This window comes from Chelonia mydas, chromosome 10, assembly GCF_015237465.2.
Source record: "Chelonia mydas isolate rCheMyd1 chromosome 10, rCheMyd1.pri.v2, whole genome shotgun sequence".
Taxonomy (NCBI): domain Eukaryota; kingdom Metazoa; phylum Chordata; order Testudines; family Cheloniidae; genus Chelonia; species Chelonia mydas.
In genome coordinates, this window is record NC_051250.2 from 30,397,397 (window position 1) to 30,504,653 (window position 107,257).

At 48.3% G+C, this 107,257-nt stretch overlaps 5 protein-coding genes across 18 annotated transcripts; 2 read left to right on the forward strand and 3 right to left on the reverse strand.

The window, feature by feature from the left end:
• Positions 1–4,891: 4,891 nt before the first annotated feature.
• Positions 4,892–12,275, reverse strand: LOC102947292 (hypothetical protein). 4 transcript variants are annotated; one of them, XM_037910391.2, is made up of 6 exons: positions 12,082–12,275; positions 10,447–10,610; positions 10,068–10,161; positions 8,202–8,361; positions 7,217–7,369; positions 4,892–5,408 (listed from the first exon to the last, which is right to left on the reverse strand). In XM_037910391.2, the coding sequence occupies exons 2-6, from the start codon at positions 10,572–10,574 to the stop codon at positions 5,236–5,238; spliced, it is 708 nt and encodes a 235-aa protein (XP_037766319.1). In that variant the 5' UTR covers positions 10,575–10,610; positions 12,082–12,275; the 3' UTR covers positions 4,892–5,235. The 4 variants fall into 4 exon arrangements, with proteins under 4 accessions (XP_037766319.1, XP_037766318.1, XP_037766317.1 ...); XM_037910390.2 differs by lacking the exon at positions 12,082–12,275 and adding an exon at positions 11,583–11,709; XM_037910389.1 differs by lacking the exon at positions 12,082–12,275 and adding an exon at positions 11,546–11,657.
• STUB1 (STIP1 homology and U-box containing protein 1) lies at positions 11,741–22,279 on the forward strand. 2 transcript variants are annotated; one of them, XM_037910384.2, is made up of 7 exons: positions 11,741–11,971; positions 15,405–15,603; positions 15,909–16,074; positions 17,488–17,578; positions 18,789–18,845; positions 19,563–19,679; positions 21,149–22,279. In XM_037910384.2, the coding sequence occupies exons 1-7, from the start codon at positions 11,741–11,743 to the stop codon at positions 21,272–21,274; spliced, it is 987 nt and encodes a 328-aa protein (XP_037766312.1). In that variant the 3' UTR covers positions 21,275–22,279. The 2 variants fall into 2 exon arrangements, with proteins under 2 accessions (XP_037766312.1, XP_037766313.1); XM_037910385.2 differs by lacking the exon at positions 11,741–11,971 and adding an exon at positions 12,035–12,051.
• Positions 22,280–24,750: 2,471 nt separating this feature from the next.
• On the reverse strand, positions 24,751–33,834 carry JMJD8 (jumonji domain containing 8). 8 transcript variants are annotated; one of them, XM_043523670.1, is made up of 10 exons: positions 33,635–33,727; positions 33,247–33,396; positions 30,926–31,018; positions 30,162–30,210; positions 29,478–29,534; positions 28,807–28,875; positions 28,474–28,593; positions 28,269–28,336; positions 27,537–27,671; positions 24,751–25,681 (listed from the first exon to the last, which is right to left on the reverse strand). In XM_043523670.1, exons 1-10 carry the CDS (start codon positions 33,722–33,724, stop codon positions 25,601–25,603), a joined length of 912 nt encoding a protein of 303 aa, XP_043379605.1. In that variant the 5' UTR covers positions 33,725–33,727; the 3' UTR covers positions 24,751–25,600. The 8 variants fall into 8 exon arrangements, with proteins under 8 accessions (XP_043379605.1, XP_043379608.1, XP_043379607.1 ...); XM_043523673.1 differs by lacking the exon at positions 28,269–28,336; XM_043523672.1 differs by lacking the exon at positions 33,635–33,727 and having other exon boundaries at positions 29,438–29,534; positions 33,247–33,521.
• A 1,524-nt stretch (positions 33,835–35,358) lies between these two features.
• Positions 35,359–49,533, reverse strand: WDR24 (WD repeat domain 24). Of its 3 annotated transcripts, none has more exons than XM_037910705.2 (11): positions 49,420–49,533; positions 47,473–47,636; positions 46,712–47,238; positions 45,355–45,532; positions 43,674–44,349; positions 40,917–41,032; positions 40,487–40,608; positions 39,300–39,404; positions 38,714–39,051; positions 36,842–37,026; positions 35,359–35,989 (listed from the first exon to the last, which is right to left on the reverse strand). In XM_037910705.2, exons 3-11 carry the CDS (start codon positions 47,190–47,192, stop codon positions 35,821–35,823), a joined length of 2,370 nt encoding a protein of 789 aa, XP_037766633.1. In that variant the 5' UTR covers positions 47,193–47,238; positions 47,473–47,636; positions 49,420–49,533; the 3' UTR covers positions 35,359–35,820. The 3 variants fall into 3 exon arrangements, with proteins under 3 accessions (XP_037766633.1, XP_037766631.1, XP_037766632.1); XM_037910703.2 differs by having other exon boundaries at positions 49,306–49,446; XM_037910704.2 differs by lacking the exon at positions 47,473–47,636 and having other exon boundaries at positions 49,420–49,496.
• Positions 49,534–61,034: 11,501 nt separating this feature from the next.
• On the forward strand, positions 61,035–94,488 carry IL20RB (interleukin 20 receptor subunit beta). Its single transcript, XM_027818203.3, has 7 exons — positions 61,035–61,323; positions 76,580–76,706; positions 78,065–78,255; positions 81,542–81,666; positions 87,703–87,853; positions 88,189–88,337; positions 93,405–94,488. Exons 1-7 carry the CDS (start codon positions 61,254–61,256, stop codon positions 93,528–93,530), a joined length of 939 nt encoding a protein of 312 aa, XP_027674004.2. The 5' UTR covers positions 61,035–61,253; the 3' UTR covers positions 93,531–94,488.
• Positions 94,489–107,257: the final 12,769 nt, after the last annotated feature.

Sequence of the window (107,257 nt, forward strand, 5' to 3'; positions counted from 1 at the left end):
ATTGATAACAAATCCTGATCACTGCAGTAAGTTTTCTGAACCATGCCAGAGATACAAGGGGTTCCATGCTGTGCACACTGCGGCCATGAGCCTCTGGGAGCTGACGAGGAGCTGGACTGAGTGCTGTCTGTTGCCCTCAAGGCTGCCTCGCTGCTTGGCTGGGGAAACAGTCTTATTTTCTGTCTCTTGCTTTGCTTTCTTGATGGCTTCTGGTTCCTGACTCTGCTCTTTATTGACCCTCCAAATCCAAAATAACCATCTCCCATTCACCTCCATTCCCTTCCCACTCCGGGGCAGGTCAGCCAGTGTCATTGACTGTCTAATAAACTCATTCATTTTTGGATGTGAGGCAGTTTGGATTCTGCAGAGTCCGCTAACGCAGCAGCTGTCCTCTCGCATCAGGAGACAGGTCCCTTGGTTCCACAGCGTTAGTAACGTAGGCTCCAGCAGCAAAAAACATATTAGGGGAAATGTATAGGCACTGTCTAGACTGAGCAAGGCTCAGATAATAGGAAATCCTGAGTTCTAATCCCAGCTGCTTTGGACAACTTGCTTCAACTTTCTGTGCCTCAGTTTCTCCATCTCTTAAAGAATAATAACTTAGCTGCAGCCCAGGAAGGCTAAACTGAGCCCTGCGTATAATTCAGCAATGCAGTTGTGCGAGGGGCTGCATGATTTCCCTTTTTACTGAGATGTCATCCCAATCTATTGATGTTGCATTCCTATTTTCCTGCAGTATTCCAGCTCCACTTGTCTGCCTTTTCCATGCCTGTGTATCCTAGGAGCTGCCATGGCACAGCTCTCAACCCTGCAACTGTAGATCCCTGTTCCTGTACAGTTTAAGAGGCATAGATGGTAGCACCCTCCTTCTTCAAGCCCCTGCTCCTCTCTCAAAGAGGGCTTCAGCAGCTTTATCTGGGTTCTGTCACACCAAGTATAGATCCAGCTAGCTAACAACCCAGTCCAAGAAGGCTCCTGCAGAGCCATGGGTTGGGATTTTTCTCCTACAATGCAAATAGCCCTCGGATATTTTCAATTTGTTGTACACTTGTTTTTAAACAATCCCATAAAACTGCTGAACGATTTTGTGATCTGCTATCACTGGCCCATAATTACTAGTCTGCCTCCATATCCCATGCTGCTCAGACATGTAAGTCATTGGTGCCTTACTGCATAGTCTAGGTCCATAGTATCTCATAATACACGGGGCCACCCCAGAATGGATTTGTTAATCTTGGTACAGTAATTTGAAAATATAAAAGGCTATAACTTTAGTGGTATTATCTAGTAACCTAAAGGATACACCAAACAGCTGATGGGATAGGTTGCACATGGGATGTTGGCAGATCAGATGCCAGCTCATGCCAAGGTCCCCATGTCTCAACCAAACATTATGAACATACAGCTGGAATCGGTCTGGCTCACCTGTATGTTAATATTGTTAAAATAGGTATGAGACTTAAAAGACGGTGTTAAAACTTTATGGAATGCTTGTGAGCTGCTGCAAGCATCAATCTCCTTACAATAAGTGACACAGCTGTTATAAGATAATATTTGAAAGTTTGCATTGTGAGCGCCTCTGTGTAAATCACCAGACAGGTGCGAGACACTAACTAGTATGAAATGCTGGTCTCCACCCAAATGTTCTGCCCAAAAGAGAAGACCCATCAACACCAAACTACTGTGGAGAGTAGAGGACAAAAGACTCTGTTGCTGGCTCTCTTCTCCCCCTCCTCCCTGCCCCATGAAGATAAATCACACAAGTGAATTCCCCCCTTCAGCTGAGTTCCCCCTCTAAGTGCAAGGGGGAGCAGGAATAAAACTCCCTAACAAGAAGGAATTCTATCTCTATGCTGCTTGGAGTCTGAAGGCAAGGTTTTCTAGGCATAAGTAAGGGTATGTCTTCAATCAGCAGCGATCGATTTATCGTGTCTCCCCCGAGCGCTCTCCCGTTGACTCCTGTACTCCAGCACCGCGAGAGGCACAGGCAGAGTCGACGGGCAGAGGCACAGGTAGAGTTATTCACGTAGCTGAAGTTGCGTAACTTAAATTGACCCCCCCTCCCCCCCTTAGTGCAGACCAGGGCTAAGAGAACCCCAGTGCTTAGCTCTAAAGGGCGTATAGGGCTTGTTTATTACAGAAGCATCCATTACATTTTGAAACTTAAGATTGGAACTCATTTGTGTGTGTATGTACACGTGCTTTAACCTTGTAAATAATCTTATTTACTTTTCCTATATAAATTTAGGTAGCTTATTATAGGACTGGCCAGAAGCATTGCCTTTAGTGTGAGATCTACAGTGCAATTGATCTGGGGGTAAGTGACTTGTCCTTTGGGATTTGAAGTAACCTGAATATTGCTGTGATTCTTGGTATAAGGGATCATCTATCACAAAGGTAGACTTACCTGGGTGGCAAAACAGATTGGAGTACCCAAGGTGACTGGCTGTGACAAGGCAGTTATAATGCATGATGAATTTACACTTGATAATTGGTGGTGAAATCTAAGTAGAACTCTCAACCAGTTTGGGGTTTGTGTTCTGGTTCTTAACAGGCTGCCCTGAGGTTGATGTTGATATACTCTCCTGAGCCACTGAAAGACAGTTTGACCACATACAACCTTCATCTTTGTTTCATCCATGGGGTACAAAACATGGATTGCCCCAAGAGTCATCCACAGATGTGCTAGGAAGGGGGAAGATACACATAAACCAGACATTGCACCTCACTCCTTATCTGCAGCAGCAACCCTTCATATCCTAGTCTTGGGGACTCCCCATGCTTGCACTGCACCCCACCCTCCTGGGGTTTTCCAATCCTGGAGTGCCCACAGCTTTGACAATGTGCCAAGGGCCTGACCTGCAGCACCTCTTTATTCCAGTACACTGCCAATATGCTTCAGCGCCTGGAATGTGCAGTCATGCCCATTACGTCAACAGTGTTAGCCTCATCCTTTCTTTTTTTGCTTTCGTTCATGATGCCTCCTATGCCTGGAATGATCTCCTGATTCCCATCTGTCAGGTCTCCAGTCCCCTTTCAAGTCCCTACTAAAGACACCCCTCTTCTGTAGGGTGTACCCATGGAAAAACTGAATAGACTGGGAGAGGAACAGAAGGAAGGGGGAAATAAAACCCATGGTGACTTTCTCTCTGGATGTCCCAATGCATCTTGTTGGTCATGCAGAGCATAAGCTCTCCAGAGCAGAGACTTTCATGATGTCTGACTATTGTTCACAGCTGAGCACATTACTAGCTCTGTTAATGATCATGACATGCAGCTATTCTGATGGAAGAATTCTGATGATCCAGTTGGAGGAATCTTCAATCAATGGGTTTATTGGAGATGAAGGAGGTAAATAGTGCAGGAAGCCAGAGCTGGGGACAGGATGGCATCCTGAAAGATCCGTTCATGTTTAGCAGGTAGGTGAGATGTGACAAGAGAGATACAATTTCCATCCCACCATCAACCTCAGCCTGGACCAGTCCCCACAAGAGATCCACTTCCTGGACACTATGGTGCTAATAAGCGATGGTCACATAAACACCACCCTATCCTGGAAACCTACTGACCGCTATTCCTACCTACATGCCTCCAGCTTTCATCCAGACCACACCACACGATCCATTGTCTACAGCCAAGCTCTGCGATACAACCGCATTTGCTCCAACCCCTCAGACAGAGACAAACACCCACAAGATCTCTATCAAGCATTCTTACAACTACAATACCCACCTGCTAAAGTGAAGAAACAGATTGACAGAGCCAGAAGAGTACCCAGAAGTCACCTACTACAGGACAGGCCCAACAAAGAAAATAACAGAACGTCACGAGCCATCACTTTCAGCCCCCAACTAAAACCTCTCCAACGCAACATCAAGGATCTACAACCTATCCCGAAGGATGACCCATCACTCTCACAGATCTTGGGAGACAGGCCAGTCCTTGCCTACAGACAGCCCCCCAAACTGAAGCAAATACTCACCAGCAACCACACACCACACAACAGAACCACTAACCCAAGAACCTATCCTTGCAACAAAGCCTGTTGCCAGCTGTGTCCACACATCTATTCAGGGGACATCATCATAGGGCCTAATCACATCAGCCACACGATCAGAGGCTCGTTCACCTGCACATCTACCAATGTGATATATGCCATCGTGTGCCAGCAATGCCCCTCTGCCATGTACATTGGTCAAACTGGACAGTCTCTACGTAAAAGAATAAATAGACACAAATTAGACGTCAAGAATTATAACATTCAAAAACCAGGTGGTGAACACTTCAATCTCTCTGGTCACTCGATTTACAGACCTAAAAGTGGCAATACTTCAACAAAAAAACTTCAAAAACAGACTCCAGTGAGAGATTGCTGAATTGGAATTAATTGGCAAACTGGAGACAATTAACTTAGGCTTGAATAGAGACTGGGAGTGGATGTGTCATTACACAAAGTAAAACTATTTCCCCATGTTTATTCCAGCCCCCACTGTTCCTCAGACATTCTTGTCAACTGCTGGAAACAGCCCACCTTGATTATCACTACAAAAGGTTTCTTCCCCCCGCCCCTCTCCTGCTGGTAATAGCTCACCTTAAGTGATCACTCTCCTTACAGTGTGTATTGTAACACCCATTGTTTCATGTTCTCTATGTATATAAATCTCCCCACTGTATTTTCCACTGAATGCATTCGATGAAGTTAGCTGTAGCTCACGAAAGCTTATGCTCCAATAAATTTGTTAGTCTCTAAGGTGCCACAAGTCCTCCTTTTCTTTTTGCGAATACAGACTAACACGGCTGCTACTCTGAAAAGAGAGGTACAGTGTGAGAGGGCACTTCCTGTTGGCACCTCATTATCCTATTGGAAACCAAGCAAACACCAACTATGTGGTACTATGAAAACCATCAAAAGTTTATTAAGGAATTATTGTAAAAATCAGTGCACACACCAAGCAGAGAGCTGGAGGAGTTAGGGTCTCAGAAATATAACCTACAGGATAGGGCTCTGTTTGAAAGATCAGCTTTGGCTCCAACTGGGGAGTGATTCAAACAGAAGAGCTTCCCTTTATTTCTTCCCACACCCGATCAATTTGACCCATTCCCTGAATGACCCCAGAAAAAGGGCAATATTTGGATTCCCAGGGAGTCCAGCTTTGGCATTTAGTTGAACTGTGCATTGGATAACAGGCAGCAAACACTGAGTGACGCTTGTTAGGTTCCTGGCTGATAATGTTTTCACCTGGTTTTCCTTTTCTTTGTGGGTCTCACATCCTCATCTGCCTCATCAGCTGCCTTCTCTCCTCCTAAGCTGAGAGTCTGCAGCAGTGAAGGACACAATTTCTGTGCCATGGCCCAGGCCCAGAGACACATCTCCACACGATGAGGAGTCCATACTTTCTCTGTATCCACTAGAAAAGATCAGAAGGGAGCAATTAAACTCTGAATCAGTAGAGGAACCAGATGTAGATTGATTCCTACCCTGTCTCCCCCATCTCCCAAATGAATTTTTGGTAAGATATGTGGCCCAGTAAAGTGAAAGGCTGATAGTACAGATTAGAATGAGAGACTTCCCTCACACTGCTCTGCCAATGCACATTGATCCAGATCTGCAGCATCTCTCCTGGGCTGCCACCCAACTTTGGCAATACCTCACTCCGGCCCTGCAAACATCCCTCCTGCTATTTCAGTTCTGAGCCTCTTCTGAGTGGAGAATGTCAGTCATACCAGACTGGGAGGGAGGGAAAGATCAAAAGCTGCTGCTGTTTCATTGATGTGCACGTGGGCTGGGGCAGGAGAGCATCTCCGCAATCCTGGCCTACAATCGCCCTACTGCTGCTATGGTTATATAGTACAGCTGGGCAGGAAAACTTAGTGGACAAAATCATTGCCACAATGAAATCTTTGGAAATCCAGAAGGAAGAGACAGTGCAGGGAGCAGGGAAGGGAGATGGAGCTGACCACAATGTCAAGCAAAAATTGAAGGGAGAATGAAAAGGCAATGCAAATTCATGGTGGGCACAGAAGGCTAGGAAAGGTTAATAAGGGAAATCTTGCAGAGCAGCCGTTTCAATACAAAAACAATGAGGAGTCCTTGTGGCACCTTACAGACTAACACATTTATTTGGGCATAAGCTTTCCTGGGCTAGAACCCACTTCCTCGGATGCACGGAGTGAAAATACAGGAGCAGGTATAAATACATGAAAGGATGGGGGGTTGCTTTACCAAGTGTGAGGTCAGTCTAACGAGAAATCAATTAACAGCAGGATACCAAGGGAGGAAAAATAACTTTTGAAGGAGTAAGAGTGGCAGTTGACAAGAAGGTGTGAGTAACAGTAGGGAGAAATTGCCACTCTTACCACTTCAAAAGTTATTTTTCCTCCCTTGGTATCCTGCTGTTAATTGATTTATCTCGTTAGACTGACCTCACACTTGGTAAAGCAACCCCCCATCCTTTCATGTATTTATACCTGCTCCTGTATTTTCACTCCGTGCATCCGAGGAAGTGGGTTCTAGCCCAGGAAAGCTTATGCCCAAACAAATGTGTTAGTCTCTAAGGTGCCACAAAGACTCCTCGCTGTTCTTGCTGATACAGACTAACACGGCTACCACTCTGAAACCTGTTTCAATACAGGCTCTAACGAGAGTGGCTCTACAGTGACTGCAAGGTTCAGATCGAAGAAACCAGGAAATTCTGTTTCCTGAATTTGACTACCAATTAGTTTGCTTTTCAATTAATCACTTGAGGCAGAAACACCAGATATCAACAATGTTGTACTTACAGCAACTTTCAGATGAGGATCTCAATGCACTAGGCAGAGGTGAGTAAATGTTACTTTCATTTTACAGATGGGGGAAGCTGAAGCACAGAGAAACTAGGGCCCAGATCCTCAAAGGTATTTAAGAGCTTAACTCCCATTGATGGGAGTTAAGTGCTTAAATACCTTTTGAGGCTCCAGGCCTATGTGATTCAGCTAAGGCCATGCAATCAATGGCGGAGACAAGAATAGAATCCAGGGTCCTGACTCCCAGTCATTTGTGCTAACAACTGTTTTCTTGTATCATAATGACAACCTTACTGTAAGCATTAAAAGGGTTCATTGCAATTCAAATAATTTCTGAAATTCAGACCATAAACCCTTAACTAAAGCAGAGAGATACAATCCTCCCTCCCCTACCCACTGTGAGGTCTGTGGCAGTGACCCCACCTACCCTTACCTTGGTTTAGTTTCTTGACACAGAGCTGGATCTTGCCCAGGTAGAGGATGTAGTGCTTGAGGGTATACCGAATTGGGGTGAGACCAGGGATGGACTCCATTGCTTCATCTGCCATAAATGCCACAGCCTCTGGGGCTCCTGCAGCTAGAATTGCTAAGTGGGAAGAGTATAAGGGTCTGAGCAGAGAAAAGGAAGGGGTTGGGGGTAGGAAGAGACGACATGGGGCAGCCTGCGTGACAGTGATTGCCCAGTGTCTTGGAGAAACCTGCAGCTTTCCCCACCCTGTTCTGGCTCTCAAAATGCCTGACTCGGGATCCCACCTTCCAGAACACATCATGGAAACTGAACCCAAAAGTATGTGTCTGCACCTGTATTCCCAGCAGAGATGTGACTGAACCAAAACCCTGGGTGATTGAACAGTCTAGAATTTGAGAGGAGAGGGGGATTGAAATAAGGATTACAATTTTCCAGTTTGAGCCAGTCTCTAATTCCCCCACGTGTGAATGTGCCCCTGCTTTTTACACACACACACATACACTCACACTCTCTCTCTCTCAATCTGAGCCAGAGACCTAGCCACACCTTCACATGCAGGCGCCATCCCATGCAAGTCCAGATGCCTTTGATTGGCTGCTTCTGCCAGCCACAGCACTAAGCACATGTGAAGGTCTTCTCTCTAAGAACTGGCCATTGGAAACAAGTTTGGCTACTTGCTGGATTGGGAAGAACTGAGACCAGGTTGCAGATGTAGGTGCTTCCCCTCTCCTTTCCCCAGTGCTCAGTTGTAGGGCCAATACTGTCTCCCAGAAGTGTTTATCATCCATGAAAGATCAGCATTTCAGATCCCACTCTAACTAGCACCATTTGGGTGGTGCTATTTCCACAGTGCTGTGGAAAATCTGAACAATCTTCCCATGTCTTAGCTAACGGTATAGCCAGGCCCTGGCCCTCTTGGATTTATCCCCTCCCTCCCACAACTCCTTACCCGAAGCTGTGGCTGGTCCCACAGCCTTTAGCTGGCTCAGCTCAGTGATGGCAGCTGCCACGTCTGGAAGGAGCTGGAAAGCTTTCCTTGTACAGATCTCCACCGTTTCACTGGAGTTAGTGGCCACCAGCTGCTGCAGACGAGGACGAAACTTTCCCCGCTAGATGGGAGGAGAGAGTAGAGCATGGTAAGGACATCCCAACCTGAGGGGCTCAGCTTCTTTGCTCTACAAGTGAGTACAGCTCATTGCTACAGAAAAAAGTCTATACTTTATGGGCACCAGCAATTAAAAGTGGCCTTTATAATAAGAGATTCAATACTGTGGGGCCATGAGTTCCATTCCAACACATGGGAAAAGTATAATGAGTCCTTCCAGAGATATTTCTTTTTAGCAGAGGTTCCCAAGCTATGGTCTGTGGGCCACTAGTGATCCAGAGGCACAGCCCTTCCTGGCATTCTCCAGGTTGAGATGTTTTGTGATTGGAGGGAAGACACCTCAGGTGGGGATCTTTATCCTCAAGCATTGTCCAGAAAATGAAAAAGCTGTGTGAGTATTTAAAAGGAGAATGCCAAGTGAGCTGAGGCTCAGAACTGAGGCTCTGTTTGGGCATTCTCCTTTTAAATCCTCCTGCTCCTCTCTCCTAAATACTCCCTTTGACTTTTCCACCCTGTCCATTATACTTGGACTAACCACCCTCTTCCTGTGAGTCAACAGCCCATGATAATTTAATTTGATTATTATGCAGCAGGGATCCTACCTCCTTGTTTGTAAAGAGTTGTGTACTGTATTAATGTTTCATAAATAAGTGACTGAAGAATAATTCCCCTATTGTTGCGAAAGCCACACACAGCTCTGTTGTGCTAGTCAGAAGAAACTTACCAAGCTATGTGAAATGCAAAAAGTTAAATTCAAGGTATGCTATTTGTTTAAAAATATTCCTGCTCTGATATTCTAAGGTGGTGTTGTTATTAATGCAAACAGAGGATAAACTTTTAAATAAGGGGCCAAATCCTCAGTCTCAGAAGGTGAGGCGGCTGCTACCTGGCATAGGGGCTCTATGCCATCCCCATTATAGGATCCTATGTAGAGGTCATAGCCTGGGCACCTGCATGTGGCAGAAAAGCCATATGCCCCTGTGATCCCTGACTGCTGGGAAAATCCCTTGGGGCTATGGCAGCTGACTGCAATTTACAGCAAGCCTGAGGCTTCTATAAGTTGTGTTGGGGGGCTACAATAACCCCTCAATTAAGGAGCCAGGAGCCACAAAGGTAGCATAAAGACACCATTGCTCCTCCCACAGTTGTGCATCAAGCATGGTTCAGACAGACCGGAGGATTTGGCTGGATTGTTTTCCTTGACTGCAGTACCTTAAAAATATTAATAACAGAATTAAATAGATATTAACTTCAGAGGCTTTAAGACTGGCAACATCAGACTCTTATCACACAGGTTAAAAAAAAAAGTAAATATAACCAGCAGAGTTCCAAACCACCAGCAATTGAAAATGTTATAGACCCCAAGGCTCTGAGCCTTTGCCTACACTAGAGAGTTTACAGCAGCACCGCTGCAGCTGCCCCACTGTAAGATCTCTAATATAGTCACTCTATGGATCATCAGTCTAATTACCCCAACCCCTGCAAGTAGCAGTAGCAGCCTTCTCACTGACACAGCGCTCTCCACACTGGTGCTTAAATTGGCATAAATTATGTTGTTCAAGGGGATGGCTAATTCACACACTTGAGCAATATTATTTATGTCGACTTAAGCTGTAATGTAGCCTTAGACCTTCCCTGCCACTATACACACACTTTGATTATATGGCTGAGCTGTTACATGTAGCAATTCATCTGGGGAAACCTACTTACAGCAAGTTTCCATTCCATCAGTTTCACCACTTCAGCCTGTGTCAGATATTTTTCTTTCCTTCCTGCAATAGCACCTGGCAGCTCCTCCTGATACCTGAAACAAAGACCCATTGGCAGACAAGGAGTCAAAATATATTCTTGAACCTACCTGTTCATGCTGCTGGAGTTGCAGCTGGTACTGAGCGGGCACTGCTGTGAGGAAGCTCATACTATTGAAGACCCAGCTGCTACTAAAAACAGTTGGCAGGGATTTCACACTGAAAGAGGCTGCTATGGACAGGACTCATAGCTGTATGCCTCCTCAACAGGTGACAAGGTGGTGTTCCTTGACAGACCAATGCTTCAGAAAAGAAACCACGTTAAATGCTGGAGGGTTTACCATTTATCCAGCTCAGAAAGGTTTTTCTTCTTGCCTCCTTTGGCTTTGAGTACATCCCAGTAGACATCAAACACTGTCTTCCAGTAGGTGGGGTCTTCACAACCATACAGCCCTCCACTTAATGGCATGTTTCAGGGTTCCAGGACACTGAGGACAAAGAACATCTAAAAGAGGAGGACAAACAGACTTGATGCTGGTGGAACTACAGAGCAGAGACCTTGGGGGGAGAAAATGCTGATACTTAACTCCCCTCCCTGCAAACCCCAAACCCTTCCTTGCATCATTCACCTTCTACTTGCCCTGTCAGCATTCTCTCTTCTCTCTCTACTCCCAGTCCTTCACCCCACCCTGTTCTCCAGCAGGCCTCTCTACCTCTTAGCACCTTTGGTCCTTATGGCCCCCCTCAAAGCGCTGCCTCTAAGCCTGGCTCTCCCTCCACCCCAGAAAGCTGCAGCTCTCCTTGCCCGACTAGCCCCTCGCTGTGCTGGTCTTTATTTCCGTGCAGCGCTCTGTGCCTGCTTTTACCACCCAGCCCCCTACTCCATCTCCCTGGCCCCACTCCAACAGCCTCAGCTTCCTGACCCTCCCAGGCCTCCTCCAAGCCCCCCATTCCAGCCCCCTGAACCCTCACAGACCCCTCAGCCCTGACCCTCCTAGCCCCACCCTTCAGCCCCCTAACCCCTACTCTATCTCCCACCCCATCCTCCTCAGCTCCCTAACTCTCCCAGCCCTGACCTTCCCCCACTCCATCCTCCTGACCCTCCCAGCCCCTTCCTCCCACCCCTGCCTCCCTCAGCCCTGACCCTCCTAGCCCCACCCTTCAGCCCCCTGACCCCCACTCTATCTCCCCACCCCATCCTCAGCTCCCTAACTCTCCCAGCCCCCTCAGCCCTAACCTCCCCAAGTCATCTTCCTGATCCTCCCTCCCCCCATTATCCCCGTAGCTCCATCCCTCTCCCAGCCCCCCCACTCCAGCCTCCTGACCCCCCTCAGCCCTGACCCCCCCGTCCATCCGCCCGATCCTCCCACTCCTCCCTCCCTCTCCCAGCCCCCCACTCCAGCCTCCTGACCCCCCCCACTTCCCCCATCGCTCCCTCACTCTGCCTCCCCCAGCACCGACTCCGTCTCCCTCTCACCTGCCCGGCCCGGCCCGGCCCCGCCCCGCCCCGCCGGAAGTCCCGCTGGCTGCGGGCGGGGCGGAGGCGGGCTCGGGCAGGGCCGGCCGGGCTGTCGCAGTGCGAGGCCGCAGGGATCCGGCCGGGCCCCGCAGGGGAGCGCTGCGCTGCGCTGCGGCATGAAGGGGAAGGAGGAGAAGGAGAGCGGCGGCCTGGGGCTGGGGGGCGGCCCCGGCGGCGGGGGGCCGTGCGGGGGGCCCCGCGGCAGCGCGGCGGCCGGGCTCGGGGGCGGCCCGGGCGGGGGCAGCCCCGAGAAGAGCCACAGCGCCCAGGAGCACAAGGAGCAGGGCAACCGGCTCTTCGTCAGCCGCAAGTACCCCGAGGCGGCCGCCTGCTACGGCCGGGCCATCGTGAGTGCGGGCCTGGGGGCCTAACGTGGGCTGGAGGGACGGGGGAGCCGTGCGGCCTACAGGACCAAGCTGAGGCCTAGGTGGGAGCCGGGGGGGATACTGCGAATTACCTGTTACAGCCTGGCTGGGGGGCATGTGGGGAGCTGGGGAGGAGGGGCCGGAACCCAAGGGGGGTAGGGGGGCCGCGCCGAGCTGTCTGGGGGGAGGGGCTGGCACCCACTGCGGGGGGCCGCGCCGAGCTGTCTGGGGGGAGGGGCTGGCACCCACTGCGGGGGGCCGCGCCGAGCTGTCTGGGGGGAGGGGCTGGCACCCACTGCGGGGGGCCGAGCCGAGCGGTCTGGGGGGAGGGGCTGGCACCCACTGCGGGGGGCCGAGCCGAGCTGTCTGGGGGGAGGGGCTGGCACCCACTGCGGGGGGCCGAGCCGAGCGGTCTGGGGGGAGGGGCTGGCACCCACTGCGGGGGGCGGGGAGATAGAGCTGAGCTGTCTGGGGGGAGAGGCTGGCACACGCTGTGGGGGGCGGAGAGATAGAGCTTAGCTGTCTGGGGGGAGAGGCTGGCACACACTGCTGGGGACAGAGCTGAGTTATTTGGGGGAGGTAGAGCTGAGCTGTGTAGGGTGAGGGCCAGTTCACACATTGGGGCTGAGCTGTTTGAGGCAGAGGCCAGTATCCATTGTGTCCCCCTGGAAAGGCAGTACTGCAGGACTCAGTTCCTGCTTGAAAACACACGGGTGCACACACCCCACCCCACGCTGCTTGGGAAGAATTTAGGCTAAGGTCCCTGCTTCTTTGGAGGCCTAGTCCCTCCTTCAGTGCTGTGTTGGTAACAAGAGCCCCTTGGGAACAGGAGGCCTGGAAAAACGTTTCACACTCAGGTGTACACACCCTATGGATTTAGGCCCAGACAATGTTTTTTAGCATTCCAGTTATTGCTCTGCTTGGGATGCTGATCTTGGCTGGTCAGACTTGGGATATCAATCTTTTACAAAAAGGTGAGTTGAGACTTGTTAGTGGCAATGGCAGTAAACAGGTTTCAGAGTAGCAGCCGTGTTAGTCTGTATCCGCAAAAAGAAAAGGAGTACTTGTGGCACCTTAGAGACTAACAAATTTATTTGAGCATAAGCTTTTGTGAGCTACAGCTCGATGAAGTGAGCCGTAGCACACAAAAGCTTATGCTCAAATAAATTTGTTAGTCTCTAAGGTGCCACAAGTACTCCTTTTCTTTTAATGGCAGTAAAGGCAAACAGCTGGGGATGTTGGAATTTATGATGCTGAAAGGGTTTGGACAGGACACTGTTTATCTTCTAGTCTCTCCACAATGTACTATATGGGACCTTTAGCCCTATAATTGAAGTATTTATTGATAGGGCCTTAGTTTCTACTTCAGTATCCACTAGTTATGGGCAGGAAGGATCTTAGTTTAAAATATCGTCCAAAGGACCCATTCTGTATAATGCTGCACTGCAGTGCTTGTGAGCTCTGTCTAGTGCAGCACTTGAACCTTTGATGTGGTCCAGATTCCAGGTTTACTATCAGAACCATAATCTAGAGCTCATACTGACATGGCTCTTGGGGATTTGTGTTCCTAAGCATATGTCTTGGGAATAAAACTCTTTGCTTGTATCATGCCTGTCACAAGGGGATTTTTTCTCTCTCAGACTCTGCAGACTGAGATGCACAGTTTGAGATTGAAGGAAATTTCTTTAAACACTCTTTGCTGCTAATGTTAGGAGATTACTGATGGGGATGCTTTTCTCCTAGGTCTGGAATAGTCTCTGTGCCCCGCCTGGTATTTAGCTGAGTCAAGTATTTCCTCTGTTTCATTAGGAACATAGCATTACAAAAGCCAGTTTGTGTAGTCTGTCTATTCTGTATTTACTCACACACCTCAACAAATCGCCTCTGCTCTGTGTTGTTTAATCTGATATTCTATGTTTAATACACTCTTGATTTGGGTGACTGTCACCATCTAGCATGTCTCAATGTAGCATTCATGGTTTTCCTAGTTTGCCTATCCTGGTACTGCTCTTTAAGTGTGTTTTCGTGTATCAACCTGCCTGCTGGTTCATGGTAACTGCTAAAGCTTGTTAGTTGGGTCCATGATGATGAACTTGTAAACAACGTACAAAACATTCCTTTGAGAAACAGATGATGGGCCAAGATTATACAGCTTTAGACTCTTCATTGTTGTCTCCTGTTTAGAAAGACAGGAGTGATAACTTAGCTCTGAGGACATGCTGGTTAACATCACTTGTATCCATTTACTGAACAAGTTGTGGTCTGAGAGCTAGAGCCTTTTGTCTTTGGAGACTTGGGTTCAAATTTTCTTGAGTCACTCACAAGTGAAAATGTGTATTGGTCTCTTCAGAGTCCCCTGTGGATCTTAGTCCACATCATCAAATCACGGCAGAGTGGAGAAATCCAAAACTTGAGTAGCTAGGAGAGGGTACGGGTCGGGATTGAGATACATCAATGGAGCTGTGCCAGAGGCCCAGGACTAGAATAGCCGGTGCTGCAGGTCAGGACTGTAGTGCATTGGCAGAGTAAGTGGAGGTCCAGAGCTAGAATACCAAGGGTCTCATGTGTTAAGGAATGTGGTGAACTGGCAGGAGGTTAGGCAGGACTGGAACTGTCCATGGTGTAGCAGATCAAGAAGTGCACTGGTGTTTGTTATTTGGAGGCACAGGGTTTGGGATAGCAGAGGCTGCATTAGGTCAGGATTGTATTGCACTGGCAGAGCTCTGCAGGGGAAGCACGTACAGTTCCTGCCTGACTGGCTCTCGCAAAATATTTATGTAATTTAAAATAATTCAGGTCAAGGATCAGGTCTCTCCCACAAAGCAAACCTCTGGATCCAACTATACTTTGCAGGATTTCTGAGCAAAACTATCCTGTGTGGGCTTTAGAACTCTATCTCACCTTGTCTACTGGATAATGAGGAGTCTGTGGAGCATCTCAGTGGTGTATCTTTTCTCTGGCCCAGTGAAGGAAAGGCACGTTCCTGCCTGGTGGGCCTTGTCAAGGCTTAAATGAGAGAGAAAAGCAGAATTCTGCATTTGCACTTCTGGAAACATGAGCCAGGATTCAGTAGCCTGCCCAGATAGAAAGCTTTTAATGCTAATTTCCATCCTAGTACCTAAATTGTGGCTCCATATTGTAAAGGGTAATGAGCAGTAGGCCAAGCAGGTTAAATACTAGAGCACAGCAGTCCAGAGCTTGCATGCTTCAGCACTGCTTGTAACTGTTAGTATTACGTTGAGCAAACAACCTGAACAGTGAGGACCAATCCAGTAATATTTAGATTTCACAGATACTAAGAGCAGGAAAAAGACTTGAACCGTTCTGTCCCTTCCCATCCATGTGCAGTTATGAAAGTCTCATATGCTTTGTGTTACCCTTGGCAGACCTTTAATGTGTCTGACTTTTCTTCCAGAACCGGAACCCCTTAGTGGCAGTATACTACACCAACCGAGCCTTGTGTTACCTGAAGATGCAGCAACATGAGAAGGCCCTGGCAGATTGTAAGCGTGCCCTGGAACTAGACAGCCAGTCAGTGAAGGCCCATTTCTTTCTGGGGCAGTGCCAGATGGAGATGGAGAACTATGATGAGGCCATCGCTAACTTGCAGAGAGGTGAGCAGTGTCTTCCTATTAAATGTTCAGGCCTGGAACAAGCTGTCACCAACCTATAGAGGTGGCCAGGACCTCCAATATTAACAGGATGTAGCACTCAAAGGCACAGGTGTTGTCTCTCACTGTTCCCTCCTTCAGGGAGAGGGGCAAAACCAGACTCACCTGGCTAAAGCAAAGGAGGTGGGAGCCATAATCCACTGTCCCAAATCCCACCTCTTATTAGATATACCTCCTAACTAGATTTAGCAAAGCATCAGCTTCTTCCACCCTGCCCCCAACCTTGAGAGCACTTCTTGTCTCCCCAGCCTATAACCTAGCCAAGGAACAGCGACTGAATTTTGGGGATGATATTCCAAGTGCACTGCGGATTGCCAAGAAGAAGCGCTGGAACAACATTGAAGAGAAAAGGATCAACCAGGAAAATGAGTTGCACTCCTATCTAACCAAACTCATCATGGCTGAGAAGGAGAGGTAATACAGATAGAAATCTCTGAGCTTTTCTACACTTGGCATTAGTCCACACTAGTGGGGTGTGAATTGTAGTGCACACTAGGGAGTCACACTAACTGACCTGTGTGAACCCTGCTAGTGTCCACTAAAGTTCCTTAGTGCACCTTAGTCATAGAATCACAGAAAAGTAGGACGGGAAGGGACCTTGATACATCATCAAATCCAGCCTCCTGCCCTGAAGCAGGACCAGGTAAACCTAGTTCTTCCCTGACAGGTGTTTAGCTAACCTGTTCTTAAAAACCTCCAATAATGGAGATTCTACAACCTCCCTTGGAAGCCTATTTCAGTGCTTAACTACTCTTATAGTTAGGTTAGATATTAGGAAAAACTTTCTAAGTCTCCCTTGCTACCTATTAAGCTCATTACTACTTGTCCTACATACAGTGGATGCAAAGAACAGTTGATCACAGTTCTCTTTGTAACAGTCCTTAGCAGATTTGAAGACTGTTATCAAAGCCTCCCTCACTCAAGTCACTTTTCTCAAGACTAAACGTGCCCAGTTTTTTCAGCCTTTCCTCATAGGTCAGGTTTTCTAAACCTTTTACCATTTGTGTTGCTCTCAAATTTGTCCATTTCAAACAATACTACATTAATGTGCAATAGGGAAGTTCTAGTGTGTGCTAGCAGGATCGACATGGATCAGTTAGTGCATGACACTCTAGTGTGCACTAGAATTTACACCCATCTACAATGGATTAATGCACAGGGTAGACAAGCCCTCTCCACAGCCTGGAGGGATGAGGGGAATCTTGAAGACCACTAGAGCTGTGTAAGCAGAAGGGAGGGACCGTGTCCCAGACAACACTGGTCTCAGGCAGGGAAGGGCAGAATCCCACAGGATGACCCTCCCATGTGCGAAGGGAGGAGGGGAAAAGATAAGCTTTTGTAAACATTTCCCAGTACCCTGAAATTGGTGACAAGATAGTGGCCTTCTACCAGAGCTTACCCTGGCACTTAGAAGGCACTGCCCTAAGGAAGCTCACACTATTGAAATGGTGGAGAGTCCCTGCTTATCTGGCTTTCTGGGAAAGCCAGAGTCCTTGCACTAAGAAGGTGAAGAAAGGGAAATTAAGAGCGTGTTCGTTCAGAGCTGAACATTCCTTCTCCTCCATTGTGGCATTTCCAGTTCCTTTGCTGATCATTTGCTCTGGACTGTAATCATAGAAATGTAGGGCTGGAAAGGACCTTGAGAGGTCAAGTCCAGCCCCCTGTGCTGAAGCAGGACTAAGTAAACCTAGACTATCCCAGCAGGTGTTTGTCTAACCTGTTCGTACAAACCTCCACTGACAGGGATTCCACAACCTCCCTAGATAACCTGTTCCAGTGCTTAACTATCCGTATAGTTAGAAAGTTATCCCCCTGGTTCTTCCCTAGGGAGCTGGATGAATACCGAAGGACACAACAAGAGGAGAACGTGGATGAGAGCCGGAGCCGTGCCCAGCTGGCTAACGTTGAAGCCAAACATGTGAGGCAACCTCATGAATCCATCCCCTCAGTGTGGATTTGGGCCTCCTGGGTAGTGTTGGGCATGTGTCCCGACTTGGTGTGAGCAGCAAGCCCAAGGGGATGTTCTTCTCCAGGGCCACCACGCCACAGCTCCTGCTTGTGGAGCAGATCTGCGGGGTATGAACACAGTCCAGCTGGGGTCCCAGCACAGAAGATGGTAGTCAGTCCTGCGTGAGCTGTGGAGGATAACAGTGCTGCTTTGGGTTCATTGCAGTTGAGTAGGGATCAGGCACCAAGGGAGAGCATCACTGAGGGAATAGTTGTTGGAATAGACCGTAGTAGAAGCTTTGTGGGGATTCTGGAGCATCCTATTAGAGCACGACTAGAGGGGACATGCTTGTAGCAATTTCCTGACTTTCAGGGGTGCTGTGATGAGTCAGAAGAATAAGTGGGGGTGGCCATGGGGGATGATGGAGGGGTTCTGTGTGAGCAGAGTGCATACTGTTCCTGGCGCTCTTACTGCCCTGCAGTAGGTGTTAAAGATGAGTTGAATGTTGTTGCTTTTACTGTCTAAATTCTGTGCCCAACCCACAAAGAGTTGCTGCGCATTAAGCGGACAGTGGGCTTTTTGTATGCCCACTTTACAGCCGTGAAGATCTTTATTCCTGTGCCCATGTTCTTCTGGCAAAATCAGACTGACTCTTTTTGGAAGCTGTCAGCACTGCTGCCTTATCAACCACATGAGCCACTACTGATTGACATGCAAGACTGTTCCCATCCCCTCTGTTATGGCTGACACTGCTAACAACACATAGCCAGCCCCAGTTGTCTAGGTAGTGAGTCTGAGAGTTAAATCCAAGTCTCTTGTACAGCAGTGTAGAGCAGTAACTACTCAGCAGGTCGGAACATGTATTCCTGCCTGTATGTGACTGACACTGAAATCAGCAGATAGAGGCTGGCAAGGGGACACACCAAATCCTGTTCCTCAGGATCCTTGAGAGACCAAGATCCTTATCAACTTTTGCTGTGAGCCAGCCAGTTTGTTGTCTGTAAAAGTGGTTCTGCCAAGTGACTCCCATGCTGTTGGGGTGGGTGAGGGAACAATTCCCCATCAATGGCTGCAGTGTTTGTGCCAAAGTCTCTGCAGCCTGAGAGACGTTGAAGAGGCAACAAAGTCCTGCAGGGTCCTTTCCCCACCCCTCCCATTAAAGGGGTTATTTCTCTTTCAGGACAAGTACCTAGCAGATATGGATGAGCTGTTCTCTCAGGTGGATGAGAAGAGGAAGGTGAGGATGGGCTTAAATAGATGTGGCAGCTGTGACCAGAGAAGGAGTGTGCAGAGGGAGGGCATCAAACATGACTGATAAGGTGGCTTAGCTCGGGGTGCCAAAGATAAGGTGGCTTATCCCATCCTTCCTGTTCTCCCCACCACCACCCTGCTGTTGGACTAATTTAAAACTCTCGTGAGTACCAGGTCTCTCTCAAATGAGAGCTGGACCAGAAGGCCAGATGCCACATGGGAGGGAACGGCGCCCCAGATTTGAGGATGAGCTTGGGACTCCAGCTGCAATGGCTGGTGGAGATGGGGCATTTCATAGCAGAAAAGGTTGTGAACTGTTCACTGTCAGTCAGCTGCTCTCCTGGATGTGGTAGCCGTGGAGAAGGCCAGGTATCTATCTGGATGGAATATAAACCATATAGTAGAAGCTTCAGCTGGTGGTGGATTTAATGGTTAGTTGGAGTGCAAATATGGCCTGTGTGTTTGTGGGTGGGGAGAGAGAGAGAGAAAAAACCAATGCCCCCTCATTCCCCAGCTGTGTTTTCTGATATGCAGTGCAGGGATCTCCATCGTGTGCCTGACTTGGCAGTGGAATCTGTGTTTCTTGCACCCATGCTGAGGTCCTGTCCCTGGGTCACCTGTTCATTGGTTTGCTGCATTAGACCGGAGATGGTCCTGTTATATGATGGCTCCCTAATACTGAACTTTTGTTCTCTCGAGTCAGAAGCGAGACATCCCTGATTACCTCTGTGGGAAGATCAGTTTTGAACTGATGCGAGAGCCCTGTATCACACCCAGTGGGATTACCTACGACAGGAAAGATATAGAAGAACATCTTCAGGTAATGGGAGAACCAGAGTGTTGGGCACCTGAGTGGGAGGGCAGGAGGAAAGGAAGAGTGTGGGTGCCCATGTGAGGGAGAGAAACCCAGGGCAATTTTTAGGAGATAGCAACTTAAAATCAAATCAGTCTCCAAACATGAGTTAATGTAGTTCCAGATGCTGTGCCTGCACCTGAGGCCCCCTGGCTGATTGTGTAAGTTTGCACCCCCCTTTGGGGGGTGAAAAACCCACCCAAAGATTGGAAACTGACTATACTGGGGAAGAGCGACACAGACTAAACTCTCAGTGGTCAGGTGCTTCCCTGTGCTGTTTCCTTCCTCCCGCATCCTAGAGCAGCTGCAGCCCTTGCAAGCACTGTGGTGTGTTAGTGGGCCCCGGCCCCTGGTAACAATGTAGAAATCTACCTGGGGATAGGGGTGGGGCCTGCAGAAAAAGCAGTGGGGTTTCAGAGACCACCCAAATATTAAATATTGAAGTATCTTGTTTTAAAGCTTGAGCTCCATTCTGTCCCCTAGCCCATCTTTGTTTAGAGGATGGGGCATCAGTGAGAGGAGCCACACTTACGGAATTGAATGCTTCATCTTGTGAAGTTTTGCATGGATTGAGTCCCAGTTACCTCAACCTGCCATTCCCTTGCATGGTGCCAGGGCAATGGAGAATGTCTGAAGTGTTCGAGCTACCAAGCCCCTGCTTTAATTGCGGGGCTGCTGGCGAGGCACTCTCAGCGAAGCTACATCCACTTTGGATCTCACCTCACGACCAGGGTTTTCCAGCCCTGACTGAGCCAGTCTGGCCTCCTGGGCATGCTGTAAAGCCTCTGTTCTCTCAGGCTTTTTCGGGGGGGGGGATGTGGTGAGAGGGCATTAGTTTTGGAGGAATTCGGAGGAGTCTTATGTTTAGATGGGGGCCTTGAATACTAGTCACTGGATCTATTTATAACATAAGAACGGCCATGCTGGGTCATACCAAAGGTCCATCTAGCCCAGTGTCCTGTCTTCAGGAAGTGGCCAATATAAAGATGGTCTGTGCACCCAGAGCAATGTTAAATTGCTAAGCTAAGTTACATCTCAGCTCTCTCCTTTGTGTGTGCTCCGTGCCATCGGATTGCCAGCCTGCTCCCAGTTGTGTGTGGTGGTTCTTTTTCTGAAACCCCCACAGCTGTGGTTATGACTGAAAAGATGTTTCTGCTAGGATAAGTAACACACTAAAGTAAGAAGTGTCTTGTCTCTTCCCCTCCTGTCTCCAGTGTAGATTAAATTGTCCAGCTGTGGCATCCTGTCTGTGGGGAGCATCCCTCAGGTAGCAAGGGGGCACATGGGGCTAGCTATACCGGGGAACCGAGACTGACTGACTGGCTGGGAGGTCTCTGGCAGGCCTAGGGGATGCAGATGCAGCAACAGGGTAAGAGGCTGGTTACTCAGGTTTTTGCTCTGTTTCCATCCTCCTTATGGTCTCTTTTCCCTTTCAGCGTGTTGGTCACTTTGACCCTGTGACCCGAAGTCCTTTGACCCAAGACCAGCTGATCCCAAACCTTGCTATGAAGGAGGTGATAGATGCATTCATATCAGAAAATGGCTGGGTAGAAGAGTACTGATGGCTGAGCGGGCACAGTTCTCTGGATCCTCACCGCAGCCCCAGCTGTGGCAGCGCACTCTGCTATGGACTGCTCTCTGAGCATGCTGGGCTGGCACCAAGCCTTACTCACTTTCAGTCTCTCTCTCTCTCTCCCCCCTCTTGGATGCCCAGAGATCCATTGGCAGTGCTGGACTAGAATGCATTATCATCTCATCTCCCAGAAACCACAGCTGGGCCAGACTGACTGAGCAGGGCCATGAAGGGTCCTTCCATCTCCTTGCTCACCTGGGCTCCTGGTAACTTCTCAGCATAATAGACAGAAGCAAGATTGCCTTAGGCAGGCAGAGAGGGAGCACCTGTCGAGGACCCAGCACTGGAGGCAACCCACAGAAGCACTTTTGGAAGAGCGGTGTTACTCTGTACTAGCCAGCATCACTGCTTTTCATACCCCACCTCAAACCTTCCTCCACAAAAACATCTGCCGACTCCCTTTCCCCACAGCACAAGCCCTGCTCCTGGGGCGATGTGGGAGCTGTGCCTATGGTGAGGAGCTGGCTCGGAAGGGCTCTCCTGCTGTCCATGCTGAACTGCATTCTCCACACCCTCCCTCTGTACATAGTTTGTTTCTTTCTTCCTACATCTCTTGTCTGTCCAGTGTAGTTCTCTTTGTGTTTTCCTGTAAATAGCCACTTGCTGGGGGAGGGAAATGAAATATATATTATACAGACATTGACTGGTGTGTGAGATTGTACTGGGAAACCACTGTCCTGTAGGATGGAAGCCGTGACCCATGGGAGGCCACTCTCCAGCCCCAGGGACAGTAGTTCCCTGCTAACCACTTGGATCAAAGTTCATATTTGTTTTAATTAAACCCTTAAAAAAAGAAAAAGAAAAAAAGTCGGCCGAAAGCGTTTTGGTTGTTAAAAGTCTTGATGTCTGATTGGCCTGCAGACTGCCTGGCTTCATGAGTGCGCTCTCCAGAAGTTTGCCAACGTTAATAAATATTTCAGCAATAAGTGTTAAATAGTCTGAATGTTTCATGACTGCAGGGATCTTTCCTTTGAAAAGGCTGGTGGAGGCTGGGCAGAGGCAGCCCCCAGTGGCACATGGGAGCAGAAGTGGAGGGCATGTGAATAGCACTTGCACAGAAGATGACATCTCTCTTAGTAAGGAGTGCAGGTAAGCTGCTCGCATTAAGATGCAGCATGGCATGCTGGGCCTGTAGTCTCCAGAGGCTGTACCTCCATGTTAAAGATGAGGGTAGCTGCAATCTTCACATGCAAGGCGCATGTGAATGTCTGCACATGGGGGATCTAAGTGTTCTTTTTGTTGCGTGTTATCTATGCCATATTGCATCACATGGGCAGGCCTGTTCTCTAACAGGAAGCACTGTCTAGTTTTTGCTTTGTTGATTTCTGAACCTGTTCTGTTGCTGCTTGAAGTTCTGTCCCCTTCAGATCAGATTTTTCCTAGGGAGAACGCTGATTTATATTTTGGAGAAGTTCAGGGTTTGGAGAAACCCTCTGGTGCATGATGCAATTACTGTGTTGATGTTTTGTGGGGTGTTTCCTCCCCTTTCTGTGGGTGCGAAGCTTCTCAGATTATAGCTGTGAGGGCGCAAAGCTGCTAGCATCAGTATCTTTGCTCTGTTGTGCAAGCTCAAGGCCAGGAAGGGGCTTTCAGACTGATACAAAGCAAAACCTGTTTGTTGGGTGGGTTATTACATATTGTAAAAGAAATGCTTGTAGCTTCTTGTGCGTCCCTGGAGAAGGCAGTCAAGGTGTAGCCTCTGTCCCTCCCCACAAGGAAGGAGGAGGTGGCGGAGCAGTGTTGCTGCCAGTTGGAGGAATCTCTAGCTGAACTCATTAGCCCACCTGGTCAGGTATTTGCCAGGATATTTATAGGGAGTTGGGGGAGGGAAAGGAAACTGGCCTTTATGAAGACTGGGGTCTAAGTCTCCTACTCACTTAGCCACTGGCAAGCATATTAGACAGAGCTTTTGTTGAGGGAGGATATACATATCAAGATACTTGAATATAACGATGTCTCAGCAGACCACTCGTCTAGCCAGTCTGCTGTCCTATTTTGAGTCAAGATTTCCTCTGTTCCCTGGGTACCTTGCTGTTCTGTTGATCTCAGTTGGTGATCATTGTACTGTGTTCTGAAGTGGAAAGACTGGTGCCCTTTGTCATTTTATCCTGGCTAATGTAACTGTAGATTCTGTTTTTTTCTTTTGAAGTGCCCAGTGATTTTTTTTCAGTCATACTAAGAGCTCTCTGGCTGATATCTGTGGCAAAGAGTTCTCCAGGTTAGTGACAGGCTACAAAGGAGAGGATTGCCTGTTGTTGGTAAATGGGGTATCTTTTTAATTCCATCCAGTGTCCTTTCATTCTTGCATCAGGCTCGGGGGAGGAGTCAGTACCTGCCTGGCTTTCTAGCCATGAATTATTCATGGAGTGCATCGGTAGCACTTTACGAACCAGTTCATCTTTCTTGCCATCCTCTCTCGGCTAACTCCTCTCCAAACTCAAGAGCAATTACTGAGAGAGGAAGGGAAGCAGGTGCTTTGCCCTGCGTGGAGACCATTTGTTCAGATTTGTTTTCAAGGTCCCAGTGTTCAGTCTTGACTGCTTCCAGAGTCAGTCGGACAGGGGCCTCATGCCATTTCAGAACTGCTGGGCAGGGCCAGGCCTTGCCTGCAAGGTGACAGCTGCACTTGTGACCTACCTACTGGCTGACGGAGCCAAACGCCATGCAGAGCTGTCTGGGTCTGTCGACCAACACCCTAGCTTCCATCGGTGAACAAGGTGAATCCTTCACAGAATTGTCCTTTAGTGCAGACTAGCTCAAGAAGACCTATTCTAAGGGTGCATTACTGGGAGGCAGTGTGGTCTGTGCTCATTACAATGGAAGGGACTCTGGGTTGGGGGCAGGAATCTATTTCTAGTCTTGCCCTGGATCTGTAACTCCCTGCCTCAGTTTCCCCACCTACAGAACCAGGATAAGGCTATTTGGGTCTGTGCGCTGCAGTCAGGAGTGGTGATGGCAGCATGTGTAGACATAGATTTGATCTAGCTTGAGGAATGATAGTGGCAGCATCAGCAATGGCTACTTGATTAGGTATTGGAGGTTCAGGGTGGGTGCGGCTTCACTACTGTTGTTACTTAAGCTCGCTTTGCTCTAGCTAGACCAAAGCTAGCTCCTCTCTACATATGCGGCACTTGCACCTCCCAGTTGCAGTGTAGTCAGATTCTGTATGTGAGGTGCTGGCTGAAAAACACTAAAAGCTCTGCATCAGGGGGCCGCATGTGTGAAAACAACCCCTATGCCAGATTCAGTCCTGGAGTAATCCTGCTCATGTCAGAGCAGGGATGAATTTGCCACAATCCCTGGGGGCCAAGAGTAAATGAGAGGAAAAGTAGCAGCTGCTTTTGTCAGAGGCTGGCTATGGTGCGGTAGGATTCAGTGCTAAGGCAGTCATGACAAGTGCAGAGATAAGGCAGTTATATTTTAATCCAGATTTGAAATAGGGAAATCCCAATAAATAACCTAAACACTTATTTCAAGTATCCTTTGCTGCTTGTACATTAACATTCAAGTGAAAGCCAGCCCAACCACCCCAAGCCACAGGGGATTCCTGGGTAACAGAAACTGGTCCTTCAGTTTTCCCCTGCACCCATGACTAAGCACCAGGAAATGAGCTCTCAGCAGAGATGCTGGGCGAGGGTCACCAAGGGTGGACGCAAGGGATCTGAGGCTAGATTAAGCCCAATGCCTGGCGGTTTAGCTCTATAGCGGCTGGTACTGTGCTACTGACCAATGGTCCATTTAAAGAAGAGCCTACATAGTAATGTCACTCCTGCCTAGAGACCAGGGTTGAGCCAGAAGCTGCCTTCTGCCATGGACTCTGTTCCTCAGATGTTAGAAACACAAAGAGAATGTGAAGGAAGGGGGTGGGGTGAGCAGGCAGGCAAGAGGAGGAGCTCTGCCCATGGAGCTGAGGAACAGAAAGCACAAAATTGTAAGTACAGCAGAAACTGCCACCAGCTGCCCAGAGCTCCCACCCTGCATGGGAGAAAGGGGACAGATTCTCTCCTCCAACCCAACCTCAGCAGCTGCTGAGTCACAGAATGGTGGGGGTGCTCACATAGACCAGGATAAATCCTAGATGGATTAGAGCTGTATCAGCCCTACAGCCAGAATCCAGCTCTGCATGCAGGGTTATAGAGGAGAGAGAGCTGGCTACAATTCACCAGCAGAATCCCAGGGCTTTGGTGGGAGGGAACTGAACAATTCAGCTCCTGAGGAACCACCAGGAATGGCAGGCAGGCAAAGTCCTGAGCTTCTACCCCAGGAAGGTGGAGATGAAGACACTCGTGTCCAAATTGAGGGTGGCATGCCACCAGCGATCAGGAAAATACAGGACCTGCAGAGGAGACAGAAGCAGGGGAGGGGGAGCTGCTTGCCTGGTCCTTCACTCGCCACGCAGCCTTGATACAGCTGCCCTCTTGTGTGGGCTCTACCTGTAGAAAGTGGCTGGCAGCCTGGGCTTTCAACTGTGACCTTAGCTTCCAGTGAGAGCTTCTCCGAGGCTGACTGGCCACTTGCCTACATTGTAATGCCTCTGAATAGGCTTGTCCACTCAATAGCTAATTTGTGGGGGAGGATTAATTTGTGGGACAGTGGCAGGCTGAGTCAGAGGGAGCTGTGCTGTGTGTCCATGTGGACTCTAGCTCCCCCAGGCATTGTGGTTTAGCCTCTGCGTATGTTCTAGGCAAGGGCCACATGCTCTGTTTAGTGCTCAGAACTAGAGGGTCATAGTTAAAGCAAAGGCAGGGCTCAGTGTGTCATTTCTCTGAGCAGATGCTGGGCCTTAATCAGGAGCCCAGTCTCCCTATTCATTCACCAGCTGGCTCGTGCACTTTACCCCCCCCCCCCCCCCGACCATTGCAAGGCCCCTCCTTTCTGAAAATCCCTGCTGGGAGTGGCATTCAAGCTGCAGCTAGGGCTGTCTGGATGCTGCTACTCATGCTTGTCCTGCATCAGACTAGGACCCTCTACTGGCAGGGTTTGGCACTCCCAAGCTCCTTTCAATTGCTGGTGCTTCATGCAGGCCTCAGCCCTGCCCTGCGAGAAGGATCATCAGATCCTGTGCTGCAGAAAGCTGCTGCCTGCTCCCACGTGTAAGCTAGCTTCTACAGCTAGGCTAGGCCAAAATCACCGATACTGACCTCCTTCCCGAGCTAGAGTGTGTGGCTGAATTCTTAAGAGTGTGTGCACATCTATTTATAGATAGTGCTTTGAGATCCTCTGACAGACAAGACTTTCAGATCCTCTGTCACATTCAGGGTTCTTTAGAACACCCATCTCCCTAGTATTTGAGCCCCTCAGCATTGCCAAGTGAGCCCTACCACAGTCCCAGAGGGTAGGAAGTGCTGTCCACATTTCCCAGCTGAGGCCCAGAGAGACTGGCTATCTGTGTAACATCAGATAGCCAGCTAGGAACAGATGCCAGCCCTGACATGTACCTGTTGGGCCCCCATCAAGGCAGTATCTGAGCGCCTTGCAATCTCTAATGTATTCCCCCTGCCCCCCGAGAGGCTACAGGACTTGCCCAGGTTCACACAGGATGCCTAGAGCAGAGCAGGAAATCAAACCCCAATCTCCCAAATCCTGGGCTAGTGCCCAATCCACCGGCCCATCGTTCCTCTCTCTGCTGAGCTTTAATCCAACACTTCTCTCTGCACATTTACCGGCTGGCTCTTGAGCTCTGCTCCCCCTTCTGGCCTGGCTGGGCACTGCCTGTAACTCTACATGCTTTTCTCCCCTGCCCCACCCATTACACCTCCCAGTTGGCCTCCCGCATGGTAATGCCAGCATCAGGGGACGTGGCCCCTTCCAGTCCAGCCCAGGACCTAATCCTGTGACAGCTGGCCTTCTGTCTGGAAAGCAACAGTGTCAGGAATCTTACAGCTGCTTGTGCTGGTGTGCATGCCTGGTCACTGTGCGGCCTGGCTCTGGTGCAGAAGTGCTGGCGTTGGGATTCCTGGTCCTCTGACAGCCCAGCTTCAGCACTGGGGTTCCCAGACACTGTTGTGTCGGGGTTCCCAGACACTGTTGTGTCAGGGTCCCTTCTGCTTGTGCAGCACGAGCGAATCTCCCCTCTCTCTCCGGACACAAAGCCCCTGGCGTTCCAAGCTGATGCACTCTACAGGTCCCTTGAGCAGCTGCAGCAGGGGGTGGGCTGGCTGGCTCACTGGGCCCCGGGGTGCAGGACTGACCTCACCAGGGTGAATGGTGCACTCCACAGGGCGGTCCTCTGGCGGCAGGAATGGGTATGTGTCCAGCAGCCAGGATAGAGTTGTCTTGTTGGGGTGGAACTCGGGGGTTTTCTCGGGGGGATACAGAAACCAGCGCTGCAAAGAGAGGGGCTCTTAGCAAACACCCCGCTCTGCCTATCATGGGGTCCCCTTTCACTGGAGACCTGCAAATCTCTACTTCCCTGCAGGGTGGGCTCCCCCTTCCTCCCCAGAGCTCAGCAGTTCCCCTTCTGCCCTCCTCTCTTGGAAAGGATGTGTGGGGTGGCCTGTCTAAGGGGAACTGCTAGGGCTCTTCCAGCTGCCCCCATAAGGGTCAGACCTGAACAGGAACCTCACTGCCTGATTGCAAGGTCTCTGGGGTATGGGCTGTTGTCTTCTTCTGTGTGTGTACACACCCCTGCCACAGGGGCCACTAAGGAACCTCCATCGCTGGCCGTCAGTGTGTGCAAGTGGCCAGGTGCATTATGGGGAAATTTCCCGTTCCTCCAAAGCCTCAGCCACTTGCAGCAGACAGCACCCCAAGGCTGAGGGGATCACGGGTCCTCTCTGGACAGGCACAGTCTGTGCTCCACTGCCTGGATCAAATCCCCACTTTGCTAGGAGGGTGCTTTGCTCCACAGCGGGGCTGTGGATGGGAAAACACCTGGTTTTTCCAGCGTCTATAAATCAGTCCACACCCCACCCAGCTCTCACCTTTCTGCCGAAGATCACCTCTGAGTAACCCGGGCCATGCCAGTGAAAGGGAACCCCAGAACCGGAGCCTGCGGGCAGACAGACAGGAGATGGGATCAGATGGACCAAGCCTGGTTAGGCCATCACTTCTGGGCAACGTGTCCATCTAAGCCTGGGAAGCCCATTCCTTCCCCCTGCCATCATCTTTTCCCAGGGTGGTACTGACCAGCGATCCCAAAGCTGTAGGCCCCGCTGGTGCCTGGAATCTGGAATGGAGGTGGCAAGTATTTCTGGAAGAGGGAGCCCCACTCTGTGAAGTTATTGTCTCCAAAGAAATAGTGTGTGTCTGGTGAGGAGAGAAAGAGACATTGGTAACCCCCAGAGAGCACGAGCTCTGGTCTGTCTGGGCATGCAGGCTGGGGAGGGAAGCACAACCCCAGCCAGGAGGTGGCCCCTAGGAATCCATCCAGAACTGGATTTCTCAGCCACACGGTTGAATCTGAGGCAGAGCACTAAAGAGGGTGCAGGGAGAGCCTGAACAGAAGAGCCCTCTACTCACCACTGCCCAGGGAGGCCAGGTCCTGAGGCTCCAGCAGGTGCTCCACGTATTCCTGGAATGGCACATCCACTGCGAGGGAGGAGAGAGTTCACGGCTGTCCTTCCCCAAGGCGTGTGACCTATCTACCCAGGCAGGGCTGAGGGGGCACGGCAGGGCTGAGGGGGCACAGCAGGGCTCTCACACTCCACCCTCCTCCAGCTTATTCCCCCTGCGGAGCCCACAGCCCAGCAGCCTGGAAATCCTTGTTGTCCTGCCAACAAGCAACACTGAAACCCTCCCTCCTAGGCAAAGTGCAATGTGTCCAGTTCACAGCTGGAGAAACCGATGCACAGTGAGGGCCAGTGACTTGCCCAAGAGCACAGAGTGGGGTTTTGGCCCAGGAAGAGGGAGGAGGCAAAGGAGCAAGCCTGGCTTACTGTGCTCCCTGGACAATGAAATCCAGAGCCTCAGGCAAGATCTTCTGTCATCAACCAGCCATGGCAGCAGGAAGGGAGGCATTGGCTGAGGCCAAGCAGAGTTGTGTTTCTGACCCTTCTTTGCCCCCCACGTCTGTCTGGAGCAGCTTCCCACCACACAGCCAGCCCAGTGAGAGTGCAGCTCAGCGCATGTGCCCTGGAGCCAAGCCCCGCACCTTTACGGTAGGAGTAGGTGTTAGCAGTGCTGAGACGCACCAGGCGGTCCCCGAACTCTGCCAGCAGCTTGTTCCTCGTGCAGAGCGCCTGGAATTCCTGCAAGCACAGAGCAGAGGTGACAAGGGCCCTGGGAAGGCAGAGGTGCTTGGAACGTGGCCTGGGGTGCCAGGCCAGGCTGGGAGGACCATGCCCTACTCTCTCTAGATCTGGCTTTCGAGCTGCCAGCGAAAGAGGACAGCCCTTCTTGTTCCCAAATCCAATTGGGCACAGACCAACACAGAGATGCCCTGGGGCTGGTCCAGTTGCCACCGTGGGATGGAGCTTCCTGCTTAAGAATGTATCCTGGGGGGCTGCTCCAGAATCCATCATGTGGGGAGGGGAACTCCCCTCCCAAATGGATTCCCTGGGTTACTCTGATGGTCTCCACTCAGAACCCCCCCCAGCTCAACTCTCTCACTGCTTCCCATCACCCTGCAGCCATATGACTGAGAAGTGTCAGTATCAATAGAAATCACACTGTCCCCTACTGTCAATCCCCCCTTTTGGCAGAAGTCACTCCCAGCCAGATATGGAGCACGTGCCTGGCTGCCAGGAGGGCAAACATGGCTACTAAGCCTGGTCCTGGTGAAAGGCTGGAGAGGCTCCAAGGGGCTGTTTCCCTACATACAATGAGATGGCTCAGGCTGGAGGGGCATATCACAGCCGGGAGCATGTAGCACTTACCGAGTTGTCCGTGATTCCCTGGATAACAACAGGCCTGGAAAAGGCATATCTGGAAAACACAGAGGGAAATTAAACACTTTCCTGGCCCCTTGGGACCTGGCACATTCTACATACCCAGCTCACTCCCATCAGAGCCCCTGGTTAACAGTACTAGTGTTAGCTGTATTGAAAACCAGCTGTAACCACCTCTGGAACAGATTTATGTACTGATACATGGGCTGAGCTGTTCAGTGCTCAGACTCAAATTCTTTGCACCTTCAGTGGCAGTGGGTGGGCAAGCTGAGGACAGACACATTCACAGACCATCTCAAGGGCAGATCTAGGTTATGGGACATCTGGGGGCAAGGAGAGAGAGCTGTGCAGGCAGCATGGGGATGCATGCTCTGTGCTGGCACACTACCAGGTCCGCAGGGGGCTAATGGAGAAGTTGGGCTTGTGGCACTCATTATGGGAGTCACTTCTCTTCCTAGCAGTAGATGGAAAGCTCTCATCAGATTCTATTGAATGGTCACTGATCTGCAAGTTGCCTGCTGACAGAGAACCCCATCTCCTAACTGGTCCCAAGGTAAACAGCACCCCTCTGGGTGCCATGAGATTTCCACAATGACCTGTGCACAGCCAGGACCCTGTGGAGTCATATCAAGGGGAAGACCCCAGAGAATCCCCCTCCCTCCCCCAGTAATAACCATTCTGATTTCATGCAGTGCTGGGTACAGGAAAGGGGCTGGTTGAGCCCCGGAGAGCAAAGAGAGCAGCACACCTACTGGTCTATGAACTGGGAGTAGGTCAGGGAAGCATCTCTCCTCTCCACCGTGCAGTGGTCTTCTTCCATCAGAGCCAAATACTTGTTCGTCAGCCTGGGGTGGGGAAAGGGACAGAGCCCTCAGCATCAATCACCGCCAGCCTGAGCATTTCCCAGCAGGTGACATCATCCCGAGAGGATCAGCAACCCACACAGGGGGAGATCGGACCCAGTCACTGCCAGCTCCCTTTCCCTCTAACCCAGAGACAGTAACTCCAACATCAGGGTCGGTGCCAAGGGTTGCAACAGCAATGGAAAGAGGCCTGGGGAATCTGTCAGATTTCTCAGCGGGGAGCGTCAAGGAACTGATGTCATGACTGCCCCACAGAGGCAGCCACTTCAAGGGAGGAACAAAATATTCTAGTCAGCCCCTCGCAGATGACAGGAGGGGCACTGATTGGCCCTCTGGCCCGTTGTGATAAGTAACAAGGCTGCAAACCCAGTTCTCTCTCCATGGCAACTCCAGGCTAGGTCTGCTCTCCCCCAGGGAATGCCTGGTCTGAGTCTGTTCCTGGGAGGTTGCTGACCCTCCAAGCATCTGCTCCTTCAATCAACTGGCTAAGAACTAGGCTAGCAGAAGTAGCAACGGTTCTACCCCGATGCTGTGTCTAGGGCATTAGATACTGCCAACGTGCGGGGATGGACTGTGTTCTTATGGGCCTTTTCAATCTTAGATCTGTTCAAACTAAACCAAGCTCCATGGTTGGGGAGAAGGAGAAAGAGTTCAAGAGCCACACCTAATATATAAGAACATAAGAACGGCCACAGTGGGTCAGACCAAAGGTCCATCTAGCCCAGCATCCTGTCTTCCGACATTGGCCAATGCCAGGTGCTTCAGAGGGAATGAACAGAACAGGTAATCATCAAGTGATCCATCCCCTGTTGCCCATTCCCAGCTTCTGGCAAGCATTCCCTGCCCATCCTGGCTAATAGCTATTGATGGACCTATCCTCCATGAACCTATCTAGTTCTTTTGTGAACTCTGTTATAGTCTTGGCCTTCACAATATCTTCTGGCAAGGAGTTCCACAGGTTGACAGTGCATTGTGTGAAGAAATGCCTTGTGTTTGTTTTAAACCTGCTGCCTATTAATTTCATTTGGTGACCCCTAGTTCTTGTGTTATGAGGAGTAAATAACATTTATTAACTTTCTCCACACCAGCCATGATTTTATAGACCTCTATCATATCCCCCCTTAGTCATCTCTTTTCCAAGCTGAAAAGTCCCAGTCTTATTAATCTCTCCTCATACGGAACCGTTCCATACCCTTAATAATTTTGGTTGCCCTTTTGTGTACCTTTTCCAATTCCAACATATCTTTTTTGAGATGGAGAAATCACATCTGCACCCAGTATTCAAGATGTGAGCATGCCATGGATTTATATAGAGGCAATATGATATTTTCTGTCTTATTATCTATCCCTTTCCTAATGATTCCCAACATTCTGTTTGCTTGAGTGCCGCTGCACATTGAGTGTGGGCTAGGGGGATGTGGAGAAATCCTTCCCCACATAAGCCATTTCAAAATGCTATCATTCCCTATTTTGTTAAGCACTGGCCAGATTTCCCCCTTTTATTTCTAAATCTAACCTTCTCTCTGCCTTTGGCATCTCCACAAGAGCACTCAGAGTTATATGCTCAATAACGCTTTGAGTTTCTCCAGTGCCTCGCTGCCAGCCACTTCACAAACATTCATGAATTGATCCTCATAATCCGCTAAAGGCAGGGAAATGCCATTATCATGACTCGAGAAACTGAGGCACGGAAAGGATAAGCGACCTAGCCATGGTTACAGTGCGAATCAGTGGCAGAACCAAGAATATAGTGCAGGTTTCCCGATCCTTAGTACTTCACTCTACTCCCTAGGCAACTCTGCCTTTAGCTGGGCCATCTAGGCAGAGCTAGTTCTCCTGACAGTAGCCAAGACCATGCCTGGGGGGAAAGGTGATCAAGGGCCTGCTTACAAAATGCTAAGCAGTCAACAATAGGCTAACAGGTCCTCCTTTTGGGATACAAACCTCAAGGTAATATATAATTTTCCAGCTGTCAGGAGACAAGCAGAATGCAGTGAAGATCAGAGTGGAGAGAGTGGCAAGGTATTGACATTGTGATAAGCAGGAACCTGGTTCTTTCAGCAATGGAGGTTTCCCTGACCATCTCTCATGAGTCAACATAGCATTCTGCATGGCAGCACGTCCACTGGGGGGGAATGTGGACCAGACCTGATGCTTTAAATCCCAGAAGAGACTGAGAAAATACTTGTGTGCATGGGTTGTCTACTTACCAGCCCCCATTTCCTTCCAGGTAATCTAAGTCTCCAGGCAGCGACAATGGGATGGATAGGAGAAGGAATTGCCACCACGATCCCATTTGCCCCCAGCAGCCCTCTGCTGTCTGGGGTGTCAGATTCTCTCAGAGAAGCAGGCTGGAAAAGCTAGGGAGAGAACAGTGCAGGACAGGATGTTAAAGGCTGTAATATACCCTAATGCCAGCAGGGGAATCAATCCAGCTGTTCGCTCGCTTCTGGCTCTTTCCCTTCCCTCCCCTCTCTGAATTTACCCCCCACTCCAGCTCTAGGCTAATACCTGCTGTACCCCTACCCGACCCTCTACCCCAACTCCCTCGCGCTGCATGTGTCGCCTCCCACGTCCCCGGGCCCCTCCAGCCCCTACCGCCACGCGCCTCAGGTGGAGCGCTCTGTCTGCGTGCGGCAGCAGATGCCGGCAAGTCTCAGCCCAGAGCCCCCCTCCCCCCACCTCCATTGCATTCTGGGAGCTGTATTCCAGGCATGTCACAGCCGCCGCCACCCCGGGGACCCGCGCGCACTGACGCCTTTCAACACGGCCTGGCAGGATGGCTGTGAAGACCACGTGCTGCTGCTTGGGCTCGTGGCCTGCGGACTACATTACCCAGCAGGCATCTGGGAGACACTTCCATTCGTGGTCCCTCAAAGGGGTGAAAGGGGAAGAGAGGCTGATGCCACATGCTGCTATTGGAATGCTGGCCTGGTGACTACATTACCCAGCAGGCATTGACAAACGTCACCAGCCGCTAACCCACAGCTAGTCTCAGAGCCGGAAATGGGCTGAACCAAGAGCCCTTCCTCCCACAGGCCAAACACCCCTGCTCAGCAGGGGGAATTTCATGGTTCAGGCCTAGCTCCTCCTGTTTTGCACCTCTGTAGCCTGTGTTCTGCCCCATTGATTCCTCCTCTCCTATGTGCTTGTGTTCCCGCCTTTTCCACCAGGTTTCCTCAGACTGATGCCAGCCGGGATCAGTACGAGGGTGACCAGATGTCCCGATTTAATAGGGACAGTCCCGATTTTGGGGTTTTTTTCTTATATAGGCTCCTATTACCTTCCACCCAAGTCCTGATTTTTCACATTTGCTGTCTGGTCACCCTAATCAGTACAAGCAAAAGCTAGCTGGTTGCTGCTGCTTCCCTCCTATGCCGGGCCAGCATGGCAAGGGGCTATAGGAAGGATGTCAAGAACTTGTGGCTGTGAAAGTATTTAGGGGGCCCAAGGGTAGAGGATTCTGTTCAACAAGAGCAGGAGCTAGGATGTGTTCCTGCCAGCATCCACCCTAAAGGGGGAGGTGGTGCAGTTGTGCCGGAGGATCAAGAAGCACAGATAACTTGAAAGTCGGTACAACATGGGTCATGCTAATCAGCGTTTCAATCCAGGTGCTCGTTGGGCAGGTGGTACAAGTTTATGACCATGAGGACAGGGTAGCAGGATCTGCTCCAAAGGAGCGCCTCCCCCCCACATTCTAGCCAATTTGGGGACCTTTATAGCTGTATAGTTGTCATTTTCAAAGCACTGTATAAGCACTGACTCTCAACTGATTCCCTTTGAAAGTAGTTTGATGCTTAGGCCCATTTAACAGATAGGGAAAACGGAGGCTTGGAGAAGTTAAGTGACTTGTTTAAGCACATACACCAGGGTGGTGACTCCAGACTCCTAGCTCTGGGACTAAGTAGATTCTGCTCATCCCAAGGCATCTGTCTCAGTTCTACAGATTCCCCAGGAACAAGAGGATGTTCAGCTGAAATCACAAGTGAATTGCTGAATTAATCAGAACTTTTCCCTAAGTCTCCAGAGGCTATGCCCTATTCAATATGAAGCATGCAATCTGTCTGATTTTCTTTTTCCAGAGGAAACTGCAGGTTACCTTATGCTCAGCATTTAGGGGCTGGGGTGGGGAATCAGGTTAATAACTCCCCTTTCCCAAGAATTGTTGGCTATTAGACTGTGGTCAGGATTGATCATTAGACTCCTTTCCACAAGGAGAATCAGCGAAGATGCTATGCACATGCAGGCAGAGCTGGACAAAGCAGCGTTCTTGGATGTATTCACATGTGGCAGCTGCATACAAACAAATGACTCACTGAGGCTACTTTGTTCTTTTTTTATTCAGTATAAAAGTCAAGTTGTAGCTCAGAGTCCGGCTCAGACTTTCTTGCTCATTAGATTGGTTTATAAAGAACTATGTTTACACAATATTCCGGTACCTTTAATACAAAATTATTTACACTCCAGTCAAAAAATAAATAGAAGACAATGACTAGGAAAAGCTGTCCAGGAAGGCTCTTGGATGTTGCAGGCTTTACTGTATTTCAAGCATTGTGGAGGAACCTTCCCTATACAAAGTCAGCCTCACTCTCAATCCTGTTCAAGGATAGCATCCTGCAAGGGGTGCCGCCTCTGTAAAATCCAAGACAGCCTCTCCTGGCAAGTGGCTGTAACTCCAAAACCTCCACCCAAGCAGAGGCTCCAGCGATCAGTCTCCTGTTGGTTCCATTCAGGTCAGGGACTGAATCCCACCTCTCATCAGCTGAGGGTTGGTTCCTTTCAGTTCAGGTGTATTCGCAGAGGTGGCCACAGCCCGCTGGACAGTGTGAACTGGTCTCTAGCCATTTCATGATGTGCTGCAGGTGGCCACCGTGACTGCAGCCCTGGCACCACACAAACAGGCCCTTCACCACATGGTGGCACACAGCACACATGCTGGCACACTGCCGACACCTGGCCCAGAGAGAGAAGATTACACTTGAATCAGCTGCAAAGAAAGCACCCTGGGGTGAGTGGCCAGCTCAGGCAGTGAAACTGTGGCATGTACCACTCAGCTCCCAGCTGGATCAAGAAACCCCTCCAATCAATGCAGACTCCTCAGGGCGTGAGCTCAGTCAATCCCTGCCCACACCTCAAAACTGTAACTCCTTCAGTATCATCTTGAGCCCTTGCTGGCACACGGCAGGGAGTTTATAAACTAGAAACCCAAGAGAGCAGGAAAAACATAATATTGGGGCCCGACACTGGATGCTTCACAGCAATGAAATCAACTACAAATCGAACAGCTTATAAAGAAGCAACAGAACCTTGGGGAGGAAGCTTTAACCCAGGTCAGGCTGGGAACATGCATGGGAAACTGTTTACCATTCAGAAGCAGCACAGATCATTAGTGATCACAAGGGACCTCCGCAACAGCAGATTGTGTTTCTCTGCTGCAGTGTGGTTCAGTGGTTAGGACAATGCTCTGAGAGGGACGTGGGTTTCATTCCCAGTGCTGCCATTGCCCAGCTGTGTAACCTTGGGCAAGTCACTTCACCTCTCTCTGCCTCTGTTTTCCCGCCACCTTGTGTCTGGTGTATTTAGAGTAAGCTCTTCAGGGCAGGACCTCTCTTTGTGGGTGTATGCACAATAGGGTGAGCTCCATGGGGGCCTCTAGGTACTACTGAAGTACAAATAATAATGGAAACTGAACTGGGTAGGAGATTACATCACATCAAGATAATGCATAAGCTACCTCCAGACAAACCCTTGCAAAATGAAGGTGCCCTGCCCACCCCACTCCCCCTCCACCCTAAAGCATCTCACCTGTCGCAGATCCAGCCCTTGTTGCTCATCGGCCGCTTGCAGTTGCTGCAGTTGATGTGCAGGGTGGTGGAGGCCTGGTTGAGACAGTTGATGGCTCTGCACGTGCTCAGTTTGATCACCTCATTGGAGATATTCCAGAGCTGGAAGCGCTGCAGCAGGTCGATATAGGAAGTGTACCAGTGCTCCTGGGGCGGGGCGGGGTGGGGGGGCAAACACCTAAGTTAGCCTTGGTTCACATTAGGGTCTGTGGGCAAAGTTACTGAACCCAAACCCCCTCCCTGTGACTCCAGCCTCAGGTTAAATCACCTTTAGAAGGGGCTATCAAATGTTAGACCAAACAAGGAGGGGTGCAGAAGGGTATACTATCTAGCTACTTCATGCATTGGTTATTCTACAGTACACACAGTTAGCTGGGATGGTAACACGCCAAAGGAGATCTGATCTCTGCAGCTTTCTGCCTTTGCATTGTCAGAGAGAGAAACTAAAGCCAAAAGCATGATTCACTCTGCTCCCAAGAAATTCTTAACTCACAGTCCGTAAGACCGATGGCCTAACTGGACTCCTTGCTCAGTGGTACCTTTCCAGCTGGAAACGTTATTTCTTATTCATTTAGAGTGGCTTGGTCTTACTATATAGTCTGTGACAATTCTCCAGCACAGTGCTCCCAAGCTGTGTGGGAACAGGTTACCAGACTAGGCCCTCGACCAACACCCACCAACCTCTCTTTCAGTTAGTGTATCAGGAATGCCTTCCCCAATCTGTGCTTGGAGCTTCATGCTTGATGTGGGCTTCCTTACAGCTGTCCATGACTTTGTCACTTCCAGACTGAGTTACTGAAATGTGCTCCAATGCAGGCTACACCTGAGGCTCTCACTTTGGCTGGGGCCTGTCTGTTTAGCATCCGACAGTGTGCCAAAATCAGCACCGGCTTCCAGATACCATTCAAGGTGTTGGGTTTGATCTGTAAAGGCATCATAGGGCCACATTCTCTCCAACTCGAGATTAGCTGGGGCATTACAGCTGAGAGCCAATAGATACATCTGGCTGTTGTCTGTGGACAGCCCTTGACTCTGGGATTTCCCCCCACCAGTCCAGCAGAGCCTGAGTTTGCTCAATGCAAAGTCTGCCCAGGGCTCTCCATGGGGGACAACTGGATGAAAGGAGAAGATCTGAGCACTGACAATGAGTCAACTGCAGCTATTTGTATGCCCTGGTACAGGCAAACTGTTCTGCACTTAGAGCTCTGGAGAGCTGTGTTTTCACAAGCCCAAATAAATATACCAAGCTAGTCTGGAGCAAGGACACATGCCTGCAGCCATGCTGCTCCCTTATGTCTTGTAAGGCAAACGGGCCAGTGCTCAGAAGGGAGAAGAGTCTCCAAGGAAAACCTCATGGTGCTGGTGATGCTGCAGGTGTCTATCCTCCCTTCAAGTTGGTGCTAAGCCAGGGTGCCAGGAAGCAGGTACTGTGCTCCTAGTGAGACTGCCTTTCAGACCAGAGGCAGTACTGAGACATTAGACACCCTGGCACTTTCTGCAGAAGTGGGTTGTTAGCCCCAGTGATTGGGCCAGCTCCACTCCAGAGAATTACATCTACCGTTTCAACTGGATACAGCATTTGCTTTCACTGTTGTGGGACTTCGCTGTGCACTGTTAACCACGTTCCCTACCCCAGAGGTGGCTGCATTTCGCTAATAGATAAGAGGTTCTTGTATTTTACAGGGAGAGTGTGCAAAGCACTCTGGGGTCTTCTGGATGAAATACAAGGGATTATTATGAGAGTCTCCAAACCCTGTTTGCTGGGAGAGGGTATGCAGCAGCTTTGCTGAAGAAGCCTCTCTCCGGGAAGTGCCTCCTCCCTACAGCGCTATACCTGGGTTTGCTCATCGATCTCTTTCCTGATCCGGTCGCCCAGCACGATGAGCACGGACACCGCCATCTGTACATCCCCCTGCTCGGCGTAGAAGAGGAGCATGTCCCGGACGATGGGGTTGAAAAAGTCGGGTGGCAGGCGGTTCTCGTAGAGCGAGTGAGAGATCGAGATGAGGGAGAAGGACTCCACAGGCGTCAGGGACACAGTCTCGGCCTCGTTGCCACTGACGTGAGGAGAGTCTGCCTTGTCCTGCAGGTGGTCCAGGGCCGAGGGGTTGTCCACTATTTCATGGCGCAGGGGAAAGGCTTCCTGGGGGAGGATGTATTCCTGTTCTTCGGCTGCAAAGAGACAAGCCCTCTTCAGTGAGCAGGGTTAGTGCCACAGATAAAGGAGACACAAGGTGGGTGTGGTAATATCACTCACCTTGTTCTTTAATATCCTGGGACAGACACAGCAACACCACCACCAGAGAAAGGGGTCAAGGAGGGATCTGGCATCCTCTCCAGTGCAGTGAGTACATACAAGCACCTCCTGCTGATATCCAGCTGCATTGCAGTCATGTGCACTCACAGAACAAAGAACTCACCATGGGGATTCTCATGGTCCATCATGTACAGCTCATCCTCATCCCCCTCCACATCCCCCAGGAGATAGTCTGCAGGGACGTCACTGCCCTCTGTCTCCTCATTCTCTGGATGAGCATGGAAAGGGGAGGAAGAGCAGAGAGAGAAGACAAGTCAGGGTATCCCTACAGCAGCAGAGCTTGTCAGACTTTCCCTGTGCCGCTCTGGCGGAAAATGCAGGCTGTTTACAAACCCACAACCCAGCTGCCAACTCGGCATGACCTCTACTCTCACCCTCAGCAAACTGACCTAGGGGCTGGAGCTGGGGGTGGGTCACACAGGCACAGTGCTCTGCATGGGTAAAGCATCCTCTATGCAATGACCTCAAAGCGCTTTGTAGAGGGAGGGCAGCAGCATTGTCCCTTCCACAGATGGGGAAACTGAGACACAGAGGTGTGGAAAATGGTATGTCAAGGGTCACACAGCATGTCACAGTGACAGGGCTGGGGCAAGACCCCAGCAGTCCTGCCTCCCAGTTCTATGCTCTTACCACTATCCCATCCCAAGAGACGGGCTCCAGCCTCAAGAGACTTGGGCCAATGATCTGTAGACAATTTGCACGTTCACTGATCAAAATGCCTGAGGTTCTGCAATCATGATTTGGCTGGTCTTGCTGGGACAGAGTTCTCCGGGAGGGGGGACGCTAACTGGAACTAGAACCGCATCCTATGGCGTCACGGTGCAATGCAGACCAGTGAGAGGTTGTGTCACCTGCTAACAATAATCAAGACAAAAAGAGTGTCTGATAATTGCTGGCTGGCAGTTGGGTTCAAAAGGACCAGAGCAGTACCTGAGAGCGGAGAAACACTGGTATAGTTAAGGGTAGCTGTGGGCCAGCACTTTGCTAGGAGCAGGGAAGATGACTGGGAGTGTGCCGGGGTCACCCTGCGAGTAGTAACCAAGGCTGCTAAAGACCATGGAGCGTGACTGGTGTGTTGCTGGCAGGCTGCCGGGGTCATGCTTGTTGCTGACTGTGAATGTCCCAAGCAGAGAGTTACAGTAGCAAAGCATTTGAGGCATCCAGGGTTACAGGCAGGCGGTGACTTAACCCCCCACTGTCTGGATTGCACTCCAAACAGTGAGCACTTTGGACTCCTATTATTGAGCCAGCCACTGGCACGCTCCGTTGGCCCAGCTGTTGAAACGTTACCATCGTTGTTGATTAAGGTGGAGGAAGAATCCATGAGGATGTTTTCGGACCGGCTCTCTCCTTTGCTGCGCTCCAGTCTGGACTCACTGCCTATCCCTGATGGTATGTCCTTCAGGTTAAAGCTGGGAAGGAAGCCAAGCCCACATTAGCCCGTTTCTTTCTCACACTGAAAGAGGCCGCAGCAGCAGCTGCCGCTCTGCTTTCAACTGATGGGAATGAAGGAGCTGGCCCATCTGACTTAGATCAGTGGGAAGTAACCAGCTCCTCCACAGTGACTCTAACTTGGTTTAAGTAGCCATCTCTAGAGTGGTTCCCCCTTTCCTATCAGCCCGTGAAGTTCCCACATATCCCCAGTATGCCGGTGCGGGCCTCCCCATCCACTTCCCCCTAACAGGGCCATGTCAGGGGATGCAGTGATTAGACTGCTCACCTGTTCATGAGTGGGAGGGAGGTACTGCCCTTCCCCAGGCTGTGGTTCAGGTTAGCAGAGGGCACAGTGCCAGGGCTGGAGTAAATAATTCGGAGCATCGTCCACGTCTGGGCAACCTGCCCCCAGGGAGAGAGAGAAGGGAGGAAGGGAAGGGTTAGATTGTTACCACTGTCTGTCAACCAAAGCAACATCATCAGAAAGTTGGTTTCTGGAGCATAGTTCAGGGCCCAAGCTGAAAGCATGGGGCAGGACATGCATTGTCCCTTACCAGTGGTGTCTGTGGGGAGGGGACCTGCTGCAATGTAGAGTTTCTATCCACCTTGCAACGTTCCCTAGATCTTTCCTGCCCTCTCAGGTAACAGAACTGGCAGCAACCCAGGACAACACCAGAAGTGCAGGTACACTGGCAGAGCTACGCGGGGAGGAACAAGGTCAAGTCTGGCCCTGGATCTGAACATCCATAGGGTGCTGGGATCTGGGCTCTACTTTGGGTTAGTTTCTTGTCACAAACAGTGCTTGGTTGGGCTCTACGCTATTTTAAAATCTCCTTGCACATGAGTGAATTTGTGCCCAGTCCAGACAATACTAACTCTGCTCCTTATCTGTTTCATTCTGCTCCTCCTGGTGTCCTCCTGTGCAGGAGCAAGGTAAGACCCACTGCAACAAGGGGCACTCTGCAGTAGAGGGGACGGCAGGAGAGAGACATCTAAAGGGGAAGTAGATGTGACAGAGACAAAGGGAGAGGAGAAAAGACAGAACAGCTCTGACTACAGGACAGAGGTCAGCCCACAACTAGTAGGGGTTAGGTGCACGCTGACAACAGTGCATTTCTGCCCGTGGCCTTAGCAGGGAGAGGAGCACATCTCATCTCACAGCAACAACTCTTGAGGAAAGAAAGGAAAAGAGAAACAACAGAAAGAGCTTAACCCTCGGGCAACCTACATTTCCAAGTCACTTCCCAGCACTAACACTGCTTCCATACTCAGGGCTTTAAACCAACTTCTGAATCTAGAACACTGATTCATAGAAACGTAGGGCTCAAGAAGTCAGCTAGTCCAGCCCCCTGCACTGAGAGACAGGACCATGTAAACCTAGATCATCCCTGACAGGTGTCTGTCCAACCTGATCTTAAAAACTTCCAATGATAGGGATTCCACAAGCTCCCTTGGTAACCTATTCCAGTACTTAGCTATCCTTAGGAAAAACCCTTTGAATATCGAACCTAAATCTCCCTTACTGCAGATTAAGCCCATTATTTCTTGTTCTGCCTTGAGTGGACATGGATAACAGCTGTTTACTGGTCTCTTTGTAACAGCCGTTAACATATTTGAAGATTGTTATCAGGTCCCCCCTCAGTCTTTTCTCAAGACTCTAAACACACCCAGCTTTTTAACCTTTCCTCCTGGGTCAGGTTTTGTGAACCATTCATCATTTTTGTTGTTTTCCTCTGGACTGGACTCTCAATTTGCCCAAAACTTTCTCAAAGTATGGTGCTCAAAACTGGACACAGTACTCCAGCTAAGGCCTCATGAGTGTGGAATAGAGCAGGACAAATACCTCCATGTGTTGCATATGATACTCCTGTTAATACATTCCAGAATAGTATTTACATTTTTCACAAAATATTGTTGGCTCATATTCAATTTGTGATCCACTGTAACTCCCAGATCTTTTTCTGCATTACTGCTGCCTAACCAGTTGTTCCCCTTCTATATTTGTGCATGTGATTTATCTTGCACTTGCTTTTATTGAATTTCATCTTGCTAATTTCAGACCAATTCTCTTATCTAGGTCATTTTGAATTCTAATCCTGTCTTCCAAAGTGCTTGCAACACCTCCCGGCCTGGTATCATCTGTAAATTTTATACGCATGCTCTCCATTCCATCCTCCAAGTCATTAATGAAAATATTGAATCGTACTAGACTCACTAGGTCTAGCATATCAAAAAGAGACCTTTCCCCCTTCCTCTGGAGCAGGGATCAGTTTTGAGGATCTGATGGTGTTGTAGCCCATCTAACACCTTTTCTGCATTTTGTTAGGTTCCCCTCCACCCTCACTGAATCTGTATGGGGAGGATCATTCTTCACCCCCTGCCCCCACCACCATTTGCCCAACGGGGAGGTCACTGTATTGTTTTCTCCCTACATTTCTGACCTAAATCCAATTTAGCATCATTTTCCTGTCCTCACAACTCTTCCCAGTTTAGCATCACCTACAAATTTCATGAAAGTGCAGGTTACTCTCTGTTCCAGAGCAAAGATAGTAAATAAGGACAGAGCTGACACAGAGGCCTGCAGCACTCCACCTCTGCTCTCCCCATCTCAGTGCTCTGTGGTTTGCCATTGCTCCCTGTTTGCTGTCCATCAGGGAGCATGCACAGTCCTTCTGACAGGACTCCAATCCAAACCAATCTGCATTAATCTGGCCAATGAGATTTCATGAGACACCTTGTCAAATCAAACATTAGCAGCCAGATATAGCTCGGAAATCACTGTTTACTGTATTATGCTAAGAGAGCGGAGATGCAATAAATGTATGTAAATTTACACTATGCACAGCTGTTCCCATTAGAGGGCATCAGACAACCAGACATTCTCTGCAGCCCGCACGACCTGTCTCCACAGTTTGTGTCTATGGTATCTGGCTATACATACGATCAAATCTTCCTATGCCAGCCACTTTGGCTTGTAGGCTCAGCTAATAAAAAGCAGAGCCTGCCTCTCCCTTTCCACAGGCTGTTAGAGGGTTGCATGTACCTGGTCGCGGTCGAGCTCTTTGGCTACCTTGGCGTTGTGGTCACACAGCTCTGCCAGGGGCCTCCCCGCCAGCGCATACTGCTTGGCTGTTCTCACAAACCAATCCATGCTGCCGCTCTCCAGGTCTGTCTCAAAGACACTCAGGGCACTGGAAGAAGAGATGTACTCGAACTGCTCCGTGGGGTCCAGCTTGCGCTTGAAGAAGATGGGATGCCGCCTGTCACCGATGTAGGGCTTGCGGTTGGAGTCGGAGGAGATCAGGCTTTCTTTGGCTGCAAAGGCCAGGTCCCCAAAGAGGCTGTAGCACAGACCCTCAGGGTTGGCCCTGTCAATGGGCTGGCTGGCGTCCTTGAAGATGTGCTGGTAAAGTGTGCTGTCCTTGGAGCCCGAGAGGAGGAAGTAGGGATCGTGCAGGTGGCGCCACACAATACCCGTGGTGACGTCCTTGTGCTCTTCGAACATGGCAGACGGGATGAAGGGGCGCCGCACATCCCACACGTAGATGTTGTGGTCCACCATCATGGAGCAGGTGGCGATGTGGTACTTGCACTCAGGCCGCCACTTGACCCTCGCCACAGAGGCTATGGTTTGCACGCAGTAGATCTCTTTGGCCCTGTTGGTGTTCATGTCCCAGACCTTCACCATCTTATCTCGGCCTCCTGTCGCCAGCCAGCCCCTGGCAGCAGGGAGAAAGGAACAAGCAGAAACATTAACTGGAGAAATGTCCTGGAAGTTGATCTTGGATTATTGGCTTTTTATGCAAGCCTTTTAAGCCAAAGGTGGTCAGAGTGCTGCCTGCCAGCCACATGGCACTAAACAAGCACAGGCCTTGGGCACCCTCTCTTTTAGCATGGAGGCATAGCTCACCAAAACTACAGGTCCCGGTGTGCAGGTATCAAAAGGGAACTGCGCATGCTGGGACCTGTAGTTCCCACAGACTACACCTGCATATTAAACAAAAGGGAGGATGCAATATCTTCCATTTTATTCAGATTAGGTGTGGCCCTCCAGCCCCTGGTTGAGAAAATTTGGTTCCCCTGATTTAAGGCAAACTGTCCTTTCCATTTCACTCAGTGAAAATGAGAGGGGCTTCCAGCCCCCTCCTCCTCCCACAGATGAAAGCAGAGGACAGAAAGGCTAATTTTAGGTACTTTGTGCTTCTCTCAGCTTGTGAAGATAGCTCCCCAGCGTGAGATGGACAAGGAGTTCTAGGAGGCTGTACAGGGTCCAGGAGTTGCATGCAACATTTTTCAGTATAAATTAATTATTTACTGGGAAATCTGACGTTTCCTCCCTGTGAATCTCAGTTGATACCTGATGGCAAATGTGCCTAAGACACAAGCAAGCTGTGTTTTAAAGCAGCTCTCTCAATCCCTGAGCTGATCAAGTTGGTGAAACACGATGGACATACCTGATATTGCCCAGTTCCAGCAGCTCACTTCTGGTTTACTAGTTACTGCTGGCTATCCCACAGAACAGCAAGAGTGACTTGTTTTATAAGCCACGCTACTCCTTCCGATATTCAGGAGAGAGCTGTGTAACCATCAAGTTCTCAGCACCCCACCACACAGTTTTCATAGAACCACTGTATGAAGGCATCACCTTTAGGAATTTTTTGACAAGACAGAGTGATTGCCATGGGCAGAGCGGGGCTCAACCAGGGCGGTCAGTTAGCACATACCTGTCCTCTAGATGCCAGTCACAGCAGAAGACAGGCCCATTGTGAGCTGTGAACATCCTCTCGTAGCGGTCTGGCCGGCGGATGTCCCACAGCTGCACGTTCCCATTCTCAAAGGTTGCAGCAAAGGTGAAGTAATCACGGATGCTAAACTGCACATCGCGCACACTTTCCGACTGGCCTGAGGGACAATAGGAACGTAGACCAGATCCGACAGGGTCCCAGCAAAGTCATTCCCCCTGGTAGTATTAACGCTCATGTTTGCTAGACAGGGTCTACAATAAGCTGCAATGGCAGGCCAGCCTGATTCACTCCTGGACTCAGCTCAGTGCACCCTAGGTGTAGGAAAAGCAGAAATCACCTCTACTAATGCTCCAAAGGAAACCAGTGGCCACCCTGGTTCAGAACAGTTTCCCTTGCAAAGCTGGCACTGCCTCTGCCCTACATAGTCCATAAATAGAGAACTTCAGAGCTGTCAATCCAGCACCTGTCCAACATACTTTTTTTTTGTCCTAGTCTCTCTCCAAATCCCTGTGCATCTCCCTTACCCAGGCAGTAACTGTGTCATCAAAATCGCTGCTTTCCTAAGGTACCAGACTTCAAGGTACCAGATATGGGCAACTGCGTTGGGATGTGGGTGGGAAGAGGGTATGATTTAGGGATAATGGGAAGCAGATCCACCCTCCCCCAACAGCTCTACCACCACCCTAACAACTGACACAGATAATGCAGCTCTAGACATCGGCTACACGCCATTTTCAAATCAGACCAAAAAGCTGCATGTCATGAGCCTGAGATCCCAGATGATAATGACATAGGCTTACATCACTGGCCGCTATGGACTAGAAGTCCCACCAGCAGGGACTCTGTCCCTCAATCCCTTGCTTGGATCATCATTGCCCCAGAAGGGGTAAATCTTTACCACAATGAAGCACAAAAAGATGAGAGGGACAAAGGCCTGGAACATAGGGGATTATCTGGTATTTTCCTCTTATTTAAGGTGATAATTGACAACTCCAGCCTGCAGCATATGCTATAAGCATCCTAATGCACAGAACACTGGCCAAGTGGGCCCAAGATTGGGGCTTGATCTAAACTTAAAACTTATACTAGCATAGCTATGTTGGTTAGGAGTGTGAAAAAACCACAGCCCTAGCAACATAGCTATGCCGACAAAACCCACAGTGGAGACACTACTATGCCGACAGACGCACTCTCCTGACACATTAGCTAACACTGTATGGGAAGATGGCTTTACTACATCAGAAGAACTCCTCCTCCTGTCGGCTTACATTGTGTCTACACTATGCAGCCTATCCCAGCATAGGCTCTGCAATGTAGACATGGCCAGAGCCCTTACCAGAGAAGGTGCTGACAGAGTCTTTCTTGCGTAGGTCAAAGCATTTCATATAGCCGTCCTGGGAGCCACTGAGGAGCATATACACCTCAGTGGGATGGAAGCACACTTTGTTAACTGTCCGCTTATGTTCAGTGAACAGCTGGTCCTGTTTGTTACGGGATGGCTTCCCGAGGTTCCAGGTCACAACCACACCATTGGTAGCTGCTGTGGCCAACAGGTTCTCATCCATCTGATGCCACACCACGTCAGCACAGCTGAAGTTCAGGGATGGCTTACGGCCAACACGTAAGTTTAGCTTCTCCACAAACTGATCTTCATCTATTGAATAGATCTTGAAGATGTTGCGGCCAGCTACCACCACCTGAGCGGCATCACGACACACACTGATGGCATTAGCAGGGGCATCCAGGTGACAGAACATGGTACGTCCAGTGATGGTGTTGCCACCAAGGGCAGTGGTAACCCTGGCCATTTTCTCCATGGTTGTCCTCTGTGTGACTTCCTCTTTTTAGACACCACGGGATGCCCTGCCCAAAGAGAAGGCTTTGAGACTCACAGCTCCACATGCAGCATTCTCACAGGTGAATCCATTTCCACCAACTGTTTACAGACCTCATTAAAACTTTCTTGAAAGCAAATGAATTGATTTATGCAGCATCTAGGATTCTCTTCCTACTGTTCCAACCGGACTTGCATACCACTTTCCCTGATCACATTAATCAATCAGTCTTTAACTACAAAACTACTGCACAGCCACTTACTTAAAAGAGTAGCTCAGATTCAGCCCTGGTGTCTCTTTGGTCACCCCCTGCACGTACTTTCCAGTAAGTCATGTTAACCTTTCAGAGATTTCAGTTTCCTTCTTAATTCAAATATCTGAGAAAAAAACCCATTTGCAGGAACAACTCTCGCTGTCAGTATGGGCCTGTAAAGCAAGAGAAGAATCCCTCAGAAGGCAAAATGCAGTGATGAGGACAGATGTGAGCCAATGAACTGTTCAGTAATACAAAACATAACAGGATTAGACTGCAGACTTCATCATAAGGTCACAACGCCCAAAGTGGTTGCAAGCACCAGAGAAAATTTCATTTTTGCTTTAATAGTGAATTTAGTGCTGAAGAGTGACTGCAATAGAGAGGGAGGTAGTTTTTGTTATCCAGACAACTACAACACAGGCAGCAATGGGGCAAGCTCTCCATACAGACTGCGTACCTCAACCATGGAGGGGCCACCTAATGCAGTGAAATTAGAGTTCAAACCCCCATCCTAGGCCTCTCTGCTGAGAAAATGACAAGCATCCCTCATTTTAGAGCCATATTTGTCACCCTCCCACACAGTTCTCGTGCTTTCTCACTGGCACCAATACGAAGTCAGGGCAGCAGGATCACCAAGCTGAGGTTTTAGATCAGTGGTTCTCAACCATTTTGGACTCAGGACCCATTTATAAATGTTTATGGCCTGTCATGACCCCGTAAACAGTCTGGGGGTGGAGGCCCTGGGGTGGTTTCAGTCGGGTCCTGCCCAGCACTCACCCCACACTGGCAGCTCTTGTGCTGTGGGGCTGTTGGGCTTGGCTCTCTGCTCCAGGCATTGCAAACTCTGGGGTTGCAGCACTGGGACCAAATTTGTGGAAGTGGAGTTGTGACCTGGCTCATGGGGTTGCAGTGCCACTCACTCAAATTTGGCCACCTGGACACACTTAAGTGGCACTGGGACCCCGGAGGTTGCAGTGCCTGGAGCAGGGAGGTGAGCCCAGCCACCCCTTTGGGATGGGAGCTGCCACAAGACCCTCTGAAACATTCCAGCAACCCAATTTTGGGTCCTCACCCTGGGTTGAGAAACCGTGTTATAGATAACTGTTCACCAGAGTTTAAATCCTCTCATCCATTTTGAGATCTTCCCAAGAGATGGGAAGGAGTCTTGGCATGTTGCTAAACCGCAGTGACAAACACAACTCTCTGCCCCCTAATGTTCCTCAAGGTGCCCCAAACCATACAGCAAAGTAATGAGATAATGGCTCTCCAGCCAACCACAGCGACCACAACCCCTCACCCACAGCCTTGGACATTGGAACCCCCTGTTGAGAGGGAGCCAAAACAACGAAGCAGTTGGTTGCCTATCCTTCCAGCCATGGGTCTGGTTGCTCCCTACAAAGAAGGGCAGAGCCACCATGGGTTACTGATTAGCAGAACAGCGGACAGTTTGGGGTACTGGGGCTCTTTATAAGGGGGCCAGAAGCCTGGGTCTCCCTGCTTAGAACAGCTCCTCCCAATCCCTTTCTTAATCCTCATCTCCTCCCTGGCAGCCCATGGCCCCCCTTCCTTACCCCTGCCCCCTCCCCTCAGGCCCCCTCCTCTCGGTCCTCCCCACAACCCCCTGCCCTTGGTCTCCCCCACCTCTCTTCCTTACCCCCCTTCTCCCCTACTCCTGTACCTTAACCCCCACCCATGGTCCCTCCCACCTCTCTTCCTCCCCCACCCCGTCCCCTCGAAATCTCTTCCTTCCCCCCCCCCCCCGGACTCTCTTCCTTCCCCCACCCCCGGTCTCCCCGGCCTCTCTTCCTCCCCCGGCAGCCCATGGCCCCCCTTCCTTACCCCCGCCCCCTCTCCTCAGCCCCCCGCCGGGCCGGGAGTGGCTCGGGCAAGGGCAGCAGGCCCAGCGATCACGGGGGAAGCGGGCCCGGGCAGGGGGCCGAGCTCAGCACCTACCGCGCGGAGCAGAACAACTTCGGGCCCGTCCGCCACCTCCGCCGCGGCACGGAAACGCCGCTGGGCTCCGCTCCGCCCTTCCGCCGCTGGTAGCGCCCCGCCCCCAGGCCCGGCCGGAGCCCAGCAGAGGGAGAGGTGGAGGGGAGAAGGGAGCGGGGGGCTTAGGGGTACTAAGGGGAGGGCTCCCTGGCTAGATTTAGGGGTACTAAGCACAGGGATTCCCAGGCTAGGGCTAGGCCAGGGGCTCGTTGGGGTCCCCCAGCTGGGGTTACTGAAGGTCGGGCTCCCCGGCCAGGGTCAGGGTTACTTTGGGTAGTGATTTCAGGACTAGGGTTACACTTGGTGCCCGTTGGGTCCCCCAGCTAGGGTTACTAAAGGCTAGGGGAGGCTAAAGGCTCCCTGGGCTAGGATTAGGGTTACTAAGGGTAGAGATTCCTGCACTAGGCTTAGGCCTGAGGCTCACTGGGTTCTCCTAGTTAGTTTTCCTAAAGGTAGGGCTCCCCTTGCTAATGTTAGGGTGTGAGATCCTGTACCCCATATAAAAAGAAAAGGAGTACTTGTGGCACCCCATATGACACCCTGTACCCCCTGTTCACCACTTTTATATGGTTATGATATTGTATGCCTTGTGAGGTATCATTTGAAAACTCATGATCTGCTGAACATCATTGGTCTGTTAAAATGTGTGTAACAGCACTGTGTGTAAAGCTAGGAGATATTACTATGTTTGTTACTTTGAAATATGTTATAATTCTGGGGAAGGCCCCCAGAGTAGCTCCTCAGAGATGCCAAAGGACTGATCATTGGTGTTAGAAAATTTTTAACTGCTGAAACAACCATTCGCCAGCAAGGGAGACTGTAAATAAAGAATTTACATATATCCAAGACGAATCAAACTGCACGTACACAGAAGTGGTAAGCAAGATGTCAAGGTTCCTTCCCTGCTCTGAACGTTAGGGTACAGATGTGGGGACCTGCATGAAAACCTCCTAAGCTTACTTTTACCAGCTTAGGTTAAAACTTCCCCAAGGTACAAACTATTTTACCCTTTGCCCTTGGACTTTCGCTGCCACCACCAAACGTCTTACACCGGTTCCTGGGAAAGAGTTCGTTTGGAAACATCTTTCCCCCCCAAATCCTCCCAAATCTTACACCCTTTTTTCTGGGGAAGGTTTGATAAAAATCCTCACCAATTTGCATAGGTGACCACAGACCCAAAACCTTGGCTCTTAAGAACAATGAAAAAAACCTTCAGTTTCTTAAAAGAAGAATTTTAATAGAAGAAAAAAGAATCACCTCTGTAAAATCAGGATTGTAAATACCTTACAGGGTAATTATATTCAAAACATAGAGAATCCCTCTAGGCAAAACCTTAAGTTACAAAAAGACACAAAAACAGGAATATCCATTCCATTTAGCACAGCTTATTTTCTCTGCCATTTAAAGAAATCGTAATCTAACGCATATCTAGCTAGATTACTTACTAAATTCTAAGACTCCATTCCTGTTCTGTCCCCGGCAAAAGCATCACCCAGACAGACCCAGACCCTTTGTTTCTCCCCCCTCCAGCTTTGAAAGTATCTTGTCTCCTCATTGGTCATTGTGGTCAGGTGCCAGTGAGGTTATCCTAGCTTCTTAACCCTTTACAGGTGAAAGGGTTTTTCCTCTGGCCAGGAGGGATTTTAAAGGTGTTTACCCTTCCCTTTATATTTATGATATAAGAAATTTACAATTCACCTAAAAGATGGTTCGAATCTCACGTACACAGGAGACTGTTTTGTCTACACCCCATCTAGGGGGTAATCCTTAAAAAGGGGGGGGGGAGTTATAAGAATGGAGAACTCACAACACAGAAATTATCTCTTTGACCCTCATGTCTGCTTACAGTAACTACAATACTTGAAAGAACAAAGGAAGCTTTTGGAACTAGGGGGAGGGGTCCTTGCTGGAAGGCTTTCCAGCTAGTATGAACTTCCGTAAGCTTTTGGGTGAGAAAAAAACATTTTTGTTTGTTTGTTTCCAACATCCCTTTGTGATGTTCCACTCCATATACTCTATGGAAATATGCTTATGAATATGACATAACTGGAATATGCTTTACGCTAAATACTCCTTGTAGGGTGTCATTAGAAAGCTTGTAATCTAGTAAGTGCGTTCATCCTATTTGTTTGCATGTATTATTTCTATATCTGGAGTTAGGAGAATAAAATATAAACTTGTATCACTGATGTAAACATATTAAGTGGAGGCCATTAAGGATGCTCCAGAAACAATCAGTTGTAAATGGCCTTATTTACTTGAAAGCTTTCCTGTGTCTGTGTGGGTCAGCCCATGGGGAATGGAGATTAGGGGTCTTACAGTCACATGTGACCATGTCACTTGATAATGAAATCCATCTTAAATCTGGTACTTTTCCATTTAGAAGGAGGGGTGGGGACCCAGAGAGACAAAAGATTCCCACCTTGTGCCAAAGCTATAAAACAGGGTGGGGCAGGACAAAAGGGCCTGCCAGTCATGAGAAAACCCCTGCTTACCACCTGAGATGTCTGCTGGAACTAACAAGGACTGTACCGGGGAAAGGATTGGGGCCTAGGAAGGAGTCTAGATCTGTGAAAGAAGCTTATTGGAACATCTCTGAGGGTGAGATATTACCTGTTATCAGTTTCTTAATGTATTAGGCTTAGACTTGCGTGTTTTTGCTTTATTTTGCTTGGTGACTTTCTTTGTTCTGTTATTACTTGAAACCACTTAAATCCTACTTTTTATACTTAATAAAATCACTTCTGTTTATTAATAAACACAGAGTAAGTGATTAATACCTGAGGAGCAAACAGCTGTGCATATCTCTCTATCAGTGATATAGCGGGCGAACAATTAACGAATTTACCCTATATAAGCTTTATACAGAGTAAAACAGATGAATTTGTGGTTCAGGCTCCCAGGAAAGTCCCTGTTAACTGAGAAGCCCCAGGGCTGAGTGACTCTCAGTTTCAGTGAACTGCAGAGAGGCGTGGCCCAACCTCTGGGTCTGTGCTGGAGCTGACTGGAGTGTCTAACTCAGCAAGACAGGAGTGGAGGGGCGCCAGTTCTGGCAGGAGGGTTGTTCTCAGTGGTATCCCAGTTTATCGAGTGACAGTCTCGAGGGGAGTCTCTGTGACCAAACCCGTCACAGTGGATGGAGTGCAACAACACACCCTCCTCCTGAATTTACTGCCAAAGACTTGGACACTGTCCATGATGGAGGTACTATACCTGTCACTCGATTTAAGATGGATTTTATTATCAGGTGACATGGTCACATGTCTAGACCTCTAGTCTCCATTCTCCATGGGCTGGCCCACACAGACACAAGAAGGCTTTCAAGTAACTAAGGCCATTTACAACTGATTGTTTCTGGAGCACCCGTAATGGCCTCCACTTAATATGTTTACATCGGTGATACAAGTGTATATCTTATTCTCCTAACTCCAGATGTAGAAATAATACATGCAAACAAATAGGATGAACGCACTTACTAGATTACAAGCTTTCTAATGACACCCTACAAGGGGTATTTAGCATAAAGCATATTCCAGTTATGTCATATTCATAAGCATATTTCCATAAAGCATATGGAGTGCAACATCACACCTTTAGCTTGGTAAAATTTAAGAATTAGCTTGTGTGCTTATCTTTTTATTTCTTTTGTAACTAATTCTGATTTTTCAGCCTTACCACTTATAATTACTTAAAATCTATCTTTCTCTAGTTAATAGAGACAAATTCAGACTTTCAATAGAATGCAGTGAGATAGCTGCTTTGCTGCACATGAAACCCTGACCCATAATCAGGTCATCTACACATGATTTAGCACCAGGATCCTCATGAACATGTGGTGGACTATGGGTGAGAGGCGGTTCCCTTCTGTCCACATTCCAGTCCTGACACTAATGGCTCTCTGCACTATGCCCTGCTTCCACAGAAAGGGTGGTCGGCTGTCCAGGGCTTACCAAGGCTCCATGTTACTGCTGTATCTTTGTGTTTAGGGGGAATTCTGATTTAGAGGGGTTCAGTCATAATCTCACAGATGGCAGCTTTGCCCCATTAGCTCTTCAGCCAAGCACAGACACCAAATTTCTGAACCTGTGGTTCCTCTTGTACAAAGCAGGATTACTATTGCAATGACACATCATCAGTAGGCTAAAACTAACCTGTTTCATGGCAGTCTAAACCCAACTCGCATTCCCTATTGGTGGGTGAATAATCCAATAGTTGGTAAATTCTGCTTCACAGTGTACGGAAGAACCAACATTGAAGGTTCAAAATCATAGGCACTGACTCTGTGGGTGCTCCAGGGCTGGAGCACCCACAGGGAAAAGTTAGTGGGTGCTCTGCACCCATTGGCAGCCAAGCTCCCCTCTCCCCGCCCCTCCTCCTTTTCCTCCTCCTCCCCCCCATAGTGTGCTGCTTCCTGCTCCTCCGCTTACCTCCCAGCGTTTCCCACCCGGCCGCTGCCAAACAGCTGTTTGCACGCTCTGGGAGGGAGGGGGAGGAGCAGGAACGTGGCATACTCAGGGGAGGAGGTGGGGAAGAGGCGGGGCCGGGATTTGGGGAAGGAGTTGGAATACGGGCAGGGAGGGGGCGGAGTTGGGGTGGGGACTTTGGGGAAGGAGTTGGAATGGGGGTGGGGCAGGGGTGGGAAGAGGTGGGGTGGGGCCGGGGCAGAGCGGGGGTTGAGCACCCAGGGGAAAGCAGGGAAGTCGCTGCCTATCCTCAAAATATCATGTTGCTATGAATGCCTGGGACATCTCAAGCCAGTTATCCCTGTGGTAACTTTTCTGACACCTCCTGCTTAAAACACAAAAAGTCAGAAGAATCATGAGGCCCTGCTTTCACAGTCTGTATTCATACTTCAAATCAAGATCAAGTGAGTTTTTTTGCCCTTTTGGTCTACAGGAGATGTCTGTCCTTCCTGACCTCACTTTAGGACATCAGTGTTATAGTTTGACAGGTGTATTGGCCCAGTCAAAGTCCCCAGCTGACACTGCCCCTGGAGCTCTTTGTGCCCAGCACACACCGGACATTTGGAGCCAGGAGCAAGAGCACTTCGGGGCTTGCCCCACCTCACCTCACCAGGTAAAGTGAAAAAAATGATTAGTAGTGGTATTTCATCAGCAGCCCAGAGGCCTCTCACTTATTTTACACCTCTCCTGTCTCTTCACAGTGCCAGATTAGAATCAAGCTCAACAAACTCTTGTTTCCTTGCTGATTCTGCCAAGCCTGTTCCCTTGGCTGTGGTTTCGCTGGACAGTAGCTGGGTAGAGTGGGAGTCTCATTCATCCATTCATGTGCATCTCTAATTAGATGGTGAGGCATTTGGCTATTTGAACCCCTCTCCACTGGTTTCTTTTTCAGGTTATTTGGGGAGTGCCATACTCCAGATGGCCCATCCAACCCAGTTTGCCATGTTCAGTGAACGCAGTCATGAATTAAGGGGTATAGTTGTTAGGAAATTTCTACATGTCGCCTTGGAGTACCATCGAGCTTGGTATCAGCAGGGTTGCCAGCACTCTTCCTTATGCTGGCAAAGATGTTGATATCATCTGTGGAGTACAGCAGGACTCTCTGATTGAACAGTCTAGTTGTTTGTCCTTGCCTGTAGTTCAACATCCCAAGATGTGATTAAAAGCTTGTCATTGATTTTACGCCATTCCCTCTCACACCGGTGGGGAAACCATCATAGGTGACCTGTTTGGCCCCTGTCAATTTTTTTAATTGTTCAGTCACAGAATGATAATATTGTACTTTCTCTGCCACTACGTTCATGAATGCTTTCTCCCTATATTCAAAACAAACAATGACATCGACCATATGGGCTGTTCCATCCTTGGCAAATAAAAGGTCTGTTTTTCTCAGTTTGCCATCATCAGTACGTAGTTTTGGTTCCTGATATACAACTCACTCAAGTTTCCTTGCCTCTTTTACCAAAATCTCACACAGCTTATTATGCCTCCTTATGCAGGCATGTTGGACAGCCGGGCATTGTCCCAAAATGAGAGATAACAATTCATAGCAGAACAGTGTGTCAGGATCCCAACACATGCAGTCAGGACCAAGGGTAAGAGCAGGGGCAAATCTGAGGCAGGGAGTAGCGGAGAAATGCACAGTCAGATTCCAGGCCAGGGATGATACCAACAGTCAGAGTCCAAGTCAGGTTTCAGGGTCTGAGTAAGAAGGCGAAGTCCTAATCAAGCTGAGGTCGAAGCCAGGAGTTCAGGAGTTGATCAAGTCCTGGCAGCTACAGGAAACCCACACTGTGGCCTGGACATTTCCAGAACCGCCCCTGAGGTTTGCATAGGGTGAGGAGCCAGGTAGAAGCTGTGGGGCTGCTGCCTGTCAGACCCCTGGAGGTGGGATGTTCCGTGGTCTGTGTCCATAGCAGGTCATGGGCAGTGGAGTGCAGACTCAATGCAGCTATTGCTAGGTGGCAGCATGGAGCTGCTAACTACCTAGAAGCTCTGCAGTTTTAGACCCTCACGCCATTATGCAGTGTCTATATCTCACTAATGGATTGTCTTTCTTATGCCTTAGGTATTCCTGGGTGGAATACATATTCATTCTCAACTTTAAGGCTGTTGGGAACTGGCACTCTGAAATGCATGTGGTTCCTGATCCAATCATAGCTGACTGGATCATTATGGAAATGTTTGACCCAGCTTCCTTGGCATGGTAGTTCTTTCCATTAGAGAAGTCTGCATCTCTCCAGCTACAGGAGATTGGGTATTTGACCCTGGAAGCCAGCATCTCCCGCTCATTGAATGGGTAAAAAACTCTATATTGATATTCTGATATCGTCAAAGAACAGAACTTGGTCTGTTCTCGCAGGTGCCACCTTTTCATTCTCACATGCTGCCAGCCACAGTCTGCTGAACTCCTCCTCAGTATACTAGCCTAGGGATCAGCAACCTATGGCATGAGTGATAAAGGCGGCACGCAAGATAATTTTGAGGGGCACTCATACTGCCTGGGTCCCGGCTGCTGGCCTGTAAGTTGAGGGGTACATTTTACAAAATGTCAGCTCCTAAGAAAGCAAAATTAGATGTCCGTTCATTTCACTTAACAGCAACATTTGGTTGCTAAGTCATGGCAAGGTTTTGGTGCGCTTTGTAAACTGTTTTGATGCAATTAAGGTCTTTTTGTCGGAAAAAGGACAAAACTACCTTGAACTGGATGATGAATAATGGCTGTGTAAGCTCATGTTTCTAACTGACATCACCGCTCACCTAAACAACTCAACCTCCGTCTCCAGGGTGCAGGGCAAACAGTTCTGGATCTTTATGAAACCTGGAAGGCATTTGTTGTAAAACTAGAAGTTTTTTCTTGGGATATTCAAACTTTGACTTTCTGCTACTTCCAACACATAAAAGAGCTATCGACACGTTGCACTGTCAGTGTTGATGAGATTGGAATGTACGTGCAAGAACTGGAATCAGAATTTTCTGACAGATTTCAAGATTTCCAGCGAATTGGCCCAATGCTTTCTTTTCTAATTAAACCTGAGAAGTTCAACAAAAGTGACTTGGATTTGTCTGTATTTCAGTGGATGGGTGTTGAAGATTTCAAAATGCAGCTCATTCAGTTAAAAAGCTCAGAATTGTGGGCATCAAAGTTTTGAGATCTGTGGAGTGCACTTAAAGCTACCGAGAGAGACTATGGGGCCTCTATTCTGACCTGCTGAATGGCCCTGCCAGTGAAATTTAACTGTCTGAAGAAAACTGTATGTGCAATGCTTTCAGCATTTGGATCCACATACCTGTGTGAACAGGTATTTTCACACACGAAATCTGTCCTCTGTCCCTCTCGGAGCCGGTTAACAACTGATCACTCAGAAGCCTGTGTGCAGCTTAAACTATCCAAATATATGCCAGACATTGGAAAACTCAGCAAGGGCAAGGATCACACTAAAGTGATAAGATCTGCATTTTAATTTAATTTTAAATGAATCTTCTTAAACATTTTAAAAGCCTTATTTACTTTACATACAACAATAGTTTAGTTATATATTATACAGAGAGACCTTCTAAAAATGTTAATGTATTACTGGCATGCGAAACCTTAAATTAGAGTGAATAAATAAAGACTTGGCACACCATTTCTGAAAGCTTGCCGACCCCTGTACTAGTGAGTGCAATGCTCAGAAATGTCTCATCTCTGGAACATGCAATTCTCTATGCAATCACCCTGTCTGAATAACTAGGATGAGGCTAGCGAGTCTCATCACTCCTGACCTCCATCCCTGGATCTGGCATGAATGCAGGCGTTGGCCAGTGGAGAAAGCCACTCCTTAATGGCCCTCCTCATGCTGTTATTGAGGGAAGATAGCAGAGTTCTCCTGCAATCCGTATGGATCTGCCAGATAGATAACCTGAGGGCCAGTGAAGCCATTCAGCATGTCAGTTTTTGCAAAGGCTTGAGATGGATCCTATCAATCCTCTCAAGCCAGGTGTCAAGTTTATTGGACAGTGCAGCTTTGAAGAACTCATTTCATAGATCAACCTTCACACCAAGACTTGCCCGGTATTATCATATTCAGCCCATCTGTACTTATCTTCCAGGCTGCAGAGTTGTTGACAGTGTATGAGTTGTGAGTTGGGCTCAGGAAAAATTTGTGGCATTTTCTAGCTTGCACCTTCAGGCTGGATAGCCTGCAAAAGGACCCCGGAATGTCAGTGATCTCATTCATGCCTTCCCACAAGTCACTGAACAAGACCAAATCATCTGCAAAGGCGAGAGCTGTCACTTTCTGTGCCCCATACAAGAATCCTCTACCAGACTTTTCTAGCACTGATATCAGAGGATCAAGAGCTAGGTTAATTAGCAGTGGTAACATGGGGTTCCCTTGTTTGACCTTGACTTTGATACCAATGGGGAGGTGTGAACTCCTTCCCCACTTCCATAAGTGTATAAATGTTCCCATAGGAGTCATTAACTCTCTGGGGCTTTTTGTCCTTCTTTGCCTGCTTCACTATGATGTGAAGAACATTCAGGTTTTCTGAGCAGCCAGATGCCACAATAAACCCTTGTGTTTCTCATTTAATGGGCACACTTTAGCCAGCCTGTTTTCAACATTCTCAAAAAACCACAGCAAATGATAAGAGGCCTCCAATTCGCTATATCCTTGAGCTGCTCTTGGTCCATCATTTTTGGGATCAGTAGTGACGGACCTTCCTTAATACCATCAGGTATTATACCTGTAATCAGCCATTTGTTGAATAGCCCCTCCAACATATCTCTGTTAGGGTCCAAACGGACAAGATCTTTCAAACTGATACCATCAGGACCTGGAGCCATTCTTCTCTTTTATGTTCTTAATACTTCCTTAGCTGATATTAATTAGGACGTTAAATGGCAAATCTTCAGCCCTGACATGAGATCTAAACTGGCCCAACCCGTCAAAGGACGTTTTGGTCTCCCACTTATCCCTGTACACATGGTGGACATATTTGAGTGAGACTTGGTGCTGGAGGTGTTCAATGCCATCAAGGATGATAGAGGCAAGTTTACACCTGTCTTTGGCATGTAGCTTTTGGTACCTCAGTTAAGTACCTCTTTTAGCTTCTTTTTCTCATCCAAGATTTTTCCTTTCCCCTCTTGTTGGTCTTGGCTTTCTTTTTGATCTCTTTTCTGGCTTTGTCTCTTTCATTAGGAAGGAGGAGAGAACTCCAATGAAAGTTGTTTCCACTAGAGAGCTGACATTATGGTCTCCCTCAACCCATGCACTGTGGCTGTTAGTCTCAAAGTCCTCATGGCTGTGATCCTTCAGGCCTTCCTTAATTTTGAGCCCCATTGTGGTTTTGGGGCTTATCACTCCTGAGGGGCCAGAGTGATTCCCTGCCCTGGGACCAGCTCTGGCGGCTCAGCCTGGCAGACAGTTGCCTCCCAGCAGGGCCTGTGAGTGTGGCTGGAAGGCAGGGTGTGGGGAAGGGGGTGTCTGGAGCAGGGGTGGTGCTGGGCTGTGAGGGGGGCAGGGAAGATCTGTGTGTTGGGGCACTAGGGAGTGGGGGTTCTGTGTGGGGTGCTGGGCAGTTGTGGTGAGGCTGTGGGCAGGGGAGCTCTGGGCAGGGGTGGTGTGTGCATGGCACTGGGCATTTGTGGCAGGGTCTGGTGGGGGCACTGGGCATAGTGGGTCGGGGGTGGGGGGACGACTCTGGCCATAGGGAATCGGAGGGGCGTTCCAGTGTTGGGTGGGGGGGCTGTGTGGTGCGGCATGGGCCCACACCCGAGGGGAAGTGGCATGCTGGCAGCACAGGGCTGGGCGGACCACTGTGCGTCTGGCAAATGCCAGTTTGTAAATAGTGCCCTCACACTGGGCTGGGCGGAGCAGGGCTGCCCATGCCAGGCCCCTGGCCAGCCCCTCACTCTGGGGACCGACCCCCCTGCACCATGCTCCATTGCCCCCATCGGGGCCCACAGATATGTTTGGCGCCGGGCCCACAAAAGGTTAATCCGGCCCTGCCCATCAGATCTTACTTCTAGATAACAAATGGTTGCTCCACATCGTAGCTAAGAGGTCTCCGAGTCCTCGTTGGTCAGGCCAAGCATCCTCCTTTTGTCACCAATTTGCTTAGCAGATTTGGTGATCAATTCTTTTGCAATGAGTTTATTAATATACTTCTGGCCCAAGTATATATTGCCAAAATTGGTAAGGAGTAACTCTTCCTGGACCATCCTATAACTCTTGTGTTTTCCACAGAGCGAGTTGTATTTAGGTTGACTGGCTTGGATTTGCTCTGTGTTGTGTACCACTGTGCCGGCTGGGTTAGTCTCTTGTGTTGAGAGATATCTGATTTGGTGCCACACCATCTGGCACACACCTCACAAGCCAATCATCAGCTGGGTCCTGTGATGTCAATCTCGTACACTTGGGGATTTAGATCCGTTTTCTCACACAGGGAGCATTGGAACTCCACAGTCGTCCCACCATGGTTACATTTAAGATGAATATTCAGAGCTGCTGGTTTTCCAGCATGATCCCCACAAAAGGGACATGCCGGATTGCTACCAGGCACCCTCACCAGAACCTTTCCCTGCACCCTGTTCTCGCTCTCTCTTTCTGTCACCGTGACAGCGGAGGCACTGGAATTCACAATGGTGTTACCATCAATTCTGTCTGCCAGGCTTGCGGAGCCGTCGTATCTCCTTTCTTCTCACTGTCAAGAGTTGTTGCAACACCAGGTTCGGGAGATGTGCCGGGTCTCACAGACTCCCTGAACTCTGAGTTATTGATCTGCATATAGGCAACCAGGAAGAACTTCATGACCTTGGTCTGTGCTGTAGTATTGCTACTATTGACAGCACCATCAGCATCGAGTGTCTGTGAGGTACCCAGGAAGGGATACTCCTCGCCTTTGGTAATTACAGGGCTAGTGTTCTGGGCAATAGAATAAGCAAAAGAATCTGGTTTTACCTGTGCAATGGCCTACCTTAATACATGTAGTAGCTGTTCAGTTAAAACAGGGACAGCCTTGTCTATTCTAGTTGAGCAACTGTCCTTGTCTATTCTAGCTGGGTAATTGCACAACCCTTTAAGCAGATGATTGTATGCAATTATCCCTGGCACTCCTTGTGGCCACGCCCTCCTAAGCCATGCATCTGGCTGTGTAGGCAGGAGGATGCCTGTTCCTGGCTTGATCATTACAGGATCAGTTTCCACTCTGCAGTGACATCCACACAAAGTCTGTGCTGAGATTCAGAATCCCCACATTGCTCAAAGCATGGATAGACTGAATGGTGTTCCTTGTCTGGGAAGAGGAAACTCAGAGCCAAACTACATGGCATGAACCTGGACAAAGACAATGAGTCTGAGTGAAATGTTCACAAGCCTCATCTTCATTCTCTGCTCTGTGATTGCACCTCTTCTCACAGGTAAATGGCCAAAATGCCCAAAGGTGACACAAGTTAGAATAACAAGTACGTTTGGGGGAAGGGCGTCAAATATCTTCTCTTGCTTTTTAACATTTATTGTATTCAAATTATGAGATTCAATCCAGTTTGTAAAAGATTAAGAACAAGTGGTCTTGAGTTAGAAATGTTTGCCTGAGCTAACCCTGGAATAATCAGATTAAAAAAGGAAATTTGTAAACAAATGATAGAAAGGGACTATCAGATCCAAAGGAGGATTTCAACTTTGGGACAAAGGGGATAATGTGTGTCTAGGATCTTTTGGTAGTATCTCCTAGTTTTCATTGACATCTAAAAGGGTGACCCTACAAGCCCTCTTTGGACCAGACTGCCTTAATGATGGTTCTGTCTGTGTTACAGCTGCAGGCTCAGAGTGCAAGTTTAAAAAGTTTTTGTTACTAACATGTAAGCCTGACCTGAAAGGTGAAGCAGAAGGCTGTAGATATCTTGGGGGACTGAAAGTGTTTTACTGCCTGCTCTTCTGTGCTGCTTATGCTGGGGCCAAGACACATCCCACCAAAGAAAGCCAGTGGGAATCATTCCCTTAACATCAGTAGCAGTTGGATCTCTGCGTCAAACCATGTATTCCACAACTCTTTAATCCCTCTAGGAAGGATCCTCACACAGTGCCTGTCCGTTCAGATTCATAGAATCAGAGGACTGGAAGGGACCTTGAGAGGTCATCTAGACCAGTCCCCTGCGCACATGGCAGGACTAAATATTCATTGGGTTCTGTGTTTCATAAGTGTGTAGTCTCTGCTTCTGAATCATGCTGTATCTTGCCCGGCTCCTTCCTGCTCCATGCAGCTCTCAGGGGTGGCTAATAGTTTTGCATGAGCCAGGAACAGACTCTCCCTGGATTCTTTCATTACACAAAGTGTAAAAAGTCTTTCATTTTCCCATAAAGGGAAGAGGAGAAATGTTGGCCCCATTTTAGTGATATGATTTAATGTTTTTAGGAAATGTCTTCCACACTAGCTGAATGTGGAATGGGGAAGCATATGATGACTGTTTTTAAAGTGTGACAAAACTGGCCAAATTTTGAAAAATTGCAAAAAAAAAAAATCTCTCGTTTTTAATTTTCCTGTGCATGAGGAGCAGAGAAGTTGACCACAATCCTTGTTCTGGAGTTTTAGGAAACCTGTTAGATCTTCCTATTCCTTTTCTCTGTTTCTAAATTGTCTTCAAAAGCAGTGGCTCTCAACCTTTCTAAACTACTGTACCCTTTCAGGAGTCTGATTTGTCTTGCGTACCCACAAATTTCACCTCACTTAAAAACTACTTGCTTACAAAATCAGACATAAAAATACAAGCGTCACAGCACACTGTCACTGAAAAATTGCTTACTTTCTCATTTTTACCATATATATTATAAAATAAATCATTTGGAATATAAATATTGTACTTACATTTCAGTGTATAGCATACAGAGGAGTATAAACAAATCATTGTCTGTATGAAATTTTAGTTTGTACCGACTTTGCTAGTGCTTTTTATGTAGCCTGTTGTAAAACTAGGCAAATATCTAGATGAGTTGATGTATCCCCGGGAAGACCTCTGCGTACCCCTAGGGGTACAGTACTTTTGGCTGAAAACAGCTGTCTTAAACAACCACTTCTTGGAGCAGCTAGTAGTGGAGCACTCAAGAGGGGAGGCTATTCTTGACATAGTGGCTCAGCTATAGTTACTTTTTAACAATCTCCTGCATGTTATTTAGGACTAAGCAACAGTGAAAAGAATGTAATTACGTTCTACATCTACAAAGAAAGATACCAAAATTTAGCCCAGAGACACTGACTTTTATGTAGGGAAACTTCCCAGAAATGAGGAGGCTTGTCAAAAAGAGCATAAAGGGAAAAGGGAAGAAATTAAAATCCTTACACTTAGAATTAAGGAGCCTCCATGCCATCAGAGAGATTCCCAAGGGCAATGCAAACCTCTAAATAGGGGAAAGGAACAGAAGGCAAGAAATGAACCAGAAGGGCAAGATTAATGGATTTTAAGGCCAGAAAAGCCCACTAGATTATCTAGTGTGACCTTCTGCATAACTTGGGCCCTACCAAATTCATGGCCATAAAAAAAATGTCCTGGACCATGAAATCTGTTCCCCTCCCGCCCCGTGAAATCTGGTCTTTGGTGTGCTTTTACCCTATACTACACAGATTTCATGGGGGAGAGCAGTGTTTCTCAAATAGGGGGTCCTGACCCAAAAGGGAATTGCAGGGGTGTCACGGGGTTATTTTAGGGGGGTCAGGACATTATCACCCTTACTTCTGTGCTGCCTTCAGAGTTGGGCAGCTGGAGAGCGGCAGCTGTTGGCCGGGAGCCCAGTTCTGAAGGCAGTGCCCCACCAGCAGCAGTGCAGAAGTAAGGGTGGCAATACCATACCATGACACCTTTACTTCTGCGTTGCTGTCTTCAGAGCCTGCTCTGCAGGCAGCAGCACAGAAGTAAGGGTGGCAATACCATACCATGCCATCCTTCTGCGTTGCTGCTGACTGCAGCTCTGCTTTCAGAGCTGGGCTCCTGGCCAGCAGCCACCACTCTCCAGCTGCCCAGCTCTGAAGGCAGCGCCACCACCAGCACAGAAGTAAGGGTAGCAGTACTGCAACCCCCCTACAATAACCTTGCAACCATCCTACAACTCTTTTTTGGGTCAGGACCCCCACAATCACAACACTGTGAAATTTCAGATTTAAATTGCGGAAATCATGAAATTTATGATTTTAAAAATCCCATGACTGTGAAATTGACCAAAATGGACCGTGAATTTGGTAAGGCCCTACGCATAACACAGGCCCGTTCCCCCTGCACTGAATCCAATGACTTGTGTTTGGCTAAAGCATGTCTTCCAGAAAGGCATCAGATCTTGATGTGAAGACATTAAGAGATGAAGACTCCACCTGGGTTAGTTTGTTCCCATGGTTAATCACCCTCACTGCTAACATTTGTTCCTAATGTCTAATTTGAATTTATCTGGCTTTAACTTTCTGCCATTGACTCCTGTTCTGCTTCCCCCTCCCTTAGATTAAAGAGCCCCTTAGCACCTGACATTGTCTCCCCATGGAGGTACAGCATAATAAAGCTCTGTAAGTCTGTCATGATCAGGCCTTTTCTTCAGTCCTTGAATAATTTTTGTGTCTCGCTTCTGCACCCTCTCCAGTTTTTCAACATTCTTTTCCAAATCTAGACTGCAGAACTGTATGCAGCAGTCCAGCATGGCTCTCCCCAATGCTGTATACAGTGGTAACATCTCACAGACTATGGGCCAGAAGGGACCATCATGATCACCTCCCTCCTCCTAGTTGCCACTCCCCTATTTATGATGGCTTTAGCATCTCCTTTCTCCCAGGGTTAATCACAGGGTTTCCTCATTGTTTTTGATGAGGTGTCTGTGACACAGGGGTGGCTGGAGGTGCTTATTAATAATTGTTGGTTTGGGTATTTAACAGAAACATTGAATTATGTATCCTGTGTATGGAGTGTATGTTCCTGATCACAACCTGGGGAGTGACTCTGAGACCCCACAAGATGACAGAGAGCTACAGGGTCAGGTGTCTTTTATGATTCCTGGTAATTCATTTGAGGAAATCTTTCTTGCACTCCTCTGTCATGCTGGCTACACAGTTGCGCCTCTGGCTTCAGACTATGGGCAAGTCTACACTACCATGTTACATTGGCGTAGCTGCACCAATGCAGCTGCACTGCTGTAGTGCATCTGGTGAAGACACGCTATGCTGACGGGAGAGCGCTCGTCCGTCGGCACAATTACTCCACCGCTGCGAGAGGTGGAAGCTTTGGGCTTGGCTACACTTGCGAGTTAGAGCTCATTAAACAGCCCCGGGTGCCCTAACTCATGACGCGTCCACACTGGCAAGGCATGTAGAGCACCTGGACTCTGTGGCTGGAGCGCTCCTGGTAATCCACCTCCACAAGAAGCATAACAATTGCTGGGCCCCGGCTGGAGCGCTGCGGCGCCAGCGTGGATGCCCTGGTCTGTTAGTGCACTCTGATCGGCCTCCAGAAGTGTCCCACAATGCCTGTTCTAGCCACTCTGGTCATCACTTTGAACTCTACTGCCCTGCCCTCAGGTGACCAACTGTCAGACCCTCCCTTTAAATTCTCTGGGAATTTTGAAAATCCCCTTCCTGTTTGCTCAGCCAGGAGTGCTCTCAGTGAATCTTTCCAGGTAACCATGCCTCCACGCGCCAGGCGATCCCCGGGATAGAGCAATGGCGAGGTGCTGGACCTCATCAGTGTTTGGGGGGGATGAACTGTCCAGTCCCAGCTGCGCTCCAGCCATAGGAATTACAATACCTTCAGGCAGATATCAAGGGACATGATGGAAAGGGGCCATGACCGGGATGCACTGCAGTGCAGAGTTAAAGTGAAGGAGCTGTGGAATGCCTACTGCAAAGCCCGCAAGGCAAACAGCCGCTCCAGTGCTGCCCCTGCGACCTGCCATTTCTACGAAGAGCTGGACGCAACACTGGGGGGCAACCCCATCTCCATTCCGAGTACCACCATGGACACTTCAGAGCCCAGTTCAACAAGGCAGGAGGAGGAGCAGCAAAGCGGGAGCGAGGGTGCTCCGGCAGAGGAAGACACCCTGGAATCCCTAGACGCATGCAGCCAGGAGCTGTTCTCAAGCCAGGAGGAAGGTAGCCAGTTGCGACGGCCAGTGCTTGGGGAAGGACAAACATCAGAGGAGGTTCCTGGTAAGCGGCTTTTATTTTTGGAAGGAAGTTATTCAGTGCGGGCTCTTGTGGCGAGGAGGGTTAGGGCTGCATGCATGCCTAGATGCGGAATAGGGCATTGATGTGCTCTCTCATATCACGGTAATTGGCCTCAGTGATCTCTTCAAAGGTCTCATCCAGAACTTGGGCAATGCGCTTGCCCAGGTTTCTCGGGAGAGCCACTGTGGTCCTTGTCCCAGTCAGGCTAACTTGTCCACTGTGCCGTGAGGGGTGGGGAGACCACTGCTGCACATAGGCAAGCTGCATGTGGGCCAGGCAGAAGCTGCATTGCAGTAGAAGACCCTCTCTTGCATCCCAGGTCACCCTCAGCAGTGAGACATCTTCCAGGACGAACTCCTGTGGAAAATGTGGGGACAGTGTTCAGTATAGGGGCCCGCTGCCGCTGTTGGCTCTCCCCAAGGCACAGAAACCCAGAGGACAGTAGAGCCGTGAAACAATCAGTCACGCTTGACCCTGTGCTTACTCACCATTTTGGGGCTCCTATGGGTTATGTGCGCTCGCTTTGGGACGGGCAAATTATGCTATTGTGTAGACTGTGCTTGCCCTTAAGTACAGGGGAATCATTGCTCTGTCTGGTGTGAACAATACTGCCTCTGTTAAGTGTTGCATTTTGTCTTTACAGATCCAACCTTCAGATCTCAGCCGTCTGTTATCACCGGCTGAAAGACTCCAAAGAATCAGAAAGAGGCCACGGAGAAGCAAGGAAGACATGTTGCATGAAGTAATGCAGCATTCAAGTCATGAAAATCAAAAAGTTCAGGAGTGGCGGGACAGTGAAAGGAGGATCCACCAGCAGAATGAGGAGCGCTGGCACAAATGCGCGGTGCTCCAGCAGCAAAGCACAGATCAGCTCAAAAGCATAATGAAGCTACCGTGCCCGCCTCCCCCGCTCCCCCGGCAGCCCTTGTCCCAAAACTCTTTCCCTTGTGCCCCCATGTCACCTCCAACCCACTTTCCCCAACATTTGGGTTCTTACCACCACCAGCTCCTTCCAACACCTGTAGCTTCACCACCCAGCCCTGAAAACTATGACCCTTACCCACTGCACTCAACCCCCATCACCATGCAGTATAGCCACCCTGAAGTGCAGCACTCATTGCACAGCACTCCAGACAGGAAGGCTGAATATGATAACAGGACATACACAAATCTGTGATTGTACCGTTCCCCACCCCACCCTCTTGCCCTCTCTGTTTCCCAAGCAGTTGTGTTTCTTTTCAATAAATGAATTTTCTTTTCAATAAATGGATTTTTTGGCTTTGAAAACGTTCTTTATTATTGCATAAAGTAAAAGATACCTTAGCCCAGGAAAGAAACAGGCACCGCAAGTCAGCATAGTGTAACCTTTCTGCCCATCAGAGTTGGCAGCAACAAGGGCCGGGTTCAGTATCTAGGGGTTCCATTCCAATAATACAATGCAAAACCGGCTCGAGCCCCCACCCAGTGACCTGGGACAAATATATACCACCCCCGCTGGACGCCTCCAAGAGGCAATACCTCCCCTCTTGCAAGCACATAGTCTGAGTGTAGCAAAAAGCCTTTTAATAACATAGAGAAACAATGTGGCATTATGTTGGGGAAACACCACCAACAGGATTCATAACACAACCCATGAGCAAAAAACCCAACACCAAGCAAATTGGGGTGTGTCCTTTCCCTTTGGTTCTTGAGTCCAGCAACCCCAAATCACCCAAAGTCCCAAAAGTCCAACAACCCAAAAGTCTCTGTCCTTGGTCAGGGCAGCCCCAGTGTTCAAAAGTTTATCTGCAGAGTTTTACCTCCCAACCTGGGTGGAGATGGGGGGGGGGGGTTTAAGGGGCACCTACGTGGTCCAAAGCTGATCGCCCCACCTCTCCATGGGGCTCCGCTCTACCAGCTGCCCCCATGAGCTGCTCCAGGCATCCGACAAACTGTTCTGCTCCACCAGCCGCTCTGCTCTGCTCGCCGTCCCGCAAACTGCTCCGCCATATATCTTCAGGCTCCCCCACTACTTAATGCAATACTCAGTGATTTCAGCTTGTAGTAGGGGAGCCTCAGTGCTGGCGCACCATTAGCCCAAAGTGAATTCAGCTCAGCAGCCTGTAACTAGACTCCTAATTGAATCAAAATTAGCTCTGATATTCTACAGTAGAGAGAGGAGGAAGTGCAATTAGCATATAAGGCCCTCACCAGGGAACCCATACTACCAACTATTAATACCTATCCCCAGCCTCTCTCCATTCACTGGGTTTTGGAACCCATGACCCTTGCCTAGTGAGTGCTGCTTAGTTGATGGTGAGTCCCTCCATCATAACAAAAGGCCAAGTACAGTTCCACTGTCCTTGATTCACATAATCAGGATAATAACAGTTTATTCCTGCCCCAATAACAGAGAAACTGGGGCTCCTGCAGCAGCCAAAGTGACCATCTAGGCAGGGTGGGTGTTCCTATGCAAATGAGATCAGCCCCTGAAGTTCTTTTCCACAACCCACCATGACTCGCCACCAGATGTCAGGGTAGAGCTCATCCTGACTCTGCTTACATCAGCAAACACAGATTCCTACTAACATTGGAACCACTGCAGTTCACTCCCATGCAGGGCACCAGACATTACTGGTGGCTTTCAGCCTCAAATTGCCCCCTCAAGGCATCCCTAATCCTTGCAGCCCCGCAGTGGGCCCCTCTAATAGCCCTGCTCTCTGACTGTTCAAATTCAGGCTCCAGGTGTTGAACCTCAGAGTTCCATGCCTGAGTGAATCGTTCACCCTTCCCTTCACAAATGTTATGGAGGGTACAGCATGCAGATATAACCGTGGGGATGCTGTCATTGGCCAGGTCCAGCTTCCCATACAGAGAGTGCCAGCGGCCCTTTCAGTGGCCAAAAGCACACTCCACAGTCATTCTGCCCTGGCTCAGCCTGTTGTTGAACTGCTCCTTGGTGCTGTCAAAGCTCCCTGTGTACGGTTTCATAATCCACAGCATTAAAGGGTAAGCGGGGTCTCCAAGGATCACAATGGGCATTTCGACTTCCCCTATGGTGATCTTCTGGTCTGGGAAAAAAGTCCCGGCTTGCAGCTTCCTGAACAGGCCAGTGTTCTGAAAGATGCATGCATCATGCACCTTTCCGGGCCAGCCTGCATTAATGTCAATGAAACATCCACGGTGATCCACAAGCGCCTGGAGAACCATAGAGAAATACCCCTTCCGATTAACGTACTCGGAGGCTAGGTGGGCTGGTGCCAGAATTGGAATATGTGCACCATCTATCGCCCCTCCGCAGTTAGGGAAACCCATTTGTGCAAAGCCATCCACAATGGCATGCACATTACCCAGAGTCATGGTTCTTCTGAGCAGGATGCGATTAATGGCCTTGCAAACTTGAATCAATACGATTCCAACGGTCGACTTTCCCACTCCAAACTGGTTAGTGACTGGTCAGTAGCTGTCTGGAGTTGTTAGCTTCCAGATTGCAATAGCCACCCAATTTTCCACCATCAGGGCAGCTCTCAATCTCGTGTCCTTGCACCGCAGAGTGCGGGCGAGCTCCTCACACAGTCTCATGAAAGTGGCTTTTCTCATCTGAAAGTTCTGCAGCCACTGCTCACCATCCCAGACTTGCATGATGATGTGATCCCCCCACTCAGTGCTTGCTTTCCGAGCCCAAAGGCGGCATTCCATGGTGGTGAGCATGTCCGTGAATGCCACAAGCAAACTCGTGTCATATGCGTTACTCGAGTTGATATTGTCGGAGCCCTCACTGTCACTTTGGATCATAAGGAATAACTCAACTACAAAACGTGACGTGGTGGCAAGACTCGTCAGCATACTCCTCAGCAGTTCGGGCTCCATTCCCACAGACCAAAAGGGAAGACAGAGCGCGCAGTACAAAAAATGTTGAAAGAAGGCGCCAAATGTGGACAGAAGCACAGGGCTTGCTGGGATGCGAACCAATGCATCACAGGGCGTTGGGACAGGACCCAGAATGCCCCGCACCCCCCGCACCCTTCCCACAAGCCACAGCACCAGAATGCGAAGAGGTGCTCTGTGGGATAGCTGCCCATAATGCACCACTCCCAATGTCATCACAAGTCGCCGCAAATGTGGCCACGCCAGTGAGCTTGCAGCTGTCTGTGTGGACAGACTGCAGCGCTTTCCCTACTGCGCTCTCCGAAGGCGGGTTTAACTCAAAGTGCTCTACATCTGCAAGTGAGCCATGCCCTAACACTGCAGTACAGACCTCTAGCACTTGAGCTAAAGGATTGATTACAGCAGCTGTTGTCCCTGGTGAACCAGATACTTGAGAAGGGTGTATTACATACTGAAACAATGAGTCACATAAACACTAGTAGCCCTGTTTTTCAGATAGCACAGTTGGGTACTTAGATTTGGCAGGTTTTTTTTGGGAGTCAATCTAGCTCAAAATTTGGCCTCTTCCTAGCTTGTGTTATCTTTCAGTTGGGTAGAAGGGCTTGCTCTATAACAAGGTTTGTAAGAAGCCCACAATTATTACCACCACCCAGAAAAGGGAAGACTCAAACTTATAATTTGGTGGTTTTTTAGTACCACACAGTTAGCTGTTGGCTGCAGGGTACTTACCAATATAGGTGGATGATCCATTGTGCCTTTGTTTGATCCAGAGCAGTTGTGTGTGGCAAGCTGAAGTAAGGTTCCAGGGAAGTACTAATAGAATGTTTGTGGGTTTTGGCAGCAAACCAGGAACAATGTGTACTGGGGAAAACACATATTGTAAATGAAGATATAACTTTCCCAAATCAGAACATCTTGGGGTCAACGAAAGACATCTCCCTGGCCCCAGGACTATCCCTTTTCCAAATTTCAAAGTCCTGCTGTAAGCCAAATTATTATAATGGAAATGACTGGCAACCTAAAGATAGAATTCGTAACTGCTCTTTACATAAAAAAACCCCCCTACATTAAAAGAACATTAAGGTTCCAAAATCAAGGACTCAAAAGTTAGGAAATGCCAGAATGAAAGATACTGAAGCATTTAACAGCACCTGATTCAGTCCCTGAGCACCATCCATCCTGTGCGCTGAATGAGACAGAGCTAGTGTGGGAAAAATAGTATGTGCTGATGTAATTAGAGACTGTATCATAATGCAGACATGTAAGGGAGCCAAACTAAAGGCATATGGTTAAACTAACTCTGTCATTCCCTGATTTTTGAGTGCTTGACTTTGCAACCTTAACATTCATTTAACACAGTTTTGTATACAATTTCCTAAATTATTTTAAGACGCAAACTGAAAAACAAATCCCATCATACAGAAATTCAGGGCTCATCATTTAGATCCATTGCACAGGTCTCTGCCCCTTGAGTTAATGGGGTAACTAGTAGTGGCAGCAGACTACTCTTCTCTGTGTAGACCAGCTACTACAGAGGGGTAAGGCCAGAGGGTTTCACAACTAGTTTCTGACAGAAAAGGAGTGTTGCTTCATTTACCTTATTTGTTCAAGCCCAGTTATGAGAGGAGTTTGCGCCAGTGGATTAGGTATTGAATGATAATTGAGACAACCTGTGTCCCTCATATGCTTTTTCTGTTACTGCTTTTCAGATTTGCTGTTAAATATTCTTAGGCAAGTAAATATCATCTACCTCAGTGGATTTATTCACACCAGAACAAGTACATCAGAACCCTAAGCTTTCTTTTGTGCCGATTGAATTAAATCTTGCAAAATTGTAATAAAAATGTGTCATCCTAGGCTCAGATGTTCTAATCCATCCTTCCCGTGGCAGTAATTGTACTTAAAAACTAATATTTTACTTGCCTATTAAAAAAAGTTACTTGCTAAGGGCAAGCAGACTTTTACATTTCCAAGACTGATTTAATGAGTTATATAAAACTATGTGAAGTACAGTAAGAATGAGAAACTTCTGTGTGTCACTGTACCTAAACCTTGTCTTCAATATCCAACTTATCACAAGGAGGAGTAGTGGTGCAAAGCATCAGGGTCCTCTAGGCTCCTCTCTGAAGAGCAAAGTTGAAATTCTCTTCCTTCCTTCCAGATTATTTCATGAGGTCCTGAGTAGATGGCGTGGTCTGTTCTGATTAATTCAGGTTAGGCAGGGAAGACAGCTGTTTTCCATTAGCTTCATCCTGTTGAGTGAGGATCCTGTCTACCCACTCCTGAAGAGTATGCATCCCAGGGCCCCATCAGCTGTGATTCAGGATCTGGGATCTGGAAATTGAACCCTAAAGTGCCACTAGGGAAGGATGGTAAAATTGTTGATGATGCAGAAAAGGCAGAAGTGTTCAGTAAATATTTCTGTTCTGTATCTGGAAAAAGCGTGATGCCATATTCACACAGTACAGAGACCATTAAATACCTGACATTCCAGCAGTAACTGCAGAGGTTGTTAAACAGCAACCGCTTAAGTCATACATTTTTAAATCAGCTTGCACCCAGAAGTTTTAAAAGAATTGGCCAAGGAGCCCTCTGAACCACTGATACTGATTTTTAACAAATCTTGGACACTGAGGAAGTTCCAGCAGACTGGAAAAAAGCTAATGCTGTGCCAATATTTAAAAAAGGGTAAACAGTGACCCAGATAAGTAGGCTAGTGGGCCTGATGTCAATCCCAGATAAAACCATGGAAGGTCTGATACAAGACTTCGATAATAAAGAAGTAAAGAATGGTCATATGGTTAATTCTATTCAACAGATTTGTATGGAAAATAGGTCTTGTTAAACAAACTTGACATTGGTTTGCGATGAGGTTGGTAAAGATGTTATTGACATGATATAACTAGACCTACCTATATAAGAAGTTTGACTTAGTATCACATGACATCTTGATTAAAATATTATCACTGATCAAAATCAAGGTAGCCCATGTTAAATAGATTAAAGTGTCCAACTAACAGGTCCCCAAAAGTAATGTAAAGGGGAGTTATCAACAAATAGGGGCAGTGAAGTTCTCTAAGAATCTGTTCTTGGCTCAATGGTATTCAATATGATTATCACTGATCTGGGTGGAAATATAAAATCATTATTGAAGTTTGCAGATCACACAAAACATGGTGGAGTGGCAAATAATGAAGGGGACAGATCAGTTATACAGTACAATCTAGATTGCATAGTAAAATGGGTTCACTTGAATAACATGTTTTAATACAGTTATATGCGAGGTCATATGTCTACGACCCAAAAATATAGGTCACAGGACTGGACAGGGGACTGTACCCTAGAAAGCAGAGACTCTTAAAAGGATCAGGGGTCCTGGTGGAATCTGACTGAACATGATCTCCCATGATGTGATGGCAAAGAGACCTAAAATAATCCTTGGATAAATAAACAGGGGATTATGGTTAGAAGCAGGGAGATGGTGTTACCACTTGTGATGCTGATGTATATATAAACCCTGCATCAACCGAGAAGAGGTTAACTAGAGCCTGAGAGGTGGAAGATGTGTTGATTGACAGTATTCTGACGGACATTCTTTGTTTGGGACATCAGTGAAAGAGACCGAGCCGTAGGCAGGCTGGCCTAGTGGTCACAGCTACAGTAGTTGGTGAATAGGGGTTGGAGGAATCACTAGAGCTGGGTTCTTTTGTTAGTGTTACAGAGCATTGCTGATGCTGCACAGTTGTTAATGCTGCTATTCTTGGAGCTCTCTCACAGAGCGTGCAGCATGTTGATCCAGCAGACCCTGATGTTATTCAGAAAGAAAGACCACAGGCTCAGTTTGTTGGTGAAGGCGTTCAGCCAGGTTTATTATCCGCAAAGCACGGTACGAGTGCCCTGTCCAATGAGTTATGCGGACACTAACACATGTACACCCGTTGACAAGGTAAAGGCTCAGTCAACATAACAGAATGCTGTTCCCTTCGTTGATACAAAGATGCCCCTTCAATGACTTCTCCTTTTATACATTGATACACACAACTTATGTATTACATTCCAGATGTTGTTAGTCACCACCCCTATAGCTTGTACCTGCTAGTTTGAACAAAACATCCTCGTCCATTATCCTGTCATTCCCCTCCTTATCTTATGAGGGGTCAGTGTGTTCCTGTGCTACCTCTTGGGAATTTGTTTACGTGGTAACTTGAGCCTTCTGGGTGTTGTTGTACCGTCCTCACCGGTCAGGCATGTGCTGACTTGATTAGCCAATACCTGGTGTGTTAGTATTCTGCCAAGGCCAGGCCTAACTCTGGTTCATAGCCTTTGGTTCACACTGTTAGTTAGCAAAAGTCAGGGTCAGAGTCAGGCTGGGATCAGAGACCAGAGATGAGAGGCAGTACCAGGTTGGAATCAGGAGGCAGGAATCAGGGTCAGAGTCAGGCCATAGTTGAAGACCCAAGATCAGAGGTAGTACCAGGCTGCAGTCAAGAGGCAAGGTCAGGCTGGGATTGGAGACCAGAGATCAGGATACAAGGTGAGGTCTGGCATTGCAGCAGACCAGAAGTCTATGTGATTGCCCACAAAAGTTCCTGGGCCACCCTGGAGGGTTAAATATGGTGCTTGGCCAATCAGAGGACCTCAGGGTACTGTCGTCACTCTGGGTCCCTTGGGCAGTATGTCCTACAGCACCTACTCCCCACAGTGCTCCCTGGTTGCAGGGCTATATGGTGGCACTGTGGTAATATCAGCTAACCCTGGCTCTCAGCATTCTAGTCCATGGATCCTGGCAATCAACACCTGGAAGGGGAGGACCTATAGTGTGAGCTGGCCAGAGGGCCAAGTATCATCATTCCACATCCCTGACATAGGCATCGCCTCCGTGCGTGCTCTGGGGCTGGAGCACCCACAGGGAAAAATTGGGTGCACCCACCGGCAGCTCCCCACCCCGCCCCCCAACCCCCACCTCCTCTCCGCCTCCGCCCCTGAGAGCACCGCTGGGTCCTGCTTCTCCCCCATCCCTCCCAGCACTTGCGCCATGAAACAGCTGTTTCATGTGGCAAGCCTGGGAGGGAGGGGGAAGGAAGGGGAACGCGGCATGCTTGGGGGAGGAGGTGGGGCCAGGGCGGGGATTTGGGGAGGGATCGAATAGGAGCAGGGAGGGGTGGAGTTGGGGCCGGGCGCGAGCACCCACCGGCGCTGACGAAAGTTGGTGCCCGTGATCCCTGACACCCAGAGGAGGACAGTGGGGCAGAGCTGCTGAACTGCCAACTCATGCTATGAGGGGGTGGTGAGACAACAGTAAGACCCCTTTATATGGCACACATGGGACCATGCCTGGAATACTGCATGCAGGTCCCGTGTCCACATTTGAAAAATTAGAAGGGGTTCAGAAAAGAGCTATAGTACTTATCCAAAGTTTGGAAAACCTCCCTCCCAGTGAGAGGCTTTGCCTATTAAGTTTATCCAAGAGATGATTAAGGGGAAGATATCTGATACTAGAGGGATCTTTAATCTAGCAGAAAAAGGCAGGACAAGACCCAATGGCTGGAAGCTGAAGCCAAACAAATTCAGACTGGAAATAAGGCAGCAAGAGGAATTAACCACTGGAGCAACTTACCGAGGGATGTGATGGGTTCTCCATCACTCAGAGTTGCTCATTCTAGATTGGATGCCTTTCTAAAAGGTCCAGTTTTATCCACTATTTTATTGACCTCTTCAAACAACTCTAATGGAATGGAGAGGCATGATTTTCTTTTACACAAGTCATGGTTGTCTGAGCAGACCCGGTGCAACCACGAGGCAAACTAGGCGGTCGCCTAGGGTGCCAAGTGGTTGGGGGCGGCCAAAAGCGCGCTCCGGGGAGGCGGTGGAGCAGAGGTGAGCTGGGGCAGAGGGGCGCAGGGAAGGCCGCCTGCAGCAAGTAACGGGGATGGCGCACAGGGGAACTGCTCCCCGCCCCAGCTCACCTCTGCTCCGCCTCCTCCTTTGAGCGCGCCGCCATGCTCTGCTTCTCTCCCTCCCGGGCTTGCGTGCCACACAGCTGATTGGCGCCACAAGCCTGGGAGGTGGGAGAAGTGGTGGTGGCAGCGTGCTTGGAGAGGAGGCGGAGCAGAGGTGAGCTGGGGCTGGGAGTTGCCGCACGGCTCCCCGGGCTGAGGGGAGTTGCCGCACGGCTCCGTGAGGGAAGAGGAGGCGGCGGGGAGCTGCCACAGGGGGGGCGCCTCAGGGCAGAGGGGCATGGTGGGGAGCTGCCGTGGGGGGGGGTGCTTCAGGGTGGAGGGGGGGGCGGCGGGGAGCTGCTGCAGGGGGGATGCCTCAGGGCGGAGCGGGGTGCAAGGTGGCAGTTTCGCCTAGGGCGCAAAACATCCTTGCACCGGCCCTGGGTCTGAGTCCCTGTTGTATTACAAACAGCTAGGTGCTTTATCATTCTATCTTCAATTATAATTTCAACTTAGATGCTAATTTTTAAAGTCCTTCAGAGCTCGAGTGGCAGTGCTGAAGTGAAACGATGAAGCACGTCGTGAAGCTTCATCATTGAATCATGTCCTTCCAAACTGTAATATTCATTTAGCAAATGGTCACAGCTAGCTGTTTCTCTCTCTTTGGTGGAATCCTAGATGAAGAAGCCCTGCTGCCAGCCCCTCAGAATATCTCTATCCTGTCCACCAACATGAAGCACTTCCTGACCTGGAGTCCAGTGACGGTCCCTGGAGAAACTGTGAGATACTCTGTTGAGTTTCAGGGGTAACTCGCCTGTTTTTTCTCCCCTCTCTGGATGCTAGTTGGACAAAAGCCCTGCATCCCCTGCACATGGCATACATAGGTCTATGCACACTGATATGGGAGAAATGTGACAGTCCCATCAATAATAATGCAGAAGTGGGAAAATGTCATTGGCCTCATGCGGAGCCTGCCTGCAGCCCAGGTCTTTATCATTAATTGTGTGTTATTTGGATCACAGCAGTGCCCACTATGGGCTAGGCGCTTTCCAGACAAAGTCTCTGCCCCAAAGAGCTCACAAGCTAGGAAGACAGGCAACAGACAAAGAGGGGGGGAGGGAACAGAGAAACATACAAGTGAATTTTTTCCCCGCTGGCAGATTATTTTGGAAAATATATAGGAGGGTTCTGAAGAAACAAAGTCAGTAGAATATTCAGTCACCTTGCTAAAAAGAAACTGTAATGCTAAAAGCATCTGCATCGTCACTGTGGCTGCATCACTGTGTTCATTCACTCCAGCTTTCTCATTCACTCCAAGGAGGGGTTTTCTCAAACAGCTTCACATGTCTTGCTCACAGATACACTGAAGAATAAGGGAGGCTGAGATGCACCCCTATTGCTTCCATCCACTCCCATTATGCCAGCCCCAGGGGTCCCCTCTGATGGCAAACAGTCTCAGGTTGTGTGGTAGGAGGGTTGGACATCTGATTCTAAAGGAGTTTGTCTGCATGTGAATTTTTAGTTTAACAAATATTAATTCGTAAAATTGTGAATTCTTTTGTAGACAGGGCACAAACATTTGTTCCTAGTGTTTTTAACCCTAAGCTGCATGACTAGCTACAAACATAAGAACATAAGAATGGTGATAGTGGGTAAGACCAATGTCCATCTAGCCCAGAATCCTGTCTTCCTACAGTGGCCAATGCCAGGTGCTTCAGAGAGAATGAACAGAACCGGGCAATCATCAAGTGATTCATCTTCGGCAATCATCAAGCGGTCCATTAGCATCCTGTCTGCAGTAGAATTTGTGATCATGTAAATTAAAACATGACTAAAAATTCAAGCTTAGACATGTCCCCCAGGGTGAAATTCCCCCTGAGCAGAGCCCAGCACATGGCCTGCGAGACAATTAAACTCCACTTAAGTTCTCAAATGTGCCTTGTGCTTGTGGCTGTATGCTCTCCCGCTGCAAATGGTGGATGTCACGCTTCCTGTGCTTCTGGTAACAAAGAAGAAAAACCTGGAGAAGAAAAACCTGGAGCAGTACCCAGGTGAAGCTGATTCTGGGTAGAGTCCTTAGAGGAAAGGGATGGTTAAGGGGTGAGGATAGAGGTGTGTTATTTTATCCTGTATTGCCTGTGTGCTTTTCTTTGCTTTCCCCAGGGAGTATGAAAGAGATTATGCCAACGAGATCTGGATACCCATCAGCGAATGTTCGCTCATCATTGTGACTCAGTGCAACGTCACAGAGGACATCTCTGCCACCGTGCCCTATAACCTACGCGTGAGGGCAAACCTAGGTTCTCAGGTTTCAAAGTGGAGCACACTAAAAGTTCTCTTCAATCGCATAACGAGTAAGCTCTCTGCCTCCTCCTGACAGTCACATCACTACCTCGGATAACCAATATAAAATGTGTTCCTTTTGAAAAAAAAATGTTTTCATTGATGTTGAAACAGCAGATCAATTCACACTGTAAGTACAGGGTGTAAATAATAAGTTGCAGTTCTGTTACTGAGTATTTGCGTATTAATATCTCATTACTCATACATAACAAAATAGATACTTTTTATTTACTAGTGATCACTTAAATTCCTTTTTAATTCTTAAAATCAGTTTATGTCAATAAATGTTATTTTAAAATTAAATTCCTTAAAAAGTAATAACAATCTTAGAATAATAAAGAAATGTAGGACTGGACGCGATCTCGATAGATCATCTTGTCCTGTCCCCTTCACTGAAACAGGACTAAGTGTTATCTAGACCATCTCTGACAGGTGTTTGTCAAACCTGTTCTTAAAAACCCTTACAGTCAGGAAATTTTACCTAATGTCCAACCTAAATCTCCCTTGCTGCTATTTTCACCCATTACTTCTTGTCCTGTTCTCAGTGAGAACAGTTTATCACCCTCCTCTTTATAACAACCTTTTACATACTTGACTGTTATCATGTCTACCCTCAGTCTTCTCTTCTCCAGACTACCCAAACGCAATATTTTCATTCTTTCCTTGTAGATCATGTTTTCTAGACCTTTAATCTTTTTTGGGGGGGAGGGTGGGGGAAGGTTGTTTTTTTGTTTTGTTTTGCTCTCCTCTGGACTTCCTACAATTTGTCCACATCTTTCCCCAAGTGCGGTGTCCAGAACTAGACATAGTACTCCAGCTGAGGCCTTATTGATGCTGAGTAGAGTGGAAGAATTATTTCTCATGTTTTTTTTACAACAGCCCTGCTAATACATCCCATAATGATGTCCGTTTTATTTGCAAAAGTATTACATTGTTGGTGCATGTTTAGTTTGTGATCCACTGTAATCCCTGATTCTTCTTTGCAATACTCCTTCCTAGGCAGTCATTTCCTATTTTGTACTTGTGCAATTGATTATTCCTTCCTATGTGTATGTGATGGGGTGTACCATGCTGGAGGCGTTGCGGTCCTACCCCACCTTGCCCCAGGAAAGGAGCAGTGAAGGTGGGTTCTCCACGCCTGCCTAGAGAGGCTGCAGGGAAGCAGCCAATCAGAGCCCAGCAGGCTCAGTTAAAAGGCGCTTCAGGGGCTGAGCAGGTCAGTTGCTGGTGGGGACAAGAAGGATGAAGGAGTGGAAGGCTGTGAGACTCCATAGGCAAAGAGACTGCGGAGAAACCCTGCTCCAGCAGAGATAGGACTGGAAGCTCTCCAGGCACAGCGGCCTGGGAGAAAGAACCCTGACAAAAAGGGGGCAGAGACTGTTACAAGTCCTTTAGGCAAGGAGGCCTGGGAGAGACCCTGCTCAGACGGAGAACCCAAGAAGGTGATGGGACAGAGTGGAAAGCAGCACAGGGAATACAGCAGTAGCAACTAGTAAAGAAAGCAACACGTGGCTGCTACTTATAGGGTCTCTGGTTGGGACCTGGAGTAGTGGGCAGGACTGGCTCTCCCTACTGGTGAAGTGGCCAAAGCCCTGAGAAGAGCACAAGTTTCCTTTTGGAGCCTGAGAAAGGGGCTAGAGTTTAAACAGGCCCAGAGACAGGGCTAAAGCCCTCAGAGAAGGCGAACCATTTGTTGGACTGTTACCCCAGCAGGGGTTCCTTCATACATTTAGACTGTGTGTAGGTTAGCTGGAGAGTAGTTGCTGACAGGCGCTGTGAGCAGAGATAGAATGCAGGTTCACACCCAGCTCACGAGGCGCTCACGAGAGGTTAGTGGCCCTTGTTATGGTGTAGTACTTTGCATTTGTCCTTATTGAATTTCATCCTATTTATCAACTTATTTATTAATATTAACACACAGCCAGAAATTACTGGTGGCTCACCTCAGGCCTGGGCTCCAACTGGACCGGGTCACACTGGGTCTAGGTTGCACACTTTTGCGGCAGCATCTTGTTCCTCAGATTCTCATCTTTCATTTTAAAGAAAAGTGATTCTCCAGCCTTTCCAGTTATGGAGAACTCCTTGCACATGTGATCTGATTACATCCTGCGCACATTGCTGTGTCTGAACACTGCTATGCTGGCTGCGCAATGAGTGTGGGGACAAATTCCAACAAGTGCCTTTCTCTACATGTATTTGGCCAGAGGGATGTTATCCTTCCTGTTGTGGGGAAGGGACGTTGGGCCAGATTCTCAGCTATGGCCAAACACACATTCCCTGCAACTTGCACCCTGTGTTGTGTGCAAAGGAGACTCAAAGGTCATCTCTGCACTGCCCTGATACTACACTTAGCAACCCTCACCGTAACTTAAATATGTGTATGTTTCAGTATTTAGTAGTAGTGAGTCCAAACTTTGTTCCTATAATACTGCAAACATGGAAGGCTTAATTCCAGAACTGTAGCAAGCCTTGATTATCACAATAGCCATGCAACAAGAGTCATTTACAGCAGTGTTACACACAACGCTGCAAGAATAAAAATCACCTACAGTATGCAGTAAACAGACTGACTGATTTCCACCCACAATCCCCACTCCTTAATGGGAGCTACAGGGGTCAGCATTTTGGAAAATCAGGCCAATAGGAACCAATGTCAGAGAAAGGTTTCAGAGTAGCAGCCGTGTTAGTCTGTATTCGCAAAAAGAAAAGGAGTACTTGTGGCACCTTAGAGACTAACCAATTTATTTGAGCATAAGCTTTCGTGCATCCGATGAAGTGAGCTATAGCTCACAAAAGCTTATGCTCAAATAAATTGGTTAGTCTCTAAGGTGCCACAAGTACTCCTGTTCTTTTTGTCAGAGAAAGGAGTTTCAAAGCATGTGTTCTGGGCCTTTGGAGAGAGTTAGCACCCCTTGTCCAGAAGAACCCGTCTGGTCTGGTTTCTCAGCACTCTCTGCCCTACCTGGTTCTGTTATTGCTTGGATGGGACCTTCAAACAAAACAGTTCCTCCCCCCACAGAAAACAATTAAAGTTTGTGCAACTCAGCTATTGCTAAATACCTCGACCTAATAGAATAAAATCCACCCTGGCCCAAGGGGCTGCTACTATCTCTAGAAACAAAGCAGGGTAGAGAGGGAGGAAGATCAAGGGAAACCGCCACAAAGAAGCAATTGGCTGCTAATAAAGCTCAAGGGGAGTCACAAAAGGGAACATGTCCTGCCTCTCTTCCAGTTTGGGAAAGGGGGTTTCAGGGTTGCCTTTGGTGGTGGTAATAGTGCTGCTTCTGTGTTTGACAGCTTTCCTCACCCCACCCGTAATGGAAGTCTCTGCAGACGGGTATCACTTACTCGTGAAGCTGGAAGACCTGGGACCAGCCTTTCAATTCCACATATTCTATTGGAGGAAGGGCCAGGAAAGTTGGGTGAGTTTTGCCCTTGCTCTCAGGTGAGAATGGAGAACACTGCATGGCTTAGAATGAAAGTGCATGGGATATTTTTCTGAGCACAGCATCCTTCTGCCCTCTCTAGTCCCCTGCTATAGCATGTAGCACAAGGGCGGGCAAACTTTTTGGCCTGAGGGCCACATCAGGTTTCTGAAATTGTATGGAGGGCCAGTTAGGGGAGGCTGTGCCTCCCCAAACAGCCAGACGTGGCCTGGCTCCCCGCCCCCTATCTGACCCCCCTGCTTCTTGCCCCTTGACGGCCCCCCGGGACTCCTGCCCCATCCAACCCCCCCCCCCCCCGTCCCCTGATTGCCCACCCCCGGGACTCCTGCCCCATCCATCCCCCCTGCTCCCTGACTGCCCTTGACCCCCTGCCCCTGACTGCCCTCAACTGCCCCATCTTACTCCTCATCTCGTTCCTGACTGTCCCCCTGGGACCCCTGCCCCATCCAACCACCCATTCTCCCTGTCCCCTGACCGCCCCCGGAACCCCTGCCCCTGACTGCCCCCTGCTGCCCCAGCCAACGCCCCTCTCCTTCCTGACTGCCCCCATTCAACCCCCATTTCCCACCCTCTGACCGCCCCGACCCCTATCCACACCCCCGCCCCCTGACCACCACCCCGAACTCCCCTGCCCTCTATCCAACCACCCCTGCTGGCTGCCCCCTTTCTGCGCTGCATGGAGCACCGGTGGCTGGCGGTGCTACAGCCGCATTGCCCGGACAGCCAGCCACATTGCCCGGCTGGAGCCAGCCACGCCACGGGGCAGCACAGAGCACCGGTTCAGTTTCAGGAGCTCGGGGACCGGGCAGGATGGTCCCGTGGGCCGTACTTTGCCCACCTCTGATGTAGCAGCTACGATCATAAGCTAATTGTGGTGTATGCAGTAATGTAACTGGAAAGGAAGTCCCTGTCCAAGGCAGCTGCCATTTTGTGTTTCACTTCTCATGTAGGAAGTCACAGAGCAAGTCTTTATGTTTAAGCACATTGCACCATTACAATTAAAATTATCACAAAGTCAAGATGTCTGCCCTTCTGCCAGGTCTGATTGACCTGCCCCTAGCCTGGGCAGGCTGTGGTTCGTAGATTCCAAGGCCAGAAAGGACACTGTTTTCATCTAGTCTGACCTCCTGCATAACACAGGCCAGAGAACTGCCCCAAAATAATTCCTAGAGCAGGTCTTTTTAGAAAAACATCTAAACCTGATCTGAAAATTGTCAGTGATGGAGAATCCACCAAGACCCTTGGTAAGTTGTTCCAATAGTTAATTACCCTCACTATCAAACTTACGCCTTTTTCCCCAGTCCTAATTTGTCTAGCTTCAACTTCCTCCAGCCATTGGGTTGTATTATATTTTTCTCTGCTAGATTGAAGGGCCCATTATTAAATATTTATTCCCCAAGTAGATATTTAAACTCTTTCAAGTCATTCCTTAATCTTCTCTTTAAACTAAATAGATTGAGCTGCTTGAGTCTATTACTATAAGACATTTTTTCTAATCTTCTAATCATTCTCGTTGTTCTTGTCTGAATCCTCTTCAGTTTATCAACATCCTTCTTGAATTGTGGATGCCAGAGCTGGATACAGTATTCCAGCAGCGGTCATGCCAGACCCAAACAAAGAAGTAAAATAACCTCTCTACTTCTACTCGAGATTCCCCTGTTCATGCATCTCAGGATCGCATTAGCTCTTTTGGCCACAGTGTCACACTGGGAGCTCATATTCAGCTGACTACCCAAAATCACCCTCAAATCTCTTTCAGAGACACTGCTTTCCAGGGTAGAGTCCCCCCATCCTGTACCTATGGCCGACATTCTGTGTTCCTAGATGTATACATTTACAATTAGCTGTGTTAAAACATATATTGTTTTCTTGCGTCTAGCTTACCAAGAGATCCAGATTGCTCTGAATTAGTGACCTGTCCTCGTCATTATTTACCACTCTGCCAATTTTTGTCTCATCTGCAAACTTCATCAGTGATAACTTTTTCTTCCAGGTCACTGATAAAAATGTTGGCTAGTGTAGGGCCAAGGACTGATCCCTGCAGGACCCCACTGGAAACACACCCACTTAGATGCAGCCTTTAAGACCAGAAGGGACCATTCTGATCATCTAGTCCAGTGGTTTTCAAACTTTTTTTCTGGCAACTCAGTTGAAGAAAATTGTTAATGCCCATGACCCAATGGAGCTGGGGATGAGGGGTTTAAGTTGTGGGAGGGGCTCAGGGCTGGGGCAGAAGGTTGGGGTGCAGGGGTGAAGGCTGTGGGGCAGGGCCAGAAATGAGGGGTTCAGGGTGTGGGAGGGGGTTCAGGGCTGGGGCAGGAGGTCGGGGTGTGGGAGGGGGTCAGGGCTCTGGGCTGGGGGTGCAGGCTCTGGGGTGGGGTTGGGGATGAGAGGTTTGGGGTGCAGGAAGGGGCTCCAGGTTTGAGGGGGGCTCAGGGCTGGGGCAGCGGATTGGGGTGCAGGGCTGGGGCATGGGCTTACCTCCGGCGGCTCCTGGTCAGCAGTGCAGCCAGGGTGCAGAGGCAGGCTTCCCGCCTGTCCTGGCACTGCGGACCGCGCTGTGACCTGGAAACAGCCAGCAGCAGGTCCGGCTCCTAGGCAGAGGTGCACAAACAGCTGTGTACGGCTCTCACCCACAGGCACCGCACCCCCCAGCTCCCATTGGCTGGGAACCGGACAATGGGAATGCAGAGCAAGTGCTTGGGGCAAGGGCAGCACGCAGAGCCCCATGACCCCCCTGCCTAGGAGCCGGACCTGCTGCTGGCTACTTCTGGAGCGCAGCACAGTGTCGGAACAGGCAGGGACTAGCCTGCCTCAGCCGGTGCAGACCAGAGCTGCGACGACCCAGTGCCTTACATTCCGCAACCCAGTACTGGGTCGCAACCCACAGTTTGAAAACCACTGATCTAGTCTGACCTCCTGCCCATTGCAGGCCACAGAACCTCACTAACCTATTCCTGTGATAGACCCCTAACCTCTGGCTGAACTACTGAAGTCCTCAAATCATGGTTTAAAGACTTCAAGTTACAGAGAAACCACTCTTTACTCTAGTTTAAACCAGCAAGTGACCCATGCCTCATAGTGCAGAGGAAAGCGAAAACCCCTGAGGGTCTCTGCGAATCTGACCTGTGAAAAATTCCTTCCCAACCCCAAAGATGATGATCAGTTACTCAGAGCGTGTGGGCAAGACCCACCAGACAGATCCCTGGGAAAGAACTGTCTATAGTAATTTGGAACCCTCCCTCTCCCATCTTTAACCACTGGCGATATTTGCTAATAGCAGTTGCAGATGGGCCACATGCCATTGTAGGCGACCTCATTATACCATTCCCTCCGTAAACTTATCAAACTCAGTCTTAAAACAAGTTACATTTTTGGCTCCCACTGCTCCCCTGGGAAGGCTGTTCCAGAACTTCACTCCTCCAATGGCTAGAAACCTTCTTTCAATTTCAAGCCTAAACTTTTTGATGGACAGTTCATATCCATTTGTTCTTATGCCAACATTGAGCCTTAATTCCTCTCCCTCTGTTCTATTTATAGAGAGCAATCAGCCTTCATTTAGTTAAGCTAAACAAGCCAAGATCCTTAAGTCTCCTCTTGTAAATTAGGTTCTCCGTTCCTCTGATCATTCTAATAACCCTTCTCTGTACCTCTTCCAGTCTGAATTCATCTTTCTTAAACATGGGAGGTCAGAACTGCGCACAGTATTCTGGATTAGGTCTCCCCAGTTCCTTGTATAATGGCAGTAACACTTCCCTATCTCCTTCCCAATCTCCTTTTACTACACATCCCTGATTCGTCTCCAGAGCAGGCCCCTCCTGTGCATTGAATGATGCAGGGGTCCTGTGGAAAAAAATACTATATTAAAGATTGTGGCCTTGCCTACATGGCAAAGCTACACCCATTTAACTACAGGTAGGGTTTTAAACCAATTTAATCCCTTGCAAACCTATGTGTGGATGTACTGACTATGGTTTACATCAGACTTATTTCAGTTTATCTTAAATTAATTAGGAATCATTTAAGCAAATGTGCCTGATTTAAACAGGAATAAAACCAACCACACAGGAGTTTGAACCAGTTTAACGATGTTGATTTTAAAAACCCAATTTAAATTAAAACAAAGCCACTTTCCCATGTAAATAAAACATAATGCATTCACACAAGCGGGCAGGACTGAAGTTGCACGGGCAACTCTAAGTCTGGCACTTCCTAACTTCTGACTTGGTGTCAAAAGAAGGTTATTAAGATTGCAATGTTTTATAAATAACTTCATAGGTTTAAAATAATAAAAAAACCAATCTTATGTTCAATTATAAAACTCCCCCCCCAAATGCAACATGAGCAGGCTGTGAGCCATGCAGCATTAGCACTGATAGGTACTACTTCAGCTGAAGGATTACTTATGTTAACTGGTAGCTGGAGAAGCCTCATATCCACTACAGACCAGCCACTAGAGGATGATGTGTAACTCACTGAAACAGCATTTTACATATGCAGGAGTTCTGCATTTTACAGACAGAATACTCAAGCACATAATTTGGCATAGTCATTCTCAGAGACAGTGTAGTTAAATGGCTGAGACAAACATCTGTCATATTAGAAGCCTGGGTTCTGTTCCCAGCTCAACCAGAAGCGAGCTTGTGCCCCATGTTAATTAGTGCTTTGCTAAAACATATGGAGGCTAATATTTGTCTTCCTCTTAGAATGGGACTATGTGAGGATTTATAATAAGGGCTGTGTATTACAGAGAAGTATTAACAATAGTTAGTGACTAGACCACAAAGTGTCCTGGCTCCCAGCCCAATGCACCTTCCCCTAGAGAAAGGTATTTTGATGGGGAGGAGGTTCTGATTTTCTCGTGTCCTCTTTGTAATTCTGTGCACATTGAATGTATATGGCACAGGAGGCTCAGCAGGGCCTGCTGGGAGATGCACATTGCATCTGGAATATTCACAGAATTAAAAGCAACTAGCAAAATGTGTGTTTATATGGCTTCCTCTACTGGCTGGCACACAGAAGATAACAACCCACTATTGCTATTAGTTAGCAGAGTCTCTCCTGTAGCTTAAGTAATAGCAGTGTGCTGTCGGTTCACACTCATTCAGTGGTTCATTACCGTTGCAAATGATGGAATTCCTTAGGTTTCTTTTTTTAAATGAAAAACTAATGAATTTCCATGCAAAACAAATACATTAAGCCTCCCTCTCAGCCTGTCAGCAGTGTGATGAATGTGTCACAAAAGCCTGAAGTGAGGGACACAAATGAAAATGGAATGCTTCCCTTAGTGGAAACAACTCTGTCTCTCTAACCTCTGTTGCAATTCTGCATCTCAGATGTAAATAAAGTAAGGGGATCCCAAAATTGTGGAGTGGAGGGGACTTTAGTCCAGAGTGTGGGGCAGAGTAGAGGTTTGTCTGCCACTGCACTCTCTCCCCTCATAGTCTATCCCTGCCCTCATTCATTCCTTCCCTCACCTGTACTTCTCGTTCACCATGTGTGAGAGCTTGTTCCTCTCACCCACAGGCCCTGGCCAATGAGTTATCACACACATTTAATGGACGGGAGAGGGGCATGGCATTCGAGCAGGAGCCTGGGGTCACAGAGTTCTTCCTGCCTTCCTCTGCACCCAGGATCACCTGCCTAGGGCTCTAGGCCCTGTGGCCTCCCCTCCCTTCCCTTCCCCCTGTACATGGAGATGCCTTCACAACCTCCTGACACAGGCACTCGCTCCAATCAGGCCTCTGTTCGCCCTTGGCTTATAGTGCCTTTCATCCCATCCTTTCTACCCCGGTGGCTGTCCAGTCTCACTCTGCTGCGCTACCCCATAACCTCCCCCTCCATTTTCCCTTTCTATCTCTTGGTTCCTTAGTTCCCAATCCCTTCTCCCCATTCCTCTCTGACTCTCCCAGCCCTTTCTCCCTACAGCCTACAATCAGGCCATCATTGCCCGCAAGCCCCCTGCTCTCACTGGGCTCTGGACTCTGACCTCCTTGTCATCGCCTCTGGCAGGTGTACAAGAAGACTGTGAAGGGGATCAGCTCTGTGGTGCATCTGGACACCATGGAAGCAGGAGCTGAGTACTGTGTGAAAGCCCAGACCTACGTAGAGGCCATCAACAGAAGCAGCAACTTCAGCCAAACGCAGTGTGTTCGCGGGCCAGGTGATGACCAGACTTCCTCACCAGTAGTATCAGGGAAGCATGGTGCAGTGACTCTTTATGCAGCTGCCCAGTCTGCCAGCATCTCTCCTCTTCACTTCTGCCTGCTGTCTCTTGCCCTGTACACAGCCTGCTGCAATTGTTTCTGCAAGCGGGGTGGGTGTATGGGAAAGAATCATCCCTGCACTGGCAGGGCAGTGTTTGATTCTTTTGGACCTCATGGCTCCCATTGGGGTCAGTGAGAAGGACAGGCCCTGCATTTCTCTCAGGATCTGTAATTGTGTCGCTTGCCCTCAAAGGCTCTCTGCTGAAGTCCTCCTTCCTTCCTTTGTCTCTAGATGGTGGCAGATCTACATGGATGATGACTGCCGTGGTGTCCTTCGCGGGATTTGTTGTAGGTGTCTTGGCCCTGCCTTTTCTGGCCTGGAAAATCAGTCAAATCTTCCAGTATTCCTGCTGTCCAGTCATTGTCCTACCAGACACCCTGGTAATTTCTTTGTCTTCCTTGTTATTTCTGGGATGCTGTATATTTCCAGGGAGGAAGAGACTGAGTGAGTGAGTGGATGTTGCTCCTTCCAAGTGGATCTGAAATCCAGAGGGGAATGATTGGCACATTTTCAAACACAGCTGCCTGAAGCTAAGTGCCTAAATCTCAATTTAGGCACCTCAGCAAGTGGCCTGGTTTTTAGGGCATCCAAGCACTGACTCAAACTGCAGGGTCTCAGCAGCTCTAGGAACGAGACCGCTTGTTTAAGCCCCTACCTATGGACGTGGGTGGCCAGCATAGGGCCCCTGCATTAGCAATGTTGGCCTGTTCTGCTTTCCTAAGTGGAGCCCCGAGCTGTGAGATGACAGCCAGGCATCCTGAGCATGCTCCCCTCCCGCTTGGGCCAATGGGGAGGGGTTCAGCCTCCGGGAGAACAGTCTGCTGTAGTGTCACGCAGAGGGCTACAGCCGTGGAGGGCCCAATGCAGCGGAAGCAAACAGTGTTATGTATTTAGGGAAGTACAAAAGTATTTCAAAGCCAAACAGTCCTTCCAGGGTGAAGGAGAAGGGCTATTTCCCTGCATACGTATTCCCACCCTGCGTTCTCAGAAGCCCAGCTATCCCCAGGCTCCTGCCCTGCCCCATCTGGCTGTCCCCACAAACCCCTGTTGGGGTTGTCCTCTTTCTCCTCCTGTTTTGACTCTCCCCATTTGAGTGCCTCATCCCTTCCCTCCATCCTTGCTGCATGGCTGAGTAATGAGCTGCAGGTTCCTTGTGCTGGAGGCACGGGCAGCATAGCCCTGGCCTGTACTTTTTCTGGCTGCCCTGGGCTCTGCAGTAATACCAGCAGCAACCAGAGTGGGGCTGCACTGGACTGAGTCCCTCCAGGGAAGTGAATTGGGCTGGAAAGAGTGCTAACAAACACACTGTGTGGCACCCCTAGGGCAGGTTTGCAGATGTCATGCGTGTAGGTTTGCCAACTTTATAATTGTACAAAACCAAACACCCTTGCCCCACCCCTGCCACACCCCTTCCATGAGGCTCCGCCTCTGCTCCAGGTGGCACTTACCTCGGGCGGCTCCCCGGAAGTGGCGACATGACCCTCGGCTCCTAGGCAGAGGCATGGCCAAGTAGCTGTGCGCGCTGCCTCCGCCCGCAGGCACCACTGCTGCAGCTCCCATTGGCCATGGTTCCTAATCAATGGGAGCGCTGAAGCCGGCACCTGGGGCAGGAGCAGCGTGCAGAGCCCCCCTGGCTGTCCCTCCATATAGGAGTGGAGAGACATGCTGGTCACTTCCGGAGAGCCTTGCGAAGCCAGATAGGGAGCCTGCCAGCCCAATGTCAACCAGATTTTTAATGGCCCGGTCAGCAGTGCTGACCGGAGCCGCCAGGGTCCGTTTTCGACCAGACATTCTGCTAGAAAACCAGACACCTGGCAATCCTACAACATGCATGGCCCCTTGCTGCAGGTGTGCAGACACCATGCAGCCTCTGCCAGCATGTGCGTGCAGAGTAGACACTGGTGTTCACAAGCATGTTAGCTGTTCCTGGTGCCCACAGTGTAAACTGAGCCTTAGTGAGATGGCAGACAGCATGACTCCACTGCTGGGGATGCTGCCAGCTCTGTGCTCCCCAACAGCAATCCCAGCTTCTGCTAGACCCACAATGGGCAGGGTCTTGGCTTGGGGTCAATGGCCGTGAATCTGGCAGGGTGCCGAAGGCCGCTGACTATGCCTGGGAGCAGGCCAGAGCTTTGGGCTGGTTATCTCGGCCTGCCTAGTGAGGAGACTCAGAACAGCGGAAGGCATCAGGACTGCACCAGCACCGTAGATCACGTCCTGATACAGCTTAATGATGTGCAATGACATCAATGCAGTTACACTGGGACAATCATTGTCAGTGTGCACAAAGCTCTTGGATTCCAGCATAAGCTCCGACTCCGTGGGTGCTCTGGGGCTCAAGTACCCACGGGAAAAAAATAGGAGATACTCAGCACCCACGAGCCCTAGTGGTTCCTGCCCCCTTGCTGCCCAAGTTTCGCACTGGCGGTCTGCTCACAGGGCAGGCCCTAGCCCTGGATAGAGCTTGGGTGTGGAATGTGATAAGTTCAGTGCTGCTCCCAGCTTCTGCCCTTGGGGCAGGGAGTTTGTTTATAAATAAAAAGAAAGGAGTACTTGTGGCACCTTAGAGACTAACCAGTTTATTTGAGCATGAGCTTTCGTGAGCTACAGCTCACTTCATCGGATGCATAGCATATCGTGGAAACTGCAGAAGACATTATATACACACAGAGACCATGAAACAAAACTTCCTCCCGTTTCATGGTCTCTGTGTGTATATAATGTCTTCTGCAGTTTCCACGATATGCTATGCATCCGATGAAGTGAGCTGTAGCTCACGAAAGCTCATGCTCAAATAAACTGGTTAGTCTCTAAGGTGCCACAAGTACTCCTTTCTTTTTACGAATACAGACTAACACGGCTGTTACTCTGAAACCTGTTTATAAATAGAGACCGGGTGATTAAGATAATGTAATTTAATGACAAGCCTTTTGTTAAGGATCATTAGATGATCCTGAAAGTATTGCCAGGCACTCCAGTTAAAAGATGGGAGACAAAGGGTAGGAATAAATGGTCAGTTTTCAGAATGGAGAGAGGTAAATAGTGGTGTTCCCCAGGGATCTGTATTGGGACCAGTCCTATTCAACATATTCATAAATGGTTTGGAAAAAGAGGTAAACAATGAGGTTGCAAAATTTGCAGATGATACAAAACTACTCAAGATAGTTAAGTCCAAAGCAGACTGCAAAGAGTTACAAAGGGATCTCACAAAACTGGGTGACTGGGCAACAAAATGGCAAATGAAATTCACTGCTAAATGCAAAGTAATGCACATGGAAAAATATAATCCCATCATTTTCTAGGTATAGTTGGGATCTAAATTAGTTGTTACCCATCAAAAATGAGCTCTTGGAGTCATTGGCAGTATTGTGGAAGCACTATGTTTCCGGAGTACTGCACATTTATAAGAATACTTCTCACTGTGCCTGTATCGTCCTGAACTGCAGAACGCTCACTCTCCAGAAGACTTTAAAATTATCTCCAGTCATCAGTGGGACAGACGCAACTGAATAAAGTAGCTGTCCTTAACGTGCAGCAAGACCATACTAGGGAACTAGATGTAAATAAGATTGCTGACACTTTCATCCAGAAAGCTACAGTGAGACAGAATGTGTTTAAACTGGGACGTTAGTGAAGACAGCTTGTAGGTGACTGCAATGATTTTAATATACTGTAATTCATGATAAAGGAATTATGTAGTTCATAATTTAATCATTATTAAAATCGTGAAGATACCAGTGAGAGACACACATTCATAAGAACGGCCATACTGGGTCAGACCAAAGGTCTGTCCAGCCCACTATCCTGTCTGCCAACAGTGGCCAATCCCAGGTGCCCCAGAGGGAGTGATCCTAATAGGTAATGATCTAGTGATCTCTCTCCTGCCTCCATCTCCACCCTCCGACAAACAGAGGCTAGGGACACCATTCCTTACCCATCCTGGCTAATAGCCATGAATGGACTTAACCTCCATGAATTTATCCAGCTCTCTTTTAAACCCTGTTATAGTCCTAGCCTTCACAACCTCCTCAGGCAAGGAGTTCCACAGGTTGACTGGGCGCTGTGTGAAGAAGAACTTCCTTTTATTTGTTTTAAACCTGCTGCCCATTAATTTCATTTGGTGGCCCCTAGTTCTTATATTATGGGAACAAGTAAATAACTTTTCCTTATTCACTTTCTCCACACCACTCATGATTTTATATACCTCTATCATATTCAATAACTAGAATATGAAAGAAGTGTATAAATATGCTGAAAATAACCACCCCCCAAAACTGGCACACACCTCTTCAAAAGCACCTCCTCCCCAATACACACCTCTTCAAAAGCACCTGCCGGCAAAAACAAAAGTCACCACCTGTGGATTCCAGCATCCTAGAGGGGCAAGAATGTCTGACAAGCTGCTTTCCAAGCACATCATCCTCCCCTGTTCTGCCTCTCCTGTGCTCCTGCATTTGTTGCGTTTCTCTTTGCAGAGAGAGAATCAGCCAGTGGGGGATAGCTCTTCCCCCACTTACTCTGAAGGGGATTTCCCAGGCTGGAAACTAGTCCCCTTTGCAGGCTGGTAAAGCCTATCCCATAGGAAGTCCCAGCCTCAGCTGTCATGGCCTAGACAGCCGTACTTTGGCCATAGAGGCTCCCCCAGCAGACAGTGGCATCCCAAGGCAGGTACCTATCTGGGAAATGCTCTGCAAAGGGAGTGGATCAGAGGGCACAGATACCTACCCATGGTGCTGATCCCACACAGAGCCATTGCTTTGCTTTTGCTGCCCCTGTTGGCCAGGTTGAGGGCTCAGGTTTGTAATCCTCACATCAGGAGCAGGCTGTCTGCCGGAGTTGGGAAACCCACATTACTCAGCAAGGCTGGCTCAGGGTGCCCCCCACTGCAAAGCCAGTAACAAGCATTTGTACCCCAAGTCATTTAGGTGCCTTTGAAAACCCCACCCCAAATGACCTGAGGGCCATAATCCTCTGGGAGTGTGGGGCGGGGGGGATTCCTTCAAACATGCTGAAGGGAATCAATAGGAAACATGGGATTCTATTAAGAAAAGGATAACTCCGTCTGTCTAGTAGGAGATGCTTCTTGGCAGCCTGAAGCTATGCAGCTGTCTCCCAAAGGAAGCACGTGGCTTAGGACGCTGCACATTAGACTGAGGAAAGCATTGGATACCATACCTTGGGGAATGACTCTGCAAGGGTGGCCTGAGGTTAATTAAATGACCTCTAGCTTCTCTGGGTCCTTGCTGAGTGAGAAGGAAGCAAGTTTCTGGGGCTGCTGGGCCTTGCAGAGCTGGGGCTCTGGGGAATTATGCCAGACAAGGTAAGAAGGGCCTTGGAGGGCAAGCAAAATGTAGGCAGAAAAGGTTTCTAACTCCAAAATGCCCCTGCAGGACAATACTACATCAGCACAGGCTGCTCAGATGCTTTGCATGTCTTTGTTTTTACAGAAAGTTACTGAGTCCCCTGCGATGCTAATACACTGCAGGAGTGAGGGGACTGAATGTTGTGACGTGGCTGTGCATGTGATTCCCCCCAAAGAGATTCTCCGACTGTGGATTCAGGACGCACTTTAAAGCAGCCCAGAGATAATCAACCCTGTAGAAAACCATCTATGAACAGATCGAGCAGATTGTGCACTGGGAGCCTGGACACAGCTCCCACAGACTCAGGGTATGTCTACCCAGAGGGATCAATGGGAAGCTTTTTGATGTATGTCTGGTAACTCGCAGGACGCAAGTCGAACCAAGAGTGTGCACATGGGACTCCAGTTCTGTTTTTAATTCACATTCTTGTGACCCTGGGAGTCCCTTATGGCCAACTGCCATAGGGCCCTCATACTATAACTCACATCAAGCCTCACACACTCATTGCCCCAACATACTGTTGTCACAATATACGCATCTCAAAGGTATCATGTAAGGTATCATATGTAAACTGGTGACACACTGGTCACCCCAAAAATCATTGATGTATGTGTGGGTTGACTACAGAGAGTTATAAATGTATGCTGGAAATATGTTCGTAAAATGTCTTTGGGAGGAAGACCATAAAACCAGACTGCCCTAGATAAAGAAATGTGTACCTACCTGTCTGACCAGCTTGGTCATAAGCAGAGGACAATGGAAGAACAAAGCCATCAAGTTAAATAGGTGGGGGAAAAGACTATTTAACAATCACGTTGGGGGACCGAATCTACACCCCAGGAAGCCTTCCTGGCTCTTGAGGCGGAGACAATGGACTTTGAGTAATAGAAGGGGAGCAAAAAGACATTTTAGTGATCCATCACTGAGGAGACAAAGGGTACAGCACCCTTGGAGTCTGTGAAAGTTGGATCTCCCTAGTCTGAAAGGCTAGGAATGCTGGTACCTACATCAAGTTGAGGAAAGATAAGAATGTAACTTTTTAAGATTACGTTCTTGTCATTAGAAAGCATGTTTTATTTTGTTTGTAACCGGACCTGTCTCTTTTTCTCTTGCTTAGTATCACTTAAATCTCTGTTCTTTGTTAATAAACTTATTCTTGTTTTATTACAAAACCATCTCAGTGCTGTGTATTACAGTGAAGGATCAGTTTTCATGTAACCTAACAGGCTGGTCTGTGCTCTGCCTCTTTGGAGGCAGCAAACTTAATAATTTCTGTGTGTGCCCAGTGAGAGAGACAGGCCCACCGACAGGGAGGGAGGGGGGGCAAAGAGGGCAATTGCCCAGGGGCCTGGGCAATTTAAGAGGGTCCTGGGCCCCCGGTCGCTGCTGCTGTCGTAGCAGCATCAGAGCTGGGAGCCCTGGGCACTTTCAAATCTCCTGGGGGGGCTGCAGAGCTCCTAGGCATAGGCACCAAGTGGTTGCTGAGCACCCACCGGTGGCGCCCTCCCTCGCCAGTGCCTCCCACCAGCGGCGGGCCCCACTGGTCAGCTCATCCCTGTCTCCGCAGTGCCTCTCACCTGCTGCCATCAGCTGTTTGGCAGTGTGCTGGAGGCGCTGGAGGGGGGGAGGAGGAGCGGGGGGTGGGAAGAGGCAGGGCCGGAGCGGGCCTGGATGATGCATAGCCCCTGAGACGCTGCTCTGCAGCCCTGCGTGGTGGTTGCCTGAGAGAGCCTGGCTGGGGAGGTGACTTCCATTCCCTGCCAGGGCTCGGGTGCTGGGGTCCCCAGCAGCTGACCTGGGCAGGGTTTGGAAGCTGCATTCTCCCCAGCCAGGCTCTCTCAGGCAGCTGCCGGGCAGAGCTGCAAAGCAGTAACCAGGAGCGGCCGGCGTTAAAAGTGGCTCCCTCTTGCTCCCTGCCTGGACTCCTGCCGGCCAGGGAGAACAGCAGAACGTGACAGGCAGGGGCAGGCGTAGGGGGAGGACAAAGTGCCCCGCCCCCCACAGGTACCATGGAGCGGGGAGAGCGTGGTGACCCTGGGCTGCGGGGGATGGGGACACACGTGACCTGTCCTTTACATCGTGTCCCCCCCACTATGGGGAGGCACCAGTTGTATATGGGGCACCCTCGGGGGAGGGGGCAGAACAGGGGTGGGAAGAGGTGCGGTGGGGGTGGGACATTGGGGGAAGAAGCCTTGTATGGAGCAGGGGGTCGAGCACCCCCTGGGAAATCTGGAAGTCGGCACCTATACTCCTAGGCGCGCACATGGTGGTACCGGTGGCGGCGAAGGCAGCTGGGCGGGCATGTGGAAGCCCTGGTCGTGCCAGAAGAGCGTGCCCTGCAGCGCAGCCAGCAGTTCACTGGGCACCAGCAGGCGCCCATTGACGGTTCTGCCCTGCGGCCCGGAATTGCTGTCGGCAGGTCTGGAGAGAGACTTGACATTTCTGGGGAGCTCAGGAACTGGGATTCTCTGTTACCTACAAGGCAAGGTTTATACTGAAAGAGTCTTGAAGTCATCTGGGGAGTCCCTCTCCATTAGTGCCCTGGTGAGCCAAGATTCTACCTCAAGTTCCTAGGCCACATCTACTAAGAGACCCCAGTCATCTGCTACTATCTAGGTGTAAATGTCGTCTGACAGGGGCAGGAAAGAGCACCACTTCAGGGAGGTGACAAGGCACAGTCATCTTCTCCAGTGCCTGTGAAGCCAAAACAGAAGTGTCATCAAACTTCTGACTCATCTTTGGGCTCAACTTCCTAAGGGTCAAAAGCCTGATACACCTCCTTGGATGCCGCAGGATTGTTTACCAAGAGAGTGCCAGCGGTACCTACTGAGTCTATGGACCATGTGTCAGTACCAGTCTTTCAGAAACAACCTTGGCACCGGGTGCCTTGGTACCTACAGCCTTAGTACTGAGTGCCTGAATACTGAAATTCCCAATAGCTACTACCTTCAGACTCATCATCTCTGAACTGTGTTCCTTGATACCCTGTACCTTAGCACTGGCTATCTTAATACCCAAAGCGTACATGATACCAAGTAATTTAAACTGTGGGACCAGTATCAGAGTCATCTCTGCTTGAGAAATTGAGAATGGTATTGCCTTTAGTCCAAGCCACCAGCTTCTGAGGGCTTCTCTACAGAACAAAGTTAGGTCAGCTTAACTACGTTGCTCAGGGCTGTGAAAAAATCCATGTCCTGGGTGGGAAGAACCAGGAGAATTCTTTTGGTGACCTAGTTACTGCCTCTCAGAGAAGTGGATTTACTACAGTGATGGAAGGACCTCTTCCATTGCTATAGTGTCTACACTACAGCAGCAGTGCAAACTTTTTATTTCCAAGATGACACCCTATGGAGCCTGCCTTTTTCAGTAGCCATCACATCAGCTCAAAGGGTAGGGCAGATTCAGGCCCTCATGGCAGGATCCCCGTACAGTGTTTCATAAGGACAGGATCACTCTCAGGCCTCATCCTGATGTCCTGCCCAAAGTTGTTTTAAAATTCCATGCAAACCAATTTATCTATCTCCCAGTTTTCTTCCCCCAGCCTTAAGGGGAGCTAAACTTCACACACTTGATGTAGTAAGGACCCTGTCTTTTTACACTGACAAAACCAAACCATTCAGAACATCCCCAGACTGTCTGTGGACTTTGCAGAGATGGTGAAGGGTAAGGCAATATCCTCAGAGCTTGTCTAAGCAGGTCTCCAACAGTATAAGGACGTGTTACAAGTTAGACAGGGTACACACACCTAGCCACACAATAGCAGAGCTCATGCCACTAGCACTCAGGCAGCCTCTGCTGCCTGTTTGAAGATAGCACCTCTTTCTGAAAGCTGCCGGACAGTGACGCAGAGCTCAGTCCACACCTTTGAGTCACTATTCTTTGGCAGAGGCTTCTAGATCAGATACCAACTTTGGTAGAACTGTCCTGCATTGTTTAAGAAGGACTTCTGCTACCAACCTCCAAGCAAACAGGTACCTGGCAATTTGTTAATCACCAAGAGTGGAATCTGTGTGGACCATCACTTGAAGAAGAAAGCATGGTAACTTATCTTACAGTAACTTTTGAGATGTGTTGTCCACATGGATTCCAGGTTCCACCTTCCTTCCCTGCTGTTATGGAGTCCTACTCTTCTGGGATTCTGAATTGGCAAAGGAATAGAGGGATGGTTGGGCCCGTTCCACCCTTTATGCCATCAGGTGGGAAGGGGCATGGGGGGAGGTGTGGGAGGACATCTATGGTGCAGGCATGGCCCCAACAGACTCTGCTGGCAAAAAGAATCTGAACTTGTATGTGTGAGCTGAATGCACGCCAAGAGTGTGAGGACAACACACCTTAAAGAACCACAGTTACTGTAAGGTAAATAGCTATTCTTTCCTATGAATATGATTTTCATAGTCAACAGAGACCTTCAGGGTATGCATTCTGTGGTGTTATTTTAATTAGTTCTTAATACAAAATTATAACTTTTTTTGGCAGACCCTAATGATGTTAAAAACACATAATTAAAAAATCTGTTGGTAAAAATGCTAAAGCCTATTTTTAAGCAGAAAAGTAACTGGTTAAATCTTTGATAGTCAAAGATTTTGTGATTTTTAGGATCACTTTAGATAAGCTGTTGCCAGCGGGGGAGTGAGGTGGGAGGAAGTTTTGTTTCATGGTCTCTGTGTGTATATAATGTCTTCTGCAGTTTCCACGATATGCTATGCATCCGATGAAGTGAGCTGTAGCTCACGAAAGCTCATGCTCAAATAAACTGGTTAGTCTCTAAGGTGCCACAAGTACTCCTTTTCTTTTTGTGATTTTTAGATGTTTTTAACTATTTTTTTCTCTTCCAGACTTGCTAAGTTAAAAATAACACATTTTCAGTGTGTTTTATCTACCTTGTAGTATAATGTTGTCCCAAAATTGGAAATATATTTTAAAAAGTGCTAACTCTTTGAAAAAAATATTGATACCATTATTCTTAGTAGCTTGCTTTTTCAATTCATTCCTTTCTTGTTTGGTTGGTTTTTTGTTTTTGTTTACTGCAATTTATTGTTAGTCCACAAGTTGTCACCCAAGTGCCATCAAAAATGAATGAATAAATAAAAAGATAGAAGTCAGTCATGTTTTCAACATCATTTGGCTCAGACAGTGGTGTAACAGATATGGCAATTGCCTGCAATATCCCAGACAAACCTGACTGAATTAAACTTAATTCAATCAGGTTTAACTTAAGTATCTTAGGAGTTTGCTGTATTAAAAATGCAATGTTTATGTATTATTGTGGGCTTGTATGTAATGTCTCTAGGGAGGAAACCTGACTAATGGACACCTTGGGAAGTGCTATGAGCATCAAAGGACTGTTTGAAACAATGTGAATTTCTGAAGTTAAATGGGTTTCCCAGGCAATCTCTCGGGGGAGGTGTATGCAGATATAACCAGTGCTTAATTTGTGCCAGGGCTTGCCAAGGCTGAGCCCCGGTACCTCTGGGTGTGCTGCATAACTTATGAATGTAAAAAAAAAAATTACTTGAGCCCCCGCACTCATTTCTTGAGTCCCAGCACATTTTTCATTACAAATTAAGCACTGAATATAACCCTTCCAATTATGCAAAAACTCAGCCTTTTGAAGCTTTGCCCTGAGGAGGGGACCTGTGTCTGCTGATCACCTGTTGTCTGAAGACAAAATCAGAGGCCCAACTGTTCAAAAGAGTGAGTCTCAGATTCATTGGGGGTGCTTGTTTTCAGCCAATGTGGTTATGAATTTGTAACCACAGAATAACTCCTTGGTGGAGTTTGAAGGACTGACTCCTACCAGAGCCCTTGTAGGAGTTGGGGGAAGTTGGGGAGGATGGGGGAAGAGATGATCTCCAGTAAATTTATTTGCATGCGTGCAGGTTCCTTTATTGTTTTTAGTATGTTTTCTTTGTTATGTATTTACCTAAAAAATAAATGTGCTTGCTTAGCAAGAGCTGGGTGGTAACTTAATGTGGGCAATTATGCTGTTTATAGCTTCTGAGGAAGGAAGACAAAGCAGGCCTGCTAAGGAAGTCTGACTTGCTGGGGAATTCACAGTGTAGGCAAGGAACTGTGCAGCCTGGAAATACCCCAGTTAGGAGTGGGGAGAGAGACACGTCTCCACCCAAGAGAGGTGATGGTTGGGGAGTCAGAAGCGGAAGAGTTGAGTGCACTTGGTGAACCATAGAGGAGGAACACAGGGGCAGTTGCCCTGGATTGTGACAAATGGGTTCCCCCAACCGAGAATTTAAAAGGCAGAGGAGCAGCTCATTTGTTGGCAGAGCAAGGAAGAGAGCAAACTTGCTACCAGCAGCTCCAGAGGAGATAAGCTGAGGGAAGGCAGAATCTCTCCCTAAACAACTGCCCAAAGACTGGAAGGAACTATGGGTAAGCAGCATTATAATTCATGTAAGTAAATAAGGCTGGCCAGAGCTGGCTTTTCCCCTTTTCCTGTCCAGCCCTGTATGCTTTCTAGCTCTGGGGCTTACAAATCTATAGGTGGAGGAGTAAACAAACCTTATGTACTGGAATGAGTGAAAACCCCAGACATTGGGGGAATAGGGAAGTAAAATCTTATTTCAGGGTTGGGGTAGAAAAATCCTAATTCTGGGGGAGGAGTAAAACCTATTTTTTTTCAGGGGGCAGGGGGGGAATTGAAAACCCTATGCCAGGGAAGTGGGGCAATGAAAAAAATCCCTATTTCAGGGGGAAAGAGAAGGAAAAACCCTATTTTGGCAGGGAGGGATAAAATAAAACTCTATGTGAAGGGAAGATGAGTAAAGAAAACTATTTTGGGGGTAAAATAACCCTTTTTTGGAGGGAAGTCTAAAAAATTTCTCTATTTTGGGGGTCAAAATGGGGGAAAGTATTTGGAAGGAGGTGTAAAAAAATCCCTATTGCAGGGAGGAAGTAGAACCCCGCCTTATTTCTACAGGAAGAGTTTAAAAAAAAACCCACCTGAAGCCTGAGGGATTACCATTTCAAATTAATTCTAAAAATGAAAACTGAATGTTTTGAATATACTTTAACAACACTGCTAAAATGAAAATTCTGCTACGAACTTAACCGTGGAGTTGCTCCAGCTATGGCATAATAACCATCTCCTTCATCAGTAGCCATACTGCTAAAGTCTGAGCTTCCACTAATGCATATTTCTGGCCAGCATGCATGCTAATGTGTGCGCTGCCCTCTCAATGGAGAAGATGCCAGTGATGGCAGAGGCAGCATTCCTGAGAGCTCCCATTCAACCAGAACCATTGGACTAGGACTCCTGGAATTTTCTGGGACAAGGCATGGTCAATAGGGAAACAAATTCCCAGCAAATGGAGGATTAAGTAAATGATGGAGTCTACTTACTTAGCTGTAACATCCCCATACAAGGAGAGGTGCTCAGCTTACCTCATGGCTGCCCAGTCCGAGCTGCCTGGCCTCACACAGCTAGAAGGAAACATGCATAAAGGGCACAGAAAGGTCAGTCTTCAGGGAGGCAGACACTCCAAAAGAGTAGACAAAATAGGTTTCCAAAACATAATGCTGAGGGCACCTGGTTTGGCAAGTGTGAGAGAACAAGTCACTCATCCAAATTCTGGTCCAATGGACTCTAGCTATGTAACCATTCTCTCTCTCTCCCCCCACCCCATGCTTTTCATCACTTGTTCCTTGGTGTTACTGACCCATGCTCATGGTGCACACCGTGCCTTTAATGGGGCTCAGCTTGGCAGGGATGCAGAGCAGGACCAGCCTTGATGCTCCTCGTGCTGCTAACACAATCTAATGGTTCATCTGATTTTTTTTTTTAGCCCAATGATGAGCTACTGAGGACCCCATAAGACATGATGAGGTGGATACTGCTGGGACAGACCTACAGGAACATGCAGAATTGCTGTCTGCTAGTGGAGGTCTCCAAAGAATAAACATGGACTTGACTGGCTTAATTCTGAGTTTTAACAAACTTTCCATTCCCTTCTAGTTGGCCTCCCTCTTTTTGGATGTAGTGGAGTGTGATGTGGGATCTGAAGGGGTGCTTGAGTGTGTTTGGTGCCTGCCTCTGACACATGCTTGAAGCTTAGAGAGGCTGTAGGGGACCAGAGAATTAACAGCAAAAGTTGCTCTTGACAAAGTGGCAAGCCCCTTTCAGTAGCTGTCTCCTCACTTATCCACCTCTTCCCCTTCCAGCCAAGGTGCTGGGCTATGCCTACAGGAGCCAATGCCATTGGTGCATTATTGGTGATTTTGTTGTCTGTAGCTAGTGGCCTCCACTGGGTTCCTTGTCGCCCAGTACCTTTGCTTGGAGAGGCTATTTTCTGATTTCTAGGAGCTAGCCACGTTGGCTAGAGCGTGCTCCAGTGACATCCCAGTAAAGCACAGGTGAGTCATGAGCACAATGACATGACATTGCGATGGCCACCCACCCCAGGGACTTAGTTCAATCACCACTTCTACCCACTGTATTTCCTTGTCACCCTCATCAGCTTTAGGGTTGCATATCCTTCCTTCTGGCTGCTGTCATTTCAATTCTGAAAGTTGGGCCCTGTGTGCCCCAGTGGAGTTTTGTCTTGTATGTATTTTCTCTAACACCTTGAAATCAGGGAGCTGAATGAGCTGGTGCCCACTTCTCTACTTGCCTTCTCCTTGTGTTGGAGGATGGACAGAGTGTCTGGAACTGTGTTAGTTGGAATTTTGGGACTGTTGTGCCATGTTTGCATTATTTTTCCAGAGGTCTAGAGTCTCTCTTGGAGAGAGAGTGATCAATGTTTATTAACATAACTTACAATTAATAAAATATGTCTCATGGAGGAATTGTAGAAGCTTTAGAATAGCTTAGATGCACTTGTTTAATGTTTTTCTGTGTTTTCTCTGTATTTTATTTAAAGTCTTGGGTTCTTGAGCTTTTTCTTTAAGACAGGCTGCTTTGTGAATTATCCCTTTGTTTCATGTAGAAACATGACTTTTGGTTGTATAATATAATTACTAGCATGATTAGATGACCTAACCTAATCATGACAATGAAAATTAGAAGTTCCCCAGGTTTCTACATCTCTAAAATGACAGCATCAAGAGACCGGCAGAATGCCAGTTGGTGTGAAAGTGATAGACATTGATATATGGTGAACTCAGCCAGGGTTCCTTAAAAATATCTTTTGATTATGGGAGCCACAGAAGGTGTCCAACTCAATGCAGATTAGAAGGGCTGAATTTTCAGAAAGCAGGTGCTCTGCATTTTCTGAAAACCAGGCTCATTTATGTCCCAAAATTTGGGCAGGCTATGATTAAGGTATCAAGTATCACTAGTGATTATGAAAATCTTGGCCAATGGATATTTGCAAACAATGCAAGAACGTTCTCTCTGGCATTTTCTTAGGTTTTTTTTTTTTTTTTTTTTTTACAATAAACAGCTTTAGAAACTCAAAAGTCATAAAATGCTGAACCTAAAGCACAGCTGGCCAAAAATCAGGATGGTTTTATCCTGAAATTTATCTTTTTCGTAATGAAAGTCAGCTTCGCTTAATCACGGGGACTTTCTGTAGTGTATGTTGGGATTAATTGAAAAGAAGGAAATTGGTTCTCTGTTTTTTCTCACGCTGGAACACATCAACCATTCCTCTCTGTATAATCCCAGTTTATCAGATTTGAAAATGCATAAAAATGGAAAGATCATACATGTGTTACAGAAAGCAGTTCAGATATCAGGATTAAGTTGTATTTATGTGGCATCATCTGTAGTAGTAAAGTAGAAGCTTTCGGAATGCTACGGGGAAGTACAATTTCTATCACGGCTATAGTATCTTTAAATAGCTCCTTGGCAGCAACTGCTTCTCTATAGACTGGTAGTCCAATAATATTAAAAGTGGATATTAATACAAAAACTGTCTGAGAAACTAATTGACTTTTTTTTTTAGGTCTACATATAGAAATGCAGTAAACCATTTCTGCTCTTCTTTACACCTGTGTACTTCAGATTTGCTGTAGTATAAAGAAGAGCAAAATTTGGCCCAGATTGTTTGAAATATTGTTGCACGAAATGGCAGCACCCTCAGGCAAGACGAGGGGAAAGTTCTTATGTTGGGTACTCGAGGCATGGGGATGGGTGTTGAGGGTGGACTAATATGGGAACATTCAATGCTTTTATAACGGTCTACCATACTTTAACACTTTTCCTCACTCAGGTTTTGTGGCTCCACCCTCACTTGGATCTCCTCCTCTCTCTCCAGTTGGTTTTAGTGTTTCATTAGATGGATCATTCTCCATCCAACTTTCCCTGGGGCCCCACAGAATGCACATCATTGGCCCCCTTCTTTTCTCTGTCTGCCCCTCATCGCTAGGCAATCTTATTTGCTTGCACAACCTCAACTAGATATTTTGAGTCAATGTAAAATTCTCTCTGTACTTGGGACATGGCTCCCTCCAACCAAACCTGCATCTGACACCTCCTTGTGTATGTTCAGCCATCCCCTTAGCACAGCATTTGCAAAACTGAGCTCTTGATCTTTTCCCCATAAACCTTCTCTCTTTCCCCTTTATCACAATGGAACCCACCACAACTTACATAGGCCTGTAATTGGACATGATCTCTGACTCTCCCCTCGCTCCAGATCCACATATCTGGACAGTACTAAAATCTTGCAACCTCTTCCCACAAAAAAATTCTAAAAATCCAGGGATTTATAACCTGAATGTCCCTCACAAAAAGGAAGAGCCACACCACAGCTGCACAGTCATCGGTACATGAAAAGACCTTTGCAAATCATGGGGAGGTAAGAGACAAAATTTAAAGGTGAGAATTCTCTCAGCTTTGAATTTGATCAATGTGGCCCCAGGATTACAGAGACAAATGGCAACAGCAGTTGCATGGATAGTGGCTTGATGGGGAGTGGTGGTTCGGTCTGTACTTTGTGTGAACAGGTATGGGTTTCAGTCTCATTAAATTTCTCAGATGATATGACAATTGTTTCACCTTTAAGTTTCATCTATCTATGTATCCCCCATTACGATAGACAGGTTTACACATGTGGGTGAGGTGGTGGGACCTTTTAAATCCCCACCATGGAAAAGTCTTACTTCTGCTGCCCCCCGCTTCCCCCATATAAGGGTTTTTTTATATTCCTCCCTGATATAGGGTATTTTTTATTCAACTTCCCAAAATAGGGTTTTTTGATCCTCCCCTGACATAAGAGGATTTTTATTCCCCCATGTAATAGGCCTTCTTAAACCCCACCTCCTGAGAAATGTGAGGTTTATTACTATATCTTGAAACACATTTAAAAAAAAAAAAAACCTCAGTTTTTAAAAAAATCCCTCCACCTCTCTCCCCCGTCTCGTTTGTGTGTGTATATACGCATACACACAAGAATTCCATTTTCCCTTAGCTGAAAAGAGTTATGAGCAAAATTGACTGGGAGGAAAAATCTAAACAAAACAATGGGAAAGATCATTTGAAGTCATTTCAGAAAACTTTAATAGATGCAAAAAACAAAAAACCCAATTGTCCAATAATGAAAGAAGATGGTTACTTTAAAACTGTATTGGTTAAGAAGGAGTGAAAATAGAAAGGAGACTAAAGAGAAGCAAAAGGTGTCTGACATATCTATAAACAGAAGGGTTAGGCCAACAAAAGACTATATTAGGAACAAATCAAATCCTAGTAATAGTGTCAGTTCCTTACAAGAGAGAGATGGTAAAATTGTCAATAATGATGCAGAAAAAAACAGAAGAGTTAAATAAATATTTAAGTTCTGTATTTGAAAAGAAGTCTGATGATGTATTCATATCTTGAAGTATAATTACTATTTCAACAGTAGTTAAGGAGAATGTTAAATATCAACTGCTGGCACTAAATATTTTTAAATCTGCAGGACTGGATAATTGGCATTCACAAATTTTAAAAAAAGAGTTGACCAAGGAACTCTGAACCACTGATGTTGATATTTAATAAATTTTTGAAATACTGGAGAAGTACTAGAAAAAAAAACACTAATCTTGGGCCAAGATTTTAAAAGCATAAACAGGATGACCTGGATAATTATAGGCCAGTGAGAATGTCATCAATCCTGGGCCAAGTCATGAAATGGCTGATATGGGATGCAATCAGTAAAGAAAGGTAGCATAATTAATATGAATCAACATTGTTTTATGAATAGATTTGAAAATAGATCTGGTAAAATTGTCAAAGGTACCTAAGGGGTAGATTTTTAAAGGTATTTATGCACCTTAAGATGTCTAGTGGGATTTTCTAAAGTGCCTAGGCATCCACCAATGGGAATTAGGTACCTTAGTCCAGATCCATAAAGGTAGTCAGGTGCCTAAGCACTAGTTTTAGGCTCCACTGTGATCCATGCATGGTTGCTGCTTAATCCTAAGCATGCTCAGCACCTAAGTTTTTGCAGTAAAAGTTCCAGATGTGCCTAAGGTTCTGTCTCTGGGCATCTGCACTGCAGCCTCATTCTAAGCATCCAGGATCCTATCTGCTGCCCAAGTCTCAGAGTACAATCTAGCCTAGTGAGCAGCGGTGTGATCCCACTCTGTAACCTTGGGTGCCTTACGATGCCTTGCTGAAAGAGTTCGCACCTTGGCCACTCACAAAGCCTTCCAGCATGCAAACCACACCCTGAGTGAGAGAGAGAGAGAGAGAGAGAGAGAGCAGCCTGCCAGCCACAAGTGGGTTGCAGTGTGGCTTTCACAAGCCTTGGTTATACTGCAGGGTGACCACAACACACCTACAGTCTTAGATTCCCCCCAGAAATGTATGTCCTGCAGTACCCAACCTTGTCCCAGACAATACAAGTTTGTTATTTCTTTAATAGCAATAATATGCACACAAATTGCCACCCTTAATGCAGTTTCCCAGACACTTCAATTTAAACACACTGGATTAGATAAAACAAAGTATATTAACTAAAAAGAGAGATTAAGTGAATACAAGAATGAAATACAAAAGTCAGAAATGGTTACAAGAAAAATAAAGATAAAATGCAACTGATGCCTAGATTAACACACTATTATACATTCAAAGCAAAGTTTTCTCAGCACATGCTTTTAGCAGTCTTACTGACCCAACTTCTTAGGTCAGGACCCCTTCTCCAAGTATCCACAAATGCTTCCTTTGTCTTGTTGCTTCAGGTGCCGTGAATGCAATGGGCTAGGAGAGAGGAAGGGGAACCCTTGGGGTGTTTGTCCCTCCTTGTTATAGTGTCAATCCCCCTCTTAAAAACATTTTCAGCTGAGTACCAAGAGACTAGGGGGAAAGATGTTCCTTGCTGCTTCCCCCACTCCCCTCACCTGTTTGGGTGTCCCTTGTTTCCATTCCTGATTGATGATTCTATTTACTGCTTAAATGCAAATTAAGGCAAGCACATATTCCTTTGCTTAGGACAGACCTGTTTGCCAACCTCCATTTGGAATATGTGTGAACACCATACATGGGAATCTTATGACTTCATATTAAATGTTGCCACATTGTAATGGCATCAGCACCTGCCTCTTGAGTGTTCCCCTTTGCCTCTGTCCAATAGTGCCTGCAAACAGTTCTTTTCATTGGGGGGGAGGGAACCCACCTCTAGTGGATGGCCCCCTTTCTCTTGGTTAGGTGTGAGCCTGCTTTCGGTTTTTTGTTCTTTCAACAGGGTGGCACCCACCTCTTGCAAGTGCCCCCCTCCCTATGGCTGGTGGTTCTCTTGGCTGGTCTTCAGCAGCTCAGCCCTCCAGCTAAGCCACAAACGCTGTCCCCCTTTCTGGGGTATACAGTCCTTAGTTCTTATCACAGCCCTGGTATGGGGCCATAGCTCTAAGGCTTCTCCCAAAGGCACTGTCTTCTTCAACCACTCAACTGGGGCCTATCTTGGTACCCTCAACTGGTGACCTTTTCAGCATCCCTCCCTATGCTCAGTCTACTACCAGACCAGCAGGGCCCATCTCAGTACCCTCATCTGGTCTGGGCAGGT

Excerpts from the sequence above, each read along its gene's own strand:
- LOC102947292 (XM_037910391.2), bottom strand. The coding sequence starts at position 10,574 with ATGCCATTAAGTGGAGGGCTGTATGGTTGTGAAGACCCCACCTACTGG. Across the intron at positions 10,162-10,446 it reads CTTTCTGAGCTGGATAAATG|GTATCAGGAGGAGCTGCCAG; the intron begins GTAAACCCTCCA and ends TCTTTGTTTCAG. Across the intron at positions 5,409-7,216 it reads TGTCAAGAAACTAAACCAAG|TGGATACAGAGAAAGTATGG; the intron begins GTAAGGGTAGGT and ends GATCTTTTCTAG.
- STUB1 (XM_037910384.2), top strand. The coding sequence starts at position 11,741 with ATGAAGGGGAAGGAGGAGAAGGAGAGCGGCGGCCTGGGGCTGGGGGGC. Across the intron at positions 15,604-15,908 it reads CATCGCTAACTTGCAGAGAG|CCTATAACCTAGCCAAGGAA; the intron begins GTGAGCAGTGTC and ends TTGTCTCCCCAG. Across the intron at positions 17,579-18,788 it reads CTAACGTTGAAGCCAAACAT|GACAAGTACCTAGCAGATAT; the intron begins GTGAGGCAACCT and ends TTTCTCTTTCAG.
- JMJD8 (XM_043523670.1), bottom strand. The coding sequence starts at position 33,724 with ATGGAGGTGGGGGGAGGGGGGCTCTGGGCTGAGACTTGCCGGCATCTG. Across the intron at positions 33,397-33,634 it reads TCCACCTGAGGCGCGTGGCG|CTTTTCCAGCCTGCTTCTCT; the intron begins GTAGGGGCTGGA and ends TTCTCTCCCTAG. Across the intron at positions 28,876-29,477 it reads CAGAGTTCGGGGACCGCCTG|TGGATGTGCCATTCCAGGAA; the intron begins GTGCGTCTCAGC and ends CCTCCCTCGCAG.
- WDR24 (XM_037910705.2), bottom strand. The coding sequence starts at position 47,192 with ATGGAGAAAATGGCCAGGGTTACCACTGCCCTTGGTGGCAACACCATC. Across the intron at positions 45,533-46,711 it reads CTCTGTCAGCACCTTCTCTG|GCCAGTCGGAAAGTGTGCGC; the intron begins GTAAGGGCTCTG and ends ATTGTCCCTCAG. Across the intron at positions 39,052-39,299 it reads GGACCATGAGAATCCCCATG|CCGAAGAACAGGAATACATC; the intron begins GTGAGTTCTTTG and ends GTCTCTTTGCAG.
- IL20RB (XM_027818203.3), top strand. The coding sequence starts at position 61,254 with ATGAGTCTGAGTGAAATGTTCACAAGCCTCATCTTCATTCTCTGCTCT. Across the intron at positions 81,667-87,702 it reads GGAAGGGCCAGGAAAGTTGG|GTGTACAAGAAGACTGTGAA; the intron begins GTGAGTTTTGCC and ends CGCCTCTGGCAG. Across the intron at positions 87,854-88,188 it reads GCAGTGTGTTCGCGGGCCAG|ATGGTGGCAGATCTACATGG; the intron begins GTGATGACCAGA and ends CTTTGTCTCTAG.